We start from the raw sequence: 132,680 nt of genomic DNA, 5'->3' as shown, positions 1-132,680 counted from the left end.
TACACAACGCGCGAGGACTCTCTCCATAACCGTGATCAAATGCTGCGCAGGTTGTCGACAGAAATGCAAAACGCAACAGGTAGCGCACGCTAAGTTAGCGGTCCTTGCGGTCGCTCGCTATATCCGTCACTTCACGGGGTCCCGCAAGAGGATAGCGTACGACGCATGCGCAGCGGTGACAAACGCTAACGCAAGGCTTTTCGTACACTATTATTAAAATGCCTAATGAGGCGCGCTGCCGCCGGTGTGGGCAGACACGGCAGCAACGCCAGCTCGTCTCGGGCCCGAGATAAGCAACACGCAGGAGCCGTTAATTAAAACGGACCCACCTGGCACTTGTGAAACGCACAGCGGATTACACATGACCTGAACCTGACATGACTGAAGACTGAACCTAAAGGGGCACGATTAGAAAACAGCCGCAAACACCACAGACAACAGGAGGGGACGCACTGAGCGCTGTTTGCGTTTCCTTCCTGTGTGTCCTGTGGTTTTGCGCTGTTTTTTTTTTCTAATCCTGTTCAACCAACAAGCCAAGCTCTCCGGACTAAAGGCACAATTAGCCGTCACATTCCGCGCAGTCTGGCAAAATTCACCTCCAACAGAACCCTTCGCTACATTCATTCGAGCTTATTCGCCGAAATTGCTCAACAGCAAATCATCAAGAGCCAACACACCTAATGATGTGATGATGATGATGAAGAGGAGGATAACGATATTTTCCGCCAGGTAAGGAGGCCCCCTACTCCCCGTCCCCGAAACACAGGTCTAGGTGACCACGACCGGCAGCTCCGCGTTAAAACAGGTAAAGAGGTCGTGACTCTTCGCGCTTTCTTCCGCTAGGCGGATGACTTGTTGCTGGGAAGCGGGTCCTCACCTGCAGCAGGGCTCCCAGGCCTCTCTACAATTTATATTTGATTTATCCTCACTAGCCCCACCGCAGAGCTATCGCACTCTCATATTATGGTCGAGGGTCCTCTCTGCCACAACACTACCTTGCACTTATAAGCGTTGGCCTAACGTCTGGCTGAACATGATAGGCCCAGACCGGGTTTTTTAAATTTCCAGCTTGCTCTCGCCGCCATGCGACTGACTCCCTATTGCTTAGACTTTTATCCGGTGGCGGCACCAGTCTTCTAAGTAACCGATAATTTTCGACGATCTCCGTGTATTTTGCAGACGCTCGTCAATGTTCCGGCAGTCGGGCGGTTCCACTATCACAGGAAAGGAACTCGCGGGTCGCGTCGCTTTCAGGAACGGATTTGTGTGCTGCGGTCCAAATTAGGCAAATTATCATGTTTAGCCGTATACCGGTCAGAACCCTTGCCACTTCCGGCGAGATCCTACCCTTTCCGAAATGCGAGATGGCCGTTTTGCTATCGCTAATTACGAAATTGTATTCTGTTCCAACGCAAGCGAGCCCTATCACAAGTTGTTGAGTCGTTTCCGTGTTGCGGCTTTGAATAATGGCGGCCGATACGGGGGCCCCTCGGCCGTCGACCACTGAGGCGACCGCCGCACCCGACTTGTCCTTTGCCGCGTCAACGTACGCAACCGACCTGCTGTCCATAGAATTGAAGCATCTGATCCGTGCTTCTGCTCTCTTTTCCCTCTTCTCCGTGTTGAATAGGGGATGCATGTTACGAAGGAGGGGGCAATGATTAGATCTTCTTGCCAGTCTTGCGGGATGCCTAATTTGCCTCGTGGGCTCATATCTGTTTGCACGCCCACCATTTCGAGGATAGCTCTGCCTGTGGTCGTTCGGATTAATCCATCGAGCTGCGAGATTCTGAAAGCCCCCGCTATTTCGTCCCAGGTCTTGTGCATTCCCATAAAAAGGAACTTCGCTGTGGTGGTTCTAATTGGTAAGCCTAAACCCTTTTTACGCACCCTCAAATGAGCGAGTTGAGTTTCCTGCTCCCCTCCGACTTGATGCCCGAGAAGGGCGTGGCATAGCACACACGGCTTATTATGATGCTTGCTTTAGTTTAAGTAAGATTCTCTCCTTCAGGCTGCGTCCATTGAGCGCGACCCTTCTAAATATTGCAAGGGATTGCGTGACAAACCCATCTAGCTTTGTGATTGTCCTATCATTATATTCATTTTCCTGAATGAATAGTATTAAGATTCTGATTTGTTATTTACCTTTGGGACTGGATTTCTCTCTACTTCGATGTCAGGTTGGCCGCTGCGCTTGCAATTCAGTGACCTTGGGTGGTAGACGAATAATTCTGTTTTTGTTGCAGGGAGCAAGAATGGACCCTACTGGCAGCAATGTTCACGACAGTTTCCGCAGCTGCCTGAAGGCGCTCTTCTATGCTCATATCGATGGTTAGTCCAGAGGATGTCAGCCGCATACATAGTGAACCTTAGCCTCTCTAAGTTTCTCAGAGCATCGGGGAGGCCCCACATCGCCACACTGAAGAGGAATGGAGAGAGAATGGAGCCCTGCGGCATGTTCCTGCTCCCTAACAGAAGTGTTGGTGATTCAATGTGTTGGAACATTAAGCTGTCAATTCTGATTGACAAAACGTCTTTGATGTAGTCGTATGTTCGCCCTCCTAACGCTTCTTTCCCAACTGTAACGCTTCTCTCTCGACTGTAAGGTCGACGCCACGTGTGTGTCTGCACTCACCTGCGGTAGCGGCCACACTAAGCGGAGCCAAGTTGACGGGTGCTAACTCCGGTAGGGCTCCATGATGCAGGTGGCCGCTCAACGCGGCGCAGCCTCATGCACGCGCCTGCTTGGAATGGCTCCCAAGTTTGTGGCGCTTACCCACTACGGAGAACCCAAGACGAGACTGACAATGGATTAAAGCAAGCGACATTACACCTGTTATATTTGCAACGTTGTTTATCTGTTCACGAGGATGGCCTGGCTGGCTAGTTGGTATTGCACCATGAAAAGTTATAAACAGGGACGAAGGGAGGACACACAAGCAACATGATACGCATCTACCTCTTCTCTGTTAATCTGGTGCCATTGAGGCCTGTCTGAAGCGTGCCATATTGTTAAAGAAAAAGAAAATTGTGTAAACCAAGCGTCAGTTGATCTATTTGACAAAGAATTTGATTTTATGCAGCAGTTGTTCTCGTGATTTCACCCTACGTAGTCAAGACATTAGCGGCAATCCATGTAACGTGTACCTGCGTGTTGTGTGTATGTATCTGAAAGGTGCAATAAACCATGCACTTGAGCGTAGGCGCTTCTTGTGCGTGTCGTTACTTCTCCTATCGGTCCGCCTGTGTTGTGGTGCGCTGTTATACTGAAGCATGAGCCGATATCAACTCGGCTAAGTTGCCTTCTTACTGCTTTGTACCAAGCTGTTCCAGCGCCTCTGACACTTAAAGAGATACTCAACAAAAATTGGACACATACAAGGCAAGCATGTTGGTCAAGATTCGATTCGTGCGGTCAGTCAGGCCGTTTGTTTGAGGGTGGTAAGGTGACGAGTGCCGATAATCAGATCCGCAAAGTTTTAATAGTTCTTCAACAACATCCGCTGTAAACTGTCGTCCTCGCGAAGCACCATGACGAAGAATGACAGAGTGCAGCAGGAAGCATGAGACGTCAGCTGCTGTGGCGGAAGTGAGCGCTGCCGTCTCAATATTTACGCAGTATGTGCCAGCGCGAATTGTTCGGGATGGTCGGGCTTAACAACTACTTCAACCAAAAAGCACTCGCCGGTGTTTTCCACTGACCACTCTAAGTTGGAGTGCTAACTGAAACGTGGTTTTTGCGAGCACGTTCAGTCTTCTTTTCCTCCAACCAATCACAAGAACGACGTATTCGCACATTCTATGTGCAAATTACGAGATAAAAGAAATACGCTATAACCTCATCACAACAAAGTCACATCTGATTCGAAGATGACGTCGTCATATCCGAAAATTTGTTATAAACAAGCATACGTAACACGATATCTACAAAGGCACAATTTTTCATTTACTTCGCTATAACCGATAATTCGTTACTACTGTGTTCGTTATAACGAGGTTTGTGCGTATATCTAGTCAAAAATGGACCAACACAGGAAAAGGTGAACGAGGCAGGGAAGCGGCAAGGCAACCAACACTTTGGTAGTCTAGGCACTTTCCTGTCGCCTTCCCCTTTTCCTTTTCCTGTGTTCGTCCATTTTTGGCTAGATATATTTCCTTGATGCAATGCACCAACTAGCCCAACAACGAGTTATACTAAGCTTACAAGATCTTTGCAAAAAATTGGGGGACGCTTAAGCTTCGCCTTTAAGAGTTGAACGCGATAGCGATATCCTGCCCCTAGTGCGCAGTTCGAACACTACGAGGGTTTAACAGAATGCGCGCACTAAGGTGTGTGCCTTATGTAATTGGTAGCATGCCTTAAACGAGGGGCAATTATGCGCGAGAAACTTTTTCGAAGTTGCGATGCACCCACTACGTGGTCTTAAGGGAATACGCGCCATAATGTGTGTGCCTTTTGTAATGGGTGGCTGTCTTTAAACCACCAAGTCGTTATGATATTGACATGGTGAGACGCCCGATGGCAATGTACGCTTGTACCACACAATATTACTGCGATATTACATCTCGTACTAGGGACACATGTATACAGGACGCGTATTTTTGGGAAGCATGAAAGTTACCTTAAGTGTAGCTCCAAGCAGAGGCGTCGCTGTGTGGTAGAACACCTGCTTGCCACGCAGACGGCCTGGCTTCGATTCTCACTCGCACCCAACATTTTTTTATTTATTTTATTTGCAGCTTTTTAAACACTATCGCGTTAAATTGCGATAGCTGCTCCTGTTGGCCAGCTATGTCATCACTGTAAACGTAAGCGCTTCATGAGCATCCGTACATGTTCATGGTTTTTTTCCCTGCAAGACCTAAAATTTAATAAGTGTTGAGGCTGAACGTGCCAAAAAAGTTAAATCTAAAGTGTTCTACTGGAATCCTCTTGACACAAGATCGCTTGATCTTACGCAAAGGTAAACTTATATTTGCGGGTGTTGAAGGAAAAGATATGACGCAGTTCAAATATTACATTTACATTTTATCAGCTTGTACTACAACTAAAAAAGTTCTACACGGAAAGGTGTTCACAAAATGGATTTACATGGAAAACTCACAAGGTCTCATGCATTTGCCTAAAACAACTTGAAGGCAACAGCGATTGTCATCAAAGCGTGACTGTTCATGCCTGTCTGGCAAGTGTCTTGCACAGGCCAGAGTCTGTTGGTGCTTTGGCTCATTTATTACCGAGCCCTTGCCATAGGGATGGCAGCTTTCACCATTTGTGCTACGCAATGCGCATGTTGAGAATCTATGCTTCTGCATGCATTATTGCATCCGCAGAGAAAAGTCCTTGCAGAGACACGCCTGTACAGGATGGCCTCTTTGCAGAACTGTTTCCACGCACCGCAGTCGCCCTGTAGTAGGCTGCGCTGATGAATATCGAGGTTCTGCTCGAGTTCGAACCCAGAGTTCCATTCACAATCACAACATCTCCCGCTAAAGGGGGCCATGACGCGGTACGAAGCAGCGTTTCGGCATGTCGAGCCCGCGTTTCTGGCAGAAAGCGGGAAAGGGGTGTGAAAAGGGGGAGGGGAGAGGGAGAGTGGTGATGTGGTGTGTGGAGAGGGTTTATGCGTGTGCAGTCGCTCACGCTGCACACCACCACCACCACTGGTTTGAACTCCGCCATAAGGTTCTTCGCATCTGAAACACTAGCATTTTCATCGGAGCCTAAGAAACATTGGAGTACTTAGAATTACTTATGTATTTTCTAATAAAGGAACACACCACCTAATACTTACGTATTGATGTTGAACCTCAGATATACGCATTATTTCCTTTTTGATCGACAATTCTCAAAAGTATGAATGGCCTTACCAGTTCAGGATGGCTGGACGTTCAGTGAGTCGTTCAACTTTGACCGTTTGGCTGTATCAGGCTGAATCGCCAATTTCATATGAAAATCTTGAGCGTACCTAGGGAAAAAACGGTCCATATTTTCGTCGCAATATTTTTTCATATCAAAGAGGAAGTAAAATACTATCTTATGAGTATAATATTTTCCTTCCCTGTCCAAGCACTTTTAAAGAAAAAAATCACGAACACGGCAAATCGCAGAAAATACCTGCATTTCAGGAATTTATTGCTGCAAACAAGCTAAGCTGAGAATAATCAAAATCAAAATCATAATTGCCATGGTTTAGCACGCCCCTTTCCACTCTATATTGCCACATGCGTACTACGAGAACGACGAAGACGACAGCGCAAAGGCTCATACGCTTTATACAGGAGGCAGAAAGGAGGAAGAAGAAGAACTGCTACACCAGTTCGAAGATTCCAGTTCCACACCAGTTCCACACTTATGCTGACTGCCAAAGACGTAAAGCGCCCCCCGTAAACCAGCAGGCCTATTACATTGTGTCGAAGTACCAGCAAGGACATTCTCCCAATTGGAATTGGGATTTGCTGGACCCATTCCCAACTTCTGCCGCAGGGAACCGACGGATAATTGTTGCCACTGATTACCTATATCGCTACACGGAGGCTAAACTATGCAGAGGGTCACAACAGCAGAAGCGGCTGAATTTTTCATAGAAAACGTCGTCCGTCGGCACGGCGCCCCAACAGTGGTCATCACAGACAGAGGTAGTGCCTTCACTGCGGAACTTTTAGAGTCGGTTCTCAGGCTCAGCGGTACAGCTCACCGGAGAACAGCTGCGTAGCGTCCCCAAACAAACGGACTAACGCAGCGCCTTAATAAGACCCTCGAAGACATGCTCTGCATGTTCATCGACACGGATCATAAAAACTGGGACGAAATCTTGCCCTAGGTGACCTTCGCCTATAAAACCGCTCGAGAGAAAACTACGTTAATGACACCGTTAAGTATAATTTATGGCCGCAAAGTCACGACAGCGTTGGACGCTATCCTGGCGCACTAGGGTGACTACATTCATACAGACGCCAAGAATTTACTCAGCGCGCAGAGGACGCCAGACAGCTTGCCCGCGTACGCATTTTTAATCAGCCAGATAGGATGCGAAACGGTACGACGTACGACACAAATTCGTTACCCTCAACCAGGCAACAAGGTGTGGGTCTAGATCCCAATACGTCGACGTGCACTTTCTGAAACACTGCTGAGACGATAATTTTGACCATACAGAGTCATCCGACGCTTGAACGACGTCAACAACGAGGTCGTTCCCGGCTGTGATTACAGTTCCAGTCACCGGAAGCATTCACCCGAAGTCGTGCATGTCGTGCAGATGAAACCGTACCTGTCCAGCTAACTCTGCTTGGGTTCCAGTCCATATGTGTGCGCTTTTCAAAGTAAAGCGCCTACGCTGCGCATCGGGACGATGCCTTTCGGAGGGAGGCAAATGCCACGTGCGTACTAAGAGAAACACGAAGACGACAGCGCAAAGACTCATACGCTTTATACTGGAGGCAGGAAGATTTGTTGAGGTGTCCACGTAAGGAGAGACAGTTACGAGTAGGCACTTTTCTCTTATTTGCTTTCATATCCACTTAGTAGCAGTAAAGAAGAAGAACAAATCGCGGGCGCGCGGTATTCAAAAGACCGACCTGCTGCGCTTCAATCGATCACGTCGCGACAGTATTCTGGTCAAATGTAGGTAATTTACAAAAAATAGCCGAACTTTGAATATAGTGCCATTAAAAAGGCCATTTTTTGTTTTTTTTAAAATCCCTCTGATTGATGTCAAGGACATCATCTACCTTCATAAGAAAAAACAAACATTGCAATATTTTGGTTGCTAACGAGTTATAATGTGTCTCATGTGACCAAGTCCGCCTAGCGGCCACGCCGTTCTATATGTGCGGAAAATCTTGCATAAATTGATGAAAACAATTGTGCGCAACATATTCACAAAGCAGCAGCTCCACAACAACAAATTCAAGCCAGGCGTCATGGTTCAGCAGGTTTTGTCTCGCGATCAACCATTTGGCAAACCCGCAGCAGCGGCCGCTCGATGCTGCGAGCGCTCACACTACATGAGTGCCGCTTCGAGTGCGGATGAGCTCCGCTTGCTAGCCAAACTATGCACATAGGACGACAAATGAAATGAGGAATACATCACTGTGAAAGGTACCACTGTGAAAGGCATCACTGTGAAACGGTTCACCAGAGGCTGACCGACGCTGCAGCAACACTGGGCCGCTTCCTTTCCACGCGGCAGAACCGCTGCGATGTGCGCACTACGACCAGTCGATGGAACACTAGAAGCACACGTTGTTAGGCTAGTCGGTTCATGTTCTTTCAGAAGCCACGGATGTGGCTATTTCGCGCAAAGAAATCACAAGGGAAGGGTTAGGGGGGGGCGCAAACTTTCGACTGTTTATTCCAAATTTACTGCAGTAGTATATGTATACAACCGCATGCGCAGAATGCAAGGCAAACATCGAACAGATAACGTTTTGTGCAATGCAATACATAGGTATAGACATGCGCAAAAGGGCAGACTCACAACGATCGGATACCATCTTAATCACATCCTGCGATGCAAGAACGTGCTTTCTGCCTGCGGAAGGAACAATGAAGTGTCACTAATGCATATTAAACCTCGTGCTTTTATCTGTAAAGCTTCAAACAGTTCTCGAGCAGTGGTGTCCCTGCTTCTCCCCAGAATCTGAATTTTATGCAGATACGACTCACACTTGTGGGAATTGCAATGGGCCGGCAAATCTGCCCCATCTTCACCTTTTAGTGACAGCTCGTGTTCCCGCGCACGCTCATTGACGCACCTTCCCGTCTGGCCGATATATGTCTTGCCGCCGGAGAGCGGAAATTCGTAAACAACACCGGTGGCACATTTTGTGTATGAGTTTACGTGCTTCTTGCCACAGCCACTTTTTTGTTCCCGTCATTTACAATACGCCGGCAAAGCTGAGATAGCTTCCGTGGCGCGGAAAAAACAATTGGCACGCCGTGCATGTTTGCAACCTTCTTGGGGTTGCGTGAAATCCGGTGCATACACGGGACGACCTCAGGTCTCACCGATTCTCGCCCTTGCTCAACCCCAGCGCTGTGGTGTTCACATTTCAACTTCTGGAGGAGCGACTCGGCGACGGCGTTAATGAGCGTGCGAGGGAAACCAGCCAAGGTCAAGCGATCCAATTGGTTTTGAAAGCCCATCTGCATGACGTGTGGGCACGCCCTGGTTAGTGCAGACTCTATGCAGTGTTTGGCTATGGCCCTTTTCCCGGTCTTCGAATGCGCCGACTCGTATGGCAGCAATTCTTTTTTAGACCTGGGCAAATAAAGCCAACAGGTGTGGCGCTCCTGCAGGTTGATACTCAAATCCAGAAACTGCAAAGCACCATCGGTCGGCAACTCGTGTGTATACACCAATCCCTTCCCCGGACGCCAAAACGCCGCTAAAACATTGTTAACGATGGGCTGATATGAAGTGGTGGTTAGTTGCTCTAAAATGATGAAGAAACTTTCAAAACCTTCCCCCATTAAAATGTTGGTGCAAGGCACGGTCAATAGAACACAAAAACAAATTACAAAACACACGAGCGACACAGGTGCCAATGCAAATGCCTTGTCTTTGTATATAAGATTTTCCTTTGAAACTGATGAAGGTGACTTTAAGATAAAACTCGAGAAGGAACATAAACGCTTCTATGGTCATGCTCACGGCATTCTGAAAGGCAACATCACCACTCTCTTCTATGCAATCTTTTACACGTGCAAACAATTCATCGTGCGGCACATAATAAAACAAGTCCTCAACATCAATCAAGAATAGGTAGCCTATCGTTGGATTCGTGGAAAGAAACCGGGTAACGCACGAGGAATTTTCAGTCGGAAACGGGCCGTTCACAGCAATACGATTTCAGTGCTTCATTAAAAAGCTACTAATCACATTTTGCCAGGTGCCTCGTTCGCTAACAATTGTCCTGAAAGGATCATCCGGTTTGTGCGTTCTGGCGGTGAAGAAAACTGAAAGGGCGTTGTTCTTGCTAGTTCCAACGGACCGGGCAAGTTTAGCAGGTTCAAAGTGCTTACACAGAGCGACCGCCTTGCTTTTCACTCTTGTTTTACCTGCGTTTCTCTTGATGCAGTTCTTGTCGACTGCCTTTCTTGCCTTGGAACTGTATGTGTCTGCATCCATTGCCACCGGATTTGTCTGCTTGAAGCAAACACAGATTGCTGCGTTAAGAAATTGAGACTACTGCAGCCGTATTATGCATAAGTGACACTTCACTGTTCCTTTCGCAGGCAGAGAGCACGTTCTCGTATCGCAGGTTGCGATTAAGATGGTATCCGATCGTTCTGCGCCTGCCCTTTTGCACATGTCTATACCTATATATTGCATTGCACAAAACGTTATGTATTCGATGTTTGCCTTGCTTTCTGCCAATGCGTTTGCATAGATATATACAACTGCAGTAAATTTTCAATAAACAGTCGGAAGTTCGCGCTCCCCTTAACCCTTCCCTTGTGATTTCTTTGCGCGAATTAGCCACATCCGCGGCTTCTGAAAGGATGCAACACTAGTCGATGGCATGATTTATGAAATGAAAAATGTGCAGAAGCAACTGGATTTTATAATAAAGAACGCAATCAAAAAGCGGTAAAAAACTGCCTCACGCTTACGATATACGCAGAGGGCAAGAAGTGAGGGCAAAAAGCCTCAAGCAGCTGAGGAGGACAACACTGACATGTTGGCATACGACACTTCCTCGGGTGTTCTGCGAGGGGGGGCAATGGCCGGTTCACTGTCGTGCAGTGCCCACTGCGGAAAGCTGGCCCCAGAGGGTGTAGTAACGAAAGTGCACGCAGAACATGGTAGAACCGACACGTGAACAATAGTTAATGGCATTGTCTTTCGCAGGCTTGCTGAATGCTGTCATCCAATGGAACACTGGAGCAGAGAATAAGGAGACAAAGCGGCGATGACTGTGATGTGTGTAGAGCGATGTCGACAAGCGGGTCTAAGAAAAGCAGTGTGTCCCTTGGTGAAGCGTCGCCTGCTTTAGGCACGCTCCCCACAGATCCGTCTGACCAGCCAGATGTCCTTGGACATGATGGTCACGCGCTTGGCATGGATGGCGCACACGTCGATGTCCTCAAAGAAGCCAACCATGTACGCCTCACTCGCTTCCTGCAAGGTCGCACAAGGACAGGTGAACTACCACACGTTGTTACAATCACCTGACAGTCACTGAACGGCCAATAAGGCAAGAACTGGCAGTGTTGGAACTTAATCGCTTAAGCATCATTTTTAACCTCGGGATAAGTTCTACTGCGGTCATAAAGAAAAACGGGAAAGAAAGTGCGAGTTGCTGGCAGCAGAAGACTTTTTACGAAGATGCACGAGGCTTCATAACACAGCGGCCGATGAAGCAGGGAGGAACATGAAATAGAGTGCGGGGAGATGGAGCATCCACGAGAGTGCCATGGCACATTGTGTTACGCACGCCAGAACTGCCACACTTCGCTCTTTAAGTTACAAGTATGGTGGAGCCAACGTCCCTGGTCAGAACACGGCACATCGCTTGTTGCAGCGCACAATACATAATTAGCGTTTATAAGCGACCAGTCTCAGTTACGGTTTGGGATAACTCCGAGAACGACAAGCTGCCGTGTGCAACTAATGCAATCTCACATGTGAAACGGCACAAATACCCAACAGTATCCTGCTGGCGCAAGCACGGCAAAACCGCAATGGCAACTATAACATGATTATTTAGCTAGGCATCTCGGAGCTCAGCCGCGGTGGTGTCGTCGCAGATGTTCTGGCGCCCCCCCCCCCCTTCACGTTGCTTTGTATGATGTCAATGTTGTGAGGTGCGGCATATAGCGCTGGATTGGGCACACAAACTTCAAAATAATATAAATTACTTTGCAAGCTGTATTCGCTATTCAGATATGGTAGATGACATACACATGCTCCAAAGAATTGATCCCGCAGGCTATCTCGGCCGCGAAATTTTGTGTCAGTACCCCTTTAACCCTTTTCCGTTGTTTGTAATGACTGCCGTCTGCAGCTTGGTCTGCACCTTACAAGGAAGTTTAACCAATAGCATACACTTTTAGGAATGATATCAGAAGGAGAGACCGCAGCAAGGCATTGCAAAATGTGCAATACCCAGTGGGCGCTTACTTCTACATATAATCACTCATTCACAATGTTAAAGGACCGCAAGCCACTTCAGACCAAGAGCAGCTTCTCGTTTGCAGCACTGGGACGCGATCCCCGTGCGAGTCTTGTCTTGTTAAACCGAGACACTTGGGAGAGGTGCTCCCTTGCAAGAAAAATGGCCTCTAGTGACATCCCTAGCTTTCAATTAGGAGGATACTGACAGTTGAAGCATCTGCCTTTTAGCAAATGTGACCCGCAGCTTTGCAAGCAATAAAACATTTAAACAAGTCGGGTACCCTTGTTAAACAGGTATCGCTTCACTGGGCACGTGCCAGTTTGCTTTGTGTATGTAAGCCATGTGGAAACTCGACAGTTCCAGCAGTTGTCCATTCATTAGCATGCTTGAGTACTGCAAGCATGCAGGGGTGCTGTTCAAGTGCACCCCCCTGGTCAGCCAAGAGGAGGGGGGGGGCGCAAAATCTGCCCCATACATTGACCGACCTATTCACGTAAGAGGGGGGCGCAAAAAAACTGCCTTGTACAATGACAGCAGGGGGGCGCTGCAATTAAAATCCCTTGATATATGGAAAGTGGCGACACTGTCCTCCACATCCTCTCCCAAGTGTCCAACCCTCCTCTCCCAAGTGTCCAAACCGTATCTATCTCCTCTCCCAAACGACCACCGTGCGGGCGCCGGCCCTCTAACGCGGCTCGCTCCACTTTCCTATCAAGAATGCTATGTCACGCAGATAACGCGCGCGTTTCTCAGGCGACGGCCCGTGAAGCGGGGAGGTGGAAGGCGGGAGAGGAGGGTGCTTGGCGTGGCGGCTCGGTTAAAAGAAAGACGGTACTTTCCCAGAAATATCCAGGGAATTTGCTGCAATGAACCTGCAGCGCCCTCGTTCCGGCGGCGCGCAAACCGGAGAGCGTGCGATGGCGAGATAAGAAAATAAAGAAGGTGCTAGACTGGGGCACGTGAAGCCACGGCTCGTTCCTTGCTGACATCGAATATCGTTCTGGCGTGTCTTCCCTTCGCTCCTGTGGCATAAGCCTACAATTGTTGACCAAGGACGAAGACAATGACTGACTCGAATGCACCCTCAACTGAACAAGCCTCACGTGGGGAACCCTGCGAATGCCTATATGGACAGCTGCTTGCGAGGGGCCTTGCCACCGGTAGTTTTACGGGCGGTATGCTTGGCACGGGTTATTGCTATACAGTACTAGTCAAGGTTGGGAATCTGCATGGGGAAGCATGCGCTCAACAGCAAAGGTTCACTTTCTTGCATGTCTGAACGCGAGTTGGGTAGTATGAAATTATTTTGAAGTGAGTACCATCAACAGTTGCTTGCCGCAACCAAACTTGGTCATCTAAATTTTGTTTGGGAAATTTTGCTTAGCGCATTTCGCTGATTTTGAACGGTGCCTTATTGCGAAAGAAATCGCATGCCACATCCGCCCATTGCAGTGATTACGTAGGTTTGAGTGGAAAGACATTGCAAGTACTCAGAGGGGGGTGAGCCCATTAACTGCAGCGACTAAAGCAATGAGCAGGGAGAGGATTCCACGTGCCTCACTAAGATACAACGGGATATCAAGCTGAGTTCGATGCCCGTGTGAGTGAGCCAGCACCATGTATTCGGGTCGAGCGCTTGCAGTTGTGCGCCTGGCTCTGAAGCCTCGAGTTACCGATTACGTTGCTTGGTAATTTTAGGGAAAATTTGCAGCGCAAAATAACACAAGGACGAGAAGAGAGGACACAACACGTGCGCTAACTTTCAACAAAAAGGTTTATTTCAACCGAAGCACGAATATATACAGTGGTGATGCTCAAACGCTACAGCCAGATGTCATGCGCAGAGAAGTACTTTTTTGTCATTCTGATTTTAATAGGAGACGTGCAGAGAAGTGAAATTTCTTGGCATAGCCTTTTATTGAAGATATGCGCACCAACCACAAAATTACTACATGTTCAAAAAATACAATTCTTTTTCTAACAGGGAGAGGGACGGCGTGCTTACACAATCGCTATTCAACTTTGCGATTTTGGCGGCTTCTACTATGAGTCTCGTTAGTTCATCACGGTTAGTCAATAACACCTTGGTGCTCTCAAAAACCGGGGCGCACCCACACACTCTGCAATGCGTCGCGAGCCAGCCATCGTTACCCTTCTTTACAAGGTTGGAGTGCTCTCGTAACCTGTCATTCAGACAGCGCCCCGTCTGTCCGACGTACTGCTGTCCGCAAGAGAGGGGAATCTGATACACCACCGCCTCTCTACAGTCCGCGAACTGAGTCCTATGTCTAACCTTGCAAGCAGAGGTGTTTTGCGGTGCTGGACAACCCAGTCTGCAAATAGAATTCAGCTTGCACGGGGCTATGATAAGAAATTTCACTTCTCTGCACGTCTCCTGTCACAATCAGAATGACAAAAATGTACTTCTCTGCGCATGCCATCTGGCTGTAGTGTTTGAGCATCACCACTGTACATATTCGTGCTTCACTTGAAATAAACTTTTTTGTTGAAAGTTAGCGCACGTGTTGTGTCCTCCCTTCTCGTCCTTGTGTTATTTTGCGCTGCAAATTTTTCCTAATGTCTTACCAACAAGGCCGAATTTCTCCCCTTGTTAATTTTATGTGGCTCCAAAATGCCTCGTGAGAACTGCCGCAACCTGCGACCATTTGCTTCGGTAAACGCTTCAATGAACATAGTTTTCGTTTCAACAAACTCTCCAGACTTCGGTATCCTAGTTGATTCTACGCAATTACTGTGGTCCCTTCTTTATAGCCAAAGAAAGGCTTCAATTTTTCTCAGGCTCGAATGCACCTGCCTTAGGCTAGAACGGAACTGCTTTAGGCTGACGCATGCTTTATTACGGGTAATTGTAGAATGCGGCATGGCGCAATCTCTTTTGTCGATATGAATAAAAAAATAGGGGCAAAAAATGGACCTAATGAACGAACGCTGTAGAACGTGGGATTTGATCATTTTAAGGCCTAAACATTTCATGCGCCAATGAATGAGCTCGTCAAGCGGAAATCTGGCGTTGAGCTCTGGTTATCTATTGCGCAGAGATAAGGGAGGCGACGACAAATGCCGTGTTGCTGCACCATTCTTGGCAACGTGCTTGGGGAGTCTAGCGGTTTCTGGTCACGAACCCGGCAATCAGTCTGCCCTATTGGGGCTTCGCTAGACCATAATGAGCATTTCCAGGGTGTTCGTGCCTGTTCGGTGGTCGCTATTCTTCTCCTTTGTTCGAGTGATATCTTCATTTGTGTTTGTGCCCTCATCACGGCGCTCGACGTGAAGACCCCACGTATAGAAAGTTCAGTGAGCCGCGATGTTCGTACTGAGATACTGTTTCCTGACTGTTTTGTTCAGCCAGCTTTTTTCTACCCGATCGGCAATTTTAGCTTCCAAATGGGCAAACTGGTCCAAATATTGAACGAATTGCCCTGAATGGACGAAAATATTCAGGGTTAAGTGATTCTAACAAAGCATAATGAAAATCACCACGGACAGTAATTCAGCACGGACAGTTTCGCGCAAGGGCCCAGCAATGAATGCGATAGCAAGAAATTGGAATGTCACACGAAAAACACAAGCGCATCGTTACTTGCGGCGCGCCGCTGAAGCACAAAGGAGGAGGCCAGAAAATAACTGACATGTATACACAGGACAAGCGTGAACTACCAACTGTCACAGTTGTTACGTGCTTGTGCTTGAGCAACGTGCTGCAAGTGTCGACAATGGAGAATCAAGCGCTCTCAGATATTCCTTTTTTCTTTTAAACTGCGGCGCGTGGGGCTACTCCACTGTGCCTACTGCCACACGGGGGCGTGCGTCTGACGCAAGGTGTGTGTAAAGTCACATGAACGTGAAAAGTACCGCATTCCTTTTCTCTTCGCCGCCGCGCGCTGTCGGCGGCTTCACCACGCAAAAGTTCCAGCTCGCTTGCCTCGCTCGTGTCTCCCGGCCGCCAACGCATGGCGCTTTGGAGGGCGATTGTTTTGTAGCATTAGCTACACTTGCCTAGCCGGAGCAGGTTTCGCGTGGGTCATCATGAGCCGTGCTGCGCATGCGCGAGGATGAGTGCGGAGCCGGCATCTCACGCGCTCTCCGCCATCGCCGCGCGCGGCTCGCCACGGCTGGTGGCGGAGCGCGGGAGGAGTGGCGTCGTATCCGCTGCTGCTCTGCGAATTCGAGAGGGGTGACGTCGTAGCCATGGCGCGCGCAGCTATTCGCCTTTGCTGTGCAGTCGCCGTCTGACAATGCGCTGGTGCCGCTTGATAGCGATTCTGACTGGCGTTTGCAGGCGGGTGACGCCATGGAGAAGGAGAGCGCAAATGCTGCTCAACGGGGCAGAAGAGCCGAGAAGCTTATGTCATCGGATCCCGAAGTAGTTGCCTGGCAATTAGCGGTTCAGCGTACGAAGAACGAACAGACGAAGGCTAAACGTGCTGCGGAGACATTGGAAGAAAGGGAGGAACGCCTAGCAAAGCGGCGTCGCCAGGATGCTGAGCGACGTGCCAGACCATCTCTGCAGCAGCAACAAGACGCCGTCGATGACGTCAAGGCTCGCCGATCGACAGCCTATACTGTGAAAATTAGCGAACGCGCCAGTTCGACTCGGACCTTCGAAACGGACTTCGTAAACAATCCGCTTGGATACGTGTGCGATGTGTGTGAAAGACTATGGCACATGAAAGACTTGACGCCGCTAAGTAGTGCCACGCGTGAAATGTTGAGTTTAGTGGCGGCGCCTGAGTGGGGTGAAACCGTGGCGCGGGTTTGTACAACGTGCAAGAACTTTCTTGTTAAGCAGAACATTCCGCTCTTTAGCGTTACCAATGGGCACCGTAACCCGGCCATGCCGCCAGGTCAACCGGTTCTGAACGATGTGACCGAATGTGTGTCATTGGAGCAGCAGTAAGCATGACAACCAAGCTAATCCTAGACAATCTGGAAAGCTCAGAATATTCAGCTGAACCTTTGCTAACGCTACGCATATCCTGGCATAGCCAAGCTAAGCCACTGCAATTTTTTATAGCCGGAGGAAAGCGCGCAGGAACTTTAAGAAATTCGATATCGTTTTGGCGCTTAATCCCAAGGCTGTCGTTCTGTGCTTTTGGATACAGCAACCGGCGGGAATCGGGCAAACCGCTCCTTGGCATTCCAAGCGGAAAATAAATGCGAAGCCTTTCTTAGTGAACTTCTCGACATTAAACGTATCTATCTATCTATCTATCTATCTATCTATCTATCTATCTATCTATCTATCTATCTATCTATCTATCTATCTATCTATCTATCTATCTATCTATCTATCTATCTATCTATCTATCTATCTATCTATCTATCTATCTATCTATCTATCTATCTATCTATCTATCTATCTATCTATCTATCTATCTATCTATCTATCTATCTATCTATCTATCTATCTATCTATCTATCTATCTATCTAGCCGCCTACGACTTTCTGCTTTCCTGGCCGTTTCCTTAAATGGGATGTGCACCCCAATTAGCATGGCATAACAAGACTGTATGACGAATATAAATGAAAGGTCATAACAAGAAAATCATAATATGCAAGTCAAGAACCACATGAGTCGCACGCCACTGTCTTGGTGCTCTTGCGGCTGCTTCTTTATATATACCCAAATTGTTATAGCACCACAAGAGTGCATGATGAGCGTAAGCGACTGGTCGAAACGTAAAAATCATGACACGCATGTCATGTACAACACCATTTACATGACATGGTCTCGATGCGCTCGCGGCCGTTTAATTAAAAGGATATATACCAAGATTGATATGACGCGACATTTCTATACGACGAATGTAAACCACAGGTGGTAACATGAAAATCATGACTGCATGTCATGTACGGCATGACTAAAGTGTTACGCTCATGGCACGCTCCCGGCCGTTTCGCTAGCTCGATATATACCAATATCGGTGTTGCGTAAGGTGATTGTATGACGAATACGAATGACAGGTGGTAACATGAAAATCATGACATCGAGTCAAGATGTCATGTAAGGTATGATTCACAAGTCGTTCTCATGGTGCATTCACGGTCGGTTCTCCGGCTTGATATACACCAAAATTATTATGACGAACACTGTACGACGAACACAAATGACATGTGGTAGAAGGAAAATCATAAATGCAAAGCATGATTTTCATGTTACCACCTTCCATTCAAATTCGTGATAGAGTAAGGTCACGCAATAGGAATCTTGGTATATAAAGCGTACCATGAGCGCAGTGCTGGGAAGTATCGAAGATACATGTATCTTCGATACTATCTTAGATACTTTTTGGGTATCTTGTATCTGCATCGCGATACGTCTCGGAAAACAAGTATCTGTATCCGTATTTCCGATACTTTGAAGAATGTATCGTGTATCTTAAGATACAAAATATTCCGATCGCGCCACCACCGTTCCAAGCTATAAACGTTGGCTGAGCTTCGCTTCTCAAGCTGATACTGGTGCCACTAAGTCACCAGAATAAAACTAAAGGCAGTTACATTTGATATTTCCGCAAGAGTTTTCTAGTGAGGATAGGCGATAAGCTCTGAGCGTCCCTGTATATTGGCTGAGCTGAGTTACGAGGTGGCACTTGTGACGTCTCGACAGACGAGCGCCCGAACATCTGCGCCCAGCCGAATTTTTGTTTAATCGCTTTTTTTTTAGTTTTGTCAGTGCCATAACCACTTGGCACTTAGCAACTCTCCTTTACCGCGTACTACAATGCGTGCGGCGCCTTTCGCACCCATGCTGATGACGCTGAAGATTTATTATCAAACTTCATCTTGTGCGGTGCTTTGTTACGAAGTCTGAAGAATGCAAGAATGGCGGGTTGCTTTGCGTCTCGTGGGTTTCACACATCGGCGATTTGAAGGATATCGTGGATGTAAGTTTGCATTGCATGCGATGAGATTGACTGATATGTAAATAAGATTCCAACAGCTATAGTACCAACAGTACCGATGCTTGATTTAACAGAACAAGCATTCACCAACAGGCGTTATCTTGGCGTACGTCTTTTGTATTTTATTGAAAGAGTTTTTAAAATCCTAACTTGATTGTTAGCAGACGTTCTGTCTTAGCTGTCCATTCCATACATTAACTATGACATTTTTTTTTCTACCGGCCTGCTTACTACAATATGCCGTGCTGCCAAGGTAAGCTCTCTGCTTTATTCCCAATTTCAACTGTCTGCGTCGTTTCCGCTACTGTTTACATATTTATATTCCACTCGATTTACTGCTATGTAATGGTGATGTTGAGAACAAATGCATAATAATATGGGCGCGCGTTGGGTATACGGTAAAGATAATTCAGCTTACTGCTAAGTAAAATAGCAACGTTGAGTTGGCATTATAATAACGCAAATTATTAGGCGCCATCATAAATACGTTCGCAAAGGTATTCGAGAAACACTTATACACCAAATTCTCCATTTTTCTCATGAGCGTCCCAAAGAGCCGTTTTACGCCATTTTCCATAGGCACTGAATATAATTGTCGTAGCTATGAGGGGTTACCCGCCACGTTTGTCTAGTGGTTAGGGGGCTTGACTGCTGGCCCGAAGGTCGTGGTAGCCGGATTTCGATGGAGGGAAAATGGGAAAGGCCCGTGTGTTTATATGTAGGTTTTAGAACCCCAGGTGGTTAAAATTTCTGGAGCTTTTCATACAGCGTCTTTCGTAATCATATCGCGGTTTTTCGACGTAAAACGCAAAAATTAACTCTTGGGGGTGCTTCGTGTATCTGTGTTTTTCGCTGTGTTTGGAGCGGAACCGCTTTTCTATTTTACTCAGATAGGTGTGTTTTCGTTGTTTATGCTTCCCTGAATTATATTACTGTTGCTAATCACCAGGTAATAGGATCTAGTATAAGTGGCAATAGTTTGAATAGCGGCGGTGTCCTGCAGCGCTTTGCGCAACTGTACAATACGTCTGAAACGTTTCTGGGCTGCACATCTTGGTGACGTAGACCTGTCCGGTGATCCGTTATTGCGAAAACCGTAATATGTTTACCGGCAAGGTAGAACTCCACAGCGGTATTTGCTCCATCCTGCGGAGGCTTCTTATTAAAGTTCATATGGTTAGTTCACAACCCGCTTACTGGTCAACAAGCAGAGCAGCGACTCCCATGAATTACAAACGCTACAAGCAAGAAGCGCTATCAGCGAAATGTATAAAGAGCTGTCACGTTAAGCAGCTAACACAACGCCAATATGTTGCTTCGGAAGGAAACAGATATACCTTGAGCACGAAGTACAAAACTTTTGAGATAATAACAGAGTTTCCATTCAAGTGAAATCCAATTGGACGCAGTTAATAAATTTGCAAGTGAACATTGATGTGCATAGGCGTTTAATGCGGCATTATATAGACATGTGTTAACAAATGGGAGAATGTATCGAAGTATCTTAAGATACAATTGGAATGTATCGTATCGGATACAATCAGTGTTGCAGTATCTTGTATCTGTATCTAAAATACATCTTGCCTGAGTATCTTGTATCGTATCGCGATACAATTTCAAAGTATCTTTGCCCAGCCCTGCATGAGCATGGCATTTAAGCCATGCTGTACATGACATACAAATCATGATTTTCATGTTACCACCTGTCATTCAATGCATATCATGATTTTCATGTTACCACGTTCCATTCAGGTTCGTGATAGAGTGATGTCACGCAGTAGAAATATTGGTATATATAGCGTACCATAAGCGTGGCATATGAGCCGTGATGTACGTGACATACAAATCATGATTTTCATATTACCACCTGTCATTTATGTTCGCAATACACTCACCTCACGAAATAGCAATTTTGGTACATATCAAGCGAGCGAAACTGCAGCGAGGGCATCTTGGGCGTAAATGTACATCATGCCGTACTTGACATCCGTGTCATTATTTTAATGTTACAAAATGTCACGCGACGCAACACCAATTCTGGTGTGTACCAAGCTAGCGAACCGACCGCGAGCACATTATAATCCTTGCAAGGAAATCATGCCGTACATGACACGCAAGTCATGATTTTCATGTCACGAACTGTCATTTACGTTCGTCATACAGAAATATTTTGTCATAGCAATTTGGTATATATCCGTTTATTTCAACAGCCGCGAGCGCCCGAGACAATGTCACGTAAATCATGTTGTACACGACATGCGTGTCATGAATTGCTCCTTAGGAGCAGTCACTTACGTTTGTCATACACTCTAGTCATGTCATGCCAATTGTGGTATATACTGGGTGTTTCAAGAAATGTGTCCAGTATTTTTAAAAAATCACAGAAAGAAGGTATCTGCGTGCTACCTGCGGCGTTACCTTTACTGTGAGTGAGGGCATTTTGAGATGCGTACAAACATTAATTACGGCAGTAATTATAGAAATTAAGAAAATTAACTTTTTGACCAGTGGAAATAAGTGGTCGAGCCAAATGGGCGAATGGAAGCCCTTCCTGAAAATAGCGCACAGCCGCTTTGAAATTTCTGAAAGGCGGCCACTGGTAATCACCGCGGAGCTATGAAATCTGGCTCATTTTGCTGGCGATACCGAAACCTACGCACCAAAAAGCGCGTCTGCCATTCACTGCGGCAACGCCGTCAGTGACGACACTGTTTCCCTCGCAGGGTAGGGGGATGGGGAGGGAGGAGGAGAAATGCGCCACCGTGGATAGGCATCACTCTGTGACCTAATACATTGCAAAAAAATGCTACGAATCGAGTTGGGCTTTATGAAATAAATATTGCATGATATATCACAGGTGTGCCATTATTATGTCAGATCACGTTGTCTATACGTAGAATGAGCTTTTCAGTTATGTTTCCAAAAATCGATGCGTTTTGTGGCGCCATTTGATTTGGTAGCTTCAAACAGTAGTTATCGGTAGTTGCTGTCTAGCAACCACATTTTTCTCCAAAGAAATGAGAGGCTTTTATCAACGACTTCCTATGGAATAGTTCCGAGTGTAGGGGAACTGGAATAGTTTTATAGTAGTAAGGTAGAGAGGCGGGCGAGTTGAAATTGATGTATATTGCAATAACGTCAGCGCAAAAAAGACGAAACAAACGAGAGGAAGGACAAAGTAAGAGAGTTTTATAAATTCAAAAATAAGTTCTGCAGCTTTTCAAGCCAACACATCAAATTATTACAAGGTATGCCGTAGTGGTAGACAATATAAGTTATTTATAACGATAGGGCCGCAAAATAAGTGAAGCTCGCTGAGACTCACGCAATGATTATGTTTTTCGCTTAGGACTCACTCGGACAGAGGCTAACTAACATTTTACTGAAGCGGATTCATTCGGACTCAGACTTAAGGAACTTTTCCTCAACCGGACTCGCTCGTACTGAGGCTCCCCAAATCTTTTCTCGAACGGGCTCAATCAGACTAAAAATTATTCTTCAATCAGACTCACTCGGACTCAGACTCACCAAAATTGTGCTCAGATGGACTCAGTCGGGTTCAGAATCATGAATATTTTCCCGAGCCGGACTCACTCAGGCTCAGACTCACCAACATTTTTCTCAAGAATACTCACTGGAGCTCAGACTAACGGCTTAATCTGCATCCTCAGTGAATCGACTCATGAGCGCGTTTGACGACCTATGCACGTACATAAACGAGACCATTCAGCAAAGAGGTTGATTATTGTCAACATTTATTTTATATCGAATACAGGCAATACTTTATTACATTTAACATAGATTACAACGCGCGAATTGTAGAATCAAGTGCGGTAATCTAACAATGTATGGGCGCGAGAGGAATCACTGCCTGCTTAAGGTGTCTACTGAAATAAGCACTGTGGAATAAAAGTTAGTTTCTAAGACGAGCGTCTAAGCCCTTAAATCGTAATCCAAGGACTCCAGTATCATAGCTGTTCTACAGACTGCACAGGGCTTCAACACCTTTATCAATAGCGCGGAGATAGATGCACACTCAACGTTTGTTGCAAAAAGCACTTCCAAAGCAATGTGCACACTCACCAAAGTTGTAGGTACCCTATGTAATCAAGACGCCAATAATCAGACGCTAACAATGAGACGCTAAGAACGAAATTACGCTGTTACTGTGTTGCGCATTACGGGCAGTCCTGGCGTTTTTATTTTTTCTTGTGCAACAATGCTTAGCTTCTTATGTACAGCCATGGACAAAATAGGCGCTAACAAGAAATGGCGAAGTGACACAGCTTCCACAAGTGATAACTCGAGAATACAATATCGGAGCGCGAATCATGTGGTGGACAAACATTTTATTTAGGCCTCAAATTAAGCAATGAAGGCGAATTTTTAAATACAGTCAATTACCTGTGACTACAAAAGATACAGAACGTATTTAGTTGGTCGTCACTTCTTCGTATGTAAATTGTCCATGACTGTATATATTCAACTGTTCAGTGTGGGCATGAATTCAACCGAGGTAAAGAAAGAAAGAAGTCAGCCTGCAAGGCCGTGCGTGGCCAGTCCAGAATACGCTCGCGTGCTCCCGACCGGCCTAGCCCTGAACGCCGTGAGTAAGAATGCAGGGGAGGAAACGAAGAATGGCGATGGTGGCGGGTGCACGATACTTCGTCTCCCACAACAGATTGTTTCAGAAAGTTACGGAAATACGGTACGCAAATGCGGTAAGGCAGTGCGGTCGAGTTCCTCCTTTCCCGCTTGTTGCGCTGTTGCCGCTCCCCGTTCCAGTAACAGTGCGCACCCCAAACGACAGGTGTCTCGTTAACGATGCGTAGGCTGACGGGCAACAACGAGGCATGACGGCCCCACAGTAATTCTTGAAATAGCTTTTCTCGTGTTCGGGTGCCTTGACGGGCAAAAGGTCGACGACCTGGAAAGGAGGAGCGGTACCGTCATACGGTAGCCGATTTGCGTTCCCTACCCCGTATGGCGAAACCCTTTCTTCAGCGAAACTAGTCAGCTAGGTGGTGGGAGGAGAAAAGCGAGAACGAGGGGGACGGCTCAACTTTATTTCTCACATGGCGGAGGCAATGCGACACGTGTTGGAGCCATAATCCAGGCCTCGCCCTGTGTTGACGCAAATCGCAGACGAAGCTTCTTCGCCGTGGTGTTAAGCCGCGAAAAAAGAACGATTTTTACAGCGAACACCTCTCCCCGCGTTGAGCAAAAAAAAATAATGTAACCACTGCATATGATCAATATCTGGCCGTTTTCGGGGCTAATACAGAAGAACGAAGATTTAGATGTTGGCTTACTCTAGCAATACGGACAGATTGCGAACGTTAATTCATGGTCTTCTATCATGGCCCAAGGGCCACATACGGCCAATGTCCACGAGGCATGCGATTATTAGTTGATAAGTGTATGTAATTGAGGAAGTGACATGGCTGCAAATTTATGCTACATATTCCTTGTGGGTTTATGCTAAAAACAGGTGGACTTCTATTTTCTATATTATAAGCCTCCTCCAGGTTGCGCAATTCTGAGTAACTGATGTGCCATATTTACTGCCCGTGTGCTTCGTAACACAAATTACGTCACTACTTGATATTTTTCCCTTTGGCAGTCCTAATGCTCATGCCACACAAGCGATTTTAGAGTGCCGTTGAGCCTACCGCGTATACGAATAGTGTACCTGATGCCACCAAAAAGCAGTCGCACCTCCCCATCCCCTCATTTCGCGTCGTATGGTGCTATACTTTGTCAATGATACCATTGCACTTAATCCACCACCCGAGAATTCACTCTTACATAACGCCTATGAGCCCGCGCTGGCAGCCTTCGCCGAAATGGCAGTTACCTCCTCAAGGCTCATACCTTATGCATTTTAGGCAAAATGTGCTTATCACCTCGCTTCATGCCACTGCGAACTTGAGCCTGACGACGCCATTCTCCGCGAAGGAGTTGAAGTAGGCCCGCTTCAAGTTCAGACCTCGCTTGCTCCGTTTGGACCACAGTGCGAGGTGGAGCAGGCGCGATCTCCAGCTGAGTGCCTCCGTGCGGCCTTGGAGGAGGATGGTGCCGGTACGGCAACGCTCGCTGTCGAACGTCACCTCCAGCATGGAGAGCACCACGGCCTCACTGCGGACGTCGACCATCAGTAGGCACGTGTTCTTGCCCTCCAGCGCGAACACGTACCCTCCCCTTGCTTCCGCCTGAATCGCACAGTCGGCCTGATCTCCTGCGAATTTCCATGTTTCAAGAAACGTTACAAACACGACATGACAGATCAATCGCTTTCGCATATCGCGGGAATAATAATGACAAACGAGAATCCTGGGTAAAAATAACAGTTCGTTCCGCCACGAAGCAAAGCAAGGAATATAGTGATTGCGAACTTAACGAGTTTCATCTTGCGTCGGTTTCATCGAGCCAGAAATATCCGTGATTAAACGTCTGCAGGTTCCTAGAGAGTAAATGCTCCAGTTCATAAAGCGTGTACGGCGAAATCGCGTCACTTCTCGCAGAAGCAATCCCAGCCTTTTATAACTTACTTAAAACACAATATTAGTTGTTTTCGCGTATTCTACGTTTTGTCTACCTAGAGAAAACCTTAAGAGACGTCTTGAGCTCCTAATAAGGCGACATCGTTGAAGCAATAATGCCGCTGGACCCGGCCTTTCGATATGGGGACTTGTCAATCAGTGCCGTCACCGCTTTCTAAGGTGCCAGACGCACTGTTCAATTCGGCATCCGAAACGACGTGCGACGCCGCGCGCGTCGTACGACGACTCAGAACACACGGGCCGAACGAGCAATCAGATCGCAGGCTCCGCCCACATGAGCTGCATGGACATTGAACGCTCAAAATACATCGTATCCTAGTAATAATACACCGGGTCTTGTGCAACAAAAGCACGATACGATTATGAGGGACGCCATAGTGGAGGGCTGCGGAAATATTGACCATCGATCTGGTGTTCTTTAACGTGCACTGACAACGCACAGTACACAGGCCCCTAAGATTTCGCCTCCATCGAAATGCGACCGCCGTGGCTGGAATCGAGCCCGGCAGAAGCGGGTGATGGGGTTTGGGTGGTAAGGATATTGTGAGGCAGTTATTCGGCTTTTAGCCGCAACGTCCCCTGACATGTATTATGGTGAGGACAATAAAAAGGAGAAAAAAATGAAAATTAATATTCGGCAGATCCCATGCGTTGTGGGAATCGGTTTCATGCGAGGTACTGCTTTGCAGTATTTTATGGCATCGAGCCAAGCCAATCGTAGGCTCACCAGGCACATCGACAACACTGGCATTTAAAGAGTAAATTATGGTGCGGCGTAGCATTAGCGTTCACGTTAGAGTACATATGTCAGTATTATCGAAACTAAGCGCACCTTATGGTGCAATCATGTGAATATCATACGTAACTTTTGTTGATGTAATCCTCCTGGGTCGAGCAATGCTGCAATATAGATTGATGAATCATAGGAATACAAATGTAATGTTTATTAGACTGCTATAAAAGTGGAGCCCACACTGGAACGACAGACGTTAATCTGATATGAGGTCTGTATCGTAGAAAATTAGAAAGCCAGCTCCACAACCACAACTGACGTTGCACCGCTCTTACGCCTACATAGGCTGTTTTTCCAGACCAGTTTATATACGTGGCGTGGCTCTGTGGTAGAATACCCGATTGCCGTGCAGAATGCTTGAGTTTGATTCCTGCTGGGATCCTAATTTTTTATGCATTCCATTCGTCGGGTCAGCGCTGCCGATAAAGGTACTTCCTAACGATCTCGCATTTAAATTACCACAGCCTGTTTTCGCCATTCCTGTGTAGATATGAACTGCCAATCATCCGTGACGCATACCCGTACACCGCGGCCCATGGTTAACGGGTATGTGCCGCACATATCTGAAGGAAAGGGTTGTGGCGTTGTACGCGACAGGATTTTCACGTTATTCATGTCCCGACCCGACAGTCACATCCGTCAAATCCTCTTACCCTCCCATGCCACTTTTGGTCTACACTATGTTAAGGAGGCGATCATGAGAGCACCCGGACATAAGCGGCTAGATGTATAGATAGATTCCTATATATAAACGCGCAAAGTGCTAAAGGTTCGCTAAGAAATGCTTCGCATTTAAAACCCGCCGCCTTCGGGTGAGCAGGCGGGCACGGTAACCGCTGCACCACCGCGGCGGACGACATCGTATGTTCGTCATTGGATACAAAACAAACAACCTTGAAGAGCCACGCCTCGTTTTCTACGAACATTGTCACTAAGGTTATGCCTTCGTGAGCGGCAAACATCGTAACAACCCGCATTAACTCACGACTCCGAGCGTATATTCTTAGCAAAGCGGAGGCTGTCGCTGCTGCCGTTCGCGCTCGACATAGAGTGCTTATTTTTGCCAGCACGATTAAGACTTGCACTCTTATGTGACGTGTTTATATGTGCAATTTATTTTCTCAACAACCTCGATGTAAAGAGCAAAGGTGGAAGCGAAGCGAGCCTGTTCGCCGAGTCGGCCGGTGCCAATTTTTATCTGCCAAATGTCCTTCCGTCGCAGCTCGATATCACGTTACCGGTTCGGAAAAGGGCTTGGCCTTCCCGAAATGGCGCACGTCTAGCATCACTTTTATGGTCCATGATTTATTTGGTGTCAGCAGCAAAGTTTAGCCAATGTTTTTCGTGCCACCGTCTACGGTGGTAACAGAATATCCCAGGGTGATCAGAGCCATCGCAGCGGCGAGGAATGTGCCAGCTACACAGGTGACGCGAGAGGCGTGACTTCTGACGTCTATGGCGCTGCAATTGGCTGACTGCGCAAGAGCAAGACTGCGCATGCGCTGAACCTAAGAGAGATGCGTGCGTTTGCGCGCGCAAGAGATGCGCACGCTAGATCTCGGCGCTTACGTTGCGCCCGCTACGGCCGTTGCGTACCTTACGGGCGCTTCTCTCGCGAGATCTCGACCGGTCGAGACAAGCAAAATGGCTGCGTCCGACAGCAGCACAAGCGGCACGGCGGTCATGGCAGCGAATAAATCCCGCGTCCATTTCTGAATTGCCCTCTATTTGGAGCTCCTTGCCTACGTGAGTAGCTTGAATCCGTTCGCGGACCCAGTGCAGTGGACAGTGATCGCTGCAAAGATGCAGGAGATATTCGATGTCGTCGAGACTGCAGTCGCCCTTCAATAGCCACCGCTCTCGGTTTGTGAGCATCAAATCGTCTATCTCTTTCCATGAAAGAGTGGCCAAAAGGCGCTCATTCTAAAGGATGCTGGAAGGCATTTTTCCGGCCTCGCTGCTGCTCGCCTCGTAGAAGTCGTACCAACCGTCATCGTTCACCACAGATCACCTCAACAAAATTTGCGCCATCGTAAAATCTTGCCTTGTCTCGTGCCTTGACTTGTGTCAACTATTATCGGCTATTGTAGTTTATTTCTTAGCCACTAGATGGCGCAGAAAAACACGCCGAGACGAAGGTGCTGGCGCCTAGACGCACTCCACGTTTCGGTTGTTGCGTACGGAAAACTAAAAATGTAGGAGACAGCCTCACCTCTAACGTACGCAGCGCGCAGGGCGTTGCGTACGTAGAGGTTTGCGCGCGCTAAACTAAAACTCTCTAATAAAGGCTGCAGAGGAGATTTCCCACAACATTTTGGTGCCGAAGACTCGAGAAGCCACGGCCTTCATCCCACGAGCTGTCGCTTCCGATCTGGGACGTCTTCCTGCAACCAGACCGTCATGGAGCGTGCCAAGAACAAGCGGGCGTCGCGTCGATCCCAGAGTACAAGGATTGTGAATGAAGTAAATCAGCTTGTACAGTCAGGCCAGTTCGAGCTTTCGACGCTTCACGTCCTCCACAGCCGGTTAAAGGCGGTACAGACGGAGTTAGCTGCGCTGAACGCCGAGTTGGAAACCTTCCTGACATACGAGCAGGTGGCAGAAGACTACGATTCCGTCATGGAATATGAAGACGCTGCTACCAGCGCTTTGGCCCTGCTCGAACACCACATGAACAGGCTCAAGGTCTCCTCACCGGCTTCGACGGCGCATCCGCCTGCAACCACTACTGGGGAGGACCCACCAGCGACCTCTGAGAGGGAACCGACGCGACCTCGACGTGAGTTTGGTGCACGATTGCCCAAGTTAGAACTTTTGCGCTTTGACGGCAGTTTTACTCGATGGCAGCCGTTTTGGGACATGTTCCGGCACTCCGTGCACGATAACCCGAGCTTGTCCAACACGGATCGGTTCCACTATCTTGTGTCGTTACTCGACGGAGCCGCTGCTCAAGCCGTCGCCGGAATTCAGGTCACAGATTCATCTTACCGCGACGCACTTGAAATATTAAAACAAAGATTTGGGAACGCGAAGCTAATCGAGCACAAGCACCTGGAGAGGCTCCGCACACTAAAACCCGTCAGGTCGTCGAGCGACGTATCAGCCTTGCGGAAGCTGTACGACGAAGTACAAGCGAACCAGAGAGGACTCGCGAACCTTGGAGTTAGCGCTATGTCATACGCAGCCATGCTGAGCGAGGTAATGCTGAAAGCTATCCCTGCTGACATTGTAGTTGACTACTATAAAAGGGAGAGCCTGGAGTCGGACACAGTTTCGACTGCCGCCAACAGTCCAGAGTCTTCGGAACAAGAGATGGAGCGTTTGCTGAAGTTTCTTCGAATAGAAGTGGAATGCCGAGAGAGAAGCGCACAAATCACGGCTCCACAGTTGATGGAGACTCGTACCCACGATAGCCAGAGCTCCCGGAAGATAGCGCCACCTCCATTGGCCGCGGTGCTTTATAACAAGACAAACATTCATTTCACCCCTTGCGTCTTCTGCCTCGCAACTGAACACAGTACCGAAGAATGCGCTAGCCACCTAAGCATAGCAGAGAAACGTAGTTTGCTCTCCGCGCAAGGTCGTTGCTTCAAATGTACAGTGAAAGGACATCTAGTGCGAGATTGCCGCCGCAGAGTGCAGTGCAAATTATGTAAACGTCGACATGTATCGACAATGTGGAGCTCAAGAGCTACTGAAGGTACTGGTAGAGAAACCGAAAGTACTTCGGATGCTGCTATGCATGTAGCTATGAACAATACGACTCCTAGACTCGCCACCGACGTTCTTATTCAGACTTGTCGCGCTTGGCTGATGACACCGACGCATTGCTGCTACGTACGTTGTGTTCTGGACAACGGCAGTCAAAGAACGTTTCTGAGAGAGGATGTTTGCAGGAAGCTCAAGCTCACTCCGATTCGGGAAATGGATTTGGTTATCAGCTCGTTTGGACGACAGCGATCCCAACTTACTCGACGCGCGAAGGTTGTCACCGTTACGCTTCGGAGCCAACACGACAACACTTCAGTACAGATAGAAGCCGTCGTCGTTCCTTTCATCTGCGACGACATAATTGAAGCTCCGAAAACGAACAAACTGCGCGCAGTCATCGTCGCAGAAGGCAAACCATTGGCGGATGCAGTTGTCTTCCCAAGCGTCACCTGCGAACCTGGAGTAAGTCTTCTAATTGGATCCGACCAGTTGTGGAAGATCATGCCCAATAGCAGCGAAGTCCGGTGGGACTCGGATAACAGAGCGTTAATGGCCATTAAAACAAGCATGGGGTGGACTCTCCAAGGACCATCGTCCGTCGAGGGACAAGGCGAACAATATACCAGCAGCCATATCTCCGTGCTACGAACAGACGTGCACCAGACGGAGGACCTCTCTTACCCCTTACCACGGATTTGGGAGCTGGATGTTATTGGAATTGTTGAAGAGTCATTTCCGAAACAAGAAGACGTCGTCCTAGAAAGGTTTACCGAAACAATCGATTTCCGAAATGGTCGCGAAAAAGTACCCTGGAAATCAGCAGAGTATAGCTTGCTTGATAATTACATAGTCGCCATTTCGCAAAAGAAGGAAGCAGTTGAACGTTACGACAGAACAATGAGGCAACACAAGAAAGACAGACATGCCGAGGAGATCGCCGAAGATAAAACGTCCGAAGAAGTAATCCGCGAGGCATCAAAGACAACAAGAATCAAAGTTAGGTTTGACGCCTCTTTGTACGGAACAGGAGAGTTCTCTTGTAATCACCAACTTGAAGAGGGAATTGCGGAAAGAGACGTTCTTTGTGCCAAACCTTCCCTCGCCATGCCAACGACTTTGAACGACGTGAGAGGCAGCGCTTTGCTACAGCCAGACAAGCACAGAATACACCTCATAGGAAACGTCATGCATCGGCGCATTCTTCATGGTGGCGCTACACTCGCTGAGCTCCGTGGAAAGTGCGGGCTTCTTAGAGGACGCCAGTGTGTTAAGAAAGTTGTCAGTGAATGTGCAAGCGATTCCGACTGGATGCTACATCGACATCAAAACCACATCTTGCAAAAGACAGAGTGCCCCGATCACAGCCGTTTTAAGACAGGGGCGTCGACTTTGCTGGGCCTGTGTTTGTGAGAAGGGATTTAATGTGAAAGCCTACATTGTTGTTTTTCCATGTGTGGTTGTTAGAGCCGTTCACTTAGATCTATGCTGGTGGCGTAACGGCTAACGCATTTCTGACATTTCTGTTTTATTCAAAGAAAGCTCTGACGTTCAAGGCAGTTAGTCGTGAACTATACCAGATTATACGAGGCTTACTAATTCGTGAGTTCTGCGCGATGACAGAAATAACGTTGAATGTTCTAGCTGAACGTTATTCGTCGCGGGGAGGGTTTTGGAAAAGGACGATACGGACGATTGAAAACTGCCCCAGGAGAACTTTAGGGAAACGTTAGGGAAATTGTCGGGGCGGAGGATGTTGGAAATTGTGCGCGGCGCGGACAGAAAGACGAAGAAGAGGAGTAGGGGGTCTGAGGCTGAAGTGCTTGAACTGTTCTTACGTACGCCATGTTAGGACGGTATCGCGCAGTGCGCTAATAAAGGCTGCAAAGGAGATTTCCCGCAACATGCTGATTACCAACTGGTTTGCAGGCGATCATTTACTGCACCTCTTGGTGAATGCAGTTATCGTCAAGCAGTGTTGGGTCCTCAATAGCTCATTGCCTGTGGTAGTAAGGTTTCATTCTGACGACATGCACAATTTCTGTGTGACGGCGCCGTCGTGATGAGATTTCATATCCCTCCGGAACAACTTCGTAATCCGGCGAACCAAGGTGGCGGAGCGCTCTGTATGGACCAAAATAGCGGCGAAGCAGCTTTTCGAATAGGCCACGAGCCCGTACGGGAATCCACACCCACACTTTCTCTCCCGGTGCGTACTGGACGTCTCTTCGTCACAGATTGTATCCATGCGTGTCGGCTTTGTGTTGTTGGTGAATGCGATATCGCGCCACCTGTCTTGCTTCTTCTGCTCTTTGTATGTAGTCGCTCACGTCGTATTTGTTCTCTGTCGCCTCATCAACTGGTAGCATAGCATCTAAAGGTGTGGTGACTGTCCGGCCAAAAACAAGCTGAAACGGCGTCATTCGGCTTGCCTCTTGCATTGCGGTATCATAGGCGTTGCATTGCGGTATCATAAGCAAATGTTGCATACGGTAATATTTTATCCCATGTACGGTGCTCTATGTCCACGCATATCGACAACATATCGGCCAACGTTCTGTTCAATCGTTCTGTCAGTCCATTTTCATGTGGATGACATGTTGTCGTTTTGCTATGACCGTTGTGCGTCAGTTTCATAATGGACTTTATCAGGTCAGTCGTAAATGCGGTTCCTCGGTCCGTGATTAGCCCTGAAGGAGCGCCATGCCGCAGCACGATGTTGGTGCCCAAGAATTCACCCAATTTAACGGATGTTCCTGTAACAAGAGACGCTGTCTCGGCATATCGAGTCTGATAGTCGCTCGCAACCACGACTCAATGCTCACCGACGATGACGTAGGAAATGGGCCAAGTAAGTCCATTTCCACTTGTGCGAATGGGGCCTCTGGTGTTTCTACTGGCTGAAGGAGACCTGTAGGTTGCAGCGATGGGGCGGACGCCTTCCGCACTGATGACAAGGCCGAGAGAAAGGAGCTCACGAAAGCCGAAATGGGATTTCTGCTGTTTTATCGTCTAATCTCCAGACGTGATAGTTGTGAGCACAGCCTGCTGCCTTTCCTTATGTTAGTCGAAGGTAGCAGAGAATACTATGACGTCGTCAAGATAAACCAGACAAGTCTCCCATTTCAGACCGGACAGCACTGTGTCCATCATACGCTGGAAGGTGGCGGCTGCTGAAGAAAGTCCAAAGGGAAGAACCTTAAACTCGTGTAAACCGACCGCTGTCACAAACACCGTCCTTTCGTGATCTCTTTCGTCAACTTCGATCTGCCAATATCCGCTTTTAAAGTCGAGCGAGGAAACATACTTCGCATCTCGTAGCATATCCAGGGTGTCATCGATCCCTGGAAGAGGATTAACAATCCGTTTAGTGACGGCGTTCAGTTTCCGGTAATCAATGCAGAAATGCAAGCTCTGATCATATTTCTTGAAAACGACAACAGGTGAGGCCAGGGACTCTCTGACGGTTGAATGACGTCGAAATTGAGCATTTCTTACACCTGACTTCCTATATCCTCTCTTTATTTTCGTGACACACGCTAGGGATGCTGGTACATAGACCTTACCGACTCATTGACAATGATGCGATGTTTGGCGTCGGGTGTACGTTGAACTTTGAATGACATCGAGAAACATGCGGCGAATTCCCATTCCCATGCTCGATTTTTTTCCTGCTGATGGGGAAGTAGACCTGGTTCGATATCGATAGCTGCAAGGACAGAATCCACATCTTGTAAGTCAGAGGTTGTGGGTTCGGAAGTGTTCAGCTCCGTAGCGTGGACTAAATCATTTACACTGGCGATGACGGTTCCCTTTGCAATGTGTTGTATCACATTTCCAAAGTTAGTAAGGAAACGTTGGCACGTCCACTACGCAGCTGAAGAAGGCCTTGTGTCATGCAGATATCTCTTTCAAACATCAGGTTGTGTTGCCGCAAGCAAATTCTTCGAATTCACTGAACGCTCTGCTGGTAACTGCGACAGATATGCTCGATGTCGGCGGTATCATGACGTCGCCATCCGCAATAGAGAGGCCATCAACGTCTTCTTCAGTCGTGAATGTTGCAGTAGCGTGCCTCGTTGAGAATGAGACGCAAGATTCTCGCAATTTGATTACAGCGCCATTTGCTTGCAAGAAGTCGATGCCGATAATCACGTCTCTTGAGCATTCGGGCAGCGCAATAAAGCTGGCGGCGTACGTGAGACCCCGTAACCGATTCTTGCGGTGCATATTCCCGTCGGTTCGATGAGGTGCCTCCTGCTGTGCGAACTTGTGGTCCCTTCCAAGGCGTCACCACTTTATTCAGTATTTTATGAATCTCGTTACTTATTACTGAATAACCTGTGCTTGCATCCGCCAGTGCAATGACTTCGTAGCCATCAATAAACACGCGTAAATCTCAAGCAACATCGCTGCCCCAGCACCAGTTTCCGAGTCTGTCATCGTCGTTCAGGGTCAGCGAAAGAGGTGGTTCTGCGTCAGCGTCGACAGAGCCCTTGCCTCCACACGTTGCTGACTCTAGTTTTCCCGTCGCGGTTATGGCGAACGGCGTCTTGGAAAGTTTGCTAAAAGGCGGGGGCTCGGCGACCAGTACCGCCCCGTCGTCGTTGCTCGAGGTTGATGTTTCTGAAAGCCACCTGAATTTTGACGACTCAAGAGGTATTCCTCGATTTCGGAGGGGCGCTCACTATTTAGTGGTTCAGGTGCGTTTATAGCGAAATCGCAAAGTTCTGCCTGGCGACACTGGCACATGCGGAAGATGTGGCCAGCCTCACCATAGAGGTAACGAAGGGGTATCCTATCAGGCGTACGCCAGACATCGCTCTTCCTGAGTCTCCTCTCGGGTGGTGGCTGCAGTGTGCTTGGGGACGCCGGTGCTGTATAGGGGTAGTGGCTGCGACGTCCGCACGCCCAGGACCTCCTGGCAGTAACACATCGGCATAAGACACCCTCGGTCGCTGCTCTAGAGGCGCTTCATGCAGCGCGTTTAGCTGAGGTTCCCGTGTCACCTGTCTAAACTCCTCGCGGATCAGGTCGGCCAATGAAGAAAGCATTGGAGCGTACTGGTCATGCCGCTGCTTCTGTAGCTATTTTCGTACCACAGAGCGTACTGGCTCCCGCCGTACTTCCATGCTGTTTCCGAAGACTGGTGGCAATGTGTCCAGAGTAGTGATGCCCCTGTCTCCTGTATATGCTTGCTCGCTGTTGTAGCAATATTCTCATTCTACTCCCCTCTGAACAAAACTCAGCGACGGCGCACGACGGCCTCTGGACCAGAACGGCAGAGTTCCTGGTTTACGCCTCGCATCACATGACACAGCTTCTTGTCTTCGCTCATATTTGGATCCGCGAGGCGGAATAGGCGAGGCATGTCTTCCACATACATGGCTACACATTCGTTGCAGCGCTGGCTTTTTGTTTGAAGGACAGCTTCGGCTCTCTCTCTGCGGTCTGTTTTTAGGAAAGCTGCGAGCAGCTCCCGCCTAAAGTCATCCCATGACAGGAAGACAGCTTCGTCGTTTTTGTACCACGTTCGAGCGCTATCCTCAAACGTGAAGTAAACGCTTCCAAGCTTGCAATCGGCCTCATATCCATTAACCTTTGCTACACGTTCAAAGTTTTTAAGCCAGTCCTCAGCGTCCTCGGAGCTGTCGCCTTGGAAATGGTTTGCTCCATTGGCTGATTTACTGCAATGTTTGGGGGCGTGAGCTGAGCCGTCATGTCGGTAGCGCCTCCGCTCACAGCCGCTAAGGGTCTTAGAGAATCAGACAAACGTAGAAACTCAGGAGCCTCACCACGTAGGCGTCGACTGCAGCGCTGATGAATAGGAGTCAGCTCGTTGTGTTCAAGTCGCTGTGGTTTCGGACTGCGTTCGGTCACTTGAGAAGGGCTGGTCATCCTACGCAGCACCACCACCAGATTTGCAACGCACAGTACAAGAGCACAATTTAATGAACTATAGTGAGTTGGACGAACTTGTGCCCGAGTTGGAAACTGGAGATAACTAAAACGAATGTCCCGGAGCAGCTCTGGAGAACAGTCCTCGTTCAGCTATAAAGACCTACACTTCCTCTCTTCCTTTGGTTGCGTCCCGCGTTAGTCGCGCACAGCTATTATGGCCTGGGTCAAGCACGCACGCGCTCTCCGCCGCACATTTATTTTGTTTTGCCACGAACAATTGGGAGGGCGTACAAAGTGACCCGGGCGCGTAGCTTGAAAATACATTGTGTTGAATATCACCATGATCATAAATGTTCACATGGCCGCTTGCTAACGGCTCTGATTCAGCAATTTTATCATCATCGTTCAATATCGCCATCGTCAACGCGTAACCCTCATGTACAACGCTTTCATCACCACCTTCATTATAACCATTTCAAGTCCATTAGATTGCCCGCAGCTTTAATTCATCGAGTTTGTCATCATCTTCATTGTCGTTCATGGTTACGTTCAGACTGAATGCTCTCATTATCACCAGTATCACGTAGAATAGGCTGATGTCCTGCTCTTGCACATTCGACTGGTTCAGATGTTTAAGACTGAATCGCGAGACAAAAATGGGGCAGCGAGCGACTGAGTAGAAGCAGTCGCTTTGCCACCAAAGCGTCCATTTACGACCGTTCGCGACACACTTGGTCGCAAACTCATATATGCCCGGGATACAGCACCAGTGGTCACCAACCCAATCAATGGCGTCAGTATTTACCTGCTCATCTTCTTGTATTCGTCTGTATGTGCAAAACCTGAGGTCATTAGCCACCACGCTCGTGGCCATGGGAGCGAATTCGAACGTCCTTGTTTGAGTGAAAGCTCTACTAAGGTATATATTTTAATGTGATTTATCCCGTGACAATGACATTCATGCGCCACAGCGCAAACGCAACGCAAGGCCCGTCCGACATGCATTGGCAAAAAAAAAAAAAGGACGCAAAACTTGAGGTGCGAGCCAGAAATACAGGAGCCAATTTCTAGGGGTGTGCGAATATTGGAGTTTCGAATTCGAATCGAATAATACCTAATCGAATATTTCGATTCGATTTTCGATTAGCTAGTATTCAATGTTTCTGATAATTCAACAGGACGAATATTTAAAACGCGAGAAAGGCGAATGTTGCAAGTTGGTTAGGGTGAGGTGGCAAAAGTAACAGTAACGTCGTTAAAATGGCTATTTCGTTAAACGTTTCAGCGATATCGTGGTTCGAAAGCGAGCCATGTTTATTAATATTATGTCATTTCCGCACGCCATGGCTTTAGCAGACATGGCCCGGGAACGGTCAGGGAGACCGCCGAACTGCGAGTGTGAAAAAATGACGAGCACACTGACCTCTGACCTCACAGTCAAGAGTTGCGAAAATACTTGAATTAGCCCCTGATCCCAAGAAGAGCTGACCCTTTAAAAAATTGAAAAGAGCGTAAAACGGCACCTTATCCAGGCATCGCCAAAGTTGCTTTGTGTTACCTTCCTATCCCTGCTTCTGTGGTGCCCAGTGAGCGCATGTTTTCAAGTGCAGGAATCACCGTTACATCACGGCGAGAGAGCCTGAAGCCAGGCCATTTGGAACAGCTTGTTTCTACATGACAGTTTGTAGCCTTTCTGTAACTGTCACTCATCATGTCATGTGCTCGAAAACATTCACAGATCGCATTTCTTTGTTGTTTCTTTCAATTTTGAATAACATCTTATGTACGCGATATTGGATTCGATATTCGATACTTTTGGTAACTCTTCGGCACTATGCGATTCGACTTCGATTCGAGATGAAATTTCACTATTCGCATACCCCTACCAATTTCCTTAGTCGACAAAAAAAACATTCAAAACAAGACTGATCACGAACCTGTGCCAGCTCACACGCTACAGCTGCAGCTGCGCCTATCGGGAGCTTTGTCGTCTCTGAGTCTCTGTTGCCCCAAGTCACGACACGTCATCCGTTGCCGAGAGGCGTTGCTGCCGCGCTCGTTCGGAGCCTCATCGCTGCGTTGCCACATGAGTAGCCGAAGGTTTAACGGCTCCTTCCTCGACCTGAGTCACTCAGTCTCGCCATGGATGACGCGTCGGCTGCGCAGTCTGTGCGTGCGCTTCAGCGCAAGCGAGAATTTTTATGAACGGTAAAAGCGCACTGGAGACGATCACACAACGAAGGAACACACACGCACTCACATAGCGCTACCTTCAACAGTCAGTTTATTCTGTGATCCCGACTCTACTAATATAGCAAAGCATGAGCACATCTGCATGCGGCGCTGTAGTAACGACATATTACTAGGCAGCATAACGGACACCAGGAAAACAAACTTATTTGATCATTCCCTTGATCTAATTTGACGATTCCCTTGGTCAGAACATTTGATCAAGGGAATCGCATGAGGGTGTGACCTTACGTGCATACTGTTTCCCATAGTTTGAAGAGGATTCCTCAGCGAGCCTAGGAACGTGGGCTTTTTCCAGCACCAAAGAAGTTGGAAAAGCCGTGCAAGATTAAAACACGAAATGGAAACAAACATTGCGGGCGCAAAACGAATCACAAGAAAACGTTTGTTGATTGTGCTGACTGTATGGTGCATTGTCTCCCATTACCTTGTGGTCATTGCTAGGTCGTACAAACCGGTCGCTGCCTTAATGACCGTCTGCGTGAACACCATTGCATGTGTTAAAAACGTGGCAGGTGGTTTCCTCGCAATGCTTTGTAAGAAGTGCAGTTGCCGTTGCCTTTGTTCTACACGTGCATAATTCTAGTAAGAAATAGGAATAAGCTTGCATGCGAGATCATAGAAGCGGGGAAGGTTGAAAAGATGGGTGTCAAAGTCCAATAGTAGCCGTCTGTCGCGCTGACTGAAAAAACAATTCATTTTGTTAGTGCCCGTGATGCTACCTAGCAATGTTCTGTCACTTCTGAGCACCAGATGTGCTGATGTTTTCCTGTATAAGTAGTATTGGGATCACAAAATACACCGTTGAAAGTAGCGCCACATGTGTATTTTTGTGTTCCTTCATTGAGGGATCGTCTCCAGTGCACTTTTCCTGTTCATAAAAATGGACTACCTGAGTGCCCAGATTAGCACCTTGGCAAGCGACAAGCTGTTTCCAATTATCCGGTAGATATAGCTGGAAGGCTGGCTGCGAACTCTCAAGCAAATTAAAAGCCTGCTGAAACAGCGGAGCAAAAAGAGGCCGGTTGAGCACGTTGTAGAGAAGCTAAGAGGGAGAGAATGAATGAAAAAAAAAAGAAAACTCGGTAGTCTATCCCATCGCTGAAGGAGATGAACAGAGAGGAGATGAACAGCGACGTTGATTGGCATACGACACAAAGGCAGCAAAGAATTTTGAATGGAGATACGAAATAAGGGTGAGCGAATTATGAAGCTTCGTATATTCGATTCGAATTGTTCTGCATTCGACTCGCAAAGCAGCTTTAATTCTCGAAATATTCGCACGGCACAAAGCTTAATAAATTAATCAGCACAAAGGAAACATACCGGTGTGAACTTTCGCAATATTTCGTGCAGAAATAGACAATTTATTTTCAGTAGCCGCATTGCTCTTCCCCATTCCATTTTGATTTTACGAAAGTTGCGCCAGTATTCACGTGCAACGGCCTGAGCATGGCATTTTTTATGAGGCCTGGCGTATTAATAGAATGTAGAAGTTATGCTGAAGAAATCTACGAAAGCAAATGAGGAAGCCGTTGCAAAAAGGAAACGAGGTGCCTCAAAATAAGGCAAGCCGGAAGTTTTATGTGTACAGTAAAATGCCGAGCAAGCGCCCCCTACGCTGAAGGATAATCCGACCAGATTTGATTGGGGGCGCTTGCTCGGTCCTGGACTGAAATTCAAGATGGTGGCGGGAGAGACACCCTAAATGAAAAATGTAAATCCATGTTTCTAATGAAAAGCTTTTTTATTTACTGTTTTTATTCCCCCTCGTCACTGTCAAACTCGTCCAACGACTCCTCGGAGTCGGACGCAAAAGTTGAGTCCGCGTACTCGGCCCACAGATACCTGCGGTTTTCTTATTGTACATCGCCGACACCGGAGGGCCTGGCGCGCAGCGCACCATCCTCCGAATCATCTAGTGCATTAGGTAGGACCCACCCGGTGAACGATGACTGATATACGACCTGCCACATGACAGCGGAATTTCATAAACAACATGTGATACGCATTCAGTGTACTCATTCTTGTGGTTCTATTTACACAAGCGCTGCTCTTGAATAAAGAAATGGCCGCTGGGGAGGAGGGGAAGGGGTGGGGGGGAAGGGGCTTGCGGGTCTTTGGCGCATACTTCCAATCTCCCGATAACGGGAGGGGGCGCTGGCTCAGGCGGGAGCGCTTGCTCGGAATTTTACGGTAATCCTAAGGTGAACACCTGCAATGAACACCATGCCGATCCGTTGTCATTCCTCTTCCTAATCCAGAAAGGATGGTTTGGGAACTGACTTGAACTATGGCAAGTTCATTTCAACAGCACTAATGTGTTTGGGGCGCGGCTGGTTTCATTATCTGAAGGAAATGTGACATGCACACAGTGTCAGTGCGTACCGAGCATTACAAGCAGCATCTTCGTTACAATGAATAACAGCGTATGAGGTAAAGTAAAGCAATAGTGTTGTAGAAATTATGAATTTCCGGTACACTATTTGCTGCATGGCAAATTACTTCTACCATTAGGAAGTCCTCCTCTCTCTGCTTCCTTGCATCAAACAATGACATCTTGGCGGTGAGGCTCTCGATGAGCCCCACTTGGACGGTTTCGAGCTCTTGATGAGACCGATGGAGAATGCGGCGCCCTTTAGCCGTACCCCATCACGCAGCGGGAAGGTGGTGCCACTTCGTAACTGAAGACTTTGTTGTTGTTCCTCGCACGGTTACACACTTCACTGGAACGCACGGGCGCCAACTGACGCAGATCACCTGACATGATGAGGTCGAACCTACCGACTGGCTGATCGCGTTTGTACCAGTGTGTCGGAACGGAACGAAAACGACAAAGGAAGAAAACAATATTTTTGACCGGAACAAAAACGTAACGGAAACTTTATATATTACGTTGTTCCGAAGTGAAAGCTAAATTTTTAAATGCTTTTTCCGTTCACGAGAAAACTTGGGAATCCGGAACTCAGGTCATGTAACGTGAGCAATTATGCATATCTCAGAGTACAGTAATAGCGCGTACCTCAGGCAGGACTTCCGACTCAAATACATGTTAAAATTGTGCGAAAATCGAATACAGTGGCAAACAGAGTTGTTTATATTGACGCAAGTGGACTATTGCGCGCCTGTCACGCAGGCCACCGTGCAGAGGGCATTGCCGGCGCTGAAGTTTCTTCCAGCTACAGCTGTTATGAGATCGCAACAGCCGATTTTGGCGCCATACTTGTCCGTCGCCGCCGGTGCCTGTAAGCAATATCGCGTGAAATAAAAAAATGAAATAAGAAAGAAATTTCTTGGATCGGATGGGATTCTTACCCGCGCCCTCTGCGTGTCGGTCGAGTATTTCACCACAATTCCACGCTGGCGCTTGTAACTCCTTCGCAAATAACACTCTATACTGGCGTCATGCCGGGCGAGGAATCGTGTTTTCATATGTAACATAGCGTGGCACGAGAGTAAACTAACAACCTGGCGTCACCCAATGCGATTTGCGTAACGAGTCGCTCATTTAGTGCTTCCAACACATTACAGAGGGCTCAGCCATAATTCCTCGTCGTCATTAGCCACATCACACAGTGCCCATAATGCCTTAAAGATGTGTAGCCACTATTCTCCGAAGAATGAGGAAAAAAGTCATAGTGGGCGCTTCCCTAGTTCAAAAAAATTACATGGCGTAGTGGGTACTTCGCAAGTGTACTTGTGTATCATTTGCCCCGAAAAAGTCTACAACGGGGTCTAGAAAGGCCGCTCTTCCAGGTTTCGCCGTGATTGTGCTGCTCCGCGCAGGCAAGGTGACTTTTTTATCAGAACAGCGGTCTCGCACATCAGACAGTACACTCCATGACGTGCTGCTTCTTAGATTGTGCTCACTCCCTTGTCACAAAGCACTGAGCCCGCTAAAAGAAATGGTAATTGACTTTTGCGAAAATAGATATTGTGACTTTGAACGGTATACTGGTTTGTGCTAGTTGGTAGAAATTCGTGGTACAGTTATTTCCGCTCCTCTGAAGAACGTGGGAAGGGCGTGTTTTACCCCTGTCCCACTTTCTTAAGAGGATGGCAAGTAGATATATCACAAATTTAATGTTTTTATAATTAACATAACTTCAACTGTTTGCATAAAAAAACGTTACGAACAATTACGGCACATTTTTTTTCGTTCCGAAACGGAAACGAAAAGGACCTCTTTGCGGTGGAACGAACGTAAAACCGAAATAAAAAAACATATCGTTCCTTCACCCTGGTTTGCACGGCTTTTAACTGAGCCAGCAGTCGATTCGGACAGAAATGTCGGATGAAAGCATGCCTACTTCATCGATGATGACACATCTTACGTTTCTAAAAGCAGTGAGGAACCTACTGACGTTACTATCGCTGACGCCTCTGACATGACGCCTGTTCTGTTTCATGGCAGCACGCTTGAAAGGAAGCGCCAAATCCATTTTTTTTGCTGTTTCAAGCCGCGTTGCTATAATAGCAATGTTTTGCGTCTGACGTCTCCACAACTAATTCCAAAATTTTCGCATCAGTGACAGGTCAACACACCATCACAGCTGTTAGGAAAGATTCAGCTGTGCCGCACCAGCGGACTGCTCGTGATAGCGGTGGCGCGGCGGTACAAGGGTGGTTATGCCCGCGCCGCAGCGGCCAATAACCAGGGTTGCCAGATGCTGCCGAGTTAGCAAGCAAATAATCCGCTCAAAAGAAGTCCAAAAGAAGCCGAAGTTGAATAAATTTTCTCAAACTTGAAAATATTCTTTAATTATAACAAGAATTCGCTCGATTACGAAGAGAATGTAAAAAAATAACGTTATTCATTTGTTACAGCGGATATATGCGCAAGTGTGAGAGAAACCACATATTTACTTTTTAACATAGTTCCAGGGTAGTCCACTCTCCTTAATGCACGTTCGCCACTGCGTGAATAATGTTTGCTTCATACTGCAGCGTATGCTGGGTTACAACATTCAGCTACACAAAGTCATATGCAAAAGCTATATTTGTGAACGTGAGGAGCAGCAAGTTGCTGCTCCTCACGTTCACAAATAGAGCTTTTGTTTTGCAAATGTAGTTATTGAATAAATATATTTGCAGAAAGAAAATTAAGGCAGTTTCGAACTAGTGTTGCCAAGCCAGAAGGAAGTGCGGAGCTGGGCAGCCTTCTTTGTTTCTCTTCGGTTCTCTCTTTCTTTCCTCCTGCCTTTCTTTCGTTCTTTTTCTCTTTTCCAGTTCATTTCTGTATTTTTTTTCTCTCTTTATTTCTATTTACTTCAATTTTTCTGCCTCTTTTTTCTCTTTCTTTCTCTCTCTACTTCTTGCTGCGTTTGCCTGCGTTACGCAAAGCGATGACCGCATACTACAGCCTGGACCCCTAATGTGATCAGCACTTAAAATGCGAATAAGCCCAAAAACGCGACAAATGAGTGGAAAATCCTACAAGCAACTCGGGAAAAAAAGAAGCCCAAATCCGCTTATTATAAGCGAAACTGGCAACTCTGCCGCCAACACAAGCGCAGTTGTGAAGTTGGCTTTCCCTCAAAGGATGATATTGCACACGGGAGCGCGCTTATTGAAAGGGGGCGCGAGCGGCGACCTCTATGAAACGAGCAACCCTGTCGTTCAAGGGGAACGCACAGACTAACTCTAGCGCGTACCACGTAAATGTTGAAGGCGTAGGTCGGCCAAAATTAAACGTGGAGCTCGCTCTGATTCACTGAAGAAATATATTTTGCGCTTAGGCTTCGCTCGGGCTCAGACTCACCAAAATGTTCCTCAACTGGGCTCACTAGGACTCCGACTCACGGCCCAATATGATTCGGTGTGAGAGTGAGTGAGCCGACTTTTTAGTGCGTTAGCGTGTAATGAGCATTTTTGATAATGATGGTATTGCTATTCAACGCCAATCTCTCACATATTCGATGCTATAAGTGCAGCCTTTTGATCTCGTACCTTGAAATGCGATTTATCAGTCCTTTCAATGACGTTAATTTTCATGAAAATGTTGAGGGAGTTTGCAGACGAATGTCAAAGCATCCCTGCCCCTCTGCAACACACGTCTCTGATCAGCGAATATTAAAGAGGCATATAAACACTAGTGCGTTGAAATATGCGTGAGTAGGCGTGAGTATAAACGTGAGCAGACATAAGGCTGATAGGAATGCTCAAATGGGCATACTGGACCGTGATTCGGCAATAAAGGTGGAGCACGCTCACACTCACTCAAATATACTCTGCGCTTAGGACAAAATATATTTGATGCACAAACCGTCCACTGTGGAGTTCTGCGGTGACACCAAGAATAGTGCATGGAGTAAGACATTTGTTTTACCTCAGTCTAAACCTCAATATTCAACCGGAGACGGACGTCAATCCAGCACCAAATACGAACGACGACCACCTAACCGAAACGTGGGAGGACGAGCTCGCCCTCGAGGACGTGGAAGACCATCGTCAACTTGTCATCAGGGCCAAGAGGGCAGTTGAAGCCAGAGGGTGCCTCAACTAGGGAGCCCTCCCACCTTAAGGTGATACCGAGCATCGCTCGGAACTCTGTTTCGCAAATAAACGTTTATTTTTTTTCTCTCTCTCTCAGTGTTGTACAAGAAATGCACTTGGTGCACTGCTATTGTGCCGAGACTCTTACCTGTGGAAATCTCACACTGATGGAGGGCGAGTAGGTGGTCCTTGAAGCATGCGGGCGACGTCCTGATCGTGCAGCCGTCCAAGGGGCACTGATGCTTCCTTGAGAAGAAAAAAAAGACCCGTCTGAGACGATGACTGTGCAATAAGTTCTAATGTCCAAGGGAAAGAACGACACAGGAAAGCGCTTCTTACGGCTCCAGGTCATTCGCATATTGCAGAATATCATTCGGAAACCATTAGAGAGCTTGTTGCACGCTTGTCATCTACGCTTGCTCAATGAAGCGATAGTTGTGTGAAGTCCCCACAGTCCAATCAGGAAGAGACCCAGAGGGTGGGCATTCTCGGCTTCATCACGCGATGCTAACCGAGCAGAATGATTAGTAGCGTACAGTGGGCGAGGCCTCTTAAATACTCTAAAGTGCGCACCTCGTGTTACAAGACGCACATAAAACGAGCCGTCAATGCGGTGCGAGCAAAAAGTAATTCGGGTGCATACAAACAGCTTCAAACAAGATCAACTTTCAGCCCGTGTACTTGCAAAATGCTCAGAACATTTAGAATTATACACGGCCACTCGCCGTGGAAACTTCGGCGAGTGGCCGGGCGGCGTGGTTATTTGTTGGCGGCTTCGTGTCATCTCGATTTGCCGCCACCAAGTATTTTGCTTGAAATTGTCGCGCGTAGCAACGACCTTATTGCATCATCATCATCGCTCACCATGATCGTTTCTACCTCGCCGCTCGCGCGGCTCATGCCAAGAGCTTGACGTATGGTATGATGAACTTTATTCGGGTCCTGAAGAACAACCCTAAGTTGACGTAGGGGGGCTCCCACGTTGGGACAGTAAGGTTTAACCTTACCGCCATATCGTGCGGGCGAGAAATAAACGTGTTACGATCGGCCCCGCTTCGTCTTTCATTTCAAGTGATGTGGCGCCGACGACGGCACGGTCACGATCGGCCACCATCAGTCTACCTCATTCGCTACAACCCCTTTCGTTGTTTATGGTTCTTTCCGAAACAAACATTGCGCTTCCGTCGCAACAGCGCTCGCACAAAACTGCAACGACGACCAGATCTAAGATGAAAATAAATAGCCTCGATTTTAGTTCCGTGTCCACATTTGTCTACATGCTGCACACTTGTTTCGTCAACGCCGAGTGATTACAGGGTCAGCTGTTTACTACAAGTATGAACCACCTAAAGTGCTTGCGCACTTTGCTCTCTCGTCTGCGCGAGCTCACCACTCTTTTATAATTTGCGCAAACTCTGGTGTAACCCAAGCTACGCCCTAGCGCAGAGGTGCGCAAACATTTTCGGTACCAAGGCGTTGGACGGGGCTAGTTGGTACAATTTCAAAATCGATAAAAAATCAGCGGTAAAAACAGGACACAGTGAGTGTCCCGTTGTTTCCTCGCACTGTGTCCTGTGTTTACCACTGTTTTTGTTTGTTTTTTTATCCATTTTAACATTTTCGCGACCACGACCTCTCGAAGCTTCCGAGTGCCATAGGGCTACCCCGGCCGTAGTCTTTCTGCTTTATTCCTAGGATCTATCCGAAGAGCCGCAACCACCTGACATTTTTGTCCCTCAACATCTCGGGGGAAGGGAGTCGACTCCCAGTTAGCGCACCTCTAATTGAACAGCTGCGCTTCCGCCAGTACTAAAATAATGCCTGCAGGAACAGCGCGAACGCTAAGTTCCCGCGCAAGCCTTTGGTTTTACTGACTGACGCCGAGATCTATTCTCTAGATTGTTAGCTTTAGTCATTTCATGGTCACGTGTTTTTGCCGTATTTTTGTCGGTCACATGTTCGTCTATTGACGTACTTTATTGATCACCAGGAGTTAGCTATTTCACGCCGTGCGCCTGTTCATTCGTGTTAATCTGAAGGCTCGTTTTCGAAGCGCAATGCAGTGCTCTCGGTGTTTGCATCGCTAAAACAGTTTACTTTCTGTAATATTGGCGCACATCGATGCACTTCCACCTTGCAAACATGCGAATATGTTTGCCTACAACATCTTTGTTTTCTTGTCATTCTTGGGCGATATAGCCATGCATGGTGCATAAAAAGACCTGTTGACGTGCAAATAAACTCAGTTGTAAGTCGGCGCTCCTCTGTGCCTCCGCTCTTCGTCGAAACCGAGCTGCTTTCGTCCGAAGCAGTAAGAGGAATTCGCCGTCACTATGGGTTGATTTTTAACTTGTTCTGTCGCGACCAGCGCACTGAAAAGTGGCATGAGGAGGGGGAGTGGATGACAAAGAGGGAACAACCTATGTAAACATGCTCATCCATTTCAGAGTTTCCTTAGATTTTTTTGCTATGAACGCGCCGGTACACGCCGGTGTGATGAACAGCGTACTATCGGCATGTGGTGAACTAGTCATCCTGCGAAGTGATTATCACAGTTTAGTGCTTCCCCATTTGATTTACGCGGGTACTTTCGATATTCATCAAGCACGAGAAGAGTTACAGGAATGCGTCGGCACTCTGGGTTGGTCTTTACCTTGTTCTGTCGCGACGAGCGCACTGAAAGGTGCCATGAGGACGACGAGACTGCTATCGGCATGTGGGCGTAGTGGCCACGCTATCTACTATGCGCATGAAGCGCTTGCGTACGAGCAAGACCGGCAGACGTACAGTGGCTATAAGCCGATCGGCCAAGCTCTACTAGTACGTGGCACGTGCGGGCTCTGCCCTGCGTCCACTTGACCTGATGATAGTAGTCCAATGGAGACAATGCATTCTGATGCGAATTCATGAGCAGAACACTCAGAAATAGTAGAGAGAACCTCTTGCTCGCTAAGTGCCCAGTTTGTCAAAGCATACGATGACGAGCATACTCGCGGTTTGAAAAAGAAACATATTTTATAGACGATAGTCTTTCTTGGGGAACTTAAACGTAGAAATTTGGTCTGTTTTTCTGTTCGTTGGCCCGTCACTCGTTTCAGCCACCCGGCCAAAGTTGAACCACTTGCCCATAGGCCAGCCATCTTGAACGGCTGACTATGTTCATACTTGTGTACATTGTTCAAAAAGCAAACATTACGCACATCTGAGGCGCTACATCGCTAGGTAAGTATTAGGTGGTGTGTTCCTTTAATGGAAAATACATAGATACGTAATTCTAGAGACCCTAGTTTCTTAAGCTGCGCTGAAACTTGCCTTCCTCCGTGCCCTCTGCACGAGCTCATTGTTGTGTTTCGGTTTCGGTTCAGTATTGCACTGTACGAATGTCATGGGGCGCCGTTCTGGCATTCCTGTTTATACCAGGCGACGTGTAAATAAAAATTACACCATCTCCCGCTAAAGGGGACCATGAGGCGATGCGAAGCCGGCGCACTTGCACGATCGCGTTCCGTTGGCGTTCGTTGGGCATGCTACCGACCTCGCTTCGTGGAACGCGAAGAGGGACGCTACGCGCGTTAAATCTTCCATCTAGCCTGGCCGTTAATTCTCACAGGGTGAGCGGGAAACGCGGTAGACGGGCGGGCGAAAGGGGGGCAGCGTAGGAGAGAAGAGAGAAGGGGAGGGCACGCGCATGCGCTCGAGCTCATCGCGGCGTTGCGCAGGAGAGAATTCCGGCATGTCTAGCCCGCGTTTCAGAGGAAGAGTGGAAAGGGGGAGGGGAGAGGGGAGAGGGGAGAGGGAAATGAGAGAGGGGGAGGGGAGAGGGGAAGTGGAGCAGGCATGTAGTACGCCGTGTGCCAACCGACTTGAAAGTAGGAAAACCCAAAACAACAAGCAGCCGATCGTTGAATGCCACAGAAAATACAACGATGGCTATTTTATCGGTGTTTTCGGACAAGTAAACATAAATGTATTTTTATTGAACGAGAACCAAAGAATAGAAATATTACTGCCGATGCTCTCACGATCGTAAAATCAGCCAATGACCGTATCCGTTTCTACAAATATGAAGTCCGTCCCTTCGACAACATAGAGTGCGTAGATGAGAGCGACCAATTTTGTGCTACTGTTAAAACGAAATTGCCAGTTACCTGCTGCGCGCAGTGCAATCACATTTGGCTCACATGTTCACGGGTGCCTTGACTACGGATCGGCGGAGTTTGCCATGCTTAAAACATGAGTCATAACGACACAGGTGGAAAACGTTGATGGGGGTGCGCAACCTGATGGAGAGCCACGCATGCGCTATAGTCTCGAGGGTTGAGTCTTTAGTGTGAAGGGCTGCATGATGTCGCCTTTCCAACATATACATGATAAAGACCTTGCAAGGGAAGCTATGGACCCAGACGGACGCTTGCATATACAAAGTAGGTGTTAAAGCAACCGAAAGCTAATTGATTCGCGTCAGTACAAATAGCCATCGCAGCAACGAAACATTACCAAAAGAACAAAATAAAGAAGTTCTCCGACCTTCATATACACCGAAGATGTAGTGCAAATGATGCAAGTACAGTTTGAAGGAAGCGCACATAGAGAACTTCTCCCGAGGTATGGCGCAAAAACTGTCCACATTCTGCCCGTCCGTGCACATCTCAAAGTGAAGCGCTGCTCTAAACTTTGGGGTACAGACAGCCACGTAATGAAAGTGCACATGATAGACTCATTTATAGTGAGGTATTCCTGTCATTCGCATACCTGTAAAAACAGGTCTCCTTGTGCTCCTCCAACTCGGAGCTGAGGACGATGGACACACATCCCTCGTTTGGACAGCTCAGCACCTCCTCCACCTCCATGCTGCAAGAAAATGACCGAGATGAGATTATTACATTGTAAGAGGTAGCGAAATGTGGAGCAACGGTGGCGAGGTTGGTCGGTTCGTCGGTTTAAAGAGACACTATAGAGAAAAACGATTTTTCTAGTATTAGTAAACTGCTCTTCCACGATACCAAAAACACCGCGTCTGCTGCGAGAAGACGCTTAGTAAGCGAGAAATCGCGCAGAGAAAATGTGGGTGGCGACGCCACCTTGATGTTTTCGTGCCATTCGCCGTGAGGTATCATATTTTGATGGCGCCTACTAGGTCCTACGTAGTTCCTAAACGGTAAAAATGAAGTACACTGTCCTCTGAGAGGGGCATAGAGTTAACATACCAAGTTTGAGGAAACTGTTGAGCTAATGGCGCCAAAATACGATAAATGCACTTTGAAATTCGTGACGTCAGGCGGGAGGATTTTGGCGCGAAATTTAAAAATGAAACTTTGAAATTTATTTGCTCCTTTGTTAATTCACATATGATGTTGAAATAACGACGCAATAGTGAAAAAAGTACAATTTATCAATCTAAACCGATTCATTGTTTCTCTTTAGTGTCCCTTTAAAATACCAAAGCGACTCAAGCTATTACTGACGCCGTAAGAGGCTTCTCGTAATTTCGTCCAGTCGGGCTTCTTCAACGTGCACTGACATCACGCAGCACACCACTCTCTAGCATCTGACCTAAATCGCAATGCGTCCGCCATGGCCAGGGCCACATTGAACCCGCGTCTTTCGGGTCACCAGCCGAGCACCGTAAACACTAAGCAACCGTGGCTGCTTGTGGTAACCTTCTTAGTAGTTTATGAATATCTTAAAATATCAGGCCTCTCATTCATGCCAGGTGCCTCATGTACACGCTCAAGCAAGCATTGTTACGGGGAAAAATATAAACAACTCTATGAAAGCAATGTCTCGCAGTAGTTGCCCTAGCCTTTCTCTGACATGCCAGGTTCCCTTTCTGTCTATGCCACGTTTACGGCTCGACGACCTAACCTCGCACCGTCGCCTGCTTGTTCTTTGTCTACCCTGCTGGTCTTCAGTAGCTGCTAGTCGGCTGGTTTAAGTCTTCCACCTACAACCTTCCTGATGTCTCTCGCTCTGTGCCTAAGCATTCTCTAGCTTTAGGAATCTCTTCTTCAGCTCAATCGAGGAAGTTGATATTTCGTTCATTGTCGGCTCAGAATCGCATTGCATGCGCGTCATGTCTGCTTCCGGGCCAACATCTATGTTCAATCCCGCCCCGTATCCGCCGTCTAGTAGTTATTGTGCTCAACTGCGTATCCGAAGGTCGCGCGATCGAATGCCGGCCGCGGCGGCCGCATTTCGGTGAAGGCAACATACCAGAGACTCGTGTAATTAGATTTAGGAATATGTTAAAAAATTCCTGGAGCCCTTTGCTACGGCGTGGCATCGGGACGTAACAGCGAAACATAACTCCGCCCGTACACTGAACATATTGCTGTCTTTTCCACCGTGGCAAGAAAAATATACCGGTGTCCACATGTTATATGAATGCCTCCCGTGAAAAGATCAAATGCATCCTGCCACATGCACCTCTGTGAAGAAAGAGTAACGAAAACAAATTACTGTAAAATCAATCCTGGAGACTTCACCCTAAGTGCGTTCCGAACTCGAAGCTATAGTTACGAGTAGCACTGGGTAACAATACGAGGATTACACGCACAGAAATACCCATAGGTGGACGCTTGAGCTTTGCCTGGAAGAGTAAAACGCTGTAGAGTAAGAGGGCCTCGATCTCATCTTCGCATCACCCTACCATTCGTCTGGCACGCTTTGCTTTTCTGTGAACACCTCAACCGTGTCGTGAAGAAAGGCACGTCTGTGTGCTCATAACATTGGCCGTTTGAAATACTCCCAACACGCCTGCTGCAAATAGGCTCAGTTGCGAAGCGCCAACTATAACTTATTTCGTTTTGCGATTTAGCGAAGTGTCCACTACCATCCGTAAGCAATACGCGAACATACTTCCACGTGGTCGTGAAGTTGACGACGGCAGCAGTTGGCGTGTACAAGATGAAACTTTATTTGGGCGAACCTGTGCCCGGTGGTCGAACGTTCGAGCCTTATCGCTGGTGGCTGCGCTAGTTCCAGAACAAACTCAACTGTTCGCAACTGTTCGATCGAGCCATGAGTCTGAGTCCGAGTGAGTCCTGTTGTGAAAAATTTTATTCAGTGTGAGTCCGAGTGAGTCCGGGAAAGGAAAATTTGGTGAGTCGGAGTCCGAGCGAGCCAAAAGGGCAAAATACATTTCATGAGTGAGCTTCACATTTTTTGCCGACGTATGATCACAAGATTCTAAAGTAATCTGGAAGCTTCCCAGATATTAGGGCGCGGTTTGCGAAAAGCAGTGGCTATACCTGTAATGGATAGCTGTAATGGCTATACGTGTAATGGACGTGACAATACGTTTTTCATGCTCTGGCTGATGGTGATGACAATTACGCCTTAGCGCTTTGTAATGGGCAGGCTTTTAAACCACCGAATCATTGCGCAATCCACATAGCGAGACACGTGGTGAGATTCTAAGCTTCGCCTATGTAATATTTGGTGTGTGAGCTTGGCTGTTCCCACTACATAATGCCTAAGTAGGATTTCCTCCGAAGGAGCAATCAGCGCTTGCTTGGCTCTGTAGTACAATGCCTGACTGCTACGCAGGATAGCTAGGTTTGATTGCGGCTCGAACTCTCGTCTTTTATTACATGCATCCGCCGATATATTTCACCTACAGACAACGCCAATTTTTCGTTCACGCCACCGACGCCGACATCGGGATTTCTGCAACACGGGCTCGTTATCAATAGAGTGCGCATGGAACGAATGACGTCACAGGTCAATGGGTAAAGGTGTCCCACACGTGATTCGAAGGTTGTGGGCGGGGCCTCCAGGGACGAATCTTGTTGAACACGTTAATCCTTATCATAATCAGCGCTTTTCATAACGCCTTCATTACAGTTCATGGCGTTCATCAGCGCAAAATGGACTGATACAGCTATTTTGCCGCGCCTGCCAAATATCGAAATTATGCGAGCTGCGCCAAAGTAACTCTGGTGCAACAGAAGAGGATCGTGATCTGAGGTGGGTGGGGGGTAGTCACCACGCCCATTCCGCCAAAACGTATCAGCGAACAGAATCATTCGTAGCCATCGGCCGTGGTCAAGATGGCGATGAGCCCCAACGTCGACATTGCAAAGCGGTCATTCTTTTTTACAGCGAAAGCTGTTATGAGATCATTTCATCGGCTGTTTTCGGCGCCGTAGTTGTCCGCCGCCGCCGCCGGTGTCCGTAACTAGTATCGCTCGAAATAAGAAAAAAAACTAAATAAGAAAAACATTCCAGGATGGAACGAGGTTCGAACCTGGGCCCTCTGCGTGGGAGCCCAGTATTCAACCTCTGAGCCATGCCGGCGCTTGAAACTGCTTTGCAAAAAGGTCCTATACAGGCTTCATGTCCGGAAGGAACCACATTTGCATATGCACTATAGCGTGGTAGAAGAGTAAAATAAGCACCAGGCGTCGCACAACGCGAATTCTGTAACCAGGCGTCACACAATGCGAATTGCGCAACGAGTAGGTTGTTGAATGCTTCCAACCCATTACAAAGGGCCCTGCCATAATTCTTGATCGTCATCAGGCACAGCATCAACAATGTGCGCAGAATGCCTTACATGCGTTTAGCAGGTACCACGGCTCTCCGTAGATTGACGAAAAATGGCACGGTGCCTGCTGCTCTACTTCTCAAAAATTACGCTGATTTATAGCGTAGTGGGTTCCTCGCAAGTGCACTTGTATTGGTTGCCAAAGAAGCCGATAAGCGCGTGATCCATTTCCTCGGGGTCTCAGTTAAGTTCTTCGCCCCCCCCCCCCGTCTCTCTCCCACGTCAACGTATGTTATACAGCATGACGGGAGAGGGTCATAGCGACCGAGCGTCACCTAATGCAAATTACATGACTGGTGGGCCGTTTAAAGCTTCCAACCCATTACAAAGGGTTGAGCCATAGTTCATCGTCATCGGTCGTCGCGTCAACAAAGTGCACATAATGCTTACAGACGTGTAGGTGGTGCCTCGCTTCTCCGCAGAATGACGGATAATGGCTTAGTAGGTGCTTTCGAACTACACAAAAATTGTGATTTATGGTGTAGTGGGTACCTTGCTAGTGCACTTGTATTAGTAGCCCCAAGAGAGCTTACAATGTGCTTTAGAAACGCCGCTCTTCCAGCTTTCGCTGTGACTGTGCTGCGGTTTCAGCGCAGGCCTGGCGTTTTTTTTTTCAGGTCTCTGCACTGTTCGCGCGGGCCGTCATGTGTATTTAGAATTCGCCCAACTTAAAAGCTGTTACACAGCGCTTGTTTCGTAGTTTTTTGTGTTTTTTTCAGGTCTCTGCTCTCTTTGCGGGGGTCATCGTGGGTAATTAAAATTCACCCAGTTTAAAAGCTGTGACACGGCGCTCGTGTCGTTTTTTGTTGTTTATTTCATTGTTTGTTTCTTTTGCAAGTCTCTGTTGTGTTTCAGCTGGCCGTCCAGTGTATTTAGAAATTACCGAATTTAAAAGCTGTGACACGGCGCTTGTGTCGTCGCTTTTTTTTTCACGTCTCTGCTGTGTTTACCCTGGCCGTTGTGAGTATCTTATATTTCGCCCAATGTAAAAGGTAATACACGATGCTTGTGTCTGCGTATATTTTTTATACCTGTGCTCTGTTTGCATTTGCCGTCGGGTGTATTTTACGCCTCGCCCAACTTTAAAGGTGTCACTCGCCTTCATGTACCTCCTAAAATATCATACAGTTGCCGCTGTATAACAAGTTGATAACCTCGGGTTGGATTAGGGGCGCTTTATAAGTGCATCTTCGTGTCTGTGTAATGTTCACGTTCACCTAAATGCACAGCCGAACTCTTCAAGAAAAAAAATAGTACTCGCTTCGTTTTAACGTATATCCATAAAAGGGACAAACCTTAAAACCAGTGCATCAACTTGAAATTTTGCAATAGGGCTTAATTTTATTCAGCATGAACATGACACTAAAAACGTCTAAGACCTCGACTCACTCTTCGACGTCATCAACAGCGCCAGCCCACATGATGCTCGGTAGCAGCTTTTGTACCGGGCCGCAGGGAGAGGTGGCGTAGTCGTTGGCCCGTGTGCTGAGGGTCGCTGTGGAAGAGAAGGTCCGAATGTCCGAATGTCCGAGTGTCAGAAATGTCCGAATTGTCTATAAAACCCTGACACTCGCACAGCATGTGACTGAGCTTGGCCACCACGCCACACGATCTGCATCTTTTTGAAGCGTAGACATGCACACAGCTCTATCGCGTTCGTCGCGAAAAAAAGAAAATCATAATCCACAAAAGTTCTCAGCATACATACCAACAATGAAAACATTTTCTGCCACCAAAAGCTATATACACAATGCAAGACTGACGATCGTACGCGTTAGCATCGCAGCGTTATTAAAAAAGTGAAAGGCTAATGCTCAGCCGCGGTTTTGTATGGCTTGTTTGCGAAATCGAAATAGCTAACATATCTAAACCCAAAATATCTACCTTGCCAAAATATCTAAACCAAGATATGTAAGTCGCATCACTGAAGCTGAAAAAGAGTAATAAACAAAGCCACCAGAGCGCTTGAAGCCACGAAAAATGGGTACAATTTGCAGGTATTGCAAGCTTTCATGTACATAAAGAAAATAGGAATAGCGTAGTGTAGCGCTATTGCGTGAAAGATTGCAGCGCGAGGGTTCTCTCTTATAAATATTGCAGGAACGTTTAATTCGTGGATCATTTTTAAAGGCCTTCTAGTGGCACACATAGCCTGGCTTTTCACCGTTGAAAATTGGTGGGCATAATTTTTCGAATGACTGATGGGCTAGATGGTAGTGCATAAGGAAGAATCACACGGACGGCAACATATCAAGGCTGCACACAACACCGTGTACCGTGTTGATCTGTTGCCGTCGGTGTGATTCTTTGCGCTACTGTTCCGTGTTTTGAACAATTTTTCGACTTTCTTGAGTTTTCACCGTTCTAGTTTTCATCGTGCCAGCAACCTTACCGAGAGTGCAGCTGGATAACTTATCATGTACATCATGAGGGTTGGTCCTAATACAGGGCTACGGTGCGGTTCTCAACGCTTTTTGTTCCACATGCCAACCAGAGCTCGCAGCGCCATGGAAAGTGTGCTAAACGTTCAGTAATAAAAATGTATGTCTTCGTGTCTTTCGTTGCCCCGCTTTGAGGTTTCATGTCCTCGTCGTTGTCTACGCGAGAGGTATCGCAGAGGGTTGCAAAACGAGAATCTCAAAATAAAATTAAACACAGGCAAATTGATAAAACCTTAGAAATTTGGGCGACTTGGCATGGTAGCATAATTAAAAATTTGGGCGCAAAGAAACAAAATACGAAGACAAGAAAGACAGACAAGCGCCTACTAACAATTGAACTTTTATTGAAGCAAACTGAACAATCCTTTGCAGAAAAAACGTGTGCTAACGAACATCACATACTCTAACTAGCAGTAAACAACAGCTAACAGAAGAAGGCAGTGCACCCGTGCTGTGTAGATAATCACATGCCTTTCCTAGCAGAGATAAAGGAGAGTTTGAGAATTGGGGACCCAAGACACTGGGCAGCAAACTGCCTTCGGTAGGGTGCTCTTGCGTTCGGAGGATCAGCACAGTTTGAGAATTGGGTCAAACGCACGGGGCGCCCGAAGTGGCGAAATTAAAATCATGCGAGACGCGGGCCATACAGTGTCGTGGCCCGCGCTGCGTCTGCGCTGTCTCGTTGGCGACCCAAGGCGCTTTGGGGACCCCCGCTAGTTTTCGATTTTTGGGTCTTGGGTCAATGCGAGCGCAAGAGCCAAAGAATGGCTTGCTTTCTGCGCATGCGCCTTTGCGGCTCGCGCAATCATTGGGGCCCCAATTCTCAAACTCTCTAATAGCTTGAAAAGTGAGGTCCCAAGGAGCTTGGGGATTGGATTGAATTGGCTAAACTTTTATTAAGGAGCTTGGGGATGCAAGAAATTTTGGAGACACTAGAACGCATGGGCAGAAACCAAGCCGCTCTTTGGCTCTCGCGCTCGCGTTGACCCCAGGCCAAAATATCGAGAACTAGTGTGGGTCCTCAAGGCTTCTAGGGTCACCAGCGAGACGACATAGACGCAGAGTGGGCCACGATGGTGTGACCCGCGTCTCTCATAATTTTAATTTTGCCAGGCATCCTGCATTTGATCCAGTTCACAAACTCTGCTGATAGTCCGACCGAAAGAGCAGCCTACCCAACGCAGCTTGAGGACACAAGAAATTTGTAAGCGGCTAATGCACATGCGCAGAACGCAAGCCACACCTGGGATATGGAGTTCGCGTCGGCCAAGGCCCAAAAACGAACAGCTTGCGTGAGTCCCCAAGCAGCATTGCGTCGCTAGCGAGGCCGCACAGACGCAGCACAGGCCAGGGCGTAGTGTTTCTCGCGTCTCACATAATTTTATTTCAGACACGCGGAGCGCCCCGTGCGCTTCACCCATAGTTTCACCCAACGCCGCCTGCGTTTGTCTCCTCTGGGTGTGTTCCAATACTCACCGTAGACGGCTAAATAGACAGCTAAGTGGACAGCGGCCATCTTAAGTCCCATTCCAATTCTCACGTAGCCGGCAAAATAGACAGCTTCGAGAAAGACAAAAACGATGCAGGCTACTTTGCTGTCCAAACAAGATGGCGGCTCAGCGCAATGCTCGCGTAGCTCGGATCTCGCCGGTATGGTCGTCTGTACAGCTGTAGGCGCTTTTCCAGGCGCTCAATGTAAGCTACGTTAATTTTTTCATAGGTTTGAACACGAAAGAGGCTAAAGAAAGAACATTTACGTTTGTTTTTCTTAGCTTTCTCTTCTCGACGCTAGGTGGCATCACGTCGCGTAGACGTCTTCTAGACGCGTTCCATTTGTCGGACAACATGACCTCGATGCTGTCTTCTAAGCTGTCAGCGTAGACTGTCTACGATGCTGTCCAGAATTGGAACACAGCCTCTGAACACAGCCTACCTAACGCAGCTTGATAACCCAGTGTCTTTGGCCCCAATCCTAAAACTCGCTATTGATGGCTGGCTGACGCAAGCTACTTTCATTCTTTTAATATGGACGGTTTCAATAATTTCACCTGTCTTTTTCCATTTGTGTCTGGAAAGGATTCCAGCATCAACAAACAATGGTTAACAACAGCAACCGGCACAATGTGACGCTACAGGTGAGGTATTACGATTGTTAAGATAATGATGATCCTCCATAAGGGGAGACGTGGGACTTGAAAATTTTTTTTTATTAGTTGGGCTAACTGAATGAAATTCGATACTCTTTTTCAGTGCTTTCTGCAGATTCCATATCTTCTACTAGATTTTAATTATCTGCATTAGAACAAAAGATATTGCAATTTCTCAGGGCATATATGTTATGGTACATTTTGGCGACTTTGCTTTGTCAAACACAAAAACAAAATATGTGGCAATATTGCCAGAAAGCTCGTCTAGCCGATGATGCTAATTTGATTGTTTTAATTGAACTTCGAGTGCAAAATAAACGGATGCAAATATGAGTGAAACAGTTTTGCTTCGCACACTTTATGATTATCGAAAATTATGATTCGGTAAACAATATTATAAGAAAAAAATTCGGCAGATCCCACGTACCGTGACGCTAAAGATTTGTATGAATTTTATACGCACACATATATGTTGAAGAGCTGAATATGTGCTATATAACCAGCTGTTTACAGTTGGGTAACGCTGCCAACGGCAACGTGGGTATTACGAACACCAGAAGCGGTTAGCTGATACGTAGTGCTTATATTTGTCTCTTATGATGGAGAACGCACGCAAGTTTCACGAACCCGTGTGCATGTGCGGAAGAGGTTTTTGACAGTTCTTGAACAAGGTTATCATCACCGTGGTCAGTGAGCACCAGCTGCTGGTCATGACTTGTTATTGGATCCGGTCGTGATCGTGGATCCATGTGTAGCGAAGCATGAAGTATACTACAACTGTTGGAAATCGTGGATGCCTCGGTCATTTCGTCGATAAATCGTTTGTCGATAGAGCCGGCGAAATGTCGGAACCTGAAGTCACCCGTCGCGTTGGTCGAGACTGGTAGGCGTGAATAGTGCTACGTAGACCAAATCAGTGGATGGCGCTTGTCGTATTCGTAGAATAACCTGGGCGCATGTCGCATACGTAGCCTAGTCTACAAAGAGGCCGGCAATCAATCTGGCACCATCCTCGGTCAGCATGAGGCTATCACCCAGCCTCGTAAGAAATGAAGAGGACACTGCGTCGTTCTGGCGGACTAAGTGCACTTTGCGGTGCGATGATGTGAATATCATACGTAACGTTCGTCAATGTATTCCTCCGGTGTCGAGCAATGCTTCGATATAACTTGCGAAATCATAGGAATACAAATGTAGTGTTTATTAGACTGCTATAAAAGCGGAGCTAACACTGGAACCACAGATGTTAATCTCATATGACGCCTGTATCGTAGGAGTACACATCGTAGGAGTATCATGTAGTGTGTATTGCTTTTTTACAAAATTATATAGCCAGAACCATAACCACAATTGACGTCGCAATGACGTTAGGCCTGCAGAGGCTGTTTTTCTAAACCAGTTTATATACCTGGCGTGGCTCTGTGGTATAATATCTGATTGCCACGCAGAAGGCTTGGGTTCGATTCCTGCTGGGATCCTAATTTTAATTATTTCCATTAGTCGGGTCAATGCTGCCGATGTCGGTTTTTGTTGACGCTCTCGCATTTAAGCTACCAATCTCTGTTCTCGCCGTTCCTGGGTAGATATAAACTGTCAATCACCTGTGGCGCATACCCGTACATCACGGCCCGTTGTAAACGGGTATGAGCCACACGTGTCTGGAGGAAAGGGTTTGACGACGTACGCGACAGGATTTTCGCGTTATTCATGTCATGACCCGACAGTCATATTCGCCAAATCCTTTTACCCTCCCATGCCAAGTTTGGTCTACATCAAGTTAAAGAGGCGATCATGAGAGCACTCAGACGTAGGCGGCTAGATAGATAGATAGATAGATAGATACGTAGATAGAAACGCTCAAAATGCCAGAGGTTCGCTAAGAAATGCTTCGCATTTAATAAATAGCATCATCGGCTAGACCAGCTTGCTGACAATCTTGCCGCATACTTTACTTTTGTGTTTCATGAAAAGAAGTTCCCAAAAATCCCCGTAAGAATTGTGCTTGAAAACGTTGTAAAACTAGCATGTCTTTTGTTCTAATGCAGCTATTGAAAACGTACTCAGAGATTTGGAATTTGCAGAAAAAACTGAATAAGTGTATTAAATTTCATTCCATTCACCCAAGTATTAAAAACAAACTTTTCAATAACCACGTCTCCCCTTAAGTCGAATATTCATGTATCTGCAAGTCTGCCAGTTTAAGAATTTCCACACGTGAGCGGAATTTTATATACGATGGCAGTGCCAAAGAGACGAGTCAACTGGCATGCGTAGCACCACAATATTATTTCCAATACTTCCGTGCTCAAGTTTTCTTTTGCGATCGGGCACATCTTTGATGTTTTTTTTTTCTCAACAGACAGAGAGGCTAGAGGCACATGGTTACCTTGCTCATGTTTTATCTACTTGCACCAGTGAAGAGCTCTTAAAATGGGTAAAGTCCCGAGACAACCAAATAAGACAAACACAAAGAAAGATGTTTTCCTGTCATGCCGTATGCGCACACGTTGACACATGGGTTACGGAATGTGGCCAGTAGATATGGTGTCACTACAAGAAAAACTTGACAATCGCCTAGTTGGTTAGACATGATCAACGTTTCTTGCGCAAACTTTACAAAAAGAACTGAACACAGCGATGAAGGAGGTACAAGGCCGCTGAAGGGCTCTGGTGTGTTTTATACGTCCTTCATCGCTGTGTTCAGTTCTTTTTGTAAAGGTTGCGCAAGAAACGTTGATCGTGTCACTACAGTTGTCGGCACCCTGCAAACTAACAAAGATGTGTCCGATAGACGGGTGGAGGGTTTCCCCCCTGTTTGAGAAGCAATCGATGGCAGACCTCGCACACGTCCTCTGTGCGACGGAGATGGCCGGCTGGTTTCATTTCTGCTTCAGCCGCGTTCGTCGCCAGCGCTCGCGAGCTTCTACTCGCGGGCAGAACATACGATGCACGGGAAGGTGCTTTCTGTTAGGACTTCATACGGAGCATGGCGGCGAGGGCAAAAACACGTCGAGAGTTTGCATACGAAATAAAACAAACCAAAAAAGAAGGAAACACACGCAACGAGTGCTGACTCGCAAATGAAGGGTTTATTGACTCTTACACGTAAACATAGGCAAAACATAGGAACAAATGACTTGAGCACTCGCTGTAAGGGCCCGGGCCGGTTTGAAAGCCCGGGCCGGGTTCGAGCCCATGTGCTTCGGGCTTGGGCTTTAGTCCAGCCGTAATAGGCCCGGGTCTCATACTTAAGTAATGGCGCATATATGCTTTCGTTTGGCCTGTCGGTTCGTGGAGTTTAATTAACATCCCGGAGAGACTCGGGCTATGTGAGACGCCGTAGTGGGGAGTATTAGGGACGGCTTACCAGAGACGCTTCAAATTTTGGTTATGCCAGTCGTACTTTGCTACCGAAACGTTTCAGGCGCTCTGCGGAATCGCCAATCCCGTTGGAGCGAGAGGGATCCCTTCTGCGTAGTTGCGCAATATTAGGATGTTTTAGCAGTGACGGTAATACTATACCGTACAGCCGTTTCGTGTTCAGTGAACCACGATTCGAAATCGTTTTAGCTGTGCGGGTAGCTCGGTGCGTGCGGTAACATAAAATGATTAGAGTGACTTATAAAGGTTATGCGGAATTTATACAGCGGCACAGGGTTTAATGGAAGTCATTTTCCCGCATATAAACATTACATTGCAATACTGCATTTATATTGAAACAAAACATGGCTGACCCTCTGTCACAGGAATCGGTTTGACACGAGTATTCTGTGCCGAAATTTAGGTGCATAATACATGTTGAAACAAAAGCAGAAAGGGTCCCGTTCATTCATATTACAAAACACATAACTTATTTTGTCGACAAATAAGTTGTCAACTTCTGAAATGAAGCCCGCTTAAGCAATGGAGTCCGCCTGATCACCGTGAAATTTGCTTCCACGTGGACGCTACACCTGTTGCTTCTTCTTTATCTGCCGCCTTTTGCTTTCAACCGTAGTCACCGCTTCCTCCTTTCTGCCACACATCGTTTCCCTCGTCGCCTCCACTAGCTGTAAGCCTGCAACCACAACCGCAAACCACAGCCAGCCAGACTACGCTCCCAAGTTCGCACAAGCGCGAACATGGGACAGCCGTAGGTGACAGCCTTAGAATAAGTGTAAGCTCTGGTCCCGAGGCCACATTTCTCATATTTTGCATACGAAGTACGAACAATATTTTGCATACGAACAAACGAAGTAGTTCCTAAACGATGGCGATAATTTTCACGCATATAAACTTAACATTGCAATACTGCATTGATATTGAAAGAAAGCAGGGCTAGATAAAAAAAAACAACATGACTGATCCTTCTATCGTAGGAATCGGTATAACACGAAAATGAAACGTGTGTTTACAGACGTAGTTGAGCGTTTGTTGTGCATTGTTTCGGCACAAGGGTGAAGGAATGAATGCTAATTGCCTGGTACGCCACCGATGGCGGCGCTGCGAACGGCGCTCCGGCGACGCAAAGGCGAGTATTCGGCTTTTGTCGCCTGCTTGGCTCCGGCGAGAACAGCAGCATTTTCGTCATAGTTCGCTCGCGTCACGCGGCGTTCCTCGACTACTAGCTGTATTTTCTTCTAATGATAGTTCTTCGGATGGCTGCTAGCATTACAGGAGGTTAAGAAACGTTAGCATTCAACGTATCTTTTATATATCCACAGCCATCGCAGTCAGCATCATGCCCCCGAGTTCGTAACGTCACTCACTTGGCTGGATGGCGTTCAAATAGCTTGCGTGAAAGCGCGAACGTCCGGACGTGCGAATTGCAGAGTCTACGCTGCTTCGGAAGCCAAGCGCGATCAATAAAAGTTAGAGTTGTGTAAACAGACTGGAAATGAACGAAAATTCACTCTCCCCTCTCACCTGTAGTCATGTGGAGCTGTTTACACAAAACCTTTGCCGACAAAATAGAATTGATAATTTCACCAACCAGCGGGCTATTGCGGACAACTAGCCTAGATTGGTCGAGTTGGATGCACAATAAATCTTGTTACATGTACCAACGACTCGGAGTGAAACGCAAGCAGTGTTACGCGTGGTACAGTTCGTACCGTTATGGTTAGAGATACGCTCATGCGGTTTGCCGTTCGCGAGCCATATTCATGCTTTGAATCGCGCAGTGCTGCTTAATCGGGTGTGCGCGCCTGTCAATGGTGATGACAGGACGGCGCGCACTATACAGTTCCTAATGCATGGGCAACGCGCTCAACTGTTCGTGTTTCGTTTGACACCGCTAGTACAGCTTGGTAAATAGCAGGAAAAATCGACAAATGCGTCCAGGAAGTGGAGAAATAAAGCCCTCTACCACCATTCCTTTAAAGAGCTCATTCAAAGAGACTGCCTGTACCGGCTTTTCTTTTATGAAAGGAGTGGCACTGCATATGTTCTCGGTCTTCGAATTACACAGAGGATTTGCATGAGCCACTTATCTTTGTATAACTGGGGTTCAAGTATATCAACTGCCGAATATGATGGAATATGAACGCACTGAGCTCTCATATCATGCAAGTGATCATCAGCGTGGTTTCGTAGACCAAAGTCACCAACAAGACCATTTTCAAAGATATTTATACGCAAGAAAAATATTGTTGCTACTTCTTTTAAATGATCACACAGCTTGCTCTTCGTGATTGTATGGTATATCTCAAATAACAGGCGCTTTAATTTTTAAAGGACGTTTTTTTGTGCACAAGTTTCAAATAGCACTTTTGCTTTTAGTGCGGAGAAACTCACTGTTTCCCACGACAGAGCTGGACAAAGCTAGGTGGGTGTCATGTGATAAAGCCAAGTTAGAGGCTCAATTTTCTTAAGTCATAACACTGTGCCTGGGTTTTGCTCAATCCTTCAAACGTGGTGCAACATCAGAAAGAAAACAAGGCCACCACCGCCAAGGGTGCTATAATTCTGGTGGTCGCCTCGCTTTGATACAATTCTTGACAGAAGGCCGTGGCCTTTTCGCATGCGGAGGGTTTCAATACTGAGCTTTCGCTGCAGTCAACGTCCTTAGACGAAAAGCTCCAACACTGTGCGCACCTGTTTTCAAGCCACCAGTGCTTTGCATTCAGATCTCACGGCGCTTCCTCCACCATAGTTTTTAAACAATGCCATGCCAGTCATAAATAGATGCATCTAGCTTTTATGAGGTTCGAACTTTTCTCTTTCATGAGAAGCAAGCTTCTTCGCTTTTGCAGGTACCACTACGCACGTCTTGGGCACATTCCGTGCAGGGATGATACCAAAGGTCCTTAAATGGGTGCGGACAAAAAAATAAGATGTGGCCCCTCTTTCCTGAAATGTGTTGCCGGAGCCTTATTATCCATAACACGGCACATCGCTTACTGCAGCGCACAACAGTTAATTAGCATTTAGTACAGACCGGTCTCAGTATGGGTTTAGGAAAACTCCGAGAATATCAAGCTGCCATGTGGAACTAACGCAATCTAGCATGTGATACGGCACACAGAACTGCGATGCACTCTGCGCTGCCAGCATGGTCTTTCGCATGCAGCACGATGTCATTGCAGTCATCGTCACCTGGTGGCAAACGTTTTCTTGAGGCTTCCACACGTTTGTCTCGAGCAGCCGCCCAACAGTAGGCTGCTGGCGCAAGCACGGCAAAACAGGAATCGGACCTATATCATGATTATTTAGCTGAGCATCTCGGAGCTCAGCCGCGGTGGTGATGTCGCGGAAGTTCCGGCGCCCCTTTAAGGTTGCTTTGTATGGTGTCAATGTTGTGAGGTGCGTCGTATAGCGCTGGATTTGGCTCGCAAACTTCAAAATAATATAAATTACTTTGCAAGCTGTATTCGCTATTCAGATGCACATGTTCCCAACAATTGATCCCGGAGGCTGTCTCAGCCGCGAAATTTTGTGTCAGTACCCCTCCACCTCTTTTCCGTTGGTTGCAATGACTGCTGGCTGCAGCTTGGTCTGCACCTTACAAAGCAGTTTAACCAATTGGATGCGCATTTAGGAATGGTATCACAAAAAGAGCCCGCGGCAAGCTTTGCAAAATGTGCAATACTTTTCCACCAATAATTTTCCTTTCAAGTTTGAACCAACTCGTCCAGCAGCAAGTTTTATTGAACCTAATGCAAGCATGCTCCTACATATAGTCACTCATTGACCGCGACAAAGGACCACAAGTCACTTCAGACCAAGACCAGCTTCTCTTTTGCTCTTTTACAGCACTGGGATGTGATTCCTGGGGATGTCTTGACTCGTGCAACCGAGACACTTTGCGCAAGATGCTGCCTTGCAAGAAAACCTGGCCCCTGGAGAGATCCTGACTGTTCAATGTGGAGGATACTGACAGTTGCAACAAGTGTCTGTCTTTTAGCAAACGTGGCCCAAAGCTTTGCATGCAGTACAGAAACATTTAACTTAGTTGGGTGCCCTTGGTAATCAGTTATCGGTTCATTGGACACGTGCCAGTTTGCTTCGCGTATGTAAGCAAATAACGAAACTCGACAGTTCCAGCAGTTGTCCATCCAGGGGCATGCTTGAGTACTGCAAGCATGTAGTGACATGAGCGCGCTGGACACGTGCACTCCCGTGTTGCAGGAGATCACAGCCCTGTGCCAGTTCAATGTGTGGCCACACCATGCCTAGACAAGGGATGTCACGCCCCGTACTGGTTGCAACGACACTTCCTGCTCCTTCCGTGCACAAGCACCGTAGCTAATGTCAGCGTGCTCCTTGGGAAGATGCTACCGTGATTGCCAATTACAACGTAATTTTTCACCCACTGTTGCAAAATGTAACCAGGATGAATGCAGCCATTCAGTAAGTATCCTGCCAATGTACGTGCCTGAAATGATGCTTAGCTAGGCAGGTTAAACAATGTATAGTATAATGCAGAGGCGGTAATTTGTAAATATCCCATTTCTGAAGAGAACACTGACAGCGCACGACGGGTCGCCACTCACGTGCCTCGTAAACGAATCCGATGCTTTTAAGTAAACTTGAAATACTTGAAATAAACAGAGCAAGATATGGACGGCAATGGAAAGGAGACGCACAGGACAAGCGCTGTAGTAAACGAACGAGGAAGTCTCACCTGTAGAGCTCCGATGGCTGTGCTCTAGAATCGCAGATTGGTCTTGAGGTCCTGCGAAATCACACCCATGAGGTGCTGCAGGGGCAGACCTGGTCGGTGGTTTTCTGGTAACGACGGATCTCCCTGAGGGCCACAGTGCCGCGCCTGTAGCAATGGGGCTTCTACACGTCGTCCGTCAAAGGGGCACTCTTGCGCGCCGCCTTGGTGGCCAGTGTGTTGGGGGGCCTTGCAACCGGTAGCCTTATGGGCGGGTGGGCTACCCGCGTAGAGTGGGCTACCTCCAGGGTGGGCTACCTGCGTAGACGAAACATGCGCTCGACAACCGTGCTTCACTTTATTGCAGGTCTGAACGCCGCAGGTGGTCGACATGTCAGAGCACAAGTGTAAGCCACATGTAGGCTAGTAAAACTAGCTGCATGTTTGCCTGGGTGGCCTAATACGCGCCTGAGACGAAACACGGCACATTTTTTACACTGAATGCGACATGAAAAGGCCTTGTCGTTACGCGCTAGTTACCGCACAAATAGCAGCAACGTCCAATGTAGTGTTCACATAAAAGTGAAAATTGTCACACGACTAAGGGTGAATGTCAGTCAACAGCTTCGATATGATCTCACAATAAACAGCATAAAAGATGAACGCAACAAGAACAGTACCAATTCGACAAGAAATGAAATGCCCTTCCAGGTGCGTCTGAAATGGCGAACGCGTCAAGCCTGCTAACGAAGGACTATACGCATTGACGAACATCGCTGAAACCGTCAATAAGCAAAGGTACTGCAAACAGCAAATAAGCCGTTAATAAAGGGCGTTTCATACGCTGGGTATATTGACACAGCTGCCAGCAAGCGGTCACGAACGCGAAGGCCCCAGGGCGCGTCTGGACCTGCACTAAGTGACAGGATGCCACACAGGCACAATGAATTCGAGTGAATCCAAGTCCAAGAGATGTGCATGGCCTTTTGAAAGACCGCACGCGCGATGAGAAGGGAAGTCGGTTCCCGCCAAACAACACAATGTGAGCGTACAGCGTAAGCATACGAGGTCTGTTAGAAAAGTATCCGACCTTTGGTGGAAGAAAAAAAACTGGCATAATTGGAGCGTTGGAAACCTAATCCCCCTCAAAGTAGTCCCCTTGAGACTTCACACACTTCGTCCATCGGTGCTGCCATTGTTGGAAGCATTCTGAGAAGGCCTCTTTCGGAATGGTGTTTAGCTCAGCTGTCGTTGCAACCATAATGTGCTACCTTGTCTGAAATCGCTCTCCTTTCAATGTCCTCTTGAGTTTCGGAAACAGCCAGAAGACGCAGGGGGCCATATCAGGAGAGTAAGGAGCCTTTTGAACTACAGCAGTCTGACTTTTCGCCAAAAAAGTCTGAACCAAGTGTGAGGAATGTGCAGGAGCATTGTCGTGATGGATGCGCCAGTTTCCTGTTGACCACAACTCAGGTCTCTTGCGCCGCACAGCATCACGTAGGCGACGGAGGACATCCCTGTAGTACTATTTTGTGATTGTTTGACCCTGTGGTGCGTACTCGTGGTGTACCACACCGCGGGAGTCAAAGAAAGCACTCAGCCTCATTTTGACGTTGCTGCGCACTTGGCGGGCCTTCTTTGGTCTTGGTGACGGGGAATGCTTCTACTGTGACGACTGGGATTTGGTTTCCGGGTCGTACCCGTACACCCAAGAATCGTCACCAGCGATAATGGTGTTGATGAAGTTGGGTCACTGCTTGTGAAATCCAGGATGTCCTGTGAGACTTCGTCACGAAGTTGCTTTTTCTCCATCGTGAGTAGTTTCGGCACGAATTTCGCCGCAACTATCTTCATGGCCAAATCTTCGGTCATGATGGAATGTCTTATGTAGGGTATGTGCGCAAAGCTCGGACGAACACAGGAAAAAACGAGGTAGACAGAAGGAGCGCAAACTATCAACTGATTTATTCTTTCTTGAAACAGCTTATATAAGCATCTTCAAACGTCACAAGAAAAATGGATAAGGGGAGAAAGCAAACAAATCATGCCCACCTCATGTCAAGCAAAACCTGCGCAAGAAATTGCCTTCTGCCTTATATAGGTTAACCGAAGTATCGCTTACGCAATCATCTCCCTTCTCTTTAATGATAAAAGCTTCCAACAGTTCCCGCCCCAATCTGTTCCTACTCTTTCCTAAAATCTTTATCTTTTTAAGCAAAGGCTCGCATCCTAAGCATGTGCCGCAATGAGCGGGCAGGTGCGCTCCTTCTTTATTTCGAACCGACAAGGCATGCTCCTTGGCGCGCTCATTTATGCAACGCCCCGTTTGTCCCACGTAGGACTTTCCACATTTGAGGGGTATTTCATACACCACTTTCGTGGCACATTTGACAAAGCTTTCAGCATGCTTGGTTCCGCAACCATTGCTTAGGGATTCCTTTCCGCCAATCCTTGAACATAATCCGGCAAGCTTTTTGGGTGCTGAAAACACCATAGCGACGCCATGCCGATTTGCCACTTTTTTCATGTTATGGCCGACCTTGTGCATATACGGCACAACAATGCGCTTCTTTTTCGGTGGGCACTCGGTGCTGCCACCACGTCTTCCATCATTTTTGATCTTCTTAAGAAGATTGTCAGCCACTGCTGTGATTACCTCACAAGGAAACCCGGCCGCTAGAAGCCTGCCAACTTGATTATTGAAACTTTCATGCATGATATGCGGACACGATTTAGCTAGAGCGGAATGAAGGCACGAACTTGCAATCGCCCTCTTTACAATCTTTGATTGCGCAGAATCAAATGGCATAAGCGGTTTCTGCGCTCGCGGTGCATATTTCCAGCAAATATGGCGTCTTCCGATTTGCAAAGTAACATCTAAAAATTGTAATGAACCGTCGGAAGGGATCTCGTGTGTAAATTTCAAACCTTTCCCATGAAGCCTGAAAAGGTTTACAATACTGCTGACTGAATCCGTGTAAGTCCGGGCGCTCTGTCGTGATAAAAGTATCAAAAAATCGTCGACGTATCTAAAGGTGTTAAGTACCCCTTCATTTGAAAATGCAAGCCCTAGTGAGCGGTCAATCGCGGCTAAAAATATGTCACAAAGGACCGGGGCAACACAAGATCCTATACAAATTCCTTTGCGTTGGATATAGAAGTCCTCATTAAAAGAAATAAAGGTGGATTTTAAGTAAAACTCTAGCAAGGACATGAAACTGTCTACTGACACTCCAGCAGTGTTCTGAAATCCAATAACACCATGGGAAAGGTTTGAAATTTACACACGAGATCCCTTCCGACGGTTCATTACAATTTTTAGATGTTACTTTGCAAATCGGAAGACGCCATATTTGCTGGAAATATGCACCGCGAGCGCAGAAACCGCTTATGCCATTTGATTCTGCGCAATCAAAGATTGTAAAGAGGGCGATTGCAAGTTCGTGCCTTCATTCCGCTCTAGCTAAATCGTGTCCGCATATCATGCATGAAAGTTTCAATAATCAAGTTGGCAGGCTTCTAGCGGCCGGGTTTCCTTGTGAGGTAATCACAGCAGTGGCTGACAATCTTCTTAAGAAGATCAAAAATGATGGAAGACGTGGTGGCAGCACCGAGTGCCCACCGAAAAAGAAGCGCATTGTTGTGCCGTATATGCACAAGGTCGGCCATAACATGAAAAAAGTGGCAAATCGGCATGGCGTCGCTATGGTGTTTTCAGCACCCAAAAAGCTTGCCGGATTATGTTCAAGGATTGGCGGAAAGGAATCCCTAAGCAATGGTTGCGGAACCAAGCATGCTGAAAGCTTTGTCAAATGTGCCACGAAAGTGGTGTATGAAATACCCCTCAAATGTGGAAAGTCCTACGTGGGACAAACGGGGCGTTGCATAAATGAGCGCGCCAAGGAGCATGCCTTGTCGGTTCGAAATAAAGAAGGAGCGCACCTGCCCGCTCATTGCGGCACATGCTTAGGATGCGAGCCTTTGCTTAAAAAGATAAAGATTTTAGGAAAGAGTAGGAACAGATTGGGGCGGGAACTGTTGGAAGCTTTTATCATTAAAGAGAAGGGAGATGATTGCGTAAGCGATACTTCGGTTAACCTATATAAGGCAGAAGGCAATTTCTTGCGCAGGTTTTGCTTGACATGAGGTGGGCATGATTTGTTTGCTTTCTCCCCTTATCCATTTTTCTTGTGACGTTTGAAGATGCTTATATAAGCTGTTTCAAGAAAGAATAAATCAGTTGATAGTTTGCGCTCCTTCTGTCTACCTCGTTTTTTCCTGTGTTCGTCCGAGCTTTGCGCACATACCCTACATAAGTCATGCACCAACTCGCCCAACAAGAAGTTCTTCTAAGATACCTGATGGAATGTGCAGAGAAAGTGCTGACGCCCACCTTTTCCGCAATTTCCCGGATAGTCACACGACGGTCCCGCATCACCACAGCATTCGCTTCCGCCATGACCTGGTCATTTCGGCATGTTGATGGCCGACAGGAGCGTGGCTCGCTCTCCGCCGATGTGCGGCCGTCTTTAAACCGGTTGTACCACTCCTTAATGTGTGCGGCTCATAGCATCGTCACCGAAAGCCATCTTCATCTTCCAAATGGTTTCCACTTGGCTGTCGTCCAGTTTCTGGCAAAATTTGATGCAGTAGCGCTGCTCCAGTCGCTCCGTCATTTTCCTTGCAATGAAAAACTGACGAGAGCACTGCGCACGACCTCACTCAAACGCTGCGTCCCAGCGACTGACGCTATTAGCAGGCGGGAAAAAATTCACGCATGCGCACGAAGGTTCAAGGTCGGCTGATGCAAGCGCGCTCGTTTCAAATCCATCAGGTGCTCGCAAAAAAATAAGGTCGGGTACTTTTCTAACAGACCTCGTACCTAGGACGCCGCAACAGCCTTATGAAGCTCGCAAACAATACCTGCCAGCAAAATAACCTACATTAAACGAGAAAAGAACAGAGAACGGAGCCACTAGTCGCGGCCACCGACAGTATCTAATCGGTCACGAAAAAAAGGCACTGGCTGCAATGTTAGGCCTCTCGAACGCGGCCACCGGCGGACCGGAGAAACTGCTAACAGTCGCCCTGTAGTAGGCTGCGCTGATGAATATCGAGGTTCTGCTTGAGTTCGAACCCAGAGTTCGACTCACAATCACAAAATCTCCCGCTAAAGGGGACCATGACGCGGTACGAAGCAGCGTTCCGACATGTCGAGCGTTTCTGAGGTGGAGTGGAGAGGGGGATTGGCAGAGGAGTGGGAAAGGGGAGTGAAAAGGGGGAGGGGAGAGTGGTGACGGGGTGTGTGGAGAGGGTTTACGCGTGTGCAGTCGCTCACGCTGCACACCACCACCACCACCGGTTTCAACTCCGCCATAAGGTTCTTCGCATCTGAAACACTAGCATTTTCATCGGAGCCTAAGAAACATTGGGTTATTTAGAATTACTTATGTATTTTCTAGTAAAGGAACACACCACCCAATACTTACGTATTGATGTTGCACCTCAGATATACGCATTATTTCCTTTTTGATCGACAATTCTCACAAGTATGAACTGCCTTACCAGTTCAGGATGGCTGGGCGTTCAGTGAGTGGTTCAACTTTGACCGTTTGGCTGGATCAGGCTGAATCGCCAATTTCATATGAAAATCTTGAGCGCACCTAGGGAAAAAACGGTCCACATCTTCGTCGCAATATTTTTTCGTATCAGGGAGGAAGTAAAATACGATCTTCTGAGTATATTATTTTCCTTCCCTGTCGAAGCACTTTTAAAGAAAAAAAATCACGAACATGGCAAATCGCAGAAAATACCTGCATTTCAGGAATTTATTGCTGCAAAGAAGCTAAACAGAGAATAATCAAAATCAAAATCATAATTGCCATGGTTTTAGCACGCCCCTTTCTACTCTATATCGCCACGTGCGTACTACGAGAACGACGAAGACGACGGCGCAAAGGCTCATACGCTTTATACAGGAGGCAGAAAGGAGGAAGAAGAAGAACTGCTACACCAGTTCGAAGATTGTTTTTCGTGTACATCAAAGGTCACGCAAACACCATTGACAAAGCACCGAATCGTTGTTGAAGATAACACGAGACCGATCCGACAAAATCCCTACCGTGTGGCTCCGAAAGAACGGAGGAGATTCAAAATCAAGTGCAGATGCTCCAGGATGACGTCAAACGGCCTTCAAAAACTCCTTGGGCATCCCCAGTGGTAAAGGTTAAAAAGAAAGACGGCAGCATACCCTTCTGTGTAGATTACCGCAAGTTAAACCAAGTCATGAAGAAAGACGTCTAGCCGCTGCCGCGCATAAACGAATCTCTTGATAGACTGCGGCATACACGCGATTTTTCATGAATGGACCAGCGAAGCGGCTATTGGCAGATAGAGGTCGACGAGAGAGACCGTGAGAAAACTGCCTTCGTGACGCCCGACGGTCTTTCTGAATTTCAAGTGCTTCCACCCGGGTTATGCTCAGCGCCTGCCACTTTTCAGCGTTTAATGGACACCATGATATCATGCCTGAAATGGCAAACATGCTTTGTATATGTGGACGACGTTATTGTCTTCTGAGCTATATTTGAAGAACATCTAAGCCGGTTATTCACAGTTCTCCAAGCTATACGTTCGGCTAGTCTAACGGCAAAACCATAAAAATGCCATTTTGGTTTCAGTGATCTTTCCTTCCTAGGCCACGACGTAAGTCACGAGGGTGTTCGCCCTGACCCAGACAAAATAGACGTTGTTGCGAACTTTCCTGCACCACACGACAAAAACACAGTGAGACGCTTCTTAGGACTATGTGCGTATTACAGACGATTCATCGCGGAGGTTTCGTCTATTGTGGCACCTATGACACGACTCACACGAGAGGGTGTTCTCTTTCTTTGGGGCGAAAAGGAAGAAATGGCATTTAATGATTTACGTCAACGCCTCCAAACCCCTTGCGCACTTTGCCAAGGAAGTGCCAACAGCACTTCACACCGACGCCAGCAATATAGGCCTGAGCGCCGCACTGGTACAGTGGCAAGACGGCACTTAGCCTATACCAGCAGAGCTCTCTTTCGCACCGAGGACAACTACTCCGCTACCGAAAAGGAATGTCTCGCCGTGCTGTGGGCAGCTAGAAAATGTCGTCCATATTTGTGCCGTCGCTCATTCAAGGTCGTCAGCGATCACCAGTCCCTTTGCTGCCTCACAAACCTGGATAACCCATCTGGCCGTTTGTCGCGCTGGAGCATTCGGCTTCAAGAATTTGATATGATCATAACTTATAAATCAGGAAAGAGGCATACTGACGCAGACAACCCCTCCCGGTGGCCCGTCGAGCCCGCCGCTATTGATGACGGATCCATTGACGCCGCATCCTTGGGAGTCGTCCACACAGCCACAATTTCACCAGAGCAGCACGGGGACATGGAGCTGCTTCCGCCCATCAATTTCTTGGTAGGACGACGTAAGAACGTGCCGCGAATTTGTTTCCAGAGGACTCTGTGTTTTTGTTTACAGAACGATGTTCTCTACAAGAAGACCTTTTTCTCCAACCGGCAGCCGGTACTTGCTCGTCGTGCCTTCATCACTGGGAAAAAAAAAATTCTGGAAGCCTGCCCTGACGAAGCCACTTCCGGTCATCTAGGCTACACCCGAAGATTGTCCCGACTGCGACGCAACTACTATTGACCAAAACTAGCTGCTGCTGAAGAACATCATGTCCACACTTATGCTGACTGCCAAAGACGTAAAGCGCCCCCAGTGAACCAGCAGTCCTATTACATTCTGTCGAAGTACCAGCAAGGACATTCTCCCATATTGGAATGGATTTCCTAGATTTCCGCAGGGAACCGACGGATAATTGTCGCCACTGATTACCTATCTCGCTACGCGGAGGCTAAACTATGCAGAGGGTCACAACAGCAGAAGCGGCTGAATTTTTCATAGAAAACGTCGTCCGTCGGCACGGCGCCCCAACAGTGGTCATCACAGACAGAGGAAGTGCCTTCACTGCGGAACTTTTAGAGTCGGTTCTCAAGCTCAGCGGTACAGCTCACCGGAGAACAACTGCGTACCGTCCCCAAACAAACGGACTAACGGAGCGCCTTAATAAGACCCTCGCAGATGTGCTCTGCATGTACATCGACACGGATCATAAAAGTTGGGACGAAATCTTGCCTTAGGTGACCTTCGCCTATAAAACCGCTCTACAGGAAATTACGTTAATGACACCGTTAAGTATAATTCATGGTCGCAAAGCCACGACAGCGTTGGACGCTATGCTGCCGCACTAGGGTGAGTACATTCATACAGACGCCAAGAATTTACTCAGCGCGCAGTGGAAGCCAGACAGCTTGCCCGCGTACGCATTTGTCATCAGCCAGATAGGATGCGAAACGGTACGACGTACGAAACAAATTCGTTACCCTCAACCAGGCCACAAGGTGTGGGTCTAGATCCCAATACGTCGACGTGCACTTTCTGAAACACTGCTGAGACTATAACTTTGGCCATACAGAGTAATCTGACGCTTGAACAACGTCAAAAACGAGGTCGTTCCCGACTGTGATTACAGTTCCAGTCGCCGGAAACATTCACCCGAAGTCGTGCATGTCGTGCAGATGAAACCGTACCTGTCCAGCTAACTCTGGTTGGGTTCCAGTGCATATGTGTGCGCTTTTCTAAGTAAAGCGCCTATGCTGCGCAACGGGACGATGCCTTTCAGAGGGAGGCAAATGCCACGTGCGTACTAAGAGAAACACGAAGACGACAGCGCAAAGACTCATACGCTTTATACTGGAGGCAGAAATATTTGTTGAAGTGTCCACGTAAGGAGAGACAGTTACGAGTAAGCACCTTTCTCTTATTTCCTTTCATAACCACTTAGTAGCAGTAAAGAAGAAGAAGAACTCGCTGGCGCGCGGTATTAAAAAGACCGACCTGCTGCGCTTCAATCGATCTTGGCGTTGCGACCTCTCTCTTGACGTCGCGACAATATTCTGGTCAAATGCAGGTAATTTACAAAAAATAGCCGAAGTTTGAATACAGCGCCAATAAAAAGGCCATTTTTGATTTTTTTAAATCCCTCTGATTGATGTGAAGGACATCATCTACCATCATGAGCAAAAAAACATTGCAATATTTTGGTTGCTAACGAGTTATAATGTGTCACATGTGACCAAGTCCGCCTAGCGGCCACGCCGTTCAATTTGTGCGGAAAATCTTCCTTAAATTGGTGAAAACCATTGTGCGCAACAAATTCGCAAAGCAGCAGCTCCACAACAACAAATTCAAGCCAGGTGTCATGGTTCAGCAGGTTTTGTCTCGCGATCAACCATTTGGCAAACCCGCAGCAGCGGCCGCTCGACGCTGCGAGCGCTCACACTACGTGAGTGCCGTTTCGAGTGCGGATGAGCTCCGCTTGCTAGCCAAACTACGCACATAGGGCGATAAATGAAATGAGGAATGCATCACTGTGAAAGGTACCACTGTGAAAGGCATCACTGTGAAACGGTTCACCAGAGGCTGACCGACGCTGCAGCAACACTGGGCCGCTTCCGTTCCACGCGGCAGAACCGCTGCGATGTGCGCACTACGACCAGTCGATGGAACACTAGAAGCACACGTTGTTAGGCTAGTCGGTTCATGTTCTTTCAGAAGCCACGGATGTGGCTATTTCGCGCAAAGAAATCACAAGGGAAGGGTTAAAGGGGGCGCAAACTTTCGACTGTTTATTCCAAATTTACTGCAGTAGTATATATATGCAAACGCATGCGCAGAATGCAAGGCAAACATCGAACAGATAACGTTTTGTGCTATGCAATACATAGGTATAGACATGCGCAAAAGGGCAGGCTCACAACAATCGGATACCATCTTAATCACAAGCTGCGATGCAAGAGCGTGCGTTCTGCCTGCGAAAGGAACAATGAAGTGTCACTAATACATATTAAACCTCGTGCTTTTATGTGAAAAGCTTCAAACAGTTCTCGAGCAGTGGTGTCCCTGCTTCTCCCCAGAATCTGAATTTTATGCAGATACGACTCACACTTGTGGGAATTGCAATGGGCCGGCAAATCTGCCCCATCTTCACCTTTTAGTGACAGCTCGTGTTCCCGCGCACGCTCATTCACGCACCTTCCCGTCTGGCCGATATATGTCTTGCCGCCGGAGAGCGGAAATTCGTAAACAACACCGGTGGCACATTTTGTGTATGAGTTTACGTGCTTCTTGCCACAGCCACTTTTTTTGTTCCCGTTAATCACAATACGCCGGCAAAGCTGAGATAGCTTCCGTGGCGCGGAAACAACAATTGGCACGCCGTGCCTGTGTGCAACCTTCTTGAGGTTGCGTGAAATCCGGTGCATACACAGGACGACCTCAGGTCTCACCGATTCTCGCCCTTGCTCAACCCCAGCGCTGTGGTGTTCACATTTCAACTTCTGGAGGAGCGACTCGGCGACGGCGTTAATGAGCGTGCGAGGGAAACCAGCCAAGGTCAAGCGATCCAATTGGTTTTGAAAGCCAATCTGCATGACGTGTGGGCACGCCCTGGTTAGTGCAGACTCTATGCAGTGTTTGGCTATGGCCCTTTTCCCGGTCTTCGAATGCGCCGACTCGTATGGCAGCCATTCTTTTTTAGACCTGGGCAAATAAAGCCAACAGGCGTGGCGCTCCTGCAGGTTGATACTCAAATCCAGAAACTGCAAAGCACCATCGGTCGGCAACTCGTGTGTATACACTAGGGATGGTAAAATCGATGAACGATTAATCGATTAAAGGTCCACAATTAATCGATTAATCACAATCGATTTGTGCCTTTCGATCAATCGAATTAATCGATTAATACAATTCGATTAATCGATTACGGCATCTCCCACTCCCGCCCCCAACCTCGCCCCTTGGCCGGAGCGCATGACTGCGAGGCGCTATCGTGAGACGCAGACCCTGATCGCTATCCTTAGATGCAGGAAGTTGCAAAGCCGAATACAACTACATTTTCTGGTTCTATTTGGGATGCCATCGATCGCGCACTTCTACGCAATTGCGTTGCACTGGAGTACGATCCGATGAACTAAATGCCTTCTTAGTTCAAGGCATACTATAGTAACCCTGTAGTCGATCGCCGCACCAATCCGAATTCACTTGAGACTTGGCACAGCATGCGAACTGGCCTAGATCATGTGTTTGACGTTGCAATGGAGTATTTGCCAATTCCTGCAACGTCAGTAGCATCCGAGCGCCTTCTTTTGCATGCTGGATGTGTGGCGACCCAGAGGAGGTGTCGGTTGTCGCCCGAGCATCTCGGGCAACTGACATTTCTTCGCTCAGCAAAAAAATGCATGTGGTTCGGAGTAGCAACCACCCCATGAAACAAAACAAAAGGGGACTGTTGAGAAAGTAAGCAGCACGTGCATTCGCCAACTTTCAAAAGAGAAGTTTATTCTTTTCTGTAAATTTCATACGTGCCAGCGCATCATCTTGTAGCTTATTTTGTTCGTGTTTGTTTTTTGCCGCGCTGTTTCATTGTGTTGCCGCATAAACGTATGTCTGCTTACATTTGATAAACGAGTAGTTCTCGTCACCTGTAGTGTCAATCGCAACTTTCTTTGTATTTTATTCAACCCTCAGATTTTACTCGTTTCTTGTATAAGTGCGGCATTGTAATATGCGCTGCTTATTTACTCACTGGTTCTCAGTGCCGCTCTGGTTTACTCTTTAGCAAATAAAATATTGTTTACCAATGAAAGAGAGAGAGAAAATGTATTATAAGGCAGAGAGGGTGGCCTGAGCTAGTACGCCCCTGCCTGCTACTCTGCACCGGGGAAAACGCAACGGGGCAAAAAGAGTGACGAAGTACGATAATGCGGAGATGATTAGGTAATCCGTATATACATAATAAAATACGTTTGCTAGCGTAAAGAGGACAACGACGCTAGTAACCATCTTTTATTATGCTGTACACCAACTAGCCCAACTGTCCGTCTTATAGGGTATATATACCATTTTCATAATTGTTCACCTAGCTTTCTTGCGATGCAGTTAACCCAATTAATGGCAGCTAGTGACTTCTTCAGAGTGTTCAAGCGCGGTTCGCTTGCGCTGGGACGCGGAGAATGTAGACTCGGCTCTGTTGACACGAACACGCATAATAGACAAACGCTAGCACGTGCAACTACGACCTCGTCTTCTCTTGAAGCATGAACGTTGCTGCCATTAGTTGAGAGAAAGTGTAGTGCAGGAATGCGCACTCGCGAATTGTGAAAAGGCCCTTATAGACCATTTATGTAATTTATATAACTTTACGCGTCGGTTTACCGAACGTCTAGCATCCAGTGCATTAATATTGAAGAAGTGACCTTGTAGCACTTAGTAATGCTGTATGGTCGCATATTTAGGGAGAAACACAGCTTTCAGCTAGACGCCCCCGTCTTCTGCTGTGACAAGAAAGAAGGGCAGTCGCGAAATTTATGTTGTAATGTCTGGTACACTAGATAGCTCTCACAGTTCAGGATGTACGCACAATTGAAAAGGTGTGAGTGGCGCCGTGTTACGGCAAAGATCAGGTGAAACCTGCGGAGTATACTGGCGCAGCTGCTGTTTTTTCTAGCCGGGAGGCAGAAACTCATGTCACTCTATTTCCCGCACTATTAATTAGAACTAACAGGCAATAATGCCAAGGAAAGTATAGAGGATGTTATTTGCAATAATTGGGATGTCAATGTGAAGAAAGTAAAGTGGACGAAAAGATAACTTGCCGCCAGCAGGGACCGAACTTGCGACCTTCGAATAACGCGTCCGATGCTCTACCACTGAGCTACGGCGGCGGTCATCCCCCCGTCCACTTCATAGGGTACACATGTGCATTTAAACCTAGGAGTGTTAGTCAGCGCCGATCACAGCCATGGCGGCGAGTGTGAAACACTCTTTTTCTGCCTTTTGGCGTCACGTAGCAAGTGGCCTTTTTTTACGAGCTTGCAGCTGACCAATAATCCCTCGCATAGTACCTAGGCACCAAGTCTGCCAGAACGAGACCCTCGCTATGAATGAGGGAAAGAAGGTGACATTTAAGGGTTCGTTTTTCGTTGTCATGCACTCTTAACCTCCCCTATACTTTCCTTCGCATTATTGTCTGTTAGTTCTAATTAATATTGTGTCTAACAAAGAAAAACGAGCCCCTAAAAGTAATTCGAAGGTCGCAGGTTCGGTCCCTTCCGGCGACAAGTTATCTTTCCGTCCACTTCATTTTCTTCAGATTTATATCCCAATTATTACAAATAACACCCCCTATACTTTTTCTTGGCAATATTGTCTGTTAGTTCTATTTAATATTGTGTCTAACAAAGAAAAACGAGCCCCTAAATGTCATCTTCTTTCCTTCTATTTCCCGCAGTTGCCTGTACGGATGGTCTGTTTGAGGCCAGTATATTTCTGTGTAATCTCTGCATAGGTGACCTCAAGAAAAAGATCGCGTTAGTCCGCAATTATACTATTATGTAGGGCTTCCACAATATCTAACCGACAAACCGAGAAAAGATGACTTGCTTACTAGAGCACGCGTCTTATTTAATTTCTCCTCGTCTCTCTTTTACCTTTCTCGGGATTTGCTCACCCTCCGCCACTCTGCATGTTTCAGCTGCGACTTTCCATCCAGTCTGGTCCCCGAACGCGCCTCCAGTTTCGATGAGCTCGAGCAGGCAGGCTTCGAGAAAATGCGACCTGCTGCTGCCGAATAGTCCAGGGATGATAGCCACAGATGCTTGAATTCGCGACATCAACCAACGACGACGGGCCCCTTGTGTCCAGTGTACGAAAGTGTGAATTTTCGCACATTGGACACAAGGGGCCCGTCATCGACACTTTCCAAAGTGGGAATTTTGGATCGTCAGCGCGTCTAATGAAAAAAATTTGGGCCCATATTAAACACGAACTATGCCTCTCAAACAAAGAGATATCGGTTTTAAAGCACCCATTAAAATGTCGATTAATCGATTAAAAGATTCCACCGAAAACAATTAATCGATTAAAGGCTAAATCGATTAACGATTAATCGATTAAAATTTTAATCGGCCATCCCTAGTATACACCAATCCCTTCCCCAGACACCAAAACGCCGCTAAAACATTGTTAACGATGGGCTGATATGAAGTGGTTGTTAGTTGCTCTAGAATGATGAAAAAACTTTCAAAACCTTCCCCCCGTTAAAATGTTGGTGCAGGGCACGGTCAATAGGACACAAAAACAAATTACAAAACACAGGAGCGACACAGGGGCCAATGCAAATGCCTTGTCTTTGTATATAAGATTTTCCTTTGAAACTGATGAAGGTGACTTTAACATAAAACTCGAGAAGGAATATAAAAGCTTCTATGGTCATCCTCACGGCATTCTGAAAGGCAACATCACCACTCTCTTCTATGCAATCTTTTACACGTGCAAACAATTCATCGTGCGGCACATAATGAAACAAGTCCTCAATATCAATCGATAATAAGTAGCCTATCGTTGGATTCGTGGAAAGAAACCGGGTAACGCACGAGGCATTTTCAGTCGGAAACGGGCCGTTCACAGCAACACGATTTGAGTGCTTCATTAAAAAGCTACTAATCACATTTTGCCAGGTGCCTCGTTCGCTAACAATGGTCCTGAAAGGATCATCCGGTTTGTGCGTTCTGGCGGTGAAGAAAACTGAAAGGGCGTTGTTCTTGCTAGTTCCAACGGACCGGGCAAGTTTAGCAGGTTCAAAGTGCTTACACAGAGCGACCGCCTTGCTTTTCACTCTTGTTTTACCTGCGTTTCTCTTGATGCAGTTCTTGTCGACTGCCTTTCTTGCCTTGGAACTGTATGTGTCTGCATCCATTGCCACGAAGCCACCGGATTTGTCTGCTTGAAGCAAACACAGTTTGCTGCGTTAAAAAATTGAGACTACTGCAGCCACATTATGCATAAGTGACACTTCACTGTTCCTTTCGCAGGCAGAGAGAACGTTCTCGTATCGCAGGTTGCGATTAAGATGGTATCCGATCGTTCTGCGCCTGCCCTTTTGCACATGTCTATACCTATGTATTGCATTGCACAAAACATTATGTATTCGATGTTTGCCTTGCTTTCTCCCAATGCGTTTGCATAGATATATACAACTGCAGTAAATTTTGAATAAACAGTCGGAAGTTTTCGCTCCACTTAACCCTTCCCTTGTGATTTCTTTGCGCGGATTAGCGACATCCGTGGCTTCTGAAAGGATGCAACACTAGTCGATGGCATGATTTATGAAATGAAAAATCTGCAGAAGCAACTGGATTTTATAATAAAGAACGCAACCAAAAAGCGGTAAAAAAACGGCCTCACGCTTACGATATACGCAGAGGGCAAGAAGTGAGGGCAAAAAGGCTCAAGCAGCTGAGGAGGACAACGCTGACATGTTGGCATACAACACTTCCTCGGGTGTTCTTCGAGGGGGGGGGGGGCACTGGCTGGTTCACTCTCGTGCAGTGCCCACTGCCGAAACCTGCCCCCAGAGGGTGCGGTAACGAAAGTGCACGCAGAACATGGTAGCACCGACACGTGAACAATAGTTAATAGCATTGTCTTTCGCAGGCTTGCTGAATGCTGTCATCCAATAGAACACTGGAGCAGAGAATAAGGAGACAAAGCGGCGATGACTGTGATGTGTGTAGAGCGAGGTCGACAAGCGGGGCTAAGAAAAGCAGTGTGTCCCTTGGTGAAGGGGCGCCTGCTTTAGGCACGCTCCCCACAGATCCGTCTGACCAGCCAGATGTCCTTGGACGTGATGGTCACACGCTTGGCATGGATGGTGCAGACGTCGATATCCTCAAAGAAGCCAACCAAGTACGCCTCAATCGCTTCCTGCAAGGACGCACAAGGACAGGTCAACTACCAGATGTTGTTACAATCACCTGACAGTCACTGAACGGCCATTAAGGCAAGAACTGGCAGTTGTGGAACTTAATCGTAACGAACCTCAACGTAATGAAGCATCATTTTTAACCTGGGGATAAGTTCTACTGCGGTCATTAAGAAAAACGGGAAAGAAAGTGCGACTTGCTGGCATCAGACGACTTTTTACGAAGATGCACGAAGCTTCATAATACAGCGGCGGATGAAGCAGGGAGGAACATGAAATAGAGTGCGGGGAGATGGAGCATCCACGAGAGTGCCATGGCGCATTGTGTCACGCACGCCAGAACTGCCCCACTTCGCTCTTTAAGTTACAAGTACGGTGGAGCCTACGTCCCTGGTTATGCAGCTACCCGCATTTTATGAAGATATGGTTTGGCCCCAGCAAAACTCGCAAAGCAACACTACTAAACCCCCCCCCCCCCCCCCCCGTATATATGACTCAATTGAACGCCGACTGCCTCTCTGGTACTGCTCCAGAAATAAAATAACGCATGCGCAACAGTCTAACGCACGCTCAAAAGAAAGATACCAGCCTTTTAAAAGGCAAAAGTGACATGACCCCATGTTGACAATTAGCAAAATAGAGAAACAAAGGCAATATGATCTCAGAATCGTAAACTTTTCCTCCTTGAAGTTTGTACTATTCAGTGATGGGGTAGTTTTCATGGTTTTAAGTTTGCTCATGAATGGCGTCCGTTCTGGGCCGTTGTTTAACCTATCTCGACCTACTAAGAGTTGCTCCAGAAGGTGAGCAAGCTAGAGTTTTAACGCCCGGATAATTTCCTCCTGTCAGCACGTAAAAATATTTCCGCGTTGACGTGCAGGTGAACCTCTTCATGTTTGCACTCATCATGGTCACAGGCGTAGAGCATGCCAAAACACAAAGCGCCCATATACAGTGTGCAATGTAACTTTTTACACAAGCTTTCAAAATGAAATCGGCACATCAATTGCACTTCACTGGGAACAATCCGATACACTGAGGTCAGAAGTAGCACACGAAATGAACCTCTGGTAGCTCAAAAAATGTGCTCCACCGCCATTTTATGACGGTGATGACACTGCATCGACCCGTCTACGAGGAGGCCGTTGAAGAATGGTTTGGTACGTTTCTCCAAGCAGCAGACAACTTTGGAATGAAAACGTTAGTTAGGTTTCTTTTAAAGTGAGAATACAGATTCAGTCCCACCCATTATAATGAATTCTTGGACGTCATTTTTAGCATTCCTTTGAGCAGCGCAGGTTTATGCTTAGAGATCATTCAAATTGACTGTACCGGATATTTTTATGGAAACAGTGACACTGCATATGTTCTCGGTCTTCGAATAACACAGATGTTTTGCATGAGCCACCTAATGTTGTATAACTGGGGTTCCACTGTATCAACTGCCGCAGATGCTGGAAAGTAAACGCAATGAGCTCTCATATCTTGCATGTGATCATCCGCGTCGATTCGTAGACCAATGTCATCAACAAGGTCATTTTCAAAGATATTGATATGCAAGAAAAAGATTGTTGCTACTTGATTTAAATTATCACAGAGCTTGATTTAAATTATCACAGAAGTTATTTCTTGCGCAAGTTTTAAATAGCACATTTTTTAGTGTGGAGCTGCTTACTGTTTTCCACTAGAGAGCTGGTGTCATGTAATAAAGCCAAGTTCGATGCTGGGCTTTCTTAAGTCATAACACTGTGCGCGGTTTTTGCTCAATTCTTCAAACTTGATACAACATCACAAAGAAAACGAGGCCACCGTAGGCACGGGTGCCATAATTCTGGCCGTCGCCTCGCTTTGATGCCATTCTTGACAGAAGCCCGTGGCCTTTTCGCATATGAGGACTTACAATGGTGAACTTTCACTGCAGTCAACTTCCTTAGACGTATTGCTCCAACACTGCGACCATCTGCGTTGAAGCCACTATTGCTTTCCATCCAGATAGGCCACTTCTTCCACCATACTTTTTAAACAATGCCATGCCAGTAATAAATAGCTAAGTTCAGCTGTTATGCTGTTCGATCTTTCCACTACGCAAGTCTTGAGCACATTCTCTGCAGAGATGATGCAAAAGGTCCTTAAATGGGTAGGGACGCGAAAACTTTTATGTGGCGCCTTCATCCTGCAATTTGTTGCCGGATGCCTATCAGTCATAACACGGCACATCGCTTGTTGCAGCGCACAATACATAATTAGCGTTTATAACCGTCCAGTCTCAGTTACGGTTTGGGATAACTCCGAGAACGACAAGCTGCCGTGTGCAACTAACGCAATCTCACGTCTGAAACGGCACACAGAACTTTGATGCACTTCTGCGCTGCCTTCATGGTCTTTCGCATGCAGCACGATGGTATTGCAGCCGTCGTCATCTGGTGGCAGAGACTTTGTTGAGGCTTCCACACGTTTTTCTCGAGCAGCCGCCCAACAGTAGCCTGCTGGCGCAAGCACGGCAAAACCGCATTGGCAACTATAACATGACTATTTAGCTAGGCATCTCGGAGCTCAACCGCGGTGGTGACGTCGCAGAAGTTCTGGTGCCCCCCGCCCCCCTTCATGTTGCTTTGTATGATGTCAATGTTGTGAGGTGCGGCATATAGCGCTGGATTGGGCACACAAACTTCAAAATTAATAAATTACTTTGCAAGCTGTATTCGCTATTCAGATATGGTAGATGACATACACATGCTCCAAAGAATTGATCCCGCAGGCTATCTCGGCCGCAAAATTTTGTGTCAGTACCCCTTTAACCCTTTTCCGTTGTTTGCAATGACTGCCGTCTGCAGCTTGGTCTGCACCTTACAAGGAAGTTTAACCAAACTACATACACTTTTAGGAATGATATCAGAAGGAGAGACCGCAGCAAGCTTTGCAAAATGTGCAATACCCAGTGGGCGCTTACTTCTACATATAGTCACTCATTCACCATGTTAAAGGACCGCAAGCCACTTCAGACCAAGAGCAGCTTCTCGTTTGCAGCACTGGGACGCGATCCCTGTGCGAGTCTTGTCTTGTTAAACCGAGACACTTGGGAGAGGTGCTCCCTTGCAAGAAAAATGGCCTCTAGCGACATCCCTCGTTTTCAACTAGGAGGATACTGACAGTTGCAGCATCTGCCTTTTAGCAAATGTGACCCGACGCTTTGCAATCAGTAAAACATTTAAACAAATCGGGTACCCTTGTTAAACAGGTATCGCTTCACTGGGCACGTGCCAGTTTGCTTTGTGTATGTAAGCCATGTGGAAACTCGACAGTTCCAGCAGTTTTCCATCCATTAGCATGCTTGAGTACTGCAAGCATGCAGGGGTCAAGAGTAGGGGGGCCAAGAGTAGGGGGGGCGCAAAATCTGCCCCATACATTCACATAAGAGGGGCGCGCAAAAAAACTGCCTTGTACAATGACAGCAGGGGGCGCCTGCAATGAACCTGCAGCGCCCTCGTTCGGGCGGCGCGCAAACGGGAGAGCGCGCGATGGCGAGAGAAGAAAATAAAGAAGGTGCTAGACTGGGGCATGTGAAGCCACGGCTCGTTCCTTGCTGACATCGATTATCGTTCTGGCGTGTCTTTCCTTCGCTCCTGTGGCATCAGCCTACAATTGTTGACCAAGGACGAAGACACTGAATGACTCGAATGCACCCTCAACTGAACAAGCCTCACGTGGGGAACCCTGCGAATGCCTATATGGACAGCTGCTTGCGAGGGGCCTTGCCACCGGTAGTTTTACGGGCGGTATGCTTGGCACGGGTTATTGCTATACAGTACTAGTAAAGGTTGGGAATCTGCGTGGGGAAGCATGCGCTCAACAGCCGAGGTTCACTTTCTTGCATGTCTGAACGTGAGTTGGGTAGTATGAAATTATTTTGAAGTGAGTGCCATCAACAGTTGCTTGCCGCAACCAAACTTGGTCCTCTAAATATTGTTTGGGAAATTTTGATTCCCGCATTTCGCTGATTTTGAACGGTGCCTTATTGCGAAAGAAATCGCATGCCACATCCGCCCATTGCAGTGATTACGTAGGTTTGAGTGGAAAGACATTGGAAGTACTGAGAGGGAGGGGGTGAGCCCATTAACTGCAGCGACTAAAGCAACGAGCAGGGTGAGAATTCCACGTGCCTCACTAAGATACAACGGGATATCAAGCTGAGTTCGATGTCCGTGTGAGTGAACCAGCACCATGTATTCGGGTCGAGCGCTTGCCGTTGTGCGCCTGGCTCTGAAGCCTCGAGTTACCGATTACGTTGCTTGGTAATTTTAGGGAAAATTTGCAGCGCAAAATAACACAAGGACGAGAAAAGAGGACACAACACGTGCGCTAACTTTCAACAAAAAGGTTTATTTCAACCGAAGCACGAATATATACAGTGGTGATGCTCAAACGCTAGAGCCATATGTCATGCGCAGAGAAGTACTTTTTTGTCATTCTGATTTTAACAGGAGACGTGCAGAGAAGTGAAATTTCTTAGCATAGCCTTTTATTGAAGATATGCGCACCAACCACAAAATTACTGCATGTTCAAAAAATACAATTCTTTTTCTAACAGGGAGAGGGACGGCGCGCTTACACAATCGCTATTCAACTTTGCGCTTTTGGCGGCTTCTACTACGAGTCTCGTTAGTTCATCACGGTTAGTCAATAACACCTTGGTGCTCTCAAAAACCGGGGCGCACCCACACACTCTGCAATGCGTCGCGAGCCAGCCATCGTTACCCTTCTTTACAAGGTTGGAGCGCTCTCGTAACCTGTCATTCAGACAGCGCCCCGTCTGTCCGACGTACTGCTGTCCGCAAGAGAGGGGAATCTGATACACCACCGCCTCTCTACAGTCCACGAACTGAGTCCTATGTCTAACCTTGCAAGCAGAGGCGTTTTGCGGTGCTGGACAACTCAGTCTGCAAATAGAATTCAGCTTGCACGGGGCTATGATAAGAAATTTCACTTGTCTGCACGTGTCCTGTTACAATCAGAATGACAAAAATGTACTTCTCTGCGCATGACATCTGGTTGTAGTGTTTGAGCATCACCACTGTATATACTCGTGCTTCACTTGAAATAAACTTTTTTGTTGAAAGTTAGCGGACGTGTTGTGTCCTCCCTTCTCGTCCTTGTGTTATTTTGCGCTGCAAATTTTTCCTAATGTCTTACTAACAAGACCGAATTTCTCCCCTTGTTAATTTTATGTGGCTTTAAATGCCTCGTGAGAACCGCCGTAACCTGCGCCCATTTGCTTCGGTAAGCGCTTCAATGAACATAGTTTTCGTTTCAACAAACTCTCCAGAATTCGGTATCCTAGTTGATTCTACGCAATTACTGTGGTCCCTTCTTTGTAGCCAAAGAAAGGCTTCAATTTTTCTCAGGCTCGAATGCACCTGCCTTAGGCTAGAACGGAACTGCTTTAGGCTGACGCATGCTTTATTACGGGTAATTGTAGAATGCGGCATGGTGCAATCTCTTTTGTCGATATGAATAAAATAATAGGGGCAAAAAAATGGACCTAATGAACGAACGCTGTAGAACGAGGGATTTGATGATTTTAAGGTCTAAACATTTCATGCGCCAATGAATGAGCTCGTTAAGCGGAAATCTGGCGTTGAGCTCTGGTTATCTATTGCGCAGAGATAAGGGAGGCGACGACAAATGCCGTGTTGCTGCACCATTGTTGGCAACGTGCTTGGGGAGTCTAGCGGTTTCTGGTCACGAACCCGGCAATCAGTCTGCCCTATTGGGGCTTCGCTAGACCATAATGAGCATTTCCAGGGTGTTCGTGCCTGTTCGGTGGTCGCTATTCTTCTCCTTTGTTCGAGTGATATCTTCATTTGTGTTTGTGCCCTCATCACGGCGCTCGACGTGAAGACCCCACGTATAGAAAGTTCAGTGAGGCGCGATGTTCGTACTGAGATACTGTTTCCTGACTGTTTTGTTCAGCCAGATTTTTTCTATCCGATCGGCAATTTTAGCTTACAAATGGGTAGACTGGTCCAAATATTGAACGAATTGCCCTGAATGGACGAAAATATTCAGGGTTAAGTGTTTCTAAAAAAGGATAATGAAAATCACCAGGGACAGTAATTCAGCACGGACAGTTTCGCTGCAAGGGCCCAGCAATGAATGCGATAGGAAGAAATTGGAATGTCACACGAAAAATGCCCCAAGCTCCCCGAAGGGAATCGTGAGGAAATGCGAACGCATTTCTTGCGCCGAGAGTACAAGGCGTAGTAATTTTAATGGCGTAAAGCTGGACACATCGGCGCGCTGAAGTGTCTCCGTTTTGGGCGCCTCTTTTAACGAACGCTTCCTACGTGCGTTTGGAATCACCTCAGGGATGTTGCCACCGCCTTCAATGCAGCACAAACGCGTTAAGAACGCGCTGTTTTCAAGCTGTGCCAAGGCAGCACAAACGCTACAAACGCGTTTCAAACGCACTGCATTGAGGCGGCGGTGCAGGGAGGAGAGAGAGCGAACGGCGAGAGAAGGAGCGGCGACGCACTGCACCTAGCCTCTTCTACACTCTCTCCACACACGCGGGAGCTCCTCCGAGCTCCCACGATGCGAGCGCCCTCACACGCCAGAGCGCGCTCCTCCTATCCACTCACTCTCCGCTACTCTGTCCGCACCACCTGCTCCGGTTCCTAGGGGCGAGGATAAGCGCGCGCGCCCGCAGCTGTTGCTATGGGAGAGGGAAGTGAGAGCGGAGAGGTGCGCGGACAACGCCGGATGCCTTACATAGCCCGACTAAGAAATGCATTCGCATTTAAAACACAAGCGGATCGATACTTGCTGCGCGCCGCTGAAGCACAAAGGAGGAGGACAGAAAATAACTTACATGTATACACAGGACAAGCGAGAACTACCAACTCTCACAGTTGTTACGTGCTTGTGCTTGAGCAACGTGCTGCAAGTGTCGACAATGGAGAATCAAGCGCTCTCAGATATTCCTTTTTCTTTTAAACTGTGGCGCGTGCGGCTACCCCTCTGTGTCTCCTGCCACACGGGGTCGTGCGTCTGACGCAAGGTGTGTCTAAAGTCACATGAACGGGAAAAGTACCGCATTCCTTTTCTCTTCGCCGCCGCGCGCTGTCGGCGGCTTCACCACGCAAAAGGTCCTGCTCGCTCGCCTCGCTCGTTTCTCCCGGCCGCCAACGCATGACGCTTTGGAGGGCGATTGTTTGAAAAGCGTGTAGGAACATTAAGAAATCAGATATCGTTTTGGCGCTTAATCCCAAGCCTGTCGTTCTGCGCTTTTGGATGCAGCAACCGGCGGGAATCGGGCAAAGCGCTTTTTGGCATTCCAAGCGGAAAATAAATGCGAAGCCTTTCTTAGTGAACTTCTGCGACAATAAACGTATCTATCTATCTATCTATCTATCTATCTATCTATCTATCTATCTATCTATCTATCTATCTATCTATCTATCTATCTATCTATCTATCTATCTATCTATCTATCTATCTATCTATCTATCTATCTATCTATCTATCTATCTATCTATCTATCTATCTATCTATCTATCTATCTATCTATCTATCTAGCCGCCTACGACTTTCTGCTCTCCTGGCCGTTTCGTTTATGGGATGTATACCAAAATTGGTATGGCATAACATGAATGTATGACGAATATGAATGACATGTCATAACGATAAAATCTTACGATGGAAGTCATGAACCGCATGATTTACACGCCACTGTCTTGGTGCTCTTGTGGCTGCTTCTTTATATATATACCAAAATTGTTATAGGCCTCGACAGCTGGTATGGTGGCGCTTCGGCGCTAGGACAGTCAGCGCCGCGAGTAGCGGCCGCGCGCGTTATCCCGTCGTGGCATGTTGCGAAAGCCTCTCTGTGGCAGCAGAGCAATGGCATTGCGGAAAGAGCAGTGTGCGTGATTGTGTGGATTCTGCGGAACTGAATACATAGAGAGATATGTAAGAAAAAAACGGCGGTGTCTTTACGCCGCTAATCATGTTTGCGGCGTCTGGGAGGAAACTGTGTCAGAAAAAGAGGCCCTTCGAAGTCAGTTGCAAGTGTGTTCAAAGTGTGTGAAGAGCGTCGACTAGGACGTCCGCCTTAAGGTTATCAAAGTTTTATCAACGTATTCTATTATTTACATTAAATTAAAAGCATTGTGACGAAGATGCGCCTCCATCCAGCAACATCGCCAACGCTCGGCACGCTCGGCTCGTGCTTTTTCTTCCCTCATCTATTACGCGAAGAGCTCCCTTTGACTTATGCATCCTTTCTGGCTATTCAGCAGCGCTTCTCGCTATTAATCAGTCTGCGTGTGTTAGTTGGTGTTCGTGCTAAGCAAGAGAAAAAATATTTGTTCCTCTCGCTTTTTTTTTACGCTGGCTCGTTTCCTTCTGACTTTTCGATGACTTCTGCACATTTTCCCAGCTGTCTATAGAACCAATTGCACATTGTGGGAGCAAGGTGCAGATGCAAGGGCGGACGCTGAAGATGGTGTAAGCTCGTCGCGGCCTTGTATATGTTTCTCAACAAGTGCGAGCACACATCCTGCACAGACCTATCATGCGCCTGGCTCTGGCCATCGCCGCGTCCCTTGCTAGATACGAAGATATTTAACGCTTCGTCGCAGGGTCACGCTGTCACCTTTCCCATATCACGCAGGAAGACATGTCGGAACACACAGGCAGAGTGCAGGGCTTTCGAGCTTCTCTCATGATTGCGCAAGAAGTGGGCACTGCATATGCGGTTTTGGTGCTTCACAAGCTGCCTAAGACCTCCATCGGGGCTAAAAGAAGGCAGAGTTTATGACCACATCGAGCAAATATGCGCAGTAATAGCAAGGAAAGCATTAAAAACTTATGAGCGTCTGTTTATCTCGCACGTCGCACCGCCCTTAGCCGACGCTGTCATCGCTCGTTCTCGTGAGGCTTCCATATAAATCCATATAATTTTTATTTTTGGCAGCTTACCGACAGTATTTCTGTAGCTGTTGCGACAGCGATACACGCCACAATACATAGTTACACTCCTGTTTGACCACGAATTAGCTGCGTCCTTTCGAGCTGCTATGGTTCCGCCCGTACGCACCCGCTCTCACCCGCGACTGACTAGATACGCACCGCGCTGCGGGCGGCGCCACTTTTCCAGTCAAAAGTGCAGCGCACTAGGCCTATAGCATGACAAGAGTGTGTGACGAACGTAAACGACTGGTCCTAACGTAAAAATCATGACACGCATGTCATGTACAACCCGATTTACATGACATGGTCTCGAGGCGCTTGCAGCCGTTTAAATTTATTTATTTATTTATTTGCAATACTGCCAGTCTCTACTGAGACCATAGCAGGTGGGCACTCTGTACAGATGCTATGATTGCTCATCATAGTAAAAAAAACTGTAATACAGAACATAAAAGTAACATCAACCTGGCACTTTGTACATAAGCAATATTTACACAACATAACAAACAAAATACAAGTGCATACAAAATGAAAGGATATACGCGATGCGCAGCGCCTATAGGGACGCCACTGAAAGCCGCGTAGCGGCGGCCGTTGGAACCGCTGGCGGGTCGCGTAGCAGACGCCTCCTTTCACTGCAAGCATAACGGAAGTGCGCGCGTGCGATTTGCCGCTTGTGCGCGTCCCAAATAATTACTTTTGCGGCGATAGTGTGCACAAAGGAGCCGCACTTTATAATAGTGGACATGTGCCCGATGTCACAGCTGTGTTGGACGACAATGTCACCATACGCGCCAGGTGTTTGCCACAGACAAGCGTCAACAAGCTTCCCTACGATGTGGAGCTCATCGTAAATACACCGCTTTCTTTATAACGTCCCGATCACTAATGCCTGCTGGCTGGTTGGTTGTTCCTAGAGGAATGGCACAACCCACCCACCACGGGGGATCGGCCACGACTCGTGCGGCAGTAGGATTTGTGAATGAAAAAAAGGGATAATTCCAAAGAGATAATTTGATAATTTGTAGGTAAGCGAAAATATTATGTTTACGATTTCCGAATTGCATGCTAAAGAGATAGAATAAAAGAAAATAATCAAAGGGAGAGAAAGAGTGAGTTCAATAAAAAAAATTAAATAAATAATGCCTGCATGCGTTGACGCATGAACCAACATTTTTTTTCTCGACACAGTAGCTTCGTTTACGTGCCATACGTGTTTATATAGTACATTTCGAGGGAGCGCTGTCGCACCGGCGCATAGATTTCACGGGTGCGGCCACGCGAAGGGTCAGCGTTGGTAAAACTTTGAAACCAGCACGATAAACTTGTGACAAATTATCTCGGCTGCTTGACCTAGTGGCGCGGGACTGAGTCATTGCGGAGCTGATGGTCACCTATAGCTTGTCATAGCAGCTTGGCTACGTATTTGCTGGGTGTGTTCAGATAAGAACGTCGGTGCATGTCCGTCGACCCCTGTAATTTCGCTGAAAAAAATATATATTGTTGTCTATAAGTGAAAGCAGGCGTTCTCTTATTATTTAGACCTTTCTTAAGAGAATTGGGCAGTTTCTTGTTTATGCTCTTTCTTTTTTTTCTTTTTTTAAGGAGCGGGCGAGCGCGGTCGGGCTGCAGAAGCGCCGCTTGTGCCGACACGCAGCGTCGGCGTTATCACGTTACCGACGAGCCAATGGGATCCTCTCAGTGGATCCTATCCAGCCACCTCCTTTGTGAGCCGTACGCAGGCACCGGTGATCACATTCCAGTGTCAGACCGCCCCCCCCCCCCCCCGAAATTTTTCAGTTTTGCTTGCGTATAGGTACACGCACACATACAAACGCACGCACGAACATACATAAAGTATGGTTGAACCCCCCCTCCCCCCCGAAAAAAATTTGTCGCTACGCCCCTGGGCAGAATGCAGCCGATTTCGTGCAGCACACGTGTGGTTCCACGGCGCTTTTGTAAAGGAGCCGTCACCTGCCCCACATTCTCTGGCATTGCGCTTAGCGCCATTCGTTTTTCAAGAGAGCCTAGGCATCGCGTCTTATCAGTAATAAGAACCTCATGTGCATTGTAGCATCTACAATGCAGGCGAGGCGACCAAGTGCATACGTAGTAGCGTTCGCTGAATACGTAGTGACATAAATGGAGAAATAAAAACACGGTAATCGTTCTAACACCACCGTAAACAAAGTGCGATTGCTTACTTTCTACGTCGTACAGCCGCGATCCACCGCCGCCGTCGCTCTCGCTCATGAAATAGCACGAGAAACCTGTAGAAGTGCGTTCCTGGCAATTGTTTCTGTGTGTTTGAGCAGCCGACAACGCAGCAGTTATTTTTCGACATCGCTGAGGCCCGAAAGAGTCGTTAAATCACGATGAAAACACATCCATCCGTGCACTGGCGTAGACGCTTGCGGGAACACTGCTCGCCGGGACCCGTCAGCGCTTCCGAGCCGTGGCGACAGAAGGCGTCGGCGGCGCTTTGCGCATCGCCTATATACCAAAGATATTTCTATACGACGAACGTAAATGACAGGTGGTAACATGAAAATCATGACTTCCATGTCGTGTACGGCATAAATAAAGTGCCACGCTCATGGTACGCTCGCGGCCGTTTAGCTAGCTCGATATATACCAAGATTGGTATTGCGTGAAGTGATTGTATGACGAACACGAATGACAGGTGGTAACATGAAAATCATGACATCGAGTCATGATGTCATGCAAGGAATGATTCACAAGCCGTCCTTATGGTGCATTCACGGTCGGTGCTCCGGTTTGATATGCACCAAAATTATTATGACCAACACTGTACGACGAACATAAATGACAGATGGTAACAGGAAAATCATGAATGCATACCACGATTTTCATGTTACCTCCTTCCATTCAGGTTCGTGATAGAGTGATGTCACGTAATAGGAATCTTGGTATATATAGCGTACCATGAGCGTGGCATATAAGCCATGCTGTACACTCTTAATCATGTCCTGCTTAAAGTTGCAGTCTATAGCCCGGAAACGAGACGAAAAATCTAACGCCTATAGACTGCTTGTTTAGCCGGCACAACCTGTAGGCGGCGCCGCCCGTAGCTGTCCCACGGCTAGTAGTTTTCTCAGCGGCTCATCTCATAGGCGGGACTCAAATAGGCCGGAGATTTTTCGTCTCGAATCCCGGCTAGTTACAAGGCCGGCTATGGAGATTTCCTCGCTCCACGTGAGCCTAGCTACAGCGCGTCCCAGCTACGGCACGTCCTAGCTATAGGCGGTGTATGAAGCGGCGAAACAAAAAAATTGATTTTAAGTCATCTTCTAAGCTCTAATCGGGGATTTGGAGGCTGAGACACGTATTTTATGACATACATAATCTATATACACATATTACATTCAGAAGTAAAGCACAGAAAAATTCACAACAAACACTCGCGGATTCGAACTCGCGAACACTCGATCAGCAAGCGCGTACGCTAGCCACTACACCACATCACGCCGCGGCGACAGTAGTAAAAGAACGGGGGTTTATATGTACCAACGGGTCGCTACACACACTGGCGTATTAGTGCAGTGGAGATGGTTATTATACATGCAGCGTTCACTGATACGTAAGGAGACATTTTTAAAGTGACATTCGTGAAAATATACACGGGGTCACTCAAGTTATTGCTCGGAGCATGCTTGAAGCGAATTTGCGTGCTTGGTACAAAAGATACAACTGTTCCCCATATATTTGACACTGGCGCCTCAGTGATATTTAAGGAATCTTAGCGTGCATAATACCCGAGTTTTATCCGCGTAAGCCGCCAGCCTGTTGCCTTTCGTGGATTGAAAGAGTTTTCAACGTCAAGATTCGCTTGCCGTGGGACGTGAGCTCGGATTTCATCCGTGCCAACCGCACAGCGACGTAGCCGTAGCAACGACGTAGCAACGACGGAGGATAGCCGTGTTCTAAGTAACGTCGCTGTCCACTTCACCGCCGATGGTTACCGGGCCGGTAGCCGATATCATGGAGGAAGGAAAAATAGACGTCAGACTCTGGAGTTTCCAAGACGTGTGGCGCCACCTGTCGGAGAAGTATTGAGTAGTGCATAGACCGACCCCCTCGCACAGTTTTCTACGGGACCAGGTGCAACTAGCGAGTGCGAAACAACGATTGAGCTTAATATCGCGTGTGTTTGCGCATTTAACACACAGAACGAAAGCTGTGAATTGCTCTCCGCTAGTCGGACGCGCCACCGTACCGTCGTGAAGTGCTTGCTGGATCACTCGCCAGAACGACGGCGAAAACAGCAGCAGACGAGACCCCTCCGCACGCTACGAAGAAACGCCGCAAAATACGCACTGTTGCGTTGTGAATTGCCACGGACGTAAAAGACTGAATATCAACGTTCAGTTTTACCGATTTCCATAGTTGTCGTACGAAGAAGAAAGTCGAGAGCGCTGGATATGGGATGTTGCGAGCGTGTTCGGTAAGCGAAGTACCCGCGTTCTCCACAGCCGGTCGCATGAGAAAGTGTGATAATGTTGCTCTGCTGTTGTTTTGCGTAGCCCTGATGGAGAACCGTGGTAACCTTGACTATGAAGCTCAGCAGATGCTCTGACCGCGGTGCTTGTCGTGTAACACGAAGTGAGCAGCTAGAGGCAGTCTGAAGACGCGTGATACGCACACCGCGACGAGTTGGTCGTCACAACACATCATCGCAGACGTACGTTTTGAAGGCTCAGAGTTCTGGTTCCAACTAGCTAACACGTGCGCCATACAAGTAAATCGCAGAATGTTGGTCGTGAACACCTTCAGGTTTGTTTCGCCCGTGTCCTCCGCGGTTGCGTAGCTATCTCGGAGGCCACGGTTTTGCCTTTGGTTGTACCCCGCGAAAGTGGACGCACGTATCCCCATTTGCAGTACACACAAACGGAAGACGGCCATCAAGAGACCATTTGAGGATGCGTAATAAAACAGTCCAATGCACAGGAAGCGAGAGATGAATTAACGGAGAATGCAACTGCAAAGGCGTAAATCGCCGGGCCCATTCGTCCCTGATGAACGGAGTTTTGTACCACTGATCTTAAGATGCATAGCTAAGTAAATTAATCGTGTATGTACTTTATCGCTGTGGCATTACGTATATACCCGATTTTAACGCATTTAGGCGCTAGAGAACGGATGTCGGAGGGCTTGCCTCGAATTCGATGTCGTGTGATGACAGCACGGCACAGACGTAGCACGGTACTGACAGCACGGCACAGACGTAGTCTGCTTTGCAGAGCTTCTCTCCGTTTTCCAGTGCTTTCCTGAGAAAGTAGCATTCACACAAAGTTATTTTATTCTAAACCATAGAGCAGTATTACTGGCGCAATGGCTGCTCGAGCTGTTCGCGCCATAATGAAGCACGGAAACGGCGCACGCGCGTGCGCTCACCGCGGTACAGCGCGGCCGCTCGTCTGAGCGCGAGCGACATGGCCTCCGAGATTAGCCGTCGAGGCGGTGGCCATGCGAGCGGCTGAGTTATGTCGCGACTCCCCGTCAGGCGCCCTTTTTCGGCGCGCCACCTATCCAGCGCTGGTCTCCCATACTGTATTCGGAAATTAACGTGCGTATACCAGTGTCTAGTCTTCGACAGATGCGCAGTGGCAACAAACACAAGAAATTGTGCACACGAAGCTCTGGGTACCGAATTTTAATAGTGCCTAATTTTAACCACTTGGAATTTTTTTAACGTGAACCGATTACATCACATAGGAGAGTTTTTACGCTCAGTTCCGCCTTGATGGTTAGCTGGAGTAACCACTACAAGTAACTTGGAAACTATAAGCATGAAGTGTGTTTAGACATGCGTTTAAAACTTCGAATTCTTTTTTTAAGTAACGGCGGTTAAAGCATGGACGCACCATGTTCCTCGTAAATGTATCATTCAGCGGAATCATTTTCGTTGAGAATGACTTGACTGGCCCTATCAGCTTCATAGTTCAACAGTACCTGCTGTGTGTAGTGTGTATAAGCATGCAAGAAACAGGTACTGCTCACGTGTAAAAATAACTATTTATTGTAAAAAAATACAAACAGCGCTAAAAGCAATGCTCAGCGCTGAAGGAAACGATAAACGTGACATCCGATGTTTTTTCGGACAAATATATTCTGGTGCTTTTGTTCGTTTCAATGATCGTTTTTGATGTTTCAATGAACGCTTCTTTTGATCGTTTCAATGTTTCTTCAGCAGCTTCCCGCCGACAAAACACCTGGGAAACAACAGGGTATTTCTCATTGCACTCTGCACAAGACGAAGTATTGAGCATACCCAGTTGGGTATGTCAGGACCTCAATATAGTACATTGTCAAGCACAAAATAATCGTTGTTTAAATAGATAGCGTCACAGAAGTTGGAAATTACAATAGTGTTTTCAGAAGCTGCTAATGAAGCCTTCTTATAGTATTTTAACCATAAACTTATCACAGTTATGAAAGAAAGCTTAGCATCATTTCCTCAGAAATACTCGTCGACCTCCACGAAATAAATACATGCGGGCATTCAACATCTGACCGAAGATGACTTTGACTTTGTTGAGCTTCTCCATGAAACTTCCAGTTTTTTTAGAAGTGAAGCTCTGTTTCGAATGTCGGCTGCAAGTGAAAACCACAGCACAGTTGCAATTTGATGAGAATCACGTACAAGGAAAGCAGCTTTACAATAGACTCACGATTCATTTGTTAAGTAAATAAGATTTTTAGATGGGAGTGAAACGCAAAAAAAAAATGAAAATGAATAAACAAACACAAGAAGAAAGATCGTATGCTCAGTTACGGCATTGTAAACAACAGCACGGCCGGTGTTGCTGCTACTGCTGCTGCTGGAGACCCTGTAAGGGGTGAGCTCCTGGCCAGTTGCTCGATAAAACTGCGCCTGGCTTTTGTGTCAGAAGGTTTAGTCACCTGCAAACGTATTTAAATTCTGTGTATACTATCACGAGGATGAACAACAAGTATATCCCTTTTTACGACTGCTGTATGAATTTCACTTCTCTGTAATAACATTAACAATGATCAATCCAACATAAATAATAAGTTGCCAACGAAAACAACAATACTTTTATACAACCACGGTTATATATCGGTGTTGCATCGCATAAAATGATGGATGAGAGAACAAAAATGCCATCAACTAGCTAACGTCTAAATTACACATGACGCATTACTTTACCTTCATCGAGATCAGCAATTTGCATAGGCACCCAAGCTGGTGCATGATGCACTGATATACTTGTCCACACTTCATTGGCACTGCATACGACCAATGGGCAAATGTGACCCGAAACCACAGAAATCAGTGAAGGGGCACAGTAAATACGCAAATGTATTCACGAGCATGAATGAGGCTGGCTTTAAAACTTGTTAGAAATTAGGCAGCAAAACGCGTTTTAAAGACTGTCGCTATTCAGAAAGTCAGATGGCTGATTTTTCCTCCTAAAAACAAGAGATGCCGCTATTCGTATCTATGAGAGCCTGATCCAATGAAACGGTACTAACGTCTTCGTTACTCGTAAATGTAGTTTTATTACTGTTTGATTGTGGAAAAACTTTTCCGCTTCCCAAAGTTAAAAAAAGGAAATGTAAATGCGAAGTATAACGACCTACCATGAAAGGATGTCCTAACATCATTCAACTGCTAGCAAAAATATGCTTCCTTTGATTGCCGCATTGTATCATTGACCATAAATGCAGAGGACAGTTGCTAGCCGAAAGATAAGAAGCCATGCGAGAGCTAAAATTACACAGCTTGTCAACCAACACGAAGTGATTATCTCAGTGACACATTGTCAAGAGCGACGAAAGCCTCTGAACTGTATGAGAGTTCACAATAAATGCGACCAGCACGACAACACGTGCGTGACTATTGAGACGGATGACGATTACAACAAAGATAAGTACTCGTATACTCGTATAGTTACTCGTACGCATATACGTATAATTATTTCAAAAGCCGGCAAAAGAATATTCTGGCAGCTCAACACCGTCATTCATATATATCAGCGCAAGCATGCAACAATGTGAACGCTAACAGCACGAGTATATATGTGAAGAAAGAAGAACACTCACCCAGGTAGGTACGATTCGCCGGGCTGTGTCCGAAATGTGAGCACCAGCGAGACAGAAATGGCGCGAAAGCGTCGTGTAATCCTGCGTCAACTGCTTGCGTGTAGCCAGTGCACGTGCAAGGGGATGTCGCTATGTCCTCGCAACACCCCCTTGATATTGAAATAAGAGAATTTTTCCATGGCGGCCGAGTACCGGCTCACGCGGCACGCTCAACAAACCACACCAACCTATTAAACATCCGCCGCTGTCGTGGAATGCGCTAAAACTAACCACTCGCGCCAAAAACGCAACCCCCTTCCCGTCGCACAATATCTTCGAACTCCTGTTTTTACCTCCTTCCTTTCTTTTCTCTGCGCAAAAACAGCAGGAGCGGAGTGCAACGGAGAGCGTAGCAGCCCCTATTCTCTCTCACGCACGCAAGAGAGAGTGCGTAGTTAGCTCCATGCGTATAACTCCTCGCAGCATAGCTCGCCTTTGCGGCTGACGCTGTCGGCGCATGCGTATGCACCGACGCTTGCGCCGACAAGTTATAACACGCGGGAGCATACGCTGAGCTGTAGCCAGGATTCTCACTTACGCGGCCCACACCGACGCGCGACTAATACTGCAGGCCGTCTATAAGGCGGCGGTGAAGGGCGCACGTTTTTTATATACACTTGTCACGGCTAACTCCTTTTCGAAGGCCTACTATAGCCGGGAGATTTCCTGAGTTTTGAAGCGTCCCGCCTACAGGGCATGAGGTAGCCAGGACTTGATTAAGAGTGTACATGACATAAAAATCATGATTTTCATGTTACCACCTGTCGTTCATGTTCGCAATACACTCACCTCACGTAATACCAGTTTTGGTATATATCAAGCGAGCGAAACTGCCGCGAGGGCACCATGAGCGTGGCATGTAAATCATGCCGTACTTGACATGCGTGTCATTGTTTTCATACTACAAAATGACAGTTATGTACGTCATGCATTGACGCGACGCAACACCAATTCTGTTGTGTACCAAGCTAGAGAACCGACCGCGAGCACACTATAATCGTTGCAAGGAAATCATGCCGTACATGACACGCAAGTCATGATTTTCATGTTACGACCTGTCATTTACGTTCGTCATACAGAAATATTTCGTCATAGCAATTTGGTATAGATGCATTTATTTCAACGGCCGCGAGCGCCCTGAGACCATGTCATGTAAATCATGTTGTGCACGACATGCGTGTCATGAATTGCTCCTTAGGAGCAGTCACTTACGTTTGTCATACACTCTAGTCATGTCATACCAATTGTGGTATATATAAAGTTAACGAAGCCACCGCAAGAGCACCAGGACAGTGGCGTGTAAATCATGCGGTTCATGACTTGCATCGTACGATTTTATCGTTATGACCTGTCATTCATATTCGTCATACATTCATGTTATGCCATACCAATTTTGGTATACATCCCATAAACGAAACGGCCAGGAGAGCAGAAAGTCGTAGACGGCTGATAGATAGATAGATAGATAGATAGATAGATAGATAGATAGATAGATAGATAGATAGATAGATAGATAGATAGATAGATAGATAGATAGATAGATAGATAGATAGATAGATACGTTGAATGTCGCAGAAGTTCGCTAAGAAATACTTCGTATTTTGAAAATTGGGGGACCCTTCAGCTTCGCCTTTAAAGGAGCACTGACATCAAATTTCAAAGTCGAGATGTGCCCTTCATTCGATTGCTCGGTATGCATAGGTCTCCTTGGCCAAATTTGAATGGCGCCCGTCGCGCGGAAAGAATTTTATTTCGAGGGCAAAGAGCGTACGAAAGCTCAACGGAAGATTGATCACGCTGCGACATCGACACTAGTGCTACGTAACAAGTGTGGTACATTCCGACCATACCCTTATGGTGGCTAGATGTGGAGGTGTGCGAAACGGCGCGCCGAGGAGAGAGCGGACCTTCAGGATGCTGCGGCGCCGCTGCTGTCGGCACGGAGATGCGAAAGACGCGCGACCAGTCGCCTCCGCTGCGAAATAGCGGACTTCGCACGCTCTGTAATCGAGCTATCTGCCAGAAATTTGCAACATCAATGGCAGCGCGCATGTCATACAGGTCATCTTCCACTAAATACACTTTCACGTCGACATCATGCGAGGTAAAAAAAATACGGTCGCCTTCTTCTCCGTGTGTTAGACAACGGTGAACCCAGGGCGGTTTGAACCCTGCCGTAACTTTCAATTTCGCATGAGTATATATACACGCACGGACCAGTGGCGTAGCAGGGGGTGGCACACCGGGCCCGTGCCCCCCCCCCCCCCGAATTTTTTTTGCCATGGGATACGGAGCACAAAATGACGCTCGACCATATCTGCCTGCCCGGTACGCACATCATTCAAGGAGGTGCCTCCCCTCCTGGCACGGTGTGATGAGTGAAGTGCGCGTTCGAATTGTGCGCCTTTGAAAAATGCGCAACATGAAAAGAAGAAGACTAGCGCGCGCAAACGATGGCCAACGAAGACGACGACGTCGAAACAACGTCCAGCACGAGAGCACGTGGCGCAAACGTTTGACGTGCAAGTGGCCCAATAAGAAAACAACACGGATCATTTCAGTGGCCAATCACTTGCCAACACCGAGATCCAGCAATCTCCAATGAGGAGTGGACAAGTGTGCCCGAGGGCAGAAAAAGCCTGGCCTCAGAGGGTTCCGGGGGAGTTCGAGGATACGTGGCGAAGAGAAGGTTGTCACCGGACCGGGCGCTGAAGACAGGCAGTCGGGTTGCGGACCCGAGCCTCCAGGGCTTCAACCGGCCGGAGCATCCTGCCGCCTCGCTCCTGTGCGACGAGACCTTAACCATGGTACTCGAACACTACCTCAAGGCCTGCGGAGTTCGAGTCCGACAGGCAAGCAGCAGCAGTTGGGCTACGGGCCCGAGCTGTGCACCCCAGTGCCTGGGCCTGCTCCTCCGGGCATCTCAAGGGGTCGCCCAGTAGCCACCTTTTCCACGTCGCAGCCAGCCAGCCCGCGTCCACTCCACAAGCGGCAGCCACAGCGTTCCGGTTTCTCAAAGGTCAGCCAGCATAAACGACATGGTGAGACTGACCACCAGTTATTCCGCTGCTCCGCCGCTCGTCCGCGATGAACTGTAAAGCTTAGTTTGAGTCTCTGAACTTTCATTTAGCTTGTCGTTAGGAGTGTTTTATTGTGTGCATTGACTCTTTTTGTAAAATGTTTAATTTTATGTAGATAGATAGTTGTTACGCTTTATTTGTTTATTAAATGTTTTGTGTGGTTTCTGTTAAACAAACGGCCTTGTCCTTATTAAAACTCTCGGAGGCTCAGCCACAGAGAGCTATTAGCAACAATAAGAAGAACCTGCATCACAAATTGGCGTCCGCAGCGACAGGACAAAGCCGTTTGTTTTTCACCTAGACGTTTGAATAGTTAAAGCCATGACGAGCACCTGGGAAATATTGGAACTAGCAGAACGCATGGGTCTCAAGGGCGCGGAGTTCAGAGCGTGGTATGAAGAGCGGATGGCGCGAGAGCGAGAGGAACGGGCTGCAGAACGAAAGGCAATGAAGGAGAAGCTTAGGGCTAAAATGGAACAGCTCGAAGTGGAGAGGCGCGCACTTGAGAGCCGACTCGAAGTGGCGGTGGCTAAAGGGACACAACTTGAGATACAGAGACGTGAACAAGCCGTCGATGTTTGCTCCGATAGCAGTTTTTGCGGGAGCGAATTGAATTTCCGTAAGGTTAGCCTTGAACCTCGCCATAGCCTTTCGTTAGAGCCAGGAGCTCAGATAGAGGATGGCAGAGAGGTGGGCAGCCAAGAAAGCGGAAATCTTGCAGAGTTTGATGAAGCGAAGGACAGCTTCGAGAGCATGGAACAAGGCAGTTCCATGGAGAGTCAGTCGTGCTTTGGTACCTCTGAGAGGCCAAGCAGGTATCAGGAGGAGGTAGGATTGCCTCTCAACAGCTCCACTGAGGGAGCACAAAAAGATCACCTGGGTGATGACGGCGAGTGCCGTGAAGTAAGGTTTGAGGTGGTGGCAGCCGATCCTTGTGTACCACAGGAGATGGTAACAGGCGCCACGTACATGGTTGAAGACCATGTGAATAACTCGGTCCTAAAGAGAGAGAGCCTGCCTTATCGGGTTTCTGCAGATGCGGTCTCTACGAGAGAGCATGGGGAGAGTGCAGAAGCACTTGTCCAAGCGGACAGTTTAGCGTCGGAGGTGCTTTTCCCAGTATCTATCGATGTGGCCAAGCCAGATGACCAATATGGTAAGGTGAATGGTGTTGAACACAGCGATGAGAGGGTTGAAGGTGACCTCGGAGAAGATGGCAGATGGCAAGGGTATCCTTGCTTCAGCAGCAAGGAACCAGGTGTGTGTCCCGTGGCGTATTGGAACGCGGAGAGCATTTACTCTAAGGCTTCAGGTTCGCTAAAGAGTGCGAGGCAGAGAAAGGCGTTCGCGTGCAGAAAGGAATCCATCGGACGCTCGTGTCTCGTTGTGCCTGGAAGCAACGCCTTCAGTTTCGATTGATTCCCGATTACTCTGAGGCTAGTAACTCCGCTGAGCGTCCGTGTGTCCTCATGCGGGGCTACAGACACGCGTTTCAACAAACGCGCTTGAAAGCACCTTTACCACGGTTCTTCCTTAAGCGTCTGAATGATGCCACTCGTCTGGTTTGGGACGCCATAACTTGAGCGTTGAGTTCAATGACCGGTCGCTGTTTTGGGTTCCTGACTTTGGATAACGGATTTATATGTTTTGTAAATATCCGAGTTTGTTGTGAACTTTCTCTTAACTTTGTATGTGAGGTGATGTAGAGATATTGATGTCAGATGTGAGGGGATGTACAGAGATTTTGGAGCAGTGGTCTGACTTTATGGTGAAAGTTTGTTTAAACTAAAGGAAGCTATTTCTCGGAATGGTCATGCTGCATCAGGTGTTTCTTTGGCCTGAATAGCGGAACTGTGTAATGACCGGTGTGCTGTAATGGACGGACTTATAGTGTGTGAGTGATATTATTGTGTGCTGTCTATCACTTATATGTTCCGCGCAATGAGCAGCAGTTTTTCAAAGCGAAAAACTTTTCGAAAAAGGGGCCTTTGTGATGAGTGAAGTGCGCGTTCGAATTGTGCGCCTTTGAAAAATGCGCAACATGAAAAGAAGAAGACTAGCGCGCGCAAACGGTGGCCAACGAAGACGACGACGTCGAAACAACGTCCAACAGGAGAGCACGTGGCGCAAACGTTTGACGTGCAAGTGGCCCAATAAGAAAACAACACGGATCATTTCAGTGGCCAATCACTTGCCAACACCGAGATCCAGCAATCTCCAATGAGGAGTGGACAAGTGTGCCCGAGGGCAGAAAAAGCCTGGCCTCAGAGGGTTCCGGGGGAGTTCGAGGATACGTGGCGAAGAGAAGGTTGTTACCGGACCGGGCGCTGAAGACAGGCAGTCGGGTTGCGGACCCGAGCCTCCAGGGCTTCAACCGGCCGGAGCATCCTGCCGCCTCGCTCCTGTGCGACGAGACCTTAACCATGGTACTCGAACACTACCTCAAGGCCTGCGGAGTTCGAGTCCGACAGGCAAGCAGCAGCAGTTGGGCTACGGGCCCGAGCTGTGCACCCCAGTGCCTGGGCCTGCTCCTCCGGGCATCTCAAGGGGTCGCCCAGTAGCCACCTTTTCCACGTCGCAGCCAGCCAGCCCGCGTCCACTCCACAAGCGGCAGCCACAGCGTTCCGGTTTCTCAAATGTCAGCCAGCATAAACGACATGGTGAGACTGACCACCAGTTATTCCGCTGCTCCGCCGCTCGTCCGCGATGAACTGTAAAGCTTAGTTTGAGTCTCTGAACTTTCATTTAGCTTGTCGTTAGGAGTGTTTTATTGTGTGCATTGACTCTTTTTGTAAAATGTTTAATTTTATGTAGATAGATAGTTGTTACGCTTTATTTGTTTATTAAATGTTTTGTGTGGTTTCTGTTAAACAAACGGCCTTGTCCTTATTAAAACTCTCGGAGGCTCAGCCACAGAGAGCTATTAGCAACAATAAGAAGAACCTGCATCACACACGGACAAGGGTGCTTGAACACCCCTACCCACCCCGGAAGAGGTTTCTGGCTACGCCACTGGTGTTAGACAAGCTGGTTCTGTACAGTAGGGCTGTTCCTTGAAAATATTATAACAGGGCGAGAACGCCTTTTAGCCATTAAAGTGGTGAGTGCATGCAATTCTCATAAAATTAAGTTCTGGCAAGGATTGGCTGCCTTACCTTTCAAAGTACACAACGAGCAACATGTTCACTTGGAAGAGCTCAGGACAGGGCCATGCTTAAAATGAACATTTATTCAAAAATCTATAAATCTTTAGCAAAGTACAAGTACGTAACATGAAAAAAAATATTTACAAATTCACATAGTGCACAAAATTTTAACTGGTTGGTTGGTTGGTTGAAAAACTTTATTTGGGTCCTGCAAGGCGCGCGTCAGCGCGCAGCGGGCGACTCCAACTGGTACAATTGGAATAATATAGCAAAACATCATTTATGAGGTAAGACTTCGCATTCGCAGTAAGGAACGTTGAATGCTTCTGGGCAGCAGAACTTCTTAATTATCAACTCTTCGAGTTCACATAAAATAAGGCAAAATGGAACTTCATATTTATACAAACACTGAAATGTTCACAAGATAAATGCATTCCATCATGTTGTTCGCCTCATCTTAAGGTGCTTCATCTTGTCTCTTTTAGCCTGTCTTGATGCGTTCTCATCTGTCACTAAAAAGGAAGCCTAGTTATCATATAAAATCTGATCACTTCATTTGTGACCTATACATTGTGCTGTGCTTAGCCAACCGTGTTAAGCTTGTTAATATAGAGGCAGGAGATGAGACCTCTTATGCTGTTGCTCTTCAGCTTGTTAAAGCTAAAGCAGTGCGTAAAGGCGTCTTCCATTTTCAAGACCAGCTCTGTCAGTGAAGGGTACATCAGTCCTCCTCTATCCATGTGATTTGTTAAACAAGACCATCTTGGACGGAGGCCCTGGCTGTCCCCTTGTAGCAACAACTCTCATATGCCACTAAAAAGGAAGCCTAGTTATCATATAAAATCTGATCACTTCATTTGTGACCTATACATTGCGATGTGCGTAGCCAACCGTGTTAAGCTTGTTAATATAGAGGCAGGAGATGAGATCTGCTATGCTGTTGCTCTTCAGCTTGTTAAAGCTAAAGCAGTGCGTAAAGGCGTCCTCCATTTTCAAGACCAGCTGTGTCAGTGAAGGGTACATCAGTCCTCCTCTATCCATGTGATTTGTTAAACAAGACCATCTTGGACGCAGGCCCTGGCTGTCCTCTTGTAGCAACAACTCTGCACAGTCACCACATTTGGGTTTCTTTGGCATTCTTCGAGCTACATACTCACAAACATAGTATGTTACACGCGAGTCACTTTTTCCCCAACCATATCACGGATGTCTGGAAGGCCATCACATGCACTTAACATCTCATGGACCTCATTGAGCTGCCATACATCTAAAAGGTCATCAAGCTTCTTTTGCAAAAATTTTAGGTCACAACTGTTGCTCGGACCCAAAAGGCTATTTAACATGCTCTATGAAACATTGCCACGCGAGGGAGACCATGCCAAGGTCTGAAAACTGAGGCAACCATTTGACGCTGCTGTTTTCCTTTTCGGTGGGGGCTTCTTCGTAAGGTACGATGGAACATTCGGGAAAACAGTCGGTATGGCGTCGGGAGTCAGGCAGGGACGGTCTCGGCGAATTTTTACGGTTTCACCATTGATCACATATTTGTACGTCCGAACGATAAATCGTTCATCTAAATGCGCTTCGCAAACGACACAGTTTTTCTCCAGTGACTTGTCTGCACGCGGGATCAAGCGCTCCCAAGCCTTGCTTCGTTCGTCGTCTTCAGGAGCGGTGAAAAGGGACGCCTTGTTACCTTGCTTTCTGGCGGAAACATACCCAGCAGTGCATCCTGGATCAAAGCAGTGTCTCTGTCTCTTTTCAATCTCCATAGCTCTAACCACACGGCCACATTGCAAAAAGAAATCACTGAAGGCAGCGGCAGCACGGCAGCATTTCGCTAAAACATACGTGTTCCCCGATGCACCACGAGCACGAAGGCATCTCCGTGGCGACAAGCGCGCCACCTAGCAGCGTCATGGCGCACTGGCGCGCCTCCTCTCGCAGCGCAGGCTGCCCTATGCTGACACCTCCCCCTCTAGCCACCATAATACCATCCTGAGTGACGATACGCTAGTAACAATGACGTCGACGATTTGAGTGTATTTATTGTGCCGCCGACGCAAGGTGACGCTCTCACCGGCTCTCACTCCCAGCCAGTGGCTCTCCTTGCTGTCCCGATCCGTGCCTGCGATTCATCGTGTCGTATTGACTGATTTATCGTGTGATCCTCAGCGCGAGTGCGATCAATCGGAGCGACTACGTGCCAGCAGTCGGGGAACCGCTGCGTAGTACGGACCTGCTGGTCGAGGCGCGGAAAAAGCGGAAAGTGTGTGGCGTTTCATTACACGTACGGTACACGCCAACACGACCACAAGCTATCGAAGTGGAGCAGCCTATAGATAAATATCATCGCTAACTTGTAACACGTATGTAGCGTTATTAGTGAATGTTAGTTCGTCCGTGGACTTCCTTGCGCTAGCGTAATACCGGGTTACTGCAGCCGTAACCGTGAGAGGCCGGATAGGTGGGACCATCTGGCGGTGCAAAAAAGAATCTGGCAAGCACAGAATTGTTATTGTAGAAACCTATCGTATTCTATTTCTCCACTGGTGTGCATTCGCTGTGCCGATATTATATAGACCCCTGTGCGTATACCGGAATGCTGTGCACGCTAAAATTCTCTGATATAGCTAATTGAGACACACCAGCGAGTATGGCCCAAAGCGTGCGTCCCTGGGAACCTCCTCGTTGCTGCTTGGAACAGCGTCCATTTTTGAATCGCTGTTTTGCAAAGGGTCGAAGCGAAAATGATTCGCGAGGTCGCGTATCGCGGTGATTCTAAGTTCCAGAATGCCGTCTTCAACACTAGTCGATACTTCTGACGGCGACGACGGCGATGCTGGTGACAAGGCATGACTGAACGTGCGCGCCTAGCAGACGAAATGTTAGCTGAGCAGCTGATCCTCACGTCACTCCTTTTTGTGGACAAGTGGTAAACTGGGGCGCGGTCTGGAATTGACCGCGAGGGAGCGCTGCCAGCGCTAACAAATGGTGGGCTTGCCGGCCGTTTTGAATCGTGCTAGATACCGGTGATATATATCAATAAAACAGATAGTTATTCGTCCCTCAGTTGCACTTTCGGTCGCGAATCGCTACTAGGGGGTAGATAACTACTCGTGGAATTTGATGTCAGTGCTCCTTTAAGAGTTCAACGCGGTAGCGAAATTTGGCCCCTAGTGGCACTTCAACAACTAAGTACATACTTAATAATGTGTGTTGTTACAAACACACCCACACACATACCGACACACACACGCGCGCGCGCGATGTATCTATAAAAATGGTACAGAATTTCGATCTAAAGCACTGCCCTGTGCTAGAACGGCGGAACCATATAGGCTCTGCTGTAGTCGAGACATGTTTCTCACAATGCCTTACAGATGGCAGCACATTATCTAATGTTTGCTGTGTTCTTGATATGTTTTACTAGATGTTCATAGTTGTCCATTTTCGGAGCTGTTTGCAAGTTTGTTTGTGTTTTTAGCGGCGATGGGTGCACTATCCCGGCTTCTTTCGAAGCAATGCGCCGCGAAAGAAACGTACGTTGATGGCCTCGCCAAGGCGCCTAAAAATCGCTTAATGGGCTCATTTTCGTCGCGACCCTTGCTGAACGAAATGCGTTAGAGGAATCCTTCCACTGTTTATCCATTGTTTATTTTATTTGCATCTTTCTTGATTTTTTGCTCACAAACAACGACCGTCACCGACGCCGACGGCAAGATTTCGTTGAAAAGAGCTCTCAAACGCTATCGCGTTAATAAATGCCGATTGCCGAGCGCGTAAATGTCGCTCAGTTCGCATATCTTTAGCGTGTTAGTACGCGTGCGTGCGCGTGCGAGCAAGTGGAAACCACCCCTGTTTCTTTCCCAATCAGTTAGAGAGCAATGGTACGCTGCATTAGGGGCTGCAAAAGCACACGGAATACGTAAACCATGCGTTACCCCGCGTAAAATCAACACCGCGCCGCCGCAGCTACAGCCGCGCTGGACCAAATATGGCGGCGCGCACGGCGCTGCGGTACTTTTCCCGTTTCAATTACTTTAGGTGTGCCTAGGTGTGCCCGGTGTTCTTTCTTTTTTTCGTTTCACATAACGAGTGGGTAATAAAGGGGCTCTTTTGTCGTGTGGGCCTCAAGGCTGTTTTCAAATTCAAAGAAAATGTAGGAGCGTTGCGGCATAGAAAACACATTCAAGTTCTTCCGAGATATACGTATCACCAGCGATAAACGGTTTATATAAATAGCTCACCGTTATTTCGCAGGCGCACGCATGGCGCCTGGTTGAGTTGTGAACGCAGCGCGCAGGGGAGCGAGGGGTCGCTTGTTTGAGTGCCCGGTCGGCTGCTTCCGGATTTTCTTTCTTCTGCTTTATATTCATATGTGGCTTTTGTTATACATATACATACTGTAGTGAAGAAGAGCGACGCTCAGGCACGGGCGCATGCTAGGCCAGAGAAGCAGAGAACGACGAAGGAGAATAAGAACAGCCGGCCCAGCGAACAGGCGTTGTCTCTTGTTTCTCTGCATGACAATGGCGCAGTCGTCGGAAACGAAGCCTTAGGGCAGAAGCCGCCTGTGTTCGTCCGTCTTCGCCAGTCAAAGAACGCCGTCCGTGCTTCCTATGACACGGAACCCGCATACCTGCCGCCGCAGGAAGGACAATTCGGGGACGGCGTCCAAGCCTCCCTGGCACCCACTAACCTGCCGGCGCTACAAGCACCGTCCGGGGAAGGCGTCCAGGCCTCCTCGGCGACTCAATGGTACTATACCGGCGCTCCCATTCATAGCGTCAACCACGTTTCCTTGATTCACGACATCGCCGCGCTGATTGCTCCGACGACTACACATTCCGCGGCCGCCGCCACTGGTTCTCCGGGCGGTTCACCCGACGATGCAGCGGAGATCATCCGCACCGCTGCGAGCCTGTCGCAGCGACTTGCCTGCATGACATCACCTCATTCCGGGTTCTCGACCACCACCGTGAGTGCCGCGGCCCCTGTAATCTCCGTGGACACCACCCCTGGCTCTTCAAGCTCCTCCCTTGACCACCTCACGGACGTCATGCGGGCGACATCTGTGTTAGCTAAGGAGCTAGACCATTTTGCCGCGAGAACTTCCGGGTCGTCGCAAGGCACATTACCATCAATGGCTCCATGGGAACTACCGGTGTTCCGGGGTTTTCAAGATGACGTCTATGTGTGGGTGGCTACCATCAATGCGCTCGGCTCTCGCCATGCCTGGCCGGAAAATCACAAATGGCTGGTGGCCATCGACCGCCTTCGCGATGCCGCCAAGGCATGGCATGCCTAGGAAGGCGTCAGGCAGCGGTCTTGGCCTGAATGGTGCGCCAAGCTGATAAGCCTTCTTCGCCCGCTATCACTTGCCTGCGACCCCATAACTTCCGACCCACTGTCTGCCGCGGATGGGAGCTGTAAGACGTACAAGCTCGACGGTGCAGCTCGGGCCCCCACTACCATGCCCTCCCTCCGTAACCGAGACCATCAAAAACATTGTACGGATGGTGTACCTGTGCCCTACACCACCTTCACAGCAAGCTTCGTGCAAGGCCCCGCGGCAGATGCAGACGCCGACACAGGCCACAAGGTGGGCTTCGCGGTCGAGAACTCAATCGTCTCGTCGCGACCCACCTCATTCGTTCCTTACCCGAGTCCAGGACCGCCTCCAAGCCACAAAAATCGATCATGGGGGTCCCAAGCTCATCATCACTGGGCACGTGGAGGCGCCGGTTTATTTTGCGACGACGCCAGTTCTACCTCAGCGAACAAAAAACGAAGGACAAGGCACCCCTCCCATGTTGATCCACCATCGAGAGGACTGCGCTGGCGCTCCTGGTCCCACGCAGACGGAGAAGCGGCCCCCTGTCTCGCCTTCACTAAGGCACATGCAGATGCCAGCTTCTGTCGTGTCTGAGACACTACCGGTGAAGGAACTCGAAGAGCGTTTAACAACCATCACCGCTCATGCGACCAATCAAGCTGGCGTACTAATAGACCTGCCAATACAGCCCAAGTTTACCGGTGGTTTGGATGCTGACCTCCGCTTTCCTGAGCAGGGTAGCCCTACGACATTCGACATACCGGCAGACATAAACTCGGCCACACAGCTAAAGCCTGCCGAGGATCTCACAGTTACAGAGGTCATCTTTCCTAATCCTGCGATTTCGCAGCCGGCCACCATACAGTCTCAAGGACCTCCTACAATGCGTTCAGAAGTGCGACAAGACAGTCGTCGCAGGCACATTCGACCCTCTCTGAAGGGTCGCAGGCACCTTCGGCCCTCTGTGAAGGTTCAGTGCAGCCCGCTAGCGCTACCGTCTGCAGAACACAACGACAGGTCGCAGCGTGGCCGAGACCTGCAGCCACAACGAGACAGCCAATGTCGCCCACCAGAGTGTTCGGAAGCCCAGCAAGGCAGGTCGGGGCGGCCACCCGCCCCGACCTGCCTATCCCACAGCCAATCCCGCCCACCTGAGACGTTTGCGCTTACGGTGCGACGAACGTCACGACATAGCCAATGGCGTCCACCAGAGCCATCAGCGCCTGACTTCCAGAGCAAGTCACAGCGAGGCCATGACCGGCCGCCGCACGGCAGCCCATTCCGTCCGCCAGGGGCATCAGTACACTACGGATGGTGGCCCAGGACCTCTGAATGTTTCCACCTGCGAGGAGGGGACCACCGCCATAAAGGGGCGATTTTTGGCAGGACTCCATGCTCGCAGCGTGGCCGAATGTAGTGAAGAAGAGCGACGCTCGGGCACGGGCGCATGCTAGGCCAAAGAAGCAGAGAACGACGAAGGAGAATAAGAACAGCCGGCAGCGAACGGACGTTGTCTCTTGTTTCTCTGCATGACAATACATATACATATCCGAGACATGATGGCGGCAGCCACGGCGATGGCAAAAATCCGCCGGGTGTCCGTATAATTGCTATCGCAATAATAATTTTAGTCTGTCAATATTCACTAACAGCGACGTCATCATAACCAGACGCATACATCGCGAATTTCTTGAGAAAAACAAATTAAAATTAAATCAACACGCTGTGTTGTTGCTAAGGCGCAGCACAGGCTAACCGCAATGTTGCAAGTTCGCAATATTTAAATCGGAGCAATATGCAAAAGAAAAAAAAGTCGTTTCCTTAGTTCGCGATGCCTATTGCAGACACGGTGCTAATAGAATTCATTCGGAGCTTTTTAGCGCGCAGCTTCTCTGAGCGCACCTGGGTTTACCTAGAAGGACGTTAAACAACACGAATCAATAAATCAGTGCAGAAACTTCATCCGGGCATAAATATTGAACTTCACTCGAATTGTTTTTGTCTACAACCCGAAAACGTGAGAACAGGGAAATGCGCCTGAATGTTTTTTGCCTTTTTTCCTCAGCTGACAGAAGACATTGCGGTATGAGGATTCGCCATGTCACCCGACCCGTTGTGTTCTGTACATCACTGGCTAGTACAGTGGGCTGCCATAAACTCTATGATACGGGTTGAATAGCCGACGAAAAGCGGGGTCATATTGAGGTGGTCGAAATGCAATAAACTCCACCTATTCTCAGATGTGCCTTGATGAATGCGCAAATTTGCCATTATTCGTCCCCCTTCCCCCACTCGATTACAGCGCGCATCCTAATGATACCGCCCTTGCTCGAAAAAGTCCATGATTCCAGTTTTCAGCGTCGCCGCACACTTCTGTCGCACGGATGGGTGGCCGCTCTACTTTAATCCTGTACTGCGTGCAATTCAGTACTGCGTGAGAGTCCTGTGCTGCCTGCACAACTGTACAACGCGCGTGTCATGGCCACGGAGAATATGGCAACGACGCTCAATCTCGGATCACTAATAATTCAGACAACTAACACAATCAATACATCACCTGGCACACTAAACCACGTGTACTCCCGAACTTTGCGTCATGCGCTCAGCGCTATTTAAGAACCTGCTGCTTAGCCGTCATTGTATCGTGAACAAGGAATTCGTACGGATCCCGAAACGTCAATTTTTTATTTTGACATTGCATGGTCACTGACCTGTTTTTGTTTTTACAATAATTTGTCGCCTGTAAGGAAACATGGCTAAACACCTTATATTCATCGAAACCAGCGCTATAACGAATACAAAAAGTAGTCTTTTTAGCAAGTTACGGAAATACAATGCGCAAATACGGGAAGGCCGTATGGTAGTGCTCCTCCTTTCCCGCTTGTGTTTTTGCCGGTGAAGGCACCCCAACACCACAAAAGCTTTTTCAAACATTACTGTGTAGTTGTCACGCCTCATTGTTGCCTTTCAGCCTACGCATTGTTAACGACGAACCTTTCGTTGTGGGCAGGGCCGTAGCCAGAAATTTCTTTAGAGGTGGTGGGAGGTAGGTTCTACCATACTTTATATATGTTCGTGCGTGCGCTTGTCTATGTGCGCGTATATACGAAAACAAATTTGAACTTTTTTTTGGGGGGGGGGCGGCGGGGTTTAACCCTCCCCCCGAATCCCTGGCTAAGCTCCTGGTTCGGGGGGCTAACTGTTACTGGAACTGGGAGCAGGTTAAGCACAACGAGCGGGAAAGGAAGGGCGTTACCGTGCGCCCTTACCGTAGTTACGCACCGTACTTCCGTAACTTGTTAAAAGTAACGAGAAGACGTAACATGCGCTTTTCTTTCTTGTTCTCTTCAAAGACAGCATGCTTGAAACATGCGGTGGGTGAGAGCAGTGTTCGAGTCTCTACTGTTCTAAAGACGACAGTCTTTCTTCGGATACTTAAACAAAGAAATTTTGGTCTGTCTTTCTGTTTGTCGGCACGTCACTCGATTCAGCCACTCGGCCAAAGTTGAACCACATGCCCAAGGGCCAGCCATCTTGAACGGCTGACTAGGTTCATACTTGTGTACATTGTCGATCAAAAAGCAAACAATACGCATATCTGAGGCGTAACATCACTAGGTGAGTATTAGGTGGTGTGTTCCTTTAATAGAAAATGCATGCATACGTAATTCGAAAGACCCTAGTTTCTTAAGCTGCGCTGAAAATGCGACTGCGCTGAAACTTGCCTTCCTCCGTGCCCTCTGCACGAGCTCATTGTTGTGTTTTGGTTTCGGTTCTGTATTGCACTGTACGAATGCCATGGGGCGCCGCTCTGGCATTCCTGTTTTACCCAGGCGACGTGTAAATAAAAGACTGTGTGGAGAGTACTCGTTGAGTGCGGACGTTTCTTCTGCTTCAGCGCTTCGCGCCAAACCGCGTGTTCAGGCTGGCTGGCGTCCCCGCCGGTCGCGTTGGTCACCACCGGTCTTCGGCTGCTGCTGCGCCGGGACTACCAGCCCGCTACACAGCACTCATGCTTCCCGACGTATTGCCAGATGGCGTCCATATCTCACGCAACGCCTCTTCTACCGTCTTTAGACGACATTTGAAGCGAAGCACGCAGATACGTGGCCAATTTTTTTGAGAGACCGGCGTATAACATACCCCCCTTTTCCCGTTATATCCAATCCCTGCTCGTTTAACCCCCAAGAAGAGAGGCTGTCTATGGCTGACAACCTGTCATCGCCTCTCGCGATCTACAAGGGAGTGGGAAGGGGTTAAGGAGACTGTTGCCGCAATGGCATCAGCGATGGTTCGTTGGACGAAGGACACATTATTATCTTGATGAGCCTCTCAGTGCGTTCTCATGACCGTCGGCTATGCTTTCTCTTGTACTTGCCAGCTCTGGGTGAGGAGGGTTGTAGTGAAGCTCACCACCTTCCCAATTCAGTTACTGCGAGCGTCGCTTGAAAAACAATCACGTGCGTGCATATCCATTGCCTTTCCCATGCTCGTAAATGTTCGAAATCACCTCTCTCGAAGAAGACCTCAAATATTTGTGTCGCGGGCCCCAAGCTATATAGGCTGTCGAGCTCTTCGTTTTAGGGGCGAAGCCCCTTAGGGTCTCGGTGTGTCGGCGTGCGTCGCGCATCGTCGTCTGCTGCCGCGTGCGCATCGAGGTGATTCAGAACTATCGGTAAATTGACTATCGATAGCATCGATAGTGTAAACAAACTATCGATAGTACTACTATCGACACACTATCGATAGTGCAATCTGTAGTACCATCGTTAATATTAGTGGCGATATTACTGTGATGCGTGTTTATTGCTTTAGTTTGACGTATTCGGGTTTCACGCACAAAGACTGTTATCAACGTTTCACGCAGACAACGCCGTAATATTTGAGAAGCCTCACGATTGTTTCAGATCATTCTGTTAAGACTACGCGCTGGACGCAAATAGTCAAGTTTATGCGAGAGCTTATGCGAGCACCAGCAGTAACGCTAGAAGGTTCGATGACTGATGTATAAAAGACGACGCGTTTCACCGATGATCAGATTACTCGACGGCCGACGACTGTTCTCGCCACTATCCGTGGGCAGTGTGTATCGCTTGTACTTTCAGTTTTGGTTTTCTGGACACAAATTCGCCCGAATAAAGAGCCCCGCATTTCTCAAGTCTTGCTGAAGCATTCTTCACCGTCACAACAACGTGGCAATACTATCGATTGTGGTGTGAATAATGATGCTGCTGGCCGGCCATATTGCCAAAATACTTGCGATAGCCTGCTATCAGCTTCGCTTAATTCATGAGAAGTTTTGGGCGAGAGAAATGTTATTTCCGCAGTGAAAATACCGGAATATGCCTATCAAATAATTTATACCCAAAAGCAACCAGTTACGCCTTAAAATTAACAAACTTATTTCTTGACATTTTTTTTTATTTTGAAATCATAAAATGCAATAAAAATATGAAGCCGCGCAGTTCAACCACATGTAACGGCTTCCTTTCCGCTACAGCTGAACAGTTTGGCTTTACGATCATGTGTCAGCAAAGCACTGTGGTGAAGAACACAAGCATGTCACCTTCAGCCTGTTCCTCCGGCTGCACTTCGTACCATTCGCGCGGGAAACCAAGTTTATTCTGCAATGAGTTTGCGCTGTTGATTTTATACTATTCATAGTACCACCGAAGTTACTATCGATAGCGGTATCGATATTATTTACCATCTATTGTTCAATAGTAACTCAGCTATCGATAGTACCATCGATAGTTCTTCATCACTAGTGCATCGTCATCTGCTTTATTTGCGTGAGCGTAGGAGAGGGCGCCACCGCCACAGCGCTCGCCGTGTGGCGAGAGAGAGCGAACGGGGCCCGTTGACTATGGAAACGCTCTTTCTGCGATGAACGCGTGTTTAGTAGTTTTGTCAGTTTTGTCTGTTTTATGTTCCAGAAAATGTGCACACAACCGGTTGCGCTCACGCGGAGGCTCCGTCCTGGAAGTGACGCTTGGAGGGGGCCATATTCATGGGGCTGCGGACACGGGAAATGTGCGCCTCTTAATAGACACTCTTAGTTGAGCGTCTGCAACAGCTCTGGGGTCGCAGCCTGCCATCGCGAATACACTTTTAGCTGGGCGTGCGCAATTCTTGAGTGCGCAGTGCACGATTCGTTGCGTGCGCCGCAAGCGAAGCGCACCACAACACTTTCACTTTACCGTGCTGAGGTAGTTTCGCTTAACGAGACAAGTCATATTCTAGATGTGATTGTTTCTAATGCTTTATATCAACGTCACCGACTTCAGAAGTATACTAGGTCCCAGTAACAACGTGGCATCTGTGATCTGCGCGCAGGACCAACGATCAATGGACAGGGTAATGGCCATCAGCGTACACGTCAGACCGCGGCGTTGGCTGTGTGCATTTTTAACGCCGTTCCTGGGTGCATTGGTTGCTCGCGTTGACCTTTGCCGTGTAGGTGTAACTTTACTATGCATGCACAACTTTGAAGCTGGTGGACTACTAAAGAAGGGCATTTGATGAGGCACAACCACACTGGATGGAACGCAGGGTCCTTTTCTGCGCGGCCGTGAATGAGGCTTAGTATCCTGCAGCAACTGGTCGTATTCAACGTATTCTTGAGTTTCTGGTCTACAAACACTTTCAAGGAGTTAAAGCTTGCACAACGCTCAACGTGCGTTATGTTGCAGCATGAATAAATGCACGTACCAAGCTTACTTTTTTTTTTCAGGGCGTAGCTCCTCTTAGTCTAACCTTGTCCCATGTCAGGCGTAACCGCGGCACTATCTCCCGAACAGTATAATAGATGGCGCTGTCCCATAGAGATGGATGCAAACTGTAGTTGGGTCACTATATACTAGATGGCGCTGTCCCATAGAGGTACAAAAAATAAATAAAAAATTAAAATAAAAATAAAAAATAAATAACTTTAAAAATAGAAAAAAAAAGAAGGAAAAACGAAAAAGGAAAAATAATCAAAGCAGCGTATCGCTTTGATTACTGCTGGGCGAAACCACTGAACATTTCACGGTGTACACATGATTGCTTCAGGAGCTTCGCCCAAGCTCTTCATCATTCACCCGTGGATATGCTGTAATTTCTTTTACGGGGTCATTCGCCGAGAGGCCTGACAGAAAGTGATTAACGCGCTCCCGCACGCAACCTGTCGAAGACGGTTGCTTCTGTCTGTCGAACCGTCTGTCGAACAACAGCGAACCGTCTGTCGAAGACGGTTCGCTGTTGCTGTCTGCGTCGAAAGCCACTGAAGCCATCATGGGCTCTCGTTTCTGGTTTTTTCGAGGTCTGGCGAGAACGCAACACAGTAAGCGTTGCGTTACGTAGGGAACGTCTTGCTACGAGCGTACGCGCGCATCCCTGGAATAGATACATTACGTACTGCGCATGCGCCCTTCTCCCCCGCAGCCGTGCTGCGTACGTAGGCTCGTTACGTATGCCCAACTTTATAAAAGCGCCCTGCAGAATGGCTGGCAGCCTGCGTCCGCCGAGCTGTTGCGGACGCCCAACTAAAACTGTCGATCAATGAGCTGAGACCGTTATGCGCGTCTGTGTACAGGCTCCCGTTACATGAGCGATGCAATCAATTAACAAGGACGATTGTTTGCTGACTGCAGATCGTGTCTGCACTGCTGAAGGCACAATATGTCACTTTGAGATGTTATTTTGTGTAAGCCCTAATAACATTTGCAGCGATATTCAAGGGGCAGCGTGAAAAGTGAAAAGAAAAAAAGACGCCAGGCCTGCGCGGAAAGTGCAGCACAGTCACAGCGAAAGCTGGAAGAGCGGCATTTCTAGAGCGCGGTATGAACTCTTTTGTTTGTTTGTTTGCTTGTTTGTTTGTTTCCTTGTTTGCTTGTTTGCTTGCTTGCTTGTTTGTTTGTTTGTTTTTTGCTTGTCTGTTTGTTTGTTTGTCGCCTAAATGAAACTGGCTGAAACCCACGAGGGGGATTGGCCACATTGACAATTATAAACGGAAATGTAAATCCTATGAAACGTCAAAAAGAGAGAACGAAACGTGACGTAAATAAAAATTGAACGTTTAGAAATTCAAAAAGCCTTTAGATAAAGATTGAACAAGTTAAAAATAAAAGAACAATAACAAAAAAAGGGGGGGGGGCGCAGTTGCTTTCAGTTTGGCTATCAATACAAGTACATTAGCAACGTACCCACTACGCCACAAATCATAATTTTTGTGAAGTTGGGAACCAACTCTGGGCAGTCCAGCAGGCCCGTGAAGCGGCGGAGAGGCAAGGCCTTGACGTCCCGACATGGGAGACCTGAGCCCGGGGCCATTAATCTGCCGGACAAACAATAAAGTTCTTCCATCCATGGGAAGCACTCACCACGACATTATTCGACATTCTTCGGAGAATCGAGGTACGGTCTGTAAGACATTATGTGCAATTTGTTGATGCGACGGTTGATGACGATGAAGAATTATGGCTGAGCCCTTTGTAATGGGTCGGGAGCTTTAAACTACCCACTAGTTACGTAATTCGCATTGTGTGACGCCCGGTCGTTATTTCACTCTCCCACCACGTTTTATAACGTACGCCAAGGTGACAAAGAGAAAGAGAGAAAGAGGGAATTAACTCTATTGACCCCCTAAGGAAATCGATCATGGGAGCCTTATGGGCTTCGTTGCCAACCAATAGAAGTGCACTTGCGAGAAATCGACTACGCTATAAATCATGATAATTTTCTGAAGTAGGGAAGCAGCTACTAGCAATTTTTCGCCATTCTGCGGGCAACTGCGGTACCTGATAAACACCTGTAAGACATTATGTGCATTTTGATCATGCTGTGGCTGATGACAATGCAGAATTACGGCAGACCCCTTTGTAATTGGTTGGAAGCATTCAACAAACCACTCGTTGCGCAATTCGCATTGTGTGACGCCTGGTTACAGAATTCGCGTTGTGTGACGTCTGGTTGTCATTTTACTCTTCTACCACAATGCACTGCATATGTTAATGTGGTTCCTTCCTGACATGAAGCCTTTATAGGGCCTTTTTGCAAAGCAAACTACGGCGCCGAAAACGGCCCTTGTGATCTCATAAGAGCTTTCGCTGTAAAAGAGTCAATCCTTGTGGAAAACACTTCGGAGTACTAGATAAATATAATGGATTTTCTTTATTAAATACAATAGTTTAAGGCGCAAGTTCATACGGCCCTTCCAGCGCGTACGCGGCATTCGGTTCAATTCTACACGCCTCATTTCAAAAAGGTTAACAGCGCAAGAACGATTAGGAAGGGACGAGACAACAAAGGTAAAGAGCGCTTTGTTGTCTCGTCCCTTCCTAATCATTCTTGCGCTGTTAACCTTTTTGAAATGAATCCACACCAATTTGCCCAAGCGTCAACCCTTGCAAACTACACGCCTCGTCGGGAAGTTGAACAGCTCTAGATATTACAATACCGGCGGCGCGCGTTGCCGAGGCCACCGCCGTGCACGCTTTTACCCTGATTTCTGGTGGCTCTTTTCGGAGTTTTCCTGCATCTGCGGCGATGTTTTGCGTTACAATAGAACATAATGAGCGTACGTGGCTCTGTGGGTGCTACGTGCGGTGATTCCATACCATATAATATCTCCGATCTCAAGGCAGATGGCGTCCGCGCGCGTTCGTTGTCGTTCGGGCGCTCGCACTCGCATGTGATTATCTGAGTCTTTAAGGACAGTTTACGTTTGTGAAACACGCGGTAAATAACCCCTCATGGCGTGCCCATGACTGCCGATGGGTGCGCTTGGGCGCCGGATATGCCGCGCGAAGCCGGGCTTATTCCGGGACCACTTCGTGATTTTTCAGCAGTGCTTTCATTCGCGCATAGCGTGCGGCTATTACAAAACGAGGTTCCCGCCTTCTTTTCCGTTAAAATTTGTTTTTCGTTGAGAAATTGTTAAAAGTAAAACGCTCGTGCCATAGGTGTACATATTTACGGTGCGTTGCATAAAGAGCGGTTTTAAATCCAAACCACTCACTTTTATATTCACACTCATCGGGGCTCACGCACGTTCATTCTCACTTTCACTCGCAGTCGTCGAAACTCACATTCATACTCACATTCAACTGCACTCACTCAAGTTCATACTCATGCCCACTAACAGTCATTGGCACTCCCTGAAATTCATACTCGCGTCTACTCCCATTCATCGGCGCTCGCTCACGTTCATACTCACTCTACTCACACTCATAGATTCCCTCCTCATGTGTAGGGTAGCAAACTGGACGTATTGTCCAGTCCAGCGAACAGGAAGAAAAAGAGTGTTTCACACTCGCCACTGTGACTGCCATAACTGAGTGGCAGAGCATCGGACGCGTTATTCGAAGGTCGCAGGTTCGGTCCCTGCCGGCAAGTTATCTTTTCGTCCACTTTGCTTTCTTCACATTTATAGCCTAATTACTACAAACAGCATACCCTGTAATTTACTTGGCATTATTGTCTGTTAGTTCTCATTGATATGCGCGCTTCATAGTAATTTGAGAGCGACACAGCTACCACTTCAACACATTCACATCACATCCATTTCGTTTTAGTGGAATTGCTATCAAACCCACCTGTGGCTCCTTCCGTGTACGACCATGATGTCTCGAACACAGATACAACCAGAACTTAGAGGGACAGAAACCTGCTATGCTTCTCGATTTTCTCACGTCCAATGATTCTGGTGTTTAAGGCTGTCATGGTCTCAACCCCGTATTCTTCCGCAAGGAACATAGGCTGAATTCAATTCCGTGAGTCTTCTGCTTGCCTCGTATCTTCTCTCATGAAATGTCCAACACCGAAAGGCTGGAATCACTTGAGAAGTACGCCCGCGTGAGAATACTGCTTGGAACACATATACCTATAACGTCGTGAAAGTGATTCGGGAACATACTAGTTCTTACGCTCTCACCGCGTCCTTACGTCTAAGAACGACTCATATACATGGGCAAAGTTTTCTGCCCTTCCCAACCCATGGTAACCACACGTGGAATCCGACCCTGACTGAATTCGTGTCAACCTGGGAGCAAATTCCTACCGACGGCAATTCACGCAAGAACCACGAAATCCAGAGCAGCCAATTGGCCCCACGTTAGCCGTCTCCCATGACATACCGATGCTACAACTCGGCAGTGAACCTGGTGGTATGGTAACACTGTTTATGCATATTTAAAGGAAACAATTTTGGTGTTCTTATATGAAAAAGTTACTTGAAACACCTCCACTTAAAGCTCACAATTCATTCGAAACGGCGGAGCAAACACCCTTTTATACTAATAAGGACAGTATTTCTTCGACACCTCCTGTCGATGAAAGGTGGAATGTTTCTTTTGCAATCCCCCCCTTTTTTTCCCGACGAGACAGCGCATGCGCGCATCGCCCAGTGAAAAAGTCCAGACACGCCTGTTGATCTCGGAGGCTATCATTCTTGCGATAACGGTTGTCCGGACCCCTACCAAAACGGCAGAGGACAGTTAAGGAAAACGGGAAAAGGCGGTGTCATCTAAAATGTTTGGGCAGTAATGAAAGAGAGAGAGAGAGAGAAACAACTGAATTAAAGTAAGGCTGCTTGCTTGTGGCTACTGCGGGCGGAGCCCCGCTTCCAGGGACCAACTGGCAATAGACCTTGGATGGATGGACTGATGCTATGAGCGTCCCCTTTATAACGGGGCGGTGACAAGTGTGCGAGCAGGCTCTACAAAAAAAAATCCCTTTACTCTTCTTTTTCTTAGTGTTAGCCTAGTGTCTCTACTTCAAATAAATCTATCTTACTACAGAAAAAAAAACTTAAATTCTCGAATAGGCAGCGCACAAAAGGGCAACGAACACGTACACAAAAAAGGCGCAAACACAAGCGCTGTATTCGTTGCCCTTTTTGTGCGCTGCCTATTCGAAAATCATGGCTCACCAACTAGCCCATCAGCACATTTTAAGCAATTAAATTCTCAGCCCAGTTCTGTGCCCTTTACGGCATAATGTCCTTATTTTTTTCCAGTATTTATTTTTGTCCTTTCTCTCTAACTTTCTGCCACCAATACTCTAACCGTCTCTTACTTATTTCAGTCGCGGGTGTGTTCAGATTTCCATTGTCGTCTCTAAAACCCAAGGTTTCATCTAGGCTCGTGCCCAAACGCACACCTGGGTGGATATCTCCACATTCAATCAGAATATGCTCCGCCGTTTTCTTATCTTCCCCGCAGCACGTGCATTGTTCTTCTTTACTGAACCTCGCTTTATAACTACCCGTTCTAAGGCAACCCGATCTCGCTTCAAACAGTAACGGGCTTCCCCTTGAATTATCGTAAAAAGCTTCCCTCATTATTTCATTTTTGCCCTTTCGGTAGTTACTCAAAGCCAGTTTTTTTCTCCATAGCTGCCGTCCAGTAAATCCTTTCCGCCTCTCTGACTTTTCGCTTAACGCTCGTTGTTGACATATGTCACAGCCAACTCGCGGAGAGCAGCTGAAAGAACATGCAGCACGCTTGATACCGTGGAAAAACACTGGCCTTTATTTCCTACGCACTCATCTTTTATTGCAACCTGGTGATAACGTAACATGATGCATATCACATATCTTACATCACATATCAGCGCGTGTAGCGGTGGCTATTATGTTACACTCCTCCCCACCAACAAACAAAAAACAACGATAGTTTAGCGGCCTTCGTGGTTAGAAACGCACAACTGCTTTTCTTGTCCTCGTGCTTCTTCGCAGCATTGGCGTACTGTCATGGGTAGTAGGCACAACCAGATCGCGTGTTGCTGTTCCACTTTCGCTGCATGATTCAGGACTCGGCTCAGCAACTGGATTCGGTTGCTCCGACTCACACTTCCTGGGTAGCGGAACTAGTTGCTCAGTCGGTTGCACACCCGCCCGTTCCGACACACACTCCGTGTTTGACGTAGCTGGTTGCACAGGCGGTAACACTGGCGTCGGTGAAGAAGTCTGTCGCTCAGGCGGCAGTCCAGGAGGCGCACTAAATGGGGCGAAGTTCGGCCGCAGGTCTTCTTGATGGCGCCGCCAACACCTACCGTCTGACAAAACGACATCAGCGATGTTATCGGTGGCTTTGTCAGTCACTCTTGCTGGCATCCGGGTTGGCCCCGAACGGAAATTCTGTGCGTAGATGTAGTCTCCGGGTCTTACGGGCGGTGTGGTTCGATCTCCACCATCATGGACAATCTTCTGCTTGAGCTGCTTCAGCAAGACATTAGCTCTCATGTCTCGATGCAACAACGTTAGAGCAGTCTTTAATTTACGGCCCATGATCAGATCCGCTGGCAAGCACCCGGTAGTTTCGTGGGGAGTAATCCTGTAATTGAAAAGAATACGGGCAAGTTGGCATGTAAAAACTCCCTCCAACCGATTTCTTTAGCTTTGACTTGATGCACTGAACTGCGCGTTCTGCAGCCCCGTTTGACGCTGGATGGTATGGAGGTGTCAGTACTTGTTTGATGCCATTTCGATGCAGAAAGTTTTTGAATTCCTCGCTCACGAACGCTGCTCCGTTGTCGGACACCACTACGTCTGGCAATCCGTGAGTAGCAAACATAACCCTCAGGCATGGGATCGTTGCCTCTGCCAATGGTGTAGATATAGGCACGGCCTCTATCCACTTTGAAAATGCATCGATAACGATCAGCAAGTAGCGGCTCTTCAAAAGGTCCAGCGAAGTCAATATGAAGGCGAGACTATGGTCTGTCCGGAAACGGCCATGGCGTCATCGCTACCGGCCGCGCAACCGTCTGGTGTTCTTGGCAGACCTGACAATGCCGAACTGCAGCGGTAATGTCATCGTCCAACGAAGACCACCAGACGTGACTCCTGGCGATAGCCTTCATCTTGGTCATTCCAGCGTGCCCCTCATGAAGGAGTCGCAACACTTCTTGCTGTAATGCACTTGGGATGACCACTCACGGTCCGAGAAGTATACAGTCTTCTTGCACGCTCATCTGAAGTTTTCGATCTGTGTAGAACCTGAACTCGGGATCCCGTAGCTCAGCTCCAGACCATAAGGCATCTCGTAGCAGCGCTAAGGTTGGGTCCTTGGAAGTAGCTTCCGCGACTACAGTTGACCGTAGCACCCGAGGATAAGCAGCCTCCAGCATGAAAACTTCCGCTGGCCTTTCCACAGGTTGAGCGTACACTGGTAGTGGTAGGCGACTCAAACCATCCGCGTTAGCAATGCTTGCTCCCGGCCGGTACATGAGCTTGTAGTTATACGCATCAAGCATCACAGCCCAACGCATGATACGCGGTGAACACATCTCAGGTACGCGCTTGTCCGGAGAAAGCAAGCCCAGTAATGGTTTATGGTCCGTAATAGCCTCGAACTCGCGTCCCCAGAGGTATTGTCGGAACTTGGTTACGCCAAACATGAGCGCAAGAGCCTCCTTGTCGATATGACTGTAATTTCGCTCGGCTGCTGCGAGACTTGTTGACATATTGCTTACACTACCAGCCGTATATTTACTAGTGGGCCTCCTAGTTCTTTTTCTCCACTGTGTGTCCACGCTCTTCCCATACATATAACGGAACACCTTCTCTGCTCATCTACTTTCCTTCATATTCCTTAGCCATTCTTCGAACCTTATTTTGGCACACGATTATTACGGTCACTTTTTTCAAGCACACGAGCGCCACCAGCGGACGCGCAAGCGCTCATGGGAAATGTGTGTATGCCGCAGCCATAGAGTTTCCTACAATACTTACTAGAGAGAACTCTGGCGCTAGTGTCTATGGGAGCTGCAACGCATGACGCTTCAGCCAGCATGGGAATGATGGGTAGTACACAAATTTGTCTAAACTTCGTACTTTCGGCTCTGTTTGGCTCCGCATCGGCTGCATCCGCTTTGTCGCAAAACGAAGTTCAGCAAAAGTCAGCAGTTTCTCTTCGCCACTTTAACTTCTTTAGGCTCAGCAATTCAAATCTGGTTACGGAAGTTTACAACGATCCATTCTTTTATACGAAAGAAAACCAAAACATAGTAATAAACAAAGCCACAAGTACGTTTGAAGCCGCAAGCACGAAGACTAGGCAAATTTGTGTACTACCCATCATTTCCATGGTAGCTGAACGATCGCAGTGCCAGAGTCCCCTCTAGTTAATTTTAGGAAACTCTATGGCCGCAGCAGCCGCCGCGACGAGCGCGCGGCCATCGTGCTGTAGCTTTCCGCTTGCGTCGCGCCAGGACTTCTTAGACACAGTGAATTTGGCAAGGTGCATGATGTTACTGCGCAATTCAATCACGAGCTTCAGTGTTTAGCTGCGACAGCCTCTCGACGATTTCCATTTGTCCCACTGCTGGAACAGTTGAGCAGCTCATAAGCGTCACTTTTTATTTATTTATTTTTTGCGCCAGTGCGCCTTACGGCATAAATGAAAAAAAGAAAACAACTCGGTTGCCTATGAAGAGAGAGAAGAAATAACAGAGAAGGAAAGGCAGGGAGGTTAACCAGTACAGGACAACCGGTTTGCTACCCTACACGTTGGGACAGGGTGGGGGAGATTAAAGATGGAGAGGAAAGAGAGAGAGAAAGATAGAAAGATAGCACATGACACTGCACACACAGAATCAGTCGGTCACTCTTGCGTGGTAGGCGACATTTTTGTCACAGCCGCTTGTCCAAGTTCGTCTCTCTTAAAAACCTCAGCAGTGCCTTCGTCGCCTTCAGCTGTGATGTCTTCTGTTGACGGCATGCAAGAACAGTTTCAACGGACATTTGCCTACTGTCAAGGCGCACTAGACCGGACGCCAGTGACTGCCTCTGAACATTATATGCCGGACAGTCGCATAGGACATGGTGTAGCGTCTCCTCGCAACGACAGGCATCGCAAAGAGCGTTGTCGGCCATTCCAATCCGAAAGGAATAGGACTTCGTAAATGCAACGCCTAGCCATAAGGGATAAAGCAGTGTGGCCTCTCTTCGGCGGCGTCCATTTGGCATACAGAGATGCATCAAAGAGGACAGGTGGCGTTGACGATTGGTCCGGTTGGTTCGGCTGCTTGGTAGGCACCATAGGGCGAGCGTTATCTCATGTGCAAGCCCTCGAAGATTGCTGGCAGCGCCAGACCGTGAAAGTGGGATGGTATCTTCCTGTGTGCTTTCATGAGCTGGCCGAGCGGCATTATCGGCGTGTTCGTTCCCTATGACGCCGCAGTGACTTGGCAGCCACTGAAACGTCACGTGGTGCCCTTTCTCATGTGAAGTATGGAGAAGACATCGAATTTCAAATACGAGCTGTTCGTATGGCCCGCGACGCAGAGCAGATAGCACAAATTGTAGGGCTGCCTTTGAGTCGCTTAAGATAGACCATCGTTGAGGTGGTTCCCGATCGACCAAACAAAGTGCAGCGCGCAGAGCAGCTAGTTCGGCAGCTGTCGACGTCATGGAGTGGTCAGTTCTAAAGCTGATGGTAATAGCTCTTGCTGGGACAACCACCGCACTGGACGAACACTGGATGTTTGTGGAACCATCTGTATATATATGTGTACACTGTCCGCATACTTCTCGTGCAAAAGAAGCAGAGACAGTTGTTTCAGCACAGGTGACGACAGCTCGGACTTTTTCCGGATCCCTGGTACACTGAGTTGAACTGTGGGTCGAATAAAACATCAAGGGGCATCGGTGGTTTAGATGCCGTAGTGAAGCCCGAGGGAAGTTTGTCCTTGTACTTGACGATAGTTTTAGAGAATGATGCTTGGCGCCTCTCTGAAGGCAGTGTTGCAAGGTGATGGCAGGGAGCACGTGCAAAATGTCTGGCGTGCGTTCTCAGGACTTCCACTGTAATGTGAGTTTGTATTGGATGGTCCCGAGCAGAAGAAGAAACATTTATGTCATGCCTTGGAGTGGTGCCCCTCTTCCAGGGCCCCACTGGCTACAGCGGCTCGCCGGGCCTGTTCGAGGGTCGCCAGTTGGCTTCCCATTTCCAGTTCCGCGAGCCGCGCCTCCCACGACCAATTCAGGGAATCGTTGTTACACAGAGGCGAGATGGCAGCCTCCGGACGTTATGTACACTGATATGTGTTCCAATGTCGGTGCTGCATCGCACCACGGGCATTTGTTGCTGTATCTGTGAGGGTACATGCTGTGTAACCTATGTAAATGTGGGTACGCGTTTGTTTGGAGGCGACGCCAGTCCCGTGTTTAGGTTAGGATGAGGTGGAGCTTTAGTTCGCCTACCTAGTCTTTGAAATTCGAGGATTTCTCTTGGCGCGCCAGGTGTCGAAGTGTCCTCCCGGGTGATGTGGTCCGCGGCTCGGCCTGTCATGCCTCGAGCCAAACGGTCCACCCGTTCGTTCCCCTCAACTCCTGAGTGCGCCGGGCACAAAGTCACACCATGATCCATTGTGAGAGCCGTCCCCAGTATGCGTAATACGCAGTAAGGGAAGACCCCGCCAAGGAAAAGACGGCAGGCGTCCTGTGAGTCCGTCAGAACAAATGCCGATTCGCCCCTGGCATCCGCTGCGCGTATGGCCAAAGCTATGGCCGCGGCTTCGGCCGTTGCAATTGATCTCGTGCGAATGGACACTGCAGTGGTTGTTCGCCCTTGGTTAGTCACAACTGCAGCGAAAGCAGGGACCATATTTGCGCTTCGATGGTAAGGACTCGCGTCTGTAAAGTACGTATTAGGATCGTCCCGCCGCTTTTGTAAGGTGACCGCTCGGGCGCGTCTCCTTGTAGCGTGATGGATTGGGTGCATGTGACGGGGGATCGGGGCCACGTGGATCTTCTCTCGGAGTTCAGATGGCAGTAGCGTGGTTTCATCACCGCAGAACTGTGGCGAGAGTGGGTAGTGTAATTTATGTAAGACCGAACGGCCCTGAGGAGTCCTGTTAAGTCGTTCACGCTGAGCCATTAGCGTGGCCGCTGCATATTCCTCGTACGTATTTGCCATGCCCAATTCATGCAGTCGGGCCGTGCTCGTGTTCTCAGGCAGGTCGAGTGCCGCTTTACAGGTGATCCTGATTAGTTTGTCTGCTTGTTCGATTTCGTGACGCCGCGTAGTTTGGAAAGGCAGGGCATATGTAATGCGACTAATAACAAATGCGTGTACTAATAGCATAGTGTCTGCTTCAGTCATACCCTCTCGGCTACGGGCAACTCTGCGAATAAGTCCCGTTACGCTCCGGACCGTGCGTCTGAGATTTGAGAGCGCTATGCTTACGCTGCCTGTTTCTTGTATGCGCATTCCAAGTACGCGCAGGTGGGATACCCGCTTGATCGGCTGTCCCTCCAAGGTGAGCTGCAGCTCAGGAGCCCTGGTTGCGCGAGTATGCCTTGGTCTTATGTGGATGTACGCCGATTTGGCTGGAGCGCACTTCATGCCAGCACGGCTCATGTAAGTTTCAATGGTGTTGATGGCCCGTTGAAGTGTATCTTCTCGATTGCCGTATGAGCCTTTGGATGCCCAGAGCGTAATATCATCCGCGTAGATGGCGCAGCCAAGGTCTTGGTCTTTCTGCAAGTCTAGGGCCATTTTGCGTAGTCCGATGTTGAAGAGCATTGGTGACAATATGGATCCTTGAAGTGTGCCTTTATCCGGTAGGCGATACCGTGCAGAGCGTGCTGAGCCGAGTCCTATTTGTGCCGTGCGGTTGGTCAGGAAATCTTGAACATAGTGAAAGGCCCTTTCCCCACAACCAACGTCGCGTAATCCCTCTAGTATTGTGGTGTGGGAGATGTTATCAAAGGCCTTTTGGACGTTGAGTGCAAGTACGATTCTATCCAAAGTGCCTGGTGGAGGGTCGAGAACCTCGTCTCTCAGCAGAAGGAATACGTCCTGTGCAGAGATTCCCCTGCGGAAGCCGAACATAGAGTCAGGAAGGCGGTTGTTTTCTTCTAAGTAAGCTTCAAGACGGGTTGGAATAACGCGCTCGAATTGCTTTCCCACGCACGACGTGAGCGATATGGGTCTCAGATGATTGAGCTCACGCGTGTTTCCTGGTTTTGGTATGAGCACAATATTCGCCGCCTTCCATTCAGATGGTAGTTTCCCACCAGCTTTCCATACCGTATCATTGGAAAAGTCGACTAACTGTTTCAGGGCTGCGTCACTGAGGTTGCGTAGCATAGCGTTCGTGACTTGGTCCGGTCCGGGTGCCGTGTTTCTCTTGAAAATCTGGGCTGCTGCGTAGAGCTCGGAGAATGTGATCGGGGCATCCAAGCGCGAGTTCTCCTCTCCTTGATATTCGCTCGCAACGGGTGGGGTTGCCTGTTCCTCTCCGGTGTACATGTTTTGATGTGTTCGATGAGTTCCTCCTCCGAGCCTTGGTATTCCCCGATTATTCGTCGCATGACATTTGCTGTCTCGGTGCGTGTGCTGGTTGGATCTAACATCCAGCGAAGAATGGCCCAAGTTTTCTTTGTACTTAGGTTTCCTCTGAGGGAGTCGCAGAAACTGCGCCAGTTTTGGTCATTTAGCTCTTTCGCATATGTGTTAGCCTTTTCTGCCAGCAGGGCTATTCGGTGTCTAAGTTTGCGATTGTGCCGCTGCCGTTCCCAGCGCTTGGTGAGGCTTCTGCGAGCTTCCCAGAGGTGATAAAGATGACTGTCTATTGCCGGTGTTTTCGGTGTGGTCTGGATCTCCCTTGTGGTGGCAGCGTAGATTTCCCGGAGGAACGTTATCCAACACTGTGCGGTGGCTGGTGGTGAGAAGCCACGCTCTGAGTGCTTGAGCTTGTACTGCCTGCAGAACACGAATATTAGTCTTACAAGTATTGCTCAGCACGGGCAGGCTATATCTAAGAAAACCGAGAAAGAGCGTTGTGTTGAGTTCCAGCATTGTCTACTGACATCCCCCACATCTTTCCTGCCAAGAACTTGAATAACTGGGAAATCGCTGTCAGGCGCTGCTTCAGGTAGGCCATGTGCGGGCTCCAACAGAGGTCCCTGTCAATGATGACGCCAAGAAACCTGCGAGTTCTGGCATAAGGAATGGGCCGCCCATTGATTGAGATGACATAAGGTTTCATTAGTTTCCGAGTGAATGCCACCAGTGCGCATTTTTCTGGTGATATGGTAAGACCTTGTTTACACAAGTAGCTAGCTGTCAATGTTGCTGCTCTTTGAAGCGGCGCACGTATCTGAGGACGTGTGACTGCAGAAGACCACACACAGATGTCGTCAGCGTATATTGAAACCTTGATGGTAGTGGGCAAGTAGTCAGCAAGCCTAATAAGTGCGAAGTTGAATAGCGTCGGGCTGAGAACTCCGCCTTGAGGAACGCCCCTGGAGGTATAGCGTGGTGAAGTTGGGCCATCGTCTGTTAACACAAAGAATGACCTTGCAGCCAGGTAACTCGCAATCCACGAAAAAATTTGACCACCGAGGCCCACCGCCGCAAGTGCATCGAGAATGGCCTCATGCAATACGTTATCGTATGCACCTTTCACATCTAAGAACAAAGCTGCAGATAGTCGCTTACGGGACTTTTCGTGCTGAACATACGAAACAAGATCAACTACGTTGTCGATGGAAGAGCGGTCAAGTCGGAAACCAGCCATGGAGTTCGGATAAATCTTGTAGTGTTCAAGGTACCACTCCAGGCGGCGAAGGATCATTCTTTCCATCATCTTTCCTACACAGCTGGCTAGTGCGATTGGGCGGTACGAGGCGAGTTTGAGTGGCGATTTGCCCTGCTTCAAGAGGGGCACCAAGCGGCTTACTTTCCAGTCGTCGGTAACATTGCCATCCTGCCATGAGGAGTTGTAGAGGCTCAACAATTCCCTCCTTGCGGCTTCTCCCAGGTTGCACAAAGCTCGATATGGTATACCATCTGGACCCGGAGAGGTAGAACGCCTGCACAGAGGTATTGCCGCCTCGAGCTCATTCATCGTAAAAGGGAGGTTCATGCGGCAGTCACGGGAATGGGAACGTCACCTCGGTCTGGAGAATCCGGACGAGTCGTTTGGTTGGCGATCCGCGCACAAAAATCTTTTGTGACATCGATGTCTTGCCGCCCTTCAAAGAGTGCGAGCGCTTTGAATGGAAAACGTTGTTCCGGTGGGCAACGCAGACCTTGCACAGTTTTCCAGATGTGAGAAAGTGGCTCGCGGGGGTCTAGCGTCTGGCGAAACCTTGTCCAACGTTCCGACGCTAATCTATCCATGCGACGCTGAATCTTCTTTTGCATCTTCCTGGCTGCGCTAAGGTCGTCAATTGATTTCGCGCGCCGATATCAACGCTCCGCCCGGCGTCGCAGTGCTCGAAGTCGTTCCAACTCTATGTCGAGATCATTTCGCGTGGAAGAGATTGTCAACGTGCGAGTGGCGTTTTGCATTGTACTCTTAATTGTTTGCTGTAACCCACATCGTAGTCCTTCACTGCAAGCTTCTTCCATGTCAGATTTGAAGGTTGTCCATTGAGTCGCTCGAATGGTCTTCAGTGGACCAGATCTAGACAAGCCTTTGTTGCTAAGGTAGATGGGAATGTGGTCACTTCCGTGTGTCTCGACATCTGGAAACCACTTGACACATCTGGCGAGAGAGTTGGAGACGGAAGCAAGGTCGAGGCAGCTGCCGTGTGTCACACCTCGAAGAAAAGTGGGGAACCATCGTTCAGGAGAGTAAGGCCATAGTTGTAGGCGGCACTTGCTACTCATCGTCCTCTTGCATTTGTCCTTGGACTTCCCCATGCAGGGTGGTTCGCATTGAAATCTCCTATGATAATGAGGCAAAAACCAGTCAAACAGACGCCGGACAAGGGGAAGAAGTGACACACACAAGGACTGGACTAGCAACTGTGCTTTATTAGCTGACAGCACCTCCCAGAAGAACCACGGCGCATGCGCTAATCACGTAAAACCATGAAGTCAAAACCCAAAACAAGAAAAAGCAAAAGCAGAAATTGGCCTACATAACGGCCAAGGATCTACCGCCAGAGTGACAGGAACTCGCAATACATCTGCACTATTGAAATAGACGTACTGCTTACACAAACATCGCGGTGCGTGTTTATATGATAAGCCTCAAGGATTTCGCGCTCCTCCTTGCCCCCACCTCTACCTAAAATCCTAGCATTGGAAAACAGCGGCACACAACCACAGATCTGGAAGTGGCGGGGAAGATTAGCCCCGTCTGACGTGTTCAACGAATTGTGGTGCTCGCGCAGTCGTTCATTCAAGCATCGGCCAGTTTGGCCGATGTATACTTTTTCGCATGTTAGCGGAATC

General features: G+C 47.9%; 1 pseudogene; it reads right to left on the bottom strand.

The window, feature by feature from the left end:
* Nucleotides 1-10,997: 10,997 nt before the first annotated feature.
* Nucleotides 10,998-81,975, bottom strand: LOC119402556 (histone H3.3 type 1-like; annotated as a pseudogene).
* Between the last annotated feature and the right edge of the window lie 50,705 nt (nucleotides 81,976-132,680).

This window comes from Rhipicephalus sanguineus, chromosome 8 (assembly GCF_013339695.2).
Source record: "Rhipicephalus sanguineus isolate Rsan-2018 chromosome 8, BIME_Rsan_1.4, whole genome shotgun sequence".
Lineage (NCBI taxonomy): Eukaryota > Metazoa > Arthropoda > Arachnida > Ixodida > Ixodidae > Rhipicephalus > Rhipicephalus sanguineus.
This window is presented reverse-complemented; position numbering and strand designations above follow the sequence as displayed.